This window comes from Protopterus annectens, chromosome 2.part1 (assembly GCF_019279795.1).
Source record: "Protopterus annectens isolate FY-2018-M chromosome 2.part1, PAN1.0, whole genome shotgun sequence".
Classification (NCBI taxonomy): Eukaryota; Metazoa; Chordata; order Ceratodontiformes; family Protopteridae; genus Protopterus; species Protopterus annectens.
The window spans coordinates 871,990,762-872,134,940 of NC_056729.1; positions in this window are offsets into that span (position 1 = coordinate 871,990,762).

The window sequence follows — 144,179 nt, forward strand, 5'->3', positions numbered from 1 at the left end:
TAAGTGTTTGTCACATGAATTTTGGCTAAACCTTTGTGATTTTCTTACCTAGTACAGACATCAACACTATGATCATAGTTTAAAAATGAAATGGGTCTATATGGAGCTGGGTCTGAAGGGTGTTAATCCTTTTTGGGCAATATAGCCACCACAGCTTTCTTCCAAAGTACTGGTACCTCCACCCTTACAATACCATTAAACAAAACCTTTCAGATCTTTAACAATATTCTTCCCTTCCAATTGACAAACTTCCATGAGTACCATCTGTTCATAAAGACTTATTTGCTGACGGAATATACATCAACTTTGTTATCTCTTCTTAGTCTGTTAATTAATTGAGTGTGTAATCAAGCCTTCAACAAATATTAACATGCATGCCTTTTCTTGGTTTTCACATTCCCCTGCTTTATAATAATTTTCACAAAAATGTTAGGACTATCTCTAATTGCTCCATATATTCCCCGGACGGAGTGCACAAATTTTAGGTTAAATCAAAGTCACGTGACTTTTCTCAGTTATTAGATTCAAGATGCAGTAGAATTTTTGTTTCTCCTCTTACACTTGAGTTAAACTTCAACACTACATTGATTTCCATGCACAGCCTAGAACAAACAAGTAAACAACAAAAAGCTCAGCACATTCAGGCAAAAACAAACTGGAAGTAAGATGATGCAAAATCATTTTTATTCCACTCCATAACACAGAAACAAGGCAAGTAAATCAGTTTTGATGACTACATGAGTATCAATAACATTTGAACAAAAGCTAAAAAACAAAAGCATGATAAAAGTTATTTACCATTAAATGTTAGAGGTCACTAGTGACCCCAAATAAATTGCCAGAGAACTGATATTCACTGAATTTGAAAAAAAATGTAAACAATAGGATAAAGATTACATGTGGTCATTAAGACCTGGTCAGAAAAGACCTCACAACCCACTCCTACTTCATACTAAGTGATCTAGTTCTCAGAGCTTTACCTTTACATTTCATTTTTCATCATGTTTGCACTTTCAATTTACATATTTGTTAACCTACTGCTATATTTAGCATGTCTAAGAATATTTTAAGCAAAATATTTAATATGGCTCTTAGGGGCTATGAACTGATTTTTATTTCAACAAACTATTTAGTAGTGTAATTTTTATCACATGTTATTGTTATTAAGCTGACTATATGTTATACAAAAGTATTAAGGTCACTAAAATACCTGACAAATAATCTTACCACTGTTTTCTTGACATCCTTGGTTTATGATGTCATTAAAATATGAGACAGCTACCATATAAATATAGGGTAGTTAAAATTTTGTACAGATGTTACTGATGAAAATGCAGCCAGCATTAAAACTGGTTTAATGACATTGCTCCTGTATTATGGAGAACAGCTCAGCACATTCAGACAAAAACAAACTGAGCATTTGATCTCTCTGGTTTTACCATCAGGACTAAACCATTCATGTTGGAATTATGTCCTATATATCTCCTGAGCTATCTTCTGATAGTACAGCTACAGTGGATATAAAAAGTTTACACACCCCTTTTAAAATACCAGGCTTTTGTGATATAAAAATGAGACCACAATAAATCATTTAAAAACTTTTCTCACCTTTAATGTGACTTATAACCTGTACAATTCAATGGAAAAACAAACAAATCTGTTAGGGGAAAAAATAAAAAGTGTACAATAAGCTGGTTGCATAAGTGTGCACACCCTTAAACTAATATTTTGTTGAAGCACCTTTTGATTTAATTACAGCATTTAGTCTTCTTGGGTAGGAGTCTATCAGCATGGCACATTTTGACTTGGCAATATTTGCCCTCTCTTCCTTACAAAAGCACTCCAAATCTGTCAGATTGCGAGGGCATTTCTTGTGCACAGCCCTCTTCAGGTAACCCCACAGATTTTCTATTGGATTTAGGTCTGGGCTCTAGCTGGGCCATTCCAAAACTTTAATTTTCTTCTGGTGAAGCCATTCCTTTGTTGATTTGGATGTATGCTTGGGGTCATTGTTGTGTTTCTAGCAGATGCCTGAAGGTTTTCGGCCAAAAGTGACTGGTATCTGGAACTGTTCATAATTCCCTCCACTTTGACTAAACCACCAGTTCCAGCTGAAGAAAAGCAACCCAAAGCATGATACTGCCACCACCATGCTTCACTGTGGGGATGGTGTTCTTTTGGTGATGCAAAGTATTGTTTTCGCACCAAACGTACCTTTTAGAATTGTGGCCAGAATGTTCAACCTTGGTCTCATCAGACCATAACACATTTACTCACATGATTTTGGGAGACTTGATGTATTGATTTGCAAATTTTAGCCTGGCCTGAATGTTTTTCTGTATAAGAAAAGGTTTCCATCTTGCAACCCTATCCCATAGTCCAGACATATGAAGAATACAGGAGATTGTTGTCACATGTAGTACACAACCAGTACTTGCCAGAAATTCCTGCCGCTCCTTCAGTGTTGCTGTAGGTCTCTTGGCAGCCTTCCTAACCCGTTTTCGTCTTTTCATCAATTTTGGAGGAACGTCCAGTTCTTTGCAACGTCACTGTTGTCCCATATTTTCTCCACTTTTTGACAACTGTCTTCACTGCGTTCCATGGTATATCCAATGCTGTGGAAATTTTTTTGTACTCTTCTCCTGACAGATACCTTTCAACAATGAGATCCCTTTGATGCTTTGTAAGCTCTCTGTGAACCATGGCTTTTGCTGTAGCAGGCAACTAAGTACATGTCAGGAAAATCTTACTAGGACAGCTGAAATGTATTTGGGTTTAATCAGAGTCTCTTTAATCGATGGTAGTCATGTACCCAAGAAGCCTGAATGCTGAAATTAAATCAAAAGGTGCTTCAACAAAGTATTGGTTTAAGGGTGTGCACACTTATGCAAACAGCTTATTGTACGTTTTTTTATTTTTTATATTTTTCTCCTAAAAGATTTGTTTGTTTTTCAATTGAATTGTACAAGTTATATATCACATTAAAGGTGGGAAAAGTTTTGAAATGATTTATTGTGGTCTCATTTTTTATATCACAAAAGTCTGGCATTTTAACAGGGGTGTGTACACTTTTTATATCCACTGTATTTAATACAAAGATTATAATCCAAAATTAAGAAAAAAATGTTATAGTGAAGTATATGCATAAGAAACCCACTATAACAAGCCTGTTATAGCAAGATTGTTAAATACAGATCTCTTTATTATAAAGCTAAGCAAACCTCTAGCCATAAATATAGCAGTATACAGAGAACTGCATTAGAAAACAATTAACAGCTTTAAAAGATGTAAAACAGATCTTGCTGCCCATGTAATGAAAGTCAGAAATGAAGCTGGGTATACACAAAATGTGGTGTCATAATATGATTAGACAATCATTATATTGCATTTTATTTATCATGAAGATTTTATTTTTTAACGGTCATAAACAGACCTTGTGAACATGAAATCAACTTAACTAGGTACATTACTTACAAAACATGTCAGTGACCAAAGCAGTCACAGACTATTAAACTAAGATGTTCAAATAACAAGTTGGAAATTGAATTGGGTCAAAGGTAAAGACTCATTATAGCATAATGAATCAGTAGTGCCCTTAAGTTAAACTTTTATTACGACAGAGGAACCAAGCAGTAAAATAAAATGTTAAGAGTTTAATTAACGTCCACTTTTCGTTCAAAAATCACTGAACTTCTTCAGACTGACATCAAACAAAAAAGTAACAACCTTTTTATACTTAATTGAAACGTCACATGTTGCATTTAAAAGGACCAAACAGCTGTCAGGAAGCACTTAACATCACTAATGGGGAGTATTCTAAAAACCTTGCAAGTGCTACTACATACAAGAGTGTCAAAAACTTATTTATATAAATACTAAAATACTAAAAATAAACAACTCTATAAAAACTAACACTGCAAAGAAATATTGACGTGTCAAATCACTAAACGTAAGTAATTGTGAACAAATAAACATAAAAATGAATACATCAACTTTAAAAATGTCAAATGACAAATTTCACCTTTGCATACTCCTTAGCTTCAAAATACAAGCTAAACTGACTCTGTCATTAAGCCCTGGCCACCTATAAGAACAGAGTTTTAACTGCCAAAGCAGTTCTAAATGCTCAAGCAATAGCTGTAAAGGACCCCCTCTGATATCAAAAGATACCTGTCCTAACACCCTAAATGTAAAACTGTGTTGAGGGTTGTCATTCACATGCTTTGCCAATGCATTTTCAACCTTCTTCTTCTTGATGCTGTATATATGTTCATAAATTCTTTCATTGAAACCTCTGTCAGTCTTGCCCACGTAAAACGCTGGGCAGGACTGACAGCAGGCTAAATCAACCACTGAACCAGGTTTACAATTAAATCTTCCCATAATCTGATAACTGGTTCCACTTATTTTAAACTTTGAACCAGTGGCAAAGTACCTGCACATGTTACAACTCTCACATTTAAAAGTACCTTTAAGCCTAACTCGGGTGTCATGCTCGATTTCCAATAGACGTTTAAGGTTGTCCCCTCTCCTGTATATAAATCTGGGCAAGGGACCCAACTTACCCTGGAGGGAATCATCACACAAAGATACTCCAATTCTTGACCAGAATTTCTCTGATTAGGCTAGCCTCAGCACTAAACATAGTGATGAAAGAAGTAGCAAAATTGACCTTTTTGTTTACTGACGTGGTCTCCACCCCTACAGGTGGCACCTGTTCGGTTTGTGACATGTCATTCAGCTTACGATGTAAAATGGGCTTGTAAATTCCCCCCTCTCTTTTAAACTGGACCTCACTAACCAATTCCTGTATAAACTTAACTGGATAACCTCTATGAAGGAATAGCCCCTTAATGAATTCACATTCCTCTAAAAAAGATCGATAATCAGTCACCATCCGGGCGGCACATACCAATTGGCCCTTTAATACCCCTCTTTTTTTGGTGACTGGGGTGTGCGCTGGTGTAATGTAACATTGGGTTAGAGTAGGGACTTTTCCGAAAAATGTTGGCCTTAAAAGCACCAACAGACGCATCCTTAAGCAGGTTGACATCCAGATAAGAAATTCTGGAGTCTGACTCTGCAAAAGTAAAGTTTAAAAAGGCTGTACTAGAGTTAAGATGGTTCATAAAGGCCTCCAGATCAGTGTGGGTACCTTCCAACAAAATGAAGATGTCATCCAGAAATCTGGTGTAGAAATCAATTTTTAACAGGCCCACTTGGTGGTTGAAAACAAATCGATGTTCCCATTCAGCCATCACTAAATTGGCAAAACTTGCCCCCACCGGTGAGCCCATAGCTACTCCAGTTTTTTGTAAATAAATCTCTCCTCCAAAAGCTACAAAGTTGTACTTCAAAATGAGGTCCAAAAGTTCCTGTACCAATCTAATTTCACTACTGCTAGCCTTGTGATACAACAAACTATCATTAAACCAGTCAATGCCCATATCGTGTGGAATGGATGTATAAAGGTCCTTTACATCTATCGTCAAAAACCTATGCCCACTGTTATATTCCATAGCGTTTATGGCTTTCAAAAAAGCCCAAGAATCCCTACAAATTTGTGTCTCCTTTCTGACATATTTCTTCAAAATGTTGTCAACAAATTTAGCTAGCGGGTAGGTGATAGAACCCCTAGCGTTAACTAATAGTCTCATGGATCTTAGGCAAACCAAACGCTGATGGAATCCTAGGAGTCAAAACAGTCAAGTAGTTCAAAACATCCTGTTCAATCACATTCTCCACAAATAAATCATTCAAAAAAAAAGAATGTGTCTATAAGTAGTGTTAAGTTCATTGACACTGGACGTTGCATAGGCATCCTGCATTAACATGTGGGTAAGGCGACTCTCATAGTCACAAGTGTCCATCAGTACTAAACCACCCCCTTTGTCAGGCTTTAAAATCCTGACAGGTAAACTCTTTAGAGTGCCCAACAGGTCTAACTCGTCATCAGTCATGTTTTTATTTAAAAACGACAAGTGTCCGTTAGACAAATTTCTAATTTCAATTTCACAAAGGTGTTCAAACAAAAATAGTAAAGGATGAATGGGAGGGTTGAACGTACTCGGGACTCTCAAGGACCTCTCATTTGAACTACTACTACCAAAAATTGACAACAAATTTAACTTCCGAACGAATAGTTTCAAGTCCAAAAGAGTGTGTGCTAAATTAAAATGTTTCCATGGCACAAAAGTGAGACCTTTAGAAAACAAATCTGCTGTCTCAGTAGACACTGGCAAACTTGAGTAGATGTATACAAAAAAGTCTCCAATACTGTTACTTATGGTGTTAAGTTTCAATCTTTTATTCACTTCTGATAGGACCTCTTTGTCCTGTTCTTGAAGTGACTTCTCGTGTTGTAAAACCTCTGGTGGTTCTGTCCTTGGTTGGAGGAAAAAGACGACGAAGGGCAGGCATTCGCCTCATCCCGAATCGTGCCATTAACTGGATCCTCTAAGTCCACAACATCTTCCATTTCTCCACTAGTAACAGGGCTATTAAGGTTAGATGGCTGACCCATACCACCATTAACCTTATGATCAAACACACCAGTTTCGGTGTAAACAACCTCAGATTGAGGGGGAGATGGATAAGCAACATGCTTGTTGTATGCATCAATGTCCCTTTTCAATTTTTTCATTTTCATTTCTAAATTACGGGAAATTTGTTGGTCTATCATTGAAAAAATTTGTTTGTACTCAAAATTATACCTATTAAAGTCAACGTGCGCCTTAATAGTCTTGCCCAAACTTTTAATTTCGACACTCTACTGATCTATGTGCTTCTGTTAAAACTTGACCATTAAGTCCATCAACTCATGTCCATGCCTATCAAACAACTTAATTAATTCAACGTGGAATTCTGAACCAGCAATCAATCCAGTGGGGTACTGCCTGGAGCGTAAGCCCTTTGGCACAACCCCCACCTTCTTGCACTCATTAAAATAAGAAATCTCTAACTGGAGTTTTTTTACCTTTAGAGATTTGTTGTCCAAGGTTTTCAAAAAGTCCACTACTGAAGTCTCCATTACCCCTGGAATCGTACCCGTAGTTCCACTGACTTTCTCGAAAGTCGGAAGTTGATCATTCAACCAAGCTGTAACGCTGAGTGGATTAGTACTACGCCTTTAGATGTACTAGCAACAGCTTGTTCAGCAGACAGTCTACTGTGCATAGGTGCCTCTAAATCAGACACCCTGACACTCCCGCTGTCCTCTCGGTCGTTCGACCCTTCCCTGGTAGCCACAGTCAACTCAGGTGATAACGCTACCCCGAGACCACCATCTACCAGAGTGGCAGCGCTTCCTTTGACTGCTGCAAAACCATCCAAACGTTGGGATAATGCATCAATCCGTTCGCTAAGCTTGTTAACCATATTGGTAATAATAACCATTGCTGAGTTACTCGAACTAGTATCTCCTTCCACATCCATGAAAACTGCTGGTTCTAACAACTGTCCGTGGCAACAAACCAAACAAACTGAATAAACTGGAACAATGGAAAAACAGCAACAAACTCCAAAAAAAACAAAATACCACGACAGAGGAACCAAGCAGCAAAATAAAATGTGTTTAATTAACATCCACTTTTCGTTCAAAAATCACTGAACTTCTTCAGACCGACATCAAACAACAAAAAAGTACCAACCCTTTTATACTTAATTGAAACGTCACATGTTGCATTTAAAAGGACCAAACAGCTGTCAGGAAGCACTTAACATCACTAATGGGGAGTATTCTAAAAACCTTTTAAGTGCTACTACATACAAGAGTGTCAAAAACTTATTTATATAAATACTAAAATACTAAAAATAAACAACTCTATAAAAACTAACACTGCAAAGAAATATTGACGTGTCAAATCACTAAACATAAGTAATTGTGAACAAATAAACATAAAAATGAATACATCAACTTTAAAAATATCAAATGACAAATTTCACCTTTGCATACTCCTTAGCTTCAAAATACAAGCTAAACTGACTCTGTCATTAAGCCCCGGCCACCTACAAGAACAGCGTTTTACGTGGGCAAGACTGACAGAGGTTTCAATGAAAGAATTTATGAACATATATACAGCATCAAGAAGAAGAAGGTTGAAAATGCATTGGCAAGCACGTGAATGACAACCCTCAACACAGTTTTACATTTAGGGTGTTAGGACAGGTATCTTTTGATATCAGAGGGGGTCCTTTACAGCTATTGCTTGAGCATTTAGAACTGCTTTGGCAGTTAAAAAGGAGATGTGTTAGGATCTGGGTTTGGATGCATTTTTCCAGTATTTTAACCAGTGGAGAAATTATAACTATAGGACGGTAGTTTGTTAGTGGAGGTGCCCCCTTTTTGTATTGGTATAATGTAGGAGATTTTCCAGAGAAGTTGCACCTTTTGTTCGGAGATTGATCTGTTAATGACTATAGAGACTGGGTAGGAAATGGCTTTCGCAGCTATTTGTAGGAATTTGGCAGGTAGTTTGTCTACTGCTGAAGTGGTGGGTTTAAGTTTGGTTAGGTGTCTATAGATGGTGTAAGTTGGTACAGGTTGAAGGGTGAAGGAGTTAGCGTTATTTGATGGGTTATATTGTACAGTGGTGGTTGTGGAGGGTAGGTCTGTTGATAGCTTTAGTACAGAGTTGGTAAAGAACTCATTGAATTGAGTGGCTGTTTTTATAGAGGTGGTGTCTATGATTAGATGAGGAGTTGGTGATTTACCTGTTTGGAGAATACTGTTTTAACAGCCCAGAAATTTTGTGGGTTGGTATTGTGCTTAGTTTGTATTTCACTATAGTACTTTTGTTTGTCTAGTCTGATTTGTTTTTTTAGTGTTTCTCAGTTGTAAGAATGTTTGCCTATTAGGAGTAGTTTTGTTTTTGTACCAGGTGTCCCATGCTTTGTCCCTTTGTTTCATAAGTTGACTAGTGCTCTTGGTAACCCATGGGGCATAGATGGTTTTAATGGGGATCTGTCTTGGTGGGGCAAGTAGGTTGAGAAGGCCTAAGACGATAGTGTTGAAATACTCAACTGCTTCATCTAAAGGAAGTGTTAAAAGAGGGGACAAGTCAGAGTGTTTAAGGGCTGTATTAAGGTCATCAGCACTGAAGTTCTTAGTGTAGCTGATGTGTTTAAGAGAGCTAGTTCTCTGATGAAGAAGGATGGAAGGTGGTCACTTAGAGTATGTAGTAGTGTACTGAAATTATGGGTTGAAGATGGGTGATTTGTAAGAATCCAGTCTAGTATGGATTCTTTTTTTGAGGTTTTGTCTACCCTAGTAGGAGTCAGTATAAGCTGTGAGAAGCCATAAACACAAGGGCGCCCGCAGGCAGGTGCAAGGGGGTGCACTTGCACCCCCCTGGAATCGGCTGAGCATTTCAAACAGTTTTTTTTTTTGTGGCTGAGCATTTCAAACAGTGTTATTTTTTTGTGCATTCTTCTTTAAGAAGATCACGGGTAGGCGTGCTGACATCATCGCGGGAACTAGATTAGATGGGCTGACATCATCGCTATGTGAAAGCGAAAGCGTAGACAGGATATTTGAGCGGCTATGTGAAAGCGAAAGCGTAGACAGGATATTTGAGCGGCTATGTGAAAGCGAAAGCGTAGACAGGATATTTGAGCGGCTATGTGAAAGCGAAGCGTAGACAGGATATTTGAGCGGCTATGTGAAAGCGAAAGCGTAGACAGGATATTTGAGCGGCTATGTGAAAGCGAAAGCGTAGACAGGATATTTGAGCGGCTATGTGAAAGCGAAAGCGTAGACAGGATATTTGAGCGGCTATGTGAAAGCGAAAGCGTAGACAGGATATTTGAGCGGCTATGTGAAAGCGTAGACAGGATATTTGAGCGGGAACGGATGATGGATTATGCAGGAACGAAAGATGGGACCCGTTCAGTGTGTGTGTGTGTGTGTGTGTGTGTGTGTGTGTGTGTGTGTGTGTGTGTGTGTGTGTGTGTGTGTGTGTGTGTGTGTGTGTGTGTGTGTGTGTGTGTGTGTGTGTGTGTGTGTGTAAAATGCCCCAGGTGTACATGGTGGTGGGTAGAGAATAAGGCTTGAACCCTGTACCTTGGGCCCAAGTGGCAAGAGCCTGAATTCCCTACCCACCACCATTTGTAAAAATATTTCAGGATTTTCCCTCATACCTTTTCTGTTCCTCATAAAATCTGTGGTTTCTGCATTTGTGTCCTTGTTGCCTGACAGCTAACTGTCTGGAGTGTTTCTCCCTGGGCCTCTGCTAAAATAATTAGCTTTTTTGTTTTCAAAGTTAGACTTTCCTGGTTAATAAATGTAAATGGACACATTTCAATATTGGACTTCTTTTCTTCAGAAAGTGTATGGTAACAAAAGCAAGCTTTTATTCTAGCAATTTTCTAAGTGTACAAGATGGATATTTGAAATGTATCCCTGTGTTTGGGACTGTATTCCCCCCATTATTGGCTTCATCCAGGTTTTGTGCTAGGGTTGAGAGTTATGGTAAGAATTGAATTCACTGAATATGTTTGGGGGCTGTATTCACCCAGTATTGACTTTGTTCAGGTATTTATTGGCTTCATCCAGGTTTTTTGCTAATGTTGAGAGCTATGGTAAGAACTGATTTCACTGAAAATGTTTCGGGGCTATATTCTCTCATTACTGGCTTTGTCCGGGTGTTATTTGCTAAGAGGTTGAGAGCTATGGTGAGAACTGAATTCACTGAATGTTTGGTGGTTGTAGTCACCCATTATTGGCTTTGTTCAGGTCTTTTGTGCTAAGAGGTTGACAGCTGTGCTATGGTGAGAACTGAATTCACTAAATGGTAAAGTTTCAGTCTTCCTCTTTCACAAAACAGCTGATTTGGCGTAGTGGTATGTTGCTTTGACTTTTGCATGGGGTCCCCTGGGTTCAAGTCGTGGCAGTGAAATGTATGGTGGTAATGCAGCATTTTATTCTAGCAACTTTCAAACATTATACAAGCAATGTTTAAAATGTGTCCCTGTTGTTTGGCCTTTTGCCCCCCCCCCCCCCAATAAATTTCGACTTTTTCCAGATTTCTTGTGCTGCAAAGTTCAGAGATACAGCTGAGTGTCGAGTAGATTTTACAAGGAGCTGAGAGCTGCAGGGGAGCAAAAGTTTAGTGCTGATTATGTTTAGTCTGCTTACATTAATAGCACAACGGATAGTGTACTTGCTTTAGATGCTGAAGGCTGTGGGTTCTACTCCCGCAGTAGGTAAATGCATTGCTGATGCTGTATTGTGTTGTAAAGCGGGTGGATGCTGCAGTCCTTTTGGCAAAGATACCTAGTAACTATGAACCTGTTAACAGTTTGCTATCCATTCTCTATTGCGGTATTACTAGCTTTTCATTTTACTGCATGCAACAAAGGCAATTTATTCTTCAAGGGTAACGGGCACTTTATTTGTAGATTAAACAATGACATATAAAGTGTTTGCTAGCAGCAACCTCTATTAGTTACAAATTTCTTCAATGTGGATTTTACTACAGAGATTGTGTATTTTTTACTGATACTGGTGGACTTGAGTAGACTTTATGATGGAAATGTTCTGAATTGGGCAATTTTGTCATTGGTGGATGCTTTTTGTTTCTTTGTTTACTGGAAAAATTTTCAAAACAATAAATTTAAAATGCCCTTTAACAACTGTATTGTACAAGGAATATAATGTAATATAATGTAATACAGTCAGGAAGGTGTATCAAAGAGCATGTGTATGTTATGTTCGAGGGGCCTATGATTTTGAAGACAGCCCAGAGTTAATATTTGCAATTGGCAAAATGTATTTTCTCTGAAAGTGGGTTTCGTGCTGTTTCAATGCATGTGAGTTTCAAGGGCAGAGAAGTATTAATGTTAGTCTATTTTCATTGAGACTGCATTGCTTTAACAGATATGTATTAGGGTTTGTGCTGTAAAATGCAAAATAACTTTCAAATGAAATCCTAAATCATCGCAGAAGTAAAGCAGTATGCACATTAGTGTTTATGGTAAATGGGGCAAAATAACCAAGGAATGGGACATTGGAATGGCTGCAGGGGAGGCTCCATTTGACCATGATTTTGTGAGGGGGTAACAAACTCAGACAGCCCCAGTTGAACTATACCTCTCAGTTGTCCATATCTTTGCAGAATTAATAGATATTTGCTGCTTATTTTTGGTTTGTTTCTCAAAATTTGTGGTTTTCTAGCAAATCATTTAGGAATGAAGCCATTAAATGACAGACATTGAGTTTCAGATGTCATAACCTTCAGAAAAATGCATGCTAATGCAAGACTGTCTAAGTTTATACAAGAGCATTTTTAGTAGTGTTTCTGTTCCCCAATATATTTGGCCTTGTTCAGATTTCCTGCATTAAGAGGTTGAGAGGTACGTGCAAATCACTTTGTAGATTAGGAATATCCAAACATCTCAATTGTCCCCAATTCTGGCTCAAAATGTTGCTCTCCCTAATAATGCCTCCTCCAAAATGGCAATTTTGGAAGAAAATGTGGAGGGTTTACAATTATAACTGTAATGATCAGTTGTAGATTACCTTTATCTCAGAAATGCATGTGGATGCTCTTATTTTGTTAGCTGCTTCAAGTTAACTGTTAATATTAAAAAGGTGTCCCTTTTGACAGGTATTTTGCATCACATTTTGGTCTGTTTTTCATAAAATTGTGGTTTCTGGCAAATTAGTGGCAAGTCATTAAAGATTGAAGTTAGAAAATAATGGCAGACATTTGAGTTTCAGATTTTATACCCTTCAGAAAATTTGTACTAATGCAAGATCTATCTGTTCTATTAAGTTAATAAGAGCAATATTTAAAAATTGGCCTTATTTTTGGGCCTGTGTCCCACTTCTAGTTCTATGTATGGCTTTGTCCAGATTTCTTGCTCTGAAGTTGAGAGGTAGGAGTGTCAGAGCCTTCAAATTATGGCATACTTATTGCACCCCAGCCCCCATTGTAGTGGCTCGGGATGTGTCCAAGGAAGGCAAGAAGCAGTTATGCAGTATGTGCAGAGTATTCCCCCATCCAAGGTAGATCACAAATATGACCGTGGCTTTTCATCTGTCCTTGATTTTGCAAAACGTTCTGGTTTTCTATCAGATTTTTATACTGTTGATTTATGCTTCTTATTATTCAGGAACTGCATGCTATCACAGTGTCCTGTTGCTCTGTTTAAGTAGCCATGGTTTAATGAACATCAGGTAAGCTTGTCGGAGATTGTAAGATGCAAGTAAGCTTTAGTAAGCATATTGTTAAAGAATTGCTAGCATTGAAAGCCTTTTCGTTGCCATGCAGAGAATATTTACATAGCTAGATAATGTATAAGCCTTGGGTATTGAAATGTATATGACAGTATTTGTAATAAAAGGACAGGATTACAATATTTTCAGAAGCTCATTAACATTTTATTGGAGACCAGTGTCTTATAGCAGTGTCTGTGTGTTAGTACACTTGTAGTTGGGTGGCTTTAATGGTATATGGTAAATAAGCATTGCTACCTTACTTAAAAGCCAAGCCCTGCAACAACTAGCTCCACAATGAAGTCAAAACACAATAGCTCTGGTGGGTAAATGTACTCTGTAGTAATCAAAAAAAGGCAAATGTTTGAAATGACTACAGCTTATGTGCAAACACAATACGTAGTGATGAAACAATGCTCTGCTAAAAATGCTTTAATGCTCCACATTGCTGAGCTGCAATCACTAGCTACCAGGATTTCACCCACTTCAGATCAAGCACGGTGCCGTTCAGTGCAACCTTCCCAGAACTAATTCAAGTCTGACCAGAATTATTTGGTGTGTGTATAAGAGGGAGGTAGCATACCCCTCAGCTGTCCAGATTTTTGCCCCATATTCCTCTTAAAAAGGATTGAAGTTGCTAAATAATGAGACATTTCAGTTTTAGATAGTATGCATTTTTCTAAATGACATGACAACACAAATCCTGTTACTCTTGCAATTTTCTGAGAGCCATATTTATAATTTGTCCCTATTTATTTTAGGCTTTGTCAAGATTTCTTGCACTAAGGGTGAAGCCTCTAGGAGTGTGGTGTCTTTGTAAGAGAGAGAGAAAGTGAAATGCCCAAGTTAGAGTTAGCAGGTGGAATTTTCAAGTGCATTTTCAAGGAACTGTGAGTTTTAAGGGAAGCAAAGTTCACTGCTGCTCATGCCAAGTCTATTTACAATGTGCAACCATTTTGTTTAGCAAATGGTATCTCTATTGTGGTATAAAGTTTTAAAGCTATGTTAGTAGCACCACAAGTAGAATACTTGCATCTTAATGTAAAGGCTTGAGGTTCTATTCCTACAGCATATACATTTGTATGCTGCAGTCCTCAGGATGTCCTCCTTTGGATGAGATGCCTAACTATGAACCTGTTTTTCAGCTTGTCATCCATTTTCTATTGCAATATACCAGCTTACCATTTTTTTAATTTAACATAGGCAATTTATTCTTTGACGGCAGCAGGCACTGAATTTGTAGAAACACTGAAATATACAAGTGTTGCTGTATAATACAAGGGATATAATTCAATTATATATTATAATTAATACAATCAGGTAAATCAAATAACTTTTGCATGGCCCTAGCAAGGAGCCTATTGCTTGAAAACAGTTCAAAGGTAAATAACCTGCCACTGGCCAGATGCATTTTCTTTGAATGTGGGTTTCAATGCCGTTTCATTGAATGTGAGTTTCAAAAGTAGAGAAGCTTTAATGCCAAGTCTGTTTTCATTGCAAGACTATTGCTTTGTTTAGGTTTAGTAAATGTCTCAGTGTTTGGGCTATAATGTTTGAAATAAAAGTTGTAAATTTAAATCCAACTGCCTGTAATCATTGTAGAACTAAAGCATAACACAGTATGCACACAGATTTGAATAGTGTCTACAGTAAATGGGGAGAAATAGCCAAGTAATGGGACACTGGAATGGCTGTGTGGGCGGGGCTTGAGTGGGTGGACTTGGGCGGGGCTGTGTTGGCAGGGGGCGGGGTGAGCTATGTGGGTGGGGCTCTGGGTTTGCACCCCCCTGCAAAAAATCCTGCGGGCTCCCTTGCATAAAGGTTAATATGATTTGAAGGGTGGGGAGATTTAAGTGAGATCCAATCAGTATTGACATCACCTAGTATAATGGTTTCACATGGAAGGGTTTCTGATGTCCAGTGGGGAAGAGATTCTAGGGTTTTGATGTTATCTCCTGGAGGGATATATGATCCTAAGATATTTAACAGCTTCTGTGTATTTAGTCATACCTTAGCAAGTAGGATCTCTGCATTATTAAATGCAGGGATTTCCATGTTAAAGAGTTCAACACTGATGTTGTTCTGATATAGGAGAGAGACTCCACCTCCTCTTTTAGCTGTATGGTCTTTTTCTACTTCATAGGTTCATAGGTACTAGGCTATCTGCCCGAAGGCATTTATAAGCCCAGCCAGAATGTGTTGGCTTTCACTGCCCCCTTAGATTAGTTCCCTGTGCCTCTGTCCAGCAGAGCCACTGACGTGATCCCCGAGGTAAACCTTCTGTTTCCCATCCACTTGTCAAGGTTTCTTTTGAAGAGTGTTAGAGAGGAGCTCTGCCTAATGTAGATTGGAATCTTGTTCAGTATGCTATAATGAGGGGGAAGTACCTCTTCATTTTTAATGTGTGGTTTAAGCCATGTTTCTGTGAGGAAGATGATGTCAGGAAAGTATAATGTTATGGTTGCATGGAGCTCAGTGGTTTTGTTAAGGATGCTTATGTTATGATTTATTAGTAGAATACTGGATGTTTTCTTAAGTAAGCTAGTACTGATTCTAGGCTGATTTTGGTGATGTGTTGGACTTGTTATTGGAGCTGGATTCGGGTTGATATCGCCACTGCAAAGCAGGTGAGAGGCAATGTTTATTAAAGCTTGTAAGTAGTTGGAGAAGGCCAAGTCACATTGTATAGAAATGCTAGATTTGCTTTAATAAATGGAGGAGTTTGTAGGGGTGTAGGTCATAGGTGGTGTGGTTAAAAAGAGAGAGGGTGAGATGAGTAAGGGGTGTGAATGCTGGAAGTGAGGTTGAGGTAGAGTGACTTATGTTGGGGATTATAATGTTGTTAAAGTAGGGTGAGGTTAGATGGGCTGTGATGGTGAGTGCTAGAATTATATGACGGAAGTACATGTTTGGTTTGTTAGAAGTAGTAGGAGTGTATAGAGATAACCCTGTGGAATGTGCAGGGGTCCTGAAAGTGTATTATTGGATGGACTGCAGCAACCATGTGAGTGGAGAGGTACTTTGTGCAGAGTGTGCAATATGAGAGCAAAGGAGGAGGAGGGGGTGGTGGTTGTTTGTGTGATTGGCTGAGGGATGAGGAGGTTGGGTATGAGCAAGGGAGCTGGTGGGAATGGGGGTAGGGTAAGGGAGTGGAGCAGGTAGAGCCCTACCTAGGAGGAAAGAGCTGAAAAAAAAAGTATCAGGAGTCTGACCAAGTAATGAAGGTAAGCAGCGTTATCCCTTAATCGAAGGGATTATACCAGTTTCTGTGTTTCCACTATTTATTCACAATGAATGGAAAAATAACTGCTATGAAGGGACTTGGATGACTTTACAGAAATATTGGAGAATTTAAATAACTGTAGAGTACTGTCCTGCTTATAGGAGGAGTTGCTTATCTGGGCTAAGATTCAGTTGTTTGGTGATATTCTGTTGCCACCTAGTGGCAATTACTGGCAATGGCAGGGAAAGGAAGGAGGAGAAAAACACCTTGCAAGTGTGCACACTATGCCAATAAAATTAAGTAAAATAACTAACGACTAGATGCAGTAATTAGTTAACACGGAATATACCTACATAAGAAGACTGCAGAGATAAAAATCCTAGTAGCGAATCCTTTTGCCTTCAGTTTTTTGCAAGATAATTTTCAGATAATTTTAAAAGAAGGGGAAGCACCATCATCCTGGACAAATGCTGTGGCGACTGAAATACCTAAAGATGGTTAAAACCCATCAGATCAAGTTTCGTATAGGCCCACTATCATTCTAAACCATGATTATAAAGCGTTTATGCCTATACTGGCTAAAAGAATGGCAAACATGTTGCCAAATTGATATTTGTGGATCAATGTGGTTTTATGGAGGGGAGGCAAACATTTGACAAAATTAACAGAACAGTGATGATCCAGATGGAAGCAAAATGTAAGAAAATTCCACTATTGTTGATGGGTCTTGATGCACAGAAAGCATCTGACAGCTGGGAATTTATGAGTGGGTTAATGGAAGCATTTGCATTTCTTGACTCAATAATAAGATTAATTAGGTGGAATATATGAGGGATCAATGGCAAAAATTAAAGTGTGTGTGTGTGTGTGTGTGTGTGGGGGGGGGGGGGTCCTTTCTGATAATGTCAGCCTGAACAGAAGAAACAGTCAGGGTTGCCCTCTTTCACCTTTGTTATTTGTGTTATATTTAGAACCACTGGCAAAGAAAATAAGTAAAGAAAAGCTGGCTTTATTTGCTGATTATATTATTTTGTACCTGATAAAACCAGAAAAGGACACCTCAGTGTTGTAGAACATTCTGAGACAGCTTCGAGTCTTTTCTGGATGTAAAATTAATGAAGATAATACAAAGGCTGGCATTGTAAACTACGTACACACACATACAAGTTGGTTAAGCAACAGCTATAGTTATGATGGCATGATAAAATGAAGTACTTACGAGTATCGGTTAAAAACAATTCAATTACTGCAGCTAAGGATATATGGGGAGAAAAGAAAAACATAAAACAATAAGTGAGGAACTTTACAAGCTCTTGTTTATGGATATGGAAAGCAAGATACAAGCAATGAAAATGTTTTCAGTCCCTTTAGTTTTATACACAGGTCGGGCACATTTTTATTTTAATCAACCAGAGGAGAAGTTCTGGAAAGCAATTAATAGAGAGTTGAAGTATTTTATCTGGGAGGGGAAAAGGGCAAGAGTTAAGTGGGATAAGTTGATCCTTCCAATAGAACAAGGTGGATTGATCACCTGATTTGAAGAGATATTTCAGAGCTACAAAATTAAGACTCCTACATAACACATAAGCAGAAAGCTATAACTGAAAGTGGGAAGGGATGATGATAAAATGTGGGTGGGGGGGCTGCTCAAGGAATAGAGAGAGAGATTAGGATTTTGGACGAAGATCCTTAAGGAGAATAATAACAATAGCCATAAAGAATATTATAAAGCATCAGAAAGTATTCTAAGAACAAAGCCAACACAGGAATGGAGAACTGAGATTCTGCTGAGTGGGGATAACTGCAACTGGGGTAGGCAGAACAGGCAAGAGGGAGCAGGAATTTACTAGAGAAAAATGGCAAAGAAACCAGGATATTGGGAGCCAATAATCAGACAGGGAAAGGTAGTAGAAAACGAAGAGGCCAAGAATACATCTGGGCTGTAGGCTAGAGACTGCCTTTCCTATCGAGGAACTGATATCAGAGTATAGGCAAAGAAAAAGTGATAGGGGAATCTTAAAAATACCAGCACGGATAGAGTTTTTAGTTAAATCTAGAATGGAAGCCATTGTTAAAAAGGGGATAATTAGTAGGGCATATAAAATATTGCAAGATAACTATAGGAATCAATCAGGAGGTTAGAACAGTTTGGGAATAGAAACTGGATAAGGAATTCACAAAGAAATAATGAGAGGATATATGTAAGTCTCCCAAATATGCAACAAAGTCTAGAAGATTTAGAATTTTTGCCAAGTGTTTGCACAGGTATTTTTACACCTCAAGCAGACTCCAAAAGAATTTTCCTGATGTAGATTGCAAATTCTGAAGGTGTGATGGAGAAGGAAGAGTAATTGGGAACATACTTGTTTGGGAGTGTAATGGGTTGGCAGGCTTTAAAAATCTCTTACGAACTCCTCTGTCAGAAATACTAGGTGGGCACACTGGTATAACTAAGGAAATTACTTTTTCTAAGAGACAGTGAAAGATATAAGCACATAAATGATGTAGGTTTAGGTCTCTAGAAACGGTTTGCTTTGCCACTTGCTCTATTTAGGCGATAGTGTTAAAAGAGCTGTTGATGAATCATAGCAGGAAAGCTCAGTAAAGTTCACCCCTCAGGTGTCTGAATGACACTAAATGGGGAAAGAACTTTAAGTCCATTGGGGTAGCTTAGGGTTCCCAGACTGGAGTTCTTTTTGATTACGAACAGTGAGGTCTCTAAAGCTGGTTCTTGTGAGGTCCATTCAGAACAACGCAATATATTCAATTATAGGTCTAATAAGGGATGAATAAAGTGAAACTATAACTTCTCTGGACCTTGAGTAGATAACACAAAGTATGAACTCTGCTAAATAGTAGGATTTCCTAACTACCCCATAGATACAGGGATCAAAAAAAAGAGTCCATTATCAACATATATGCCCAAGTCCCTTATGAGTGTGTCATATTTAAGTGGGATGTAATCTATAAGGTAATAACAGAAATTATAGAGTTACCCAAAAAAAAAACTATGCTGCATTTCTTGGTGTTTATGGTAACTCATGACTAACCACATCTGGCTGGCCCAGCCCTTTATGGGGAATTTGAGTATCAGGGTGAGATTTTGACAACTGCCACCAGTTTGCAAGCATCAACAAACTTGGTTATTCATGGTCCCTTGATATCTGCTTTTATGTCACAGATATAGGATACATTATATATATATATGTGTGTGTGTGTTTGTGTGTGTGTGTGTGTGTGTGTGTGTGTGTGTGTGTGTGTGTGTGTGTGTGTGTGTATATATATATATATATATATATATATATATATATATATATATATATATATATAGTTTACTATTGTTTGTTGGTTTACTATTGTTTGTACAAACGACATTCTATCAGCTGCAATGTGCTGAAAAACAGAATGTCGAATGCACAAGCAGTTTTGCAGCAGATAGTCGACTCCACTTATGTGAATGCACAACTGCATTCGCATAAGTGGAAATCGACTATCTGCAAGGAGATCGTTGTACAGTGGGGAGGGGAAATTCATCCACATCCCCACTGTAGTGCGATCTTGGAGTTAGAATATAGAAGTGTGGGGGGGGTGCAGAAAACGTGCTGGCTGTGCCCCTGCAAAAACATGATAGCTGTATAGGAGTTTGATTTACATCAGCTCCTATACGGCTATCACGTGGTGGTTTTGACAACAATGTTGAGTCAAATGCATCGAGCATTTGGTTCGACATTTTGAAAGTTATTTTTTTTACTTTCGGTATTACCATTCATTTATTTGAATGGAAAATGTTTTTCCGTTCGAATAAACAATAGTAAAGCTATATATACACACATATGAAAGAGGAGAGAACCAAGGACAGAGTTGTGTGAGACACCACTATTGACATTTTTCTGTCTACATTAACTACTCCAAACCATAGGTTCTGCCTAGAGCCAATTATCATGTATGAGGTAATGCTGAGTTGGGAGAGTTTGTAAATCACAGCATGGGGATAGTGTCAAAGGCCTTAACAAGGTCCAGATAAGCTGTGTGGACACTATTCCCCCTTCTGTGGCCTCAGTAACCCTTTCAAAGAGCTTAACTAGGTAGAGCAGACAGAATCTGCATTTCATAAAGCCAAACTGCTGTGTTTCCAGGGATACAAGGTCACCTACATCATGTTTATTAGCTCAGCTACAATACAGTACAAAGCCTTACAACTTATACTACTGAGACGAACAGGCTTGTAATTCTTAGGAACAGTAATGGAGGCACCTTTAAGTAAGGGTTGAAGAGATGATAGAGGGGTTTTGCTAAGTTGGACTTTATGCTTTCAGCAGGAAACCAGGGATACTCTCAGCACCCATGGAGGCAGCGTTTTGATTTTGGAATGAGTAAAGGAATTGGTCCAAACTGCTCTCAGGAGGAGGGGTCTGAGTCGCATTTCTTGAAGGCAACCCTCCCCTCCATTCCTATCACTTCTGTTTCTGAACCTTACTGATCTGCAGCACCTCTAGGTCACTATATTTTATAATGATAAAGTCACAGTGTAACCACATATACATATATATGTTCCTTACCCACAGTCATCATTCCTAAAGAAGTGCAACCCTTGCCTGTACATCTGCATTTTGACAATTGTGCATTCGGGTTTAGACTAATTCCAGAGGACTAACTCTCCAAGCATGATTTAACCTGCAGATTTAAAACTGCTTGGGACCCAATACACTTAAAGAAACTCAAGTGTATTTTTTTTTTTTTTTTTATATAGAGGGACGAACCCGCACCCATATACCCAAATTATAAACACATACATATACACACACACATATATATATATATATATATATATATATATATAGATATAGATATATAGCTATATACATACACACACATACATACATACACATACATACACCAACTCCATGAATAAATAAACAACAGGTAAATATCCCTAAATGAAGGGATTACTTCTGGCACACACAGGACACATGGTCATTGATTTCTATTGAAAATAGTAACTGGTGTCAATTATGGAAATTCTTAAGGAATATGGACTCAAGACAGTTGGCCGAGCAAAAAGCTGTTTAATAAGAAGCAAATGGTCCAAATGGCTCTTGTTACAAGACCAACAATGGTAGGAAATGAAGTGGGAATTTATTGATAATGAAAGTAGAGGAGAAGTGTCAGAGATGCATCGTATACAACTCAGCCAAGCTCCTTGTGGTGTCCTGCAGAGTACTACAAGCAGCAGAGCAACAAAAGAGGGACTTTTCACCAGATATAAGTATTTTTTTTCTCTGCATTTTTCCTGTGACTGCTATTGTCGCCTAAAAAGTGACCCTCTAGCATTTCTGTGCTCTAAAAAGCTATATTTGCTGTATACTGTACTTATTTTTGCTGTTTGCACTTTTAAAGCTGTTTAAGTCATTTTTTGTGTTGTAATCTTCTGTTTAACTGTTGTAGGTAACACACTCAAGAGCGCTAGCCTGTTCTGAGCATTTAAAGTGTTTGTTGTGCAAGTTTACTGTATTTTCTGTAAAAAAAGAAAAAATAATTATTCTTGTTTCCCGCCTTTTCTAAGCCAGTCTAGTCCAGTTTTCAGGTTCTGCTGAATTCAGGGCTGTGGTAAAAGTTCCTGTGTTGCCCATATCCTTACTTGGATAGGAGGAAGTTTCTCTGTTCACCAGTGAGAGTGGGGAGCTTTGAGCAGCCTATCTGTCCCTGGAGGAGTGGTGTCAGCCCAGCAACTAGTAGTTTATTTGCCGTTTTGGGCTAATTTCTATCTCTTTCATCTCCCTGCTTTAAAACCCACATTTGCGCAATTTTCCACACCGCGGGTTAGTTAGGGTTAAACTATTCCAGGCTCCATGAAGTCTGCTCTTCGATTTTTCCCTTGGAACAAGTCAAACTCTCAAATAAAGCACTCTAACCTTCCCTTTACAGCCCAGCACTTGCTCTAAGCTCTCAGTAAGCACTAATAAAAGCTAACACTACGCCCCCCCCCCCCCCCCTTTACTATACAGTAGTACAAGGCTCCCTATTCTTCCCTATTGGACAATCAGTAAATCAGTTCATTTATCCATACAGGCATGTCCAAAGGACAGTTTCAGGTGTACTCTCCAGTCCAGCTGGTGAATCTGGGAATCTTGAGGCAATGTTACAATTGCCTCATGTCACACCTCTCAACCTCTCAGTGCAAGAAATCTGGACAAAGCCAGAAAAAATGGGGGGACAAAGGACCAAAAATAAGGACGTAATTTAAATATTGCTCCTATAAACTTAGAAAGTTGCTAGAGTAAGAGAGTTTGCATAATTATATATTTTTGAAGGATATAAAGTCTGAAAGCTCATATAGTTATCATTATTTAGTGTTATTTAGTGACATCAATTTTCAATGATTTTCTAGAAAACCACAAATTTTATGAGGAATAGACCAAAAATATGAGACAAAAATCTGGATATTCTGCGAAAATCTGTACAGTTGAGAGGTATGCCTCATGTACACAGACAACCCTCTCCTCCTTTCAACAAACACAAATGAATGTGAGAGATGCAACTATACAGCCAAACTGGAGGCCAAGCTCTCTCAACCCAAGGCTGGAACAGTCAGTAAGGAGAAGAAGGGAAACACTTGCACCACACTACCAGTCTCACATATACCAGTCATATCTGCACCAGCAAACAACACACATAAATACACAAAAACATACTCAGAGGCTCTAAATAAAAACTTGCCTAAGCAGCAGAGACCTCCAAAGCAGACATCCAAGCAACCTCCACCCTCAAACAACAACCACATATCGCATACTTCACAAAGTGAGTGTGCCACGCAACCACAGCCCTTAAGGCTTAACAACACACCAAATACACTAGTAATAGGTGACTCTATTGTCAGGCACACTGACATTCCACTCCCTAGACTGAACAAGGAGAAGGTTACTGTAAGCTGCCTGTCGGGTGCCAGGATCTGCCACATAAAACAAGCACTCAGGTCACTCCAAAACAAGTACAAATATGACTCTGTCATTGTACATGTTGGTGTGAACGACCTGAGATGTACCTCCCTGGACTACATGAAGAGACATAGAGGAGCTCTCTGATCATGTAGCCCAGGCCGGTATGACCCTGACCAGAATCTTGCCCTCACCAAGAATGATGCCACAGTAGAAAGAAAAAATTATCAGTTTTAACAATTGGCTAAGCTACTGGTGTCGTTCGAAGGGGATCCAGTGTCTGTCAGCCTGGGATGACATGCGTCACAAACCACGCTGCTTCGCCAAAGATGGCTTGCACCTGTCGCCCTTAGGCTTTTGAATACTGGCCAAGGCTCTTGCCACCCCCATAGTGCCTTTTTTAGGCAAGGCTCAAAAGACAAGCCCACCTCCATAAACAACACAAGTAACCAAAAACTGAGGGTAATACTACTCAATGCCAAAAGTCTAAACCTCAAAATGCATGCACTCGAGGCACTCCTCAGTATGGAGGAAATCGATATATGTGCAGTAACATAAACCTGATTCAAGGCTCCAGAGAGCACCCCAGCACTACCAGGCTACATCTCATACCATACCTTTCGGCCCCAGAACACAGACCGAAATACAAAAGGAGGGGGTGTATCCATTTTCATAAAGGATACCCACACCTCCAGGTTAGTAGCACAGCACAAGGCCTCGGAGACCATCCTTGTGCAACTAACAGTGGGCAAAGCTGCTTTTCAGATTGTAGCTTGCTACAGATCACCCACCTTGTCTCAGGACCCCCACTAAGCATTCCTGACAACATTGGAAAATAAGAAGGTCCTACCAAACACCATGATATTGGGTGATTTCAACTACCCAAACAGTGACTGGGAAAACTACTCAAGTACAAACTCCTTTGCCCAACCCTTCCAAGAGTTTACAAACACAAATGCCCTGGAACAGCTGGTCACCACGCCCACAAGAGGTGACAACATATTGGACCTGATCATCAGCAACATGGGGGATCAGTGCTCCACACCAGAGGTAAACCCTCGCTGGTAAGATCAGACCATAAACTAATCACACTGGACATCTACATCCCGACCCCACCCCCAGTCAAGGAAACCACTGTGAAAACCTTTTCAAAAGCCAACTTCACACTTCTCAAGACCGAGGTGGAAAGTTTTAAAGCCCCCTTGCTAAAGGATAATGCTGCCCAAACCACAGAATCCTTTACAAATACATTCTATGAGCACCTACAGGAATGCATGGATCAAGCCATCCCAAGTAAAACCAGGACTCACTCCTCCAAAAAGAGGAAACCAGTCTGGTGGTCCCCGGCCATAAATAAACTATACAACAGAAGGAGGAAACTATTACATGATAGAGCAAAATCCCAAAAAGGAAAGGCATCCCTGATCAATATTAGCAAGAAGCTATGATCCCTCATAAAATCATCCAAGGCCAGATTTGAAAGAAAAATTGCCAAAGACTCTAAAGATAATCACAAAGCCTTCTTTAGCTATGCCAAGAATCTAGGTGGCAACTCTCAGATATGCTCTGAGCTAGTGCAAAATGGCAAAAAATACACTGAACCAACTGACATTGCCAACATTCCGGCTGACAGGTTCAGTGCAAACTTTACACCCCCACCCCCAAAAGGGCCAGTGTCCATCCCAGAAGAATGTAGAGCCCCAGACATCACAGGCACGCAGGTGAAAACAGCCCTCTTCAAAGCTAAAAACACAGCATCAATGGGACCGGATGGTATCCCAGGGTGCGTCTTACACGAGCTCCAAAATGAACTAAACCCTCACCTAAATTCACTGTTCAAACTCAGCCTTACCACAGACAAGGTACCCAAATAATGGCGTACAGCAACAGTCATCCTGCTCCACAAAGGTGGTGCCACAACAGATCCTGGGAACTATTGCCTTATAAGCCTGACTAGCCTGGTCTGCAAAGCTATGGAGCGCATCATCATGGAACTCATAAACAGAGACATTGAGAACCTCAAGACACTGGACCCTACCCAATTCGGCTTTGTTAAAGGCGGATCCTGCTTCCTAAACCTAGTTGAATTCTTTGAAACAGTTACCAAGGCCATAGATGAGGGAAAGGTAGTCCACACAGCCTACCTGGACCTTGCTAAGGTCTTCGACACCATTCCCCACTCCGGCATCATAGATAAGCTCATCAGCTTGAACATTAACCCCTGTGTCACGAGATGGGTTGCCAACTGGCTCACGGATAGAACTTACATGGTCAGAATTGCGGGTGCCATGTCTGACTCTAAACCAGTTACAAGTGGCGTCCCACAGGGCTCAGTCCTGTGACCCCTCCTGTTCGGTATATACTTCTCTGAGGTACAGGCAAGAACGGGAGGACTATGGCTGACCAAGTTCACAGATGACTGCAAACTGGGGGCCATAATCGACTCTCCGGCTGACACAGACATCCTCCAGAAGGGTCTCACGGAGACAGATACCTGGTGTCAGAACCATGGATTCAAGCTAAATGCCAAAAAGTGCATAGTCATCCCCTTTGGGAAAAACAAAGTGCCCACAAATTATCACATAGGTAGTAGTCCACTAAGTACGGAAGATGTAATTAGGGATCTGGGGACCCAGGTAGATAGCAACCTCTCCTTTGATAATCACATTGCCAAAGTGGTTATGAATTCCTTCTATGTAGCCCACCTAATCACAAAAGGGTTCACATCTAGGTCAAGAGAGGTCATTGTGCCCCTCCACTCATCACTCATTAGGCCCATAATAGAGTATAATGCCCCATTTGGAATGTACCTTACTCGACACCTGCAACAGCTGGAAAGACCACAGAAGTACCTCACCAAGAGGATCATGGGCCTCAAACAGACGCCCTATGCAGCTCAACTAAAGTAACTCCAGCTCTACTCGGTTGCTTACCACCTGCTCAGAGGTGATCTCTGCCTGACGTACAAGGCCATGTCCAACCCGGAATTAATGGACATGCTCCACCTCAAGAAAACCAAATCTCTTAGAGCCACAAGCTCCAGTGAGTTAAACCTCAGCACAACAATAAACAGGACATGCTGGAGGAATAGATTCCTGTCCCAGAGACTTCCCTCACTCTGGAATAGAATCCCAATTTTTGTTAGGCAAAGCCCCTCACTGACTCTCTTCAAGAGAAATCTTGACGAGTGGATGAGAAATTGTAAATTTACCCCTGGGATCACTTCAATGGCCCTACTAGACAAAGGCCCAGGAAACTACTTTAAAAGGGAGGCAAAAGCCAACACATTCTGGCTAGGCTTATAAATGCCCTTGGGCAGATAGCCTAGTACCTACCTATGAACCTATGAACCTATTAAATAGAGGAGTCTGAACAGCATTATGACTAACTGCATGTAAACAGTTCAAAGGTTAGATAATATGTAGCTTAGAATTAAAGAATGGATGTATTGTTTTTACTTGTAAACATCAACATTGGACTGTGCAGATGAAGGTCTGTTAAAATCAGATGAGAACTCTGAAAGATTTATTTTCATATGATCATTGATGGAGAAGGTACACCATGCAGGAGGACTACACTGTCTGTAATGTTTGTTACTAATGTTCTTATAAGCAGAAAAAAAAAGAAAGAAAGAAAAAAAGTGATTGTGGAGTTAATCTTCAATGGGTTTTGAGGCTCAGTAAAGGACTCTACTGGTAATTGGGCTTAAGTGTGGAAAAGCCATGCTTGCAATTGCAAATGTCAGAGTCACACAGGCAATGAAAAGCATCCTGAATATTTCATTAATTTTCAAGGAATATTGTTTAAATGGAAATACAACCGAATCACCTAGAGTCATATTTTACACTGTCTAATGGCTAGTTTTGCCACAGTATGCAGTCTAGGATAAAAATAAATAAACAGGTTGACCACGGCTGGTAAATCCAAATATACATTCACTTTCAGCAGAAAATCCAAATATACGTTCACTTTCAGCAAAATGTTCTTTAATAAAAAACAGGAGTAAGCGCTTTCACGATCTAAAACAGCTGATCGCTTCTTCAGACTCATTAAAAACAGTTAAAACATTGTTTTTTAAACCAAATACATCCAATCAAATAATACTTTTCTATGACATCATCTGATTGATTCATTAATTCAAGTGCAACAAATATACAACTAACTACCTTAAATCCTGTTAAAAACAGTTTGAGTATCCTATAATATCAGGTTATCTGTATTATGCATTAGTAAAGTCATGCCTCCTTACCAAGGAAGTAGTTTCAAAGCTACATACCAGTGTATGTTAATTTCTTCAATGCCAGCTGACACAGGAATACAAAATTGTTTCAAGTTCCTAATATCTGCATGGTTTTGAAGAAATACATCTTGAGGCATTGTCTTAAAAAAGGGGAAATGAAAAACAAATATCATTTTGAAGGAAGCAGCTTGCATATGGAAGCAGAAATGCTGACTTACCAGCTGAAGAGTCCATGGCAGTCTGGATAGATTTTGCATCAACATACAAACAGCACAGCAAAATGTGAAGGGCTATTTTGTCTATTTTTTAACCAGATTAACTCAAACAGCGGGGTATTAAAGCATATTCCAGTAACTCATACACTGAATTCCTGGACGACTGTACTACTTAACTTGTAAAAACAGAACTTTCTATGATAACAGCACACAGTACAATCAAAGTTCAGAATCTTTATTTTGTGTGCTATTACTTACGGCAGACGCTGCAAGTACTATATTGATTAGCTGTATTTAACAGTTGCCAACAGCCTTAAGACCAGTCACCTGTATAGGATCATCTCAGAGTGGTGCCTTAGCACTCTGCTGCTTCTGTTCATGGTAACTGTCATACATTTCACAGCAAGCTGAGCTCCACCAGATAATCCAGTGACTAACTATGACATTCTATCTTTCTACAGCACTTCCAGTACAGGCTAGATGTAGATCTGACAATCTGCTGCTTCAGTCAAGGTGGACCAGCCTCATATAAGCAGGCAGGGCTGTGCAACAGATGCATTATTTTGATAGTGGAATAAAGTCTTGTTTTACTTATGTTATTTCATGGGGAGACAACAGTTTGAATTTCCCTGCACTTATTCTACATATCTATACTAAACGGCATTACGCATCAAAATGAGGATTCTTTATAAATTCCATAGCCTCATGAATATGTGTTACATCACAACACTGGTTTTACCTTCCTTAAGCACACATCTGGAGCCAGAGCATCTAGTGAGGGATTCTGCCACTCAAAAAAAAGCAACATGCCAAGCTGATAACCATCACTCATAAAAATAAAATCGGCATAATAGTCTGACGCTTCCTTCAGTTGACTAAGTCCTCACTTGCTTGTCTTCAAAGAGTACAATTAGGTTCCACCACAATTCCCCATCTGAAGAACATCATACCACCAGTGAGTAAATCTTCTCTCCGTTATCTCTCAAGATGGCACCAGTGAGTAAATCTTCTCTCCGTTATCTCTCAAGATGGCAGACAAGTAGAGTTGTGCAGGTAAACTTAGCATAACAGTTAACGTTTGAATAGATCGCTGTTGCATTAGTCTAAGCTATAGGTGGTGTATCCTGTCAAGAGTCCAATATCCGGCCAGTATCCACAGCTTCAGAGTGCTTTTCACACACCTGTATCTGAGGAGGCATGACCGTGCTGGTATAAAAAGATGACTGTGTAAACTTTTTGTTTTGCTTATGCTGTCTTGCTACTGTACTGTTTGCCTCACTACCTGTTTCTCTCTCTCCATATGTACCAGCCTTGGTGTTCCTGCAAGTCCCTGCGCCTGACCAACTGAATGTACTCTGCTTGTTGCACAAGGAATTAATCCTGTGCAAATATTTCACTACCAGCTCCCTGTGTGACCTCCCTGAAAAAGACAGTGAAAGTATGTGGTGCCTCTGCTACTTGAAAGACTGTATCCATAATGTGTTTTAAATATACTGCTAGGTTAGGCAAGACCCCAGTCAGGTCAGCCAGCAGCCAAACTACCTCCCTCTTCTAGCATTCCTCTAACCCCTACTTATATATTTTTTTCCTTATCTTTCTTTCCCCATACTTTCCCCACTCTAATTCATTTCTTACCCTTCTTTTACACACCAGTTTATCTCCTTTCTCCTTCAACCAGATATCCCTTTAGCTGACTTACTTATTGCAATTAGGTAGCTGACCACTAGGTGGCACCTCTATACTAGCTTTCTGCCCTTTTATTCTACACCTTTTCCTTCCATGTCTCTTTAAATAGGCTTTCCTGACCTTTATCATACCCTCCTTGTTCTATCTCCCAAACTAAGTTCCCAGCTTCTTTTGACTCACTGGCTTCCCTATGCTTCTTTTGACTCACTGGCTTCCCTATCTTCTCTGTCCTAAGGCATCTTAAATCACTGTCTATTCCTCTAACATCCTAAATCCATTCTTCCTAAGCCTCTTATCTCTCTCCCATACCTCCTACCTTCAGACTCACCTGCACTCTCCTCACTTTACTGATTTTCTTCCTTGACAAACTACTCCTCAGCCTCTTCCCGCTCCGTTTGCCCTGTGGGCTCACTCCGCTCTACTACCCTGACCCCAAATACCACCCGGCCCCAGTACTCCTAGCTTTATTCCTCCAAGGCCACACCCCCACAACACTTGCTCCAATCACATTAATTATCTAATTACCAAACCGCACCTACCATTCCTCCTCCTACAAATTACCTCCAACACATTCTTCCCTATACCTGCCTATTTTCCCCACCTTTAATTCTCCTCCCACTTATTATTCCCATGTCCACATCACCCACCCGATAACTATTCCTTTCACTTCTCTTGCTCTTACATTTTCCTTCTCTCACAACTGCCTATCTCCTAAGCTCCTTTGAACAACCATTACACTCCACCCTTCCCTTCCCCTCCAAATACACTTCCACACCTCCACTAGCTACCTCTCTAAACTTCCTAAATATCTTATACAAACCCAACTACCTTCTTCCTAAATATCCTAGACTTACACCCATCAAATATACCTATCTAAATATCATAATCCTACTGGGCAATTTTAGTAACCACCTTTACCCTAAACACATAACATACCTTCACTCCCTACTAGATGGAGACATACATCTTAACCCTGGCCCAAACCATATCCCCACCTCTGGAAAATGTAATACTTACACCATTAGCTCCATAGCCCCTTCAAAGCCTAAGAACTCTCTCCTCATAGCACATCTCAATATACGTAGCATTAACAATAAAATTCCTCACCTCCACACCCTCTTAGATGTCCACCAATTTGATCTTCTATGCTTATCTGAAACTTGACTAAAACCTACTGTTAAAGACAATGAATTAACCCCTCCGGGTTATAATATCATAAGAAAAGACAGCACTACCAAAAAGGGAGGAGGGGTTGCAATCTTATATAAAACAGAACTACAAGTTAGCACTGTAGACCTTAATCCACCTTTAGACAATAGAGCGGAAATACTTATCTCCAAACTTCAAATCAACACTTGCAAATCCATAAATGTTATTTGTTTATACTTGCCCCCAGGAAATAACATAAAAAACGTTGAAAATATTCTTAACTGGACTTCTTTTAATCACCCACAAGAAACCATAATCCTAGGAGACTTTAACATAGACTGGCAGTCCTGTAGTAATGTACACCCCACCACCCATATTAACTTATACGGCTTTTCACAAACTATCATCTCCCCCACCAGAACTAATAAACCCAACAACAAAGAAAGTACCCTGGACTGGATACTTACTAATAATCCTCATCAAAGGTACAAAGTAACAACCCTCCCTGATGACCTAAGTGAACACACCCTCACTTATATTATTAGATTTAAAACTAACCTAGCTTACCCTAACACTGTCAGAAGTGTACGCAACAGTAAGAAATTTAATCCTGAATTCTTCCAGACAGAACTGTTTCAATGTAACTGGTCACCACTAACATCTCTCCCACTAGATGAAGCAGTAGTCCATTTCAATACCACATTCTTAGCCATCCTGAACCACCATGCCCCAGCACACTCTGTTAGATGTAAAACTAAACCAGCCCCCTGGCTCTCTAATGACACTAGGCAAAACTTCTTCTGAGAAACAAATCCTGGACAAAATGGTGATCTACTAAGAATTCATTAGATCACCAAACCTTTAGGCAACTTAGAAACAGTACTAAAAAGCCATCGTACTAGACAAAAAAAACTTTCACCACCAAGCACAGCAGACATATAATAAACCACAAAAGTTTTGGAACAGCATTAACAAACTTCTTTACCCAGGATGATCCATCACTCCCAACCAACTAGGCTCCAACCCCGACAATCCCACTCACACTGCCAATGCCTTTAATTCCTTCTTCACCAATGCCATCAAATCTCTTGCCAGCCACCTATCTCCGGATACCTCTAATATTCCTACTTCATCTTCAATCACTCCCCCTTCATTTCAGTTACAACCTGTATCTACTTCCACTATATGCTCCCTTCTCCTAAAACTAAAACCTACCACCCCCTCAGCTGACCAACTCCCAGCAGAATACCTTCAAAAAGGTGCTAAAGCCATTGCCTACCCCATATCCTTTCTGATCAATAGAACAATAAATGAAGGAAATATCCCATCCATCTGGAAAATCTCTCGCATTATTCCATTACACAAAGGTGGTAATTCTTATGACTTCTCTAACTACCGTCTTATAGCTCTGCTATCCCCTTTGCAAAAATCATGGAAAAGTGTATCCATAAGTAACTTCTTAATCACCTTCTCCAAAATGACTTACTTGCAAACTGTCAGCACGGCTTTAGACCATATCACAGTACCACCACTGCCCTGTTATCATTCACAGATTGTATTAACAAAAACCGTAACAAAAGTATTCTTTCCTCTGCAGTATTCCTTGATTTATCCAAAGCTTTTGACATGGTTAACCACCAACTCCTCTTACATATAATGAAATCTCTATCACTTGTTCCCTTAGCCATTAATTGGTTCAAATCTTACCTTGAAAACAGACAGCAGGCAGTACTCTGGCACAACAACCTTTCTAATCTCCTTCCCATCTCCCTTGGTGTCTCTCAGGGCTCCATATTAGGTCCGCTGCTATTTTCCATTTACATTAATGATCTTCAATTAGCAATTCCACATACTACATGCATTTAATATGCGGATGACTCTACTATCATCTGCTCAGCTACTTCTCAAACTGAATTACAAACCCTTACCCAGATAGCATTTAATACTGTTGAATGATGGTTCACACACCGTTGCCTCCTCCTAAACCCCAAAAAAACTAAAATGCTACTCTTCTCACCAACCCGTAAGTCCAGACCCACACATTTCACACTCGCATCTAACAATGATACTCTTATTTCTCCCGACCCAACTACTAAACTCCTAGGAATAGCAATTGACAATAACCTCAACACATGCATATTAACAATATTATAAAAACAGTCAACAAGAAACTTGGATCCCTCTATAGAATCAAATCCTTTCTTACACCAGTACCTAGGGCTGCTACAGCCAGAACTCACCTAATCTCTACTCTATGCCTCCCCCATTTATACAAATCTTTCTAAAAACAACCTCAACAAACTAGCAGTATCCTATAACAATATTGCCAGATTTGCTACTGCCTCTCCTTTCAGAACTCATCACTGCCTTTATCTAAAACAACTTGGCTGGCTAGAGGTTCTACACCATCTACAATTTCTCCAGCTTACTATAGCCCACAAGACCCTCTAACAACCCTCAAATACTCCAGTACTCTCAAGTCTCTTCACCCCTACAGTAATCCTATAAACTTACGCTCATCCAACAAACTTCTTTTTAACACTTGTAGATCCAACAACTCAGCAGGCGATACCCTGTTCTCTAATATTGTTGGAAAGCTATGGAATTTACTACCTACTGATCTCACTTCTCCGTCTTCTCTTACACTATTTAAAAAGAAACTCAAATTATATCTCAATACACACTGGTTATGTTCCTGTACTAATCCAGACTAACGTTTCTATCTCTCATTAATAACAACCATTCATCTTTATGTATGTATACCTCCTTACGGTCCTTGCGAAGCGCAGTTGTAGTATTGAAGTTAGTATTGTTATAAGAATGTTTATCTATTGCTAGTATTGAAGTTAGTATTGTTATAAGAATGTTTATCTATTGCTAGTATTGAAGTTAGTATTGTTATAAGAATGTTTATCTATTGCTAGTATTGAAGTTAGTATTGTTATAAGAATGTTTATCTATTGCTAGTATTGAAGTTAGTATTGTTATAAGAATGTTTATCTATTGCTAGTATTGAAGTTAGTATTGTTATAAGAATGTTTATCTATTGCTATTACAAAAAACCTAACTGCTACTACTGTTTATATTTCAGTTTGTATGTATCTTTACTGTACTTCTTTTTATACTGTATTTTTGCATACGTCTTGGAGCTTTTCTCCCCGGGCCTCTACTGAAAGTGGACATGTATCCAGTTAGACTAGCCCAGTCAACAAATGTAAAATAAATAAATAAAATAAATGAATGGGAACCAAAATTCAGAGCTTTGTGCTTCCATGAAAACTGAGGTTACAACCCTAAATCCAGGGATATGCACTAGGAGAAAGGAGAAATAGACCAGGATTAGTAAAACTCACACTGTCAGAAAGATGAGGTAGAAATGTAATCCTACTAATAAGAAATGCATCAAAAGAACCAGAAGGTGTGTAGTAGAGAATAATTTTAATACTGCACCAGTGATGTATTCAAACATCTACTGTTATAATAAATTTCCTTCCATATCTCAGGTATGTTTATTATTAGATCACTGCTGCAGTAGCCTAAGTTATATGGAACAATTACCAAAACATAGATTGTTTGGGGGGGGGGGGCAAAGTCTAGGAGCCTGTGGAGACTACTCCTAGCAAAACCGGTCTTGATCTGGAGGAGAAACAGTCAGTTTTATAATGCTTACTGAAAATGTGTACAGCTGGACAACTTTCCACCTCTACAATACTTTGAGTTCATCCCTTTATAAAAAGGCTAAACAAGCAACCATAGTCCTGATAGAGTGGGATTTGACATTGGTGGTAAGTGTCTTTCCACGATGAGAATAAAAAAATTGGATAGCATGGGATAACCACTGGAAAATACTATTTTGACACTGGTTGTCCCTTCTTGCCTTAATAGGCAACGAACAACTGATTTAGACTTCTGAAGTCCTTTGGGTTTTTTTCAGTTTAGTATCCAAGTTGCCTGTGGACAACCAGAATATACAAGATTTTCTGTCCAGTTTTGAGTCCAGGAAAAAAACAGGGAGATAAGTAAATGGGTTTAATATAATTTTTTTTAGCATGAAGGAACAGGTGGTTCTCAACAATACCATATCCTTAATAAAAGTAAGGAAAGTTTGAATTACCATAAGAGCTTGTAACTCAGACACTCTCCTATCTGAAAGCCAGAGAATTAAGTAACATTATTTTCCATGTCATAAACTTTTTAGCCTTATGTACTGGCTTGAAAGGTATAATTACAAGTTATTTTTTTCTAGTATAAAGTTAATAACAAAGAAGAGTCCCTTATTTTCCAGGTGATAAACCAATTAATACTCCTTCCAAAAACTGACTTACTTGAAATAAAGAAGAAACGGTGAATCTTGATAGATGAACAATAAAGGCAAGATTTTATTAATGAAAACAGATAATGTAGAACCAAAGGCATTTCAGATGTTAAAAGGTCATGGCTATAGTAATGGCACAGACTAGAAAATCTTTTCTCTTTGGAGAAATTAAGGTTTTCTAGCAGTAGGTTGCTTAGTCTCCTGTAATAACTGTAGCAAGTCCTCAGAAAATAAATACCAGAGTGGAATTAAAATTCTATCATCCAGTCAGATGAAGAATTTCTACCTTGGGATGAATAACAGACTCCTTGTGCTGTGTGAAGAAATCCATTATGTATGGAAGTTTGTGGTAATTACCCTTAACCATTTCAAAGTAAAGAGATAACTGTTGTTTAGGCCAAAAGGGAATTACCAATGCTATCTTTGTGGAGTCCTTTTAGATATTTAAAAGAGCTATGGTTGTTACAGGAAAGGGGAAGGCTGTAAATGACATTACCATCCATGGAAAAGAGAGAGCATCTGTCTTCCAGGCCTTTCTGCAAAAGTCCAGGAGAACATTTTTTCAACCATCTTTTGTGAATGAAGGCAAACAGAAGTAGTTCCCCACAGGCATTTTATATCCTGGAAGACTCCTGTGCGTAACATTCACTCATGGGGCTTTATCCTAGTTCTGCCCAAAGTGTATGGAATAATATTCTGCTCTAATACAATGTAAGTAGACTGGAGAGACAGGCTATGCTGTACTTAAAAAAGTTACCTGGTTATCACACACAGTCCACATAGGGGGTACAGTTTGATACCTCCTTATCTGTGTGCTATAAGATGGCAGTACCCCTGGTGCACGGACAAACCAAAGAGTAAAGAAGGGAGCTGAAAATGTGAACTGCAAACATAAAATCTTAAAAAGCACTTGTAGCTTCTGTGAACTGGTATATGCTGACAGGCATCTTTTAGATCCAAGATTACTTAGAAAAGTAGTGGATAAGAGAGATTGCAAAGTAAGTATTTTGAACTTTGAAAAACTTGATATGGAGATTTAGAATAGACAGGTCCAAAACAGGTCTCCAGGTTACCACCTAGTTTGGTACCAGAAATATCACTGACCAGCATCTTCTCCTTTTTGAGTTTCTGGTACAGGTTCTATTACTCCCAGAGTCCCTGGGAAATCACGTGAGCTATGATGACAAGAAAAAGATGGTTTGGTTCTGAGGATGGACAAAACTCCTATGAACGGGGAAAGAGTATTCCTTTGCCATGTTTACCCATTTTGTAAGATTCCTAGTACTCATGGATTTGTTGTTACCTGGTGCCACAGAGAAAAACAAAGAATGTTTTTGAAATGTTGAAAGGACTACCAGGTAGGGAAAATGGTGGTGGTAAAGTCAGTCATTTTTCTTTGACTCAGTCTGGGCCCGAGGACCTCCTCCATTTTATTGGAACTCCCTGCCATTCTTTCCTGAAAGGTTGCTTTCCTGACTTTTGTTGTACATATTTGAATAGTTTTCTATAAAAGTGTCTTCGACTGGAAGGAATATTCTATACCTGGTCCAAGGTGCCTACATTTTTGTTTTATACTTTGAACCAGATTCCTCTGTCTTAAAACCTCTTTAGCACATCTGCAGATGAAGAGATAGATAAAGCCTCCTTGTCCAGAGAGGTATTAAGGAATTCAGATTAGACATCTTCAGGCAAATGTGCGGTGCACAAGCATACAAGCCAATGCACAATTGATCCAGTTGTTGCCGGCCTAGACGGTGCATCAGCAGCATCATGTGAGCAGAGTGACTACTTGGTAACGTGAGTGACAACAGGAAAGCAATGGCTGCCAAGACAGCAAAAAGGATTTAGATTCTGAAGATAATAAAACAGCAACAGCATTTCTATATCAGCAAAAGATGCCAAAATAATTTTGAAAACAGAGTCAAATGACAGTTTTAAATGTTACTCTGTCAAAGGCTCTGCCATCTTTGACAGAAGAAACTAGATTAGAAGCAACAAGGTGTTTAGATCTAGTAGTTTAATAAGAAGAAATTAATAAAGGGTCAGCTCTGGGGTGCCAGAAAAGGTGCCTGTGAGATTTCAGAAGTTTATATTTCTTAGGATCTAGAGGCTGGCTGTCTGGGTAAGTACTTCATACTTTAAAAGACATTCTCAAGTGTTGCAGTAAGTGAGGTTATAGCCACTGGTTTGGGATCTAAATCTGCACCAGGTCATAATACCGCTTGAGTTTCAGATATCTTGTTTCTTCCATTTAAACAAGTCCTTCATCCATCCAATAGTATCAGAGAGAAACAATTTTTCCATGGGGGATTTTAAAAAAATACTTATTTATATTTAACATTTGTTGACCAGGCTAGTCTAACTGGATATATGTCCATTTTCAGTAGAGGCCCGAGGAGAAAAGCTCTGAGTCATTACAAAGAAAGAAAAAAAATATATATATATATATATACAAAATAGTCCACCAGAACAGTTGAAATATATAAAAAAAAATAATAATAATTACATAGTCCATCATATACAGAAAAAAATTGTAATGACAGTATATAATTGATTGGCAGCAATAATTATAAATAAATCCTCTACTACTATTTAGGAAAGTATATATATATATATATATATATATATATATATATATATATATATATGTGTGTATGTATATGTATATATATATATATATATATATATATATATATATATATATATACACACATATATATATATATATATATATATACATACACACATATATATCTATATATATATATATATATATATATATATATATATATATATATATATATACACATACATACACACATATATATATATAAACATATATAGATACATATATATATATATATATATATATATATATACATATAAATACACGCATACACTTAAATATGTGAGTATATAGAGGAAAGAAAGAAAAAGAGGAAAGAAAAAAACACAAAATAGGACATAAAAAATGCACAAAGCACAGTGGGAGTTAGAAGAGAAAAAAAAATGTTTAATCATGTCATATATAGAAGGTAGAGAAAGCTCAGCAAAAAGAAGTAGATTAGGGAGTAAAAAATGAAGATGCAAGTATCAGTCTGGCTTGGAGCAGGGGCAAAGCCATTTGGTTTTAATGAAGTTTTTCATTTTTTTCTAAAAAAGGTTGGTGGAGGTAAGTGATGTTATTTCAGTTGGAAGTTTGTTCCAAGTATTGCCAACTGCATTTGGAACCCAATATTTTCTTTAAAGCTGCTGTATGCAGATGATGTAGTAGTACAGGCAGACTCTGAGCTAGAACTTCAGCAAAGGATAGGAGAATGGAATGCAACTCTGAAGGCACATGGGATGAAACTAAGCACAGGTAAGACAGTGGTAATGGCAGCAAACTGGGGAAATCTGAAGAAGCTGAGAATAGAGATAGAAGGGAAGATAGTGGAACAGGTAAACAGCTTCAAGTATCTGGAGGGGTGGTCTGAATGAAGTGGTCAAAGCTAGAATCGGAGGGGCTGCAGCCAACTGGCATAGAGTGTCAGGTGTAGTCTAGGACAGAAGAATGCCATAGAAGCTGAAAGGTAAGGTATACAAGGCAGTGGTGTGACCAGTAATACTGTATGGTACAGAAATCTGGGTAGCAAAGGCAGAACAGTTGAAGAAGCTAGAAGTGATAGGAATGAAGTCTCTGAGAAGGGTAATAGGATGCTCACTGTGGGACAGATGAAGAAATGAGGACATAAGACCATAAGCTAAAGTCGCTCCAATTGCAGAAAATATCAAAGAACAAATTACGGTGGTTTGGACACGTGCAGAAAAGCAGAAGACAATCTGGTGAGGAAGATTTGGGACAGACAGGAAGAAGGTAAGAGGAAGCAAAGATGTCCAGCAAAGAGGTGGATGGATTATGTGAAAGCAGATCTGCGACAGTCAGGCAGGAGTGTGGCACTGAATCGAGAGAGTTGGTGACAATTAACATGATACCCCGACCCCATGTAGAAAAAATGGGAAACAGTGGGCTGATGATGATGATTTTCTTGAAATTCTCATTCCTAGTTTTAGAAGAGACTTAGGAATCATGAGTTTTCCTTTGCTTTGAATATCAGGGCTTACACTGGAGGGATTGAAATGCTAAGAATAATCCTTTTTCAAAAGAGAACCACTCATCTTTTGATTCCTTAGAAGTTTGAAAAGAGGGAATAAAGAGGAGATTCAACTTGTGTGATATTTTCCTAGGTGTCTCAGAAGAAAAAGCCCTCTCTGATGTCCGTTTCTCTCCTTGGGTACATGAGACCTCGTCTGTAACAATTATCACATGGAGGATGTCTTCCTCCCCCTCCGTATCAGTCAAGTGGGGCACTCCCTTGTCTGTACTGAACATGTATCTGCCCCTAGAGGAAGTGCTTCACTTCTGGCCCTTAGAGGCTTCCTGAGAAGCAATACCACAGGTGTTTGAAGCAATGATAAATAGTCCAAGGTCTCCAATGCACCACAGCAATGTAGTCTGTTGAAGGCCAGGAGAGAGAGACGTGGTAGATGTTACTGAAGAATCTTCTATAACTACTTTTCCTTTATTCATGACAGGAGAGGGAAATGTCCGAGGTCCCCACACCAGACTCCACAGCAGGTTGCATAAGAGCTTTAGTGCTGGTTATCAAAAAATGGCTTAACTCATTACAGGCCAGTGCACCTCCACGCATTTCTGCAGTTACCTCCTACTGCTGCCTCCAGGCGTTAAATATTGCTTGTTCATATTTGCATTAATTATTCCAAAACCATGCTACATACAAAGTATCAGAAGAGTTCATCTTAAAGCATACATGATGGCAAACTCAATTGTACAGATATTTGACCTCTGTCTAATGCAGCTAAACAGATATTGAATATTATTTGAATACTGTTTATTTGTATTGTAATAATTTTCATATTTCTGTAAACATCTCAACATCCAGGTAACACAGACAGAACTGCATAGCCTTATAGCATATGAACAAAATTCTGCTGATAGCATGTGTCTTGCTTGAATGGTTACCAAGGTATCTTAAGCTCTTTATACAACATTAATTAATATTCACTGCCTTTATTTTGGCTTATAAAAATCAGTTTAAAGCATCAGACTGAATGAATGCCCCTAATTTAAAGATTAACTTATTAGGTTCATAGGTTCATAGATTGGTACTAGGCTAACTGTCCTTGCGAGCCATTTTGTAAGCCTAGCCAATTATCCCCTGTGAGATTCAAACCCTGTACCTTGTGTTTGTAAGGCAAACACTTTAACCATTAGGCCACCCTCCCAACCTTGCTTAATGCAAATATGAACAAGCAATATTTATCCTGAATAGTTTGCCATTTAGAGTTTTCTATTACTACGTATCATTCCAGAGATATGAATTTGTTTGAACTGTAGCGTGATAATTTAATTTTTTCAAAGGTTCAAGCCATGCTCACTGGTAGTCAAGGGTACACACTCAAAACAGCTGTACTGGAGTGAACGAGTTAAGGAAACTAAGCCTATGCCTGTAGGCATTAGTTTTGAAAGACAAACAAATGTAGTTATGACAGAAGTTGTGTTCCTCACCTAAACCAAAAAGAAAGGCGGTGTGTGAGTCTGTATAAGTTATTTGACACCCACACAAATACTTCCCCTTTTCATTCAGTTACAATACTTTTACACAGCAAAAAGGAAGGAAAGCCTCCAACAGTGTACTTATCTGCCCAGTTTCTCAATATTTAGCGACCTCTGAACCACCAGAGGCACAGCGAAGAGCACGTCTTATTGGAAACATCAATGGCGAGTGATTGATTTTGGCACCCATATGTCTTCTTTTATATCAGCACACTATTGTACCCAATTACACATTCGGCTGTGTGGAGGGCATCTTAAAGCTCTGGATACTGGCCAGACACCTGATCCTTGGCAGGATACATTCCATGCAACTTAGGCTACTGCAGTTGCGATCTCATGATGAAGAGGTACTAGCACACTTAAGTCTTCCATTCTGCTCTTACAATTGTGTCAAAGCATTTCATGTGGACCTTTGACAATTCCAATTTGTTACCAAGTTTTACTGTTTTATCCTGTAACATGCCTAAAATAATTGGGCAAAGGGTCACACAGCAAGTAGATCTAAATTCACAGATTTCATGTTACTTAGACACAGCTTATTTGGATGCTGGAAGCTCAACAAATCACAAAGAGCAAAAACAAAGCCATTAAGGTTAAAGTGTATTGGTCACATTCTGAAGCAAGTGAAAGCAGCAAACCTTTGGAGTTGGACATAACCATCTTACCATATACATTGCCAAATTATATAGTTTATGAGGTAAAAACATGTAGTGTTGATAAGGACAGACCCCCCCTGGTTTTCTTCTCAGATCAGAAATCCCTACCATTACTTCAAAGACTTGAACCCAAAATGGTCACTACATAAACTAATGTATAAGCTACTTTATTGTCATGCTAAACAAAAGAAGTTGTCAACTAGTGTCTCGCAATTATTTATATTTTTTCCCGTGGTTTATTATATAGTGTCTTGCAAGTGTCTGATGTAGTTGTTAAACCACAAAGTAGAACACTGCTAAAGAAGCAAGTTGTTTTTCTTTACCCTGAATGCTATGCAGTGGTATGTAAATAATTTTTCAATGCACACTGACTTTTTTTTTTTTTGCAAAGCCAGTTGAAACTTTAATGTAAACAGTATAATTAAGAATTAAATTAAATTTTAAAACAAATATGCTTCAGAACATACTCAATGTACTTAACTGTACATCATCCTTGCCATTTCTGTAGGAATGGCCATAAGGTACAGATTTTTTTCTTCTTTTTTTAGTGATCCCTGAATTTATCCAAATTATATACAATGTAAAACCCCAGCATATGTGGGTTGTTATGCAAACAATTTTCTTGGGAAAATCCTCTCTACTGTGGTGGCTCATAGTCTGTTCAATAACTAGAGGATCATTTTACATTTTTTTTTATTACACAGCAAGTAAACCGGAGCACCAAGGCCTGTTTTATACTCATGCAGTACTTGTACAGAGCACATTAAAACAGTAACAATATCAGTTTGGAATCAGATCACTTCACTGAATCGACAAAGATCAAATCAATGAAGTAAACGCCTAAAAATAGGATCTACTTCACATTGCTGAAGGCCGACAATATAGAAGCTGATATTGTCGGCACCAGATTAGCGAAAGCAAAAAACATTGAACGTTTAAACAGAAATCTCCGTAAGGGGAGATTTCCATTTAGTTCAATGTAGTGCCGTCTCAGATTTGGTATATTAAGTAGGAGGGTGTGGGGGGCGCAACCCCGCTGCTTGCAAAGGTAAGCTTTTATTTATTTTAGTTTTTAGGCATTTTTTTTATCTTTCGATGCTTTCAGAATTCGTTGATATGGTGTCGACCATATCAGATTCGATATTCTGAAACTTCGATAAGATAATATAGATGTTAAAAATATATAGATACTCAGCAAAGATTAAAATAGTGGTGCTCAGGATCGGGGTGTTAAAATCCACTACACTCACTCTTGAGCCATTCCTTTCCCCTCACTGAAATCTACAGCACAATTCAATTTAACATCAGATTTATTCCACTCAAAGTATTCTACACTCTGTTCATGATCTTGAATAATGCTTTCATGTTACCAACCAAAATATCATCCTACTTCTTTTATCACCATAGATCAACTTAAATATAGAAAACGAAGGAATGACACAAAAAAGATCCATTATGTTAGCAAAAAAAAAAAAACTTACTACCATCTACAACAGACAGACCAAAATCAGCCTCAAAAGTTTTGGGCAGGTATTAATAAACGTCTTCACCCAGGACAATCTACCACTCCTACCCTCTCAGATACCAACCAGAAACATTCAGAAGTTGCCAATACCTTTAAAAGCTTCTTTACTGAGACCATCCAATCCCTAGCTGGCCAGCTATCCCCTGGTGGCACGAATCCAGTTGTTACTATATCCAGCTCCCAACTCTCTTTTCACCTTCAGCCAGTCTCCACATCACTAATGTGTTCCCTAATCAAGAAATGAAAACCAACCACCCTCTCAGCTGATCTCCTACCTACAGAGTATCTACAAAAAGCTGCAGATGCCATAGCATACCCCATCTCCATCCTGATTAATAGAATTATGTCAGAAGCTTCCATCCCCTCTATCTGAAAGATATCCCATATTATCCCACTCCATAAAGGTGACAACTCTACTGAGTTATCAAATTACAGACCCATAGATATTCTATTACCCCTGGCTAAAATTATGGAGAAATGTATTCATAAACAATTGTTGAGCTATCTTATCCAAAACAATCTACTCACCAACTCTCAGCATGGCTTTAGACCATTTCACAGCACCACCTCAGCCTTCTTCTCCTTCTCTAACATCATAAACCAAAACCGTAACAATAACATACTTTTCTCAGCCTTCTTTATTGATTTCTCTAAAGCCCTCGACATGGAAAACCACCAACTAGTCAAACCCGCTGGCAACCTTTTCCCTAGACAACTAGACTACCTGAGTGGTAGACAACAGGCTGTCCTATGGCAGGACAAATTGTCCACCCTTCTAACTATCACCCTTGGAGTCCCTCAGGGCTCCATATTAGGACCACTTCTCTTTTCTGTCTTTATTAATGACCTGTGCGCGGTCATCCCAAATGCAACCTGCATCCAATATGCAGATGAATCCACTTTAATTTGCTCAGCCACTCCCCCCTCTGATCTGCAGACTTTAACCCAAAATGCTTTTAATACAGTTGAAAACTGGCTTCTTAATTGTTGACTCATATTAAATCCTAAGAAAACAAAGCTGCTGCTGTTCTCCCCCACCCGCAGGTCCCCCTTACCAACCTTTACTATAAAGTCTAACAATGGCACCATTATTTCACCTGAACCCTCTACTAAACTTTTAGGTGTAATAGTAGACAATAACCTCAAGTTTGATCTGCACATTAATCAAACTTATTAAAACAGTCAATAAAAAACTTGGCTCACTATACAGGATTAAACCCTTCCTAATCCCACTAGACAGGACTGTTATTGCCTGGACACACCTACTCTCCACCCTCCTCTATGCCTCCCCTTTATTTACAAACCTGAGTAAAACTGACCTTAAACTATCAAGCTGCTATAATAACACTGCTAGATTTGCCACTGGAGCAGCATACAGAACACACCACTGTCAAAACTTAAATCAACTAACGTGGCTTGAATTACCTAGCCTACTTCAATACAACTAAATAATAATTGCACATAGGATTCTTTACCAAGCTGAAAACACGCCAATACTTAAAAAACTACTCACCCCCTACAGTAACCTCAAGACCCTACACTCATCCAACAAGCTACTAGTTCAGTCAAAACCAACAACTCATCTGGTGACTCTGTTCAACAACTCCGTTGACAAAACTTGGAACTCTCTTCCTACTGATCTTACTTCGATTTACTCTATAACCCAATTCAAAAATAACCACAAGGAACAGGCAACACTGGTAAAAGAAATAAAACAAGATGCTGGTGTAGGCGCTCCACAGTGAAAACACGGCTCGAACAGGAAATATTTATTATGAATCCAACAATACAAAATTCGAAACGGTTATATGACAGTTTGAAATAAGTTAAGCACTTTCATCTGTGCCAAATACAGACTTCATCAGTTCTGATGAAGTCTGTATTTGGCACATATGAAAGCGCTTAACTTATTTCAAATTATCATATAACTGTTTCGAATTTTGTATTGTTGGATTCATAATAAATATTTCCTGTTCGAGCCATGTTTTCACTGTGGAGCGCCTACACCAGCATCTTGTTTCATTTCTTTCACCAATTCAAAAATAGCCTTAAACAGTACTTTAAAACACATTGGTTACGGCCTTGGCCTAACCCTGACTAACTCATATCCTGTAACCATATGTTATAAGAAGACTTTTACTTCACTTAGACTGCATGTTTCTGTTAGTCTATGAACTGGTTAGGCTATAACATGGGAGAGTATATGTCTTTTTATCCTTTTGATGTACTGTATTACTAAGATGAATTTGTAAACAGTGCTTATGTATAAATGAAATCATTTTTTGTATATAGGTTTGGAGCTTTTCTCCCCGGGCCTCCTCTGAAAATGGACATATATCCAGTAGGTCTATCCTGGAAATAAAATAAAATAAATAAAAAAAAAAATATATATATATATATATATATATATATATATATAATGTTGTCTTGGACATGTTTCAAGGAGATGGCCATAAAATATAACAGTTTTTAAAATTATATTACAAAAATGAAAAAACAGATTTCCTTTTATTGGAATACTGGACTCATAAATTCACATTTCATAGTACATTAATTTTCATATGCACAAATAACTTGAGATATTAGCATATCCCACTTATAAACACTCCAAATAAAATATAGACTATCTTTCTCTTTTTCTTGATTTTTAAATCTCTTACCTGGAGTAGTAAATATATTACACTATGATTATACTTGAATATTCCCCAGTTGTACTTAGTTGCATAATAGGTTTTAAATGTATATAGTTTATTAGTCTTAATAGGTTCATATGTGTTTATTAGTCTAATGACCACAAGGGCCTTTTTAAGCTTAGCCATGGATCCCAAATCTCTGACAAGTTCGGATACCCTTGATAAGTGTAAGCATGGGCCTGGGAGATGAACCATTTACAGGTTACCTGTTTGCATTAGAGACATAGGTGCCAAACCAGGGATGAATTTCCGTTTTCCCATCCAGTTGTCCAAGTTGCACTTGAATTGGGCTAGGGAGGAACTCTGCCTCACAAGGATGGGGAGCATGTTCCATAGACAGGGCAGTCTCTGGGATACATACCTATCTCTCCAGCAGGTCCTATTTTATATCACAGGCAAGGTTCAAGTCTTCAGAATGGGTAACTCTGATACTGTTTGTTTTGTGCATATGCAGGAGGTCCAGAGGGAGGTCTGACAATGCCCTGCATTCCAAGCATAGATCTCCCATCAAAAGCGTGTAGGAGACCGAATACAGGGATAGGGCCTTGAGGCGGTCTGCATAGGACATATTCTTTTAGTGAGGAACCTCTGTTGACTTTCCAGTTGTTGGATATGCCTGGTTAGGTACATACCATAGGGGACATTGTACTCAATGATAGGTCTGATGATTGCCGAATGCAGTGGAACAATGACTTCCTTGGACTTAGATGCCATACCTTTGTTTATAATTTGTGCAATATAGAATGATTTCCTCAACATTGTAGACAAGTGATGATCAAAGGCTAGATTATTATCTATGTGTGTCCCTAAGTCTCTGACTACTGAGTCAACTCTATGGGGTGTGTTGTCAGTGAGATAGTTACCAGGGATGGACTTCTCCTCAAAGGATACTATTATGCATTTCTTCACATTTAGTTTTAATCCATGGCTCTGACAGCAGTTATTTGTCTGTGTCAGCCCCTCCTGGAAAACATTTGCGTCAGTGTGAGATTCAATGAAAGCTCCTAATTTGCAATAATTTGCAAATAGTCAGCCAGAGACCACTAACTTTGGCCTTGACTTCTGAGAAGTAAATTCCAAAAAGAATCAGTCCAAGGACTGAACCCTGAGGGACTCCACTTGTGACTTGCCTCTCTGTAGTCTCTGTAGAGATGGGCTCCCCAATTCTAACTTCCTGGATCACGTCTGTGAGCCAGTTGGCTATCCAACAGGTGACATACTGGTTTGTAGGTTGTCAACAATGCCCAAGAGCGGTATTGTGTCAAATGCCTTGGCCAGGTCAAGGTAGGCAATTTGAGCAATTTTGCCCTCATCCATTGCTTTGGTGACCTTCTCAAAGAAGTCCACCAGGTTGAGTAGGCAAGATCTGCCTTTGACAAAACCAAACTGGGCTGGGTCCAGTGTCTGCAGGTTTCCTACATCTGTGTTGATCATCTCCATGATAATTATTTCCATGGCTTTAAATACAAGACTAGTGAGACTTAAGGGTCTGTAGTTTCCAGGGTCTGTAGATGGCCCACCTTTGTGCAGAGGGATGACTGTTGCTTTTCTCCATTCATGAGGCATGAAGCCTGTTTGGAGGCTACAGTTAAATAGTAATTCTAGAGGGCCTGACAGATCATGTTTCATGCTATTTAGAAGGCATCCTGGGATAGTCTGGGCCCACTGATGCAGTGTTCTTACTCTTAGAGACAGCATTAAGGTCCTGTTCCCTAGTGATAGCAGGGGGAGTTATATTTGATGATATTTCCTGAGGGAAGGTTGAGAGGGAGAGATGGGTAAGGTTGGAGCTGAATTTGTCATCCAGGAGGTTTGCTATATCTTCTGGCTCAGTATAGGTGGCTTCAATGAGCTCTGCACACAATTGTGCATTGCCTTTAAGTTTGCGGACATAGCTAAAGAATGCTTTGTGGTTGTGCTTGGCCTGGGGAGGCCAAACTTACCTCAACTTTGGCTTTGGTAGACTTTATTTGTCCTCTGAATTATTTGTTTAGTTTGATGAGAGTGCTTTGATCCTGCTGGGTGCTGCACCTCCTAATTTTTGCCAGGATTTTCTTCCTTCTGTTATACAGCCTATTGATGTTGTGATTTCACCAGGTTGGCTGTTTTTTTTAGTTACTTCTGTACTTCTTCCTGGTGGGTACAGCTGCTTCTATGCAGCTATTAATATGCTTGTACAGGGTTTCTGTGAACAATTCTGCATAGGCAGAAGTGTTTACAGGGTTTATGGGGGCTTGAAATTTTGCAAGGTTCTCACTTAATAGCAGAAGGTTAGCCTTAGAATAATTCCTGAATATTCCCTGTTTAGCTAGGGGTCCAGGTTTTATTTTTACTTCAAGGGAGACCATTTTATGTTGGGACCCTACCAGGGAAAGCATAACAGTAGGGGTGTGCAGCAGTCTCCCATATTAGTGAGGACCAGATCCAGTATGGTTGCACCCCAGGTGGTATATTGACTATCTGGTCCAAGGACTTTGTGTTTACAAAATCCAGGAATCTCTGTGCATGTACGTTTGATGTCGTATAGGATTCCCAGTTAATTGTGGGGTAATTAAAGTCACCCATGAGTATGGTATTGGGTTGGATGGTTAGTGTTTCTAATAAGTTTAAATGCATGGTATGGGTTTCTTGGGTCATAGAGGGGGACCTATAGCTTGCAAGGAAGTGGTATTGGATTTTATCTACGGTGATTTGAACATGGAGGACTCAAGTGCATTGTCCTGTTTGACCAGCCTTGAAGTATATTTATTTTTGATGTAAACAGGGACACCTCCACCTTTAGTCCCTGCCTGTAAAGTAGCTGGTCTAAATGTGTGGAAGGCATTATAACCTTGCACTGTTAGTGTGTTCTCCGCTGCTTTATACCATGTCTCAGTGACCACACAGACATCAGCATTCTCTAGGGTAAAGAGAGCCTGTAGGGAGTGGAGTTTTTTTGTTTAGGCTCCTAGCATTGAGCAGTAATACCTTTGGATATTCTTGGTTTTGATTTGCTATGTCGGAAGTACTTTCAGTTTTGCATTGCCTAAAAAAGGTACTATGGGAAAAGACAATGTTTTAGCCAATATTCGAAAGCCTAGAGGCGAGAGGTGCAGACTATCCCTGGCAAGGCAGAGTGGCCTGTTGATCATCTCCTTCCATGCTGACAAATATTGCACCCCCTTAGAATGACACCAGTCAATTATTAAAGCCAATCATCTTTTGTTCGTATTGTGGCATCAGCCTTTGATGATTAGTATCTTTGTCCTTTGTGTTGTTTGTTCTTTGTTTGTTTTAAACATAGAAAATGACTAATAAAAAACATTTTTAAAAAAATATCCTATATATTACATGTGGGAAATTTTCCCTTTGATCTCCACATTTAGAACTTCACAGTCACACAACTACAATTTTTGACCCTTCCTCACATTTGTGTTTCTATGAGGTTAGAAATTTTATGCAAGGCAGGTATGAGGCTAAAGCTTTCTACAAAGCATTTGCATAGGGGCTCACCCTCTGCAAATGCACTAATTTTTGCAGTTATTTCTAAGTCTTAGGTTTTCTTCATTAATGTTTCATTATTAATAGGTTCTTTGTTATTGGATTCATGCCAGACTTGCCAGTGGCAGAATCCACTAAGACAACTTAGAAAGATCAACATTTAAGAAAGGAATACACTTCTACTGGTAACGACCTTATTAACATCTCGGGCGAGGTTATATTAGTCATGTGCACTAAATGACTGAGCCATAGCAACTGCAATCAGCTTGTGATACAGAAATATTTTCTGACATCTACAGAAGGCTGCAAATACAGTCTTAGTTTAACAGGTTCGGTATTCCAGACTCTTGGTCCTTTAATAAACAGAACACTTGCACTGTGGTATCACAAGGAATACAAGAGTGCACTCTGAAGATTTTACATGTTTTAGGACATCCATGACAACTGTAACAAGATTAAACAGCTTAACTAGTAAGGTGCCAAGGATGAGTCGCAATCCTACAGTGACCTGTAGCCAGCCAAACTCCTCTACTCTGTTGTAGTAATGTTACCTTGTTTGTCACACAACAAGAAATGTATGTTCTGCAGTTTACGTACATTACAAATAAAGCTGAGTCAGTGGCAGAAAGTGTTTAGTCAAGAGTTTGTTAGTACTCCTCCTTTGGTAAATGTGATCTCCTCCTGCTTTGGGGGAGGGGACGTCTTTCTACATTTATTGCATTTTAACCTTCCAGCTGAAGCATAAAAAATGGCGTTCGAAAGACATGCGTGAATGGGCGTGTCTTCGTTGACGGTTGGACGTCGGGTGGGCACCTCGACATCGTAAAAATCTACTGCCAATCATTAGCGGACCGGAATTCCGCTGTGGCGACCCCTAAAAGGGAAAAGCTGAAAGAAGATGCTGAAGCATAAAAACTTATTCTAGTACTACAGAAGCACTGTACGACTCGAGATGCAGTGTACCCAGATCTCAGTATCAGCTAGCAGTGTCATGATATGAACCAATATCAATGAAACGCCTTTCCACTCAAGACAATATGATGCAAAGACTTAACTTATCATAATGACTGACCCGTAAGAACGTAGCTTCAGAACTATTAGGACAATAATGACATGATATGGACACTAACAATAAAGCAAAAAAAAAAAACTAAGCAATAGGAGACTGTTCTTAGCAAACCCTCTTGAATGGCTACTATAATAATAAAAAGGCAAAGTAACTGGAAAAATGTATGCAATAAAGCACAAAACCAACCTGTAAGTCTGATACGTTGCTTAGTAGAGCATGGCTGAAGTTAATCATTAAGAATGCAAAAGTAGAAATAATAAATCTCATAAATATTGCCCTGTTTAAGTATATTATGGATGCAATGCCATGTGCTCAAGCAGTAAAACATAACCTAACATTACTGTATCTCAAAAACATGGACAACACAACCCATCTGCCAGGGGCCCCCACTCCCAATAGATTCTTTCAGTAGATAAGCACCTCAGGACTACAACTGAGTAATAAAGCCAGTAATATTAATAATCACTCAGTCTCCTCCTTAGGGCTGTGGTGAGAGATGAACATGCATACACACATATACACTATACATATATATATATATATATATATATATATATATATATATACACACACATACACACACACATTTTATAATATATATATATATATATATATATATATATACACACATATATATATATATATATATATGTATATATATATATATATATGTGTGTGTGTGTGTGCGTGTGTGTAGCCATACATAAAACTAAAGATAGATGGATAGATACAGATATGCTCAAACATGCATATAAGTAAAATTGTATTTCCTAATAGTTTTTCTATTTGCTTCTTTCACGATCTATAACCATTCTTCTGTTATAGACTTCAGAACATTGCCAACACTATCAAAAGTACACATCGTCTAGAAAACATCCATACTGAAGATGGGACTAACCTAGCCTTTTTAGCAACTGCTCTGTAAATGTTGTCATTCATACTAAGGGATCTTCTCCCATTCCATAAGGGTTCCACACTAAGCTATGCTTTGCATATATTAGGACACGAGTAGCAATAAACCAGTCAACACATATACATTTGTAATATGTGATGAAGACTGGAAGAATTTCAGTGCTTACAAATTATGTTGCCTACAGTTCATGGAATACATTTTCCTAACAAGTGGACTACAAACTACAAAAAATATGCACAAGTTCTATATACCTTCTGTATACGACTGCAAACATTTCCCAATGATCCAACCTATATACAACAGAGTGTTTGGCAAAGGTGTTAATGGATGATCAGAGAGCTGCTATGTAAATGTCACATATAGCAGAGTCACAAAAAAAGTCCACAAAAGTGGCTATAGCTTTGGTTCAATGAGCATTAGTCACTGACAGAAGTAGCCTGTTATTTAAGTTTGAATAGAACTCAGTACAGTTTGTCAAGCATTTTGAGAGTGATATCAGAAATGTTAACACCTTGTTTAGGGGTAAAAAAGACTATAAAGGGCTTGTAATATTTGCAGACGTTTCTGATATCAAAATCTGAGCTGTCAGTGGGCAGTCATGTTGCACCTTAAGCTATATTATATATTAAGCATACAATAAACTTGTGCATATTTGCGGCATTAAGTGCCAGAAATTAAATATAACTTTTGATGATCTGTCTGGTAGCTCCTCCAGTATACATTGCATTTCATTAGTAAGATCCATCTAGAAATACTCCATGTGGGATAAACAGTTCAGCACTCATAAGGAAAGAATGAGAGACAAATACATGCTACCGAATGTGGCCTTTGGATGGCCATCCCTGTCAGTGAAATGGAGAACACAACTCTGGTGCAGCAGCAGTTTGTGCTGCTACTGTAAAAGTGATGCTCTCCAGGTTTGCCACATCTTCTAGACTGTGCAGTCTGTTGGAATCTGGAATATCCAGTCTGCTGATGGAGCATCCAGACCATTGTACCCCTGTTGTCCCACAATACCAAATAGTATCCTTTAAAATATACGGCCACAGAAGAGGATTGCAGTTTAATCTGCATAACTTTACAAATCTCCTCTGTGCGGAAATGATGGAGTCTATGAGTTATCCCCTTTCATTTGTATCATATGAAAATACCTGCCGAATTTCTGGTCCTCCGTTGGGGACACTGTGAATGTGGCCCCCTCCTCATCATACAAGTTTCTCTTGCATGTTGCTTTTCTAGGTCTTTAAGAAGGTAATTCTTGGCCCAAACAGGATGTTTACTCTTTGAGGGAAGGCCTCTAGCATAGAAGTCTGCAGAATACCTCAGGAACACCTGGCTGTTAGACGGATGATTTAGTGCAGGTGTGCATGTCCTAGGCCTGATGAGCATCATGTCAGACTGCACATTAATGGCAGGTACTGTCAACACTATGTGCTACAGCACTTTCATAGCACTGGTTGGAGAAGGACGGTACTGCAAGGATAGGTTTGTTTGATATCAAACTCAGCAAAGATAACAGCAATGATGAATATTTTAATAGCATTTTAAAAGGTGGAAAAACACTAGTAAATTGGAAGGAAATGGTGGTAGTCGTATTACCAAAAGTGGGTAAAGACCCATTAGACCCTGCCTCATACAGGCCCATTTCAATTTTAAACCATAATTATACAGTTTTTTATATAGACACAATCTAAATAAATGGTCAATATGTTGTCAAAATGGATATATATGGATCAGTGTTTATTTGTGGAGGGAAAGCAAACATTTGACAATATTAATAGAACAATAATGATCTAGAGGGAAACAGAATGCAAGAAAAGGCACTGTTGTTGGTGGCTCTTTATGTAGACAAAGCATTTGACAGAGTTAGCTGGAATGTTATGATTAGGGTAATGGAAGCATTTGTATTCCCTGATGCAATAATAAGCTTAATTATAAGGATATATGAAGGATCGGATAATTAAAATGGGAGGATTTCTCCCTGATAACTTGTTTGAACATAGGAATCAGGCAGGCATGTCCTCTTTCTACTTTATTTGCTTAATATTTAGAGATACTGGCAAAGAAAATAAAAGATTCAGAAATACAATATATAATTGGCACCTTATTTTTTATTTATTTAACATTTGTTGACCGGGCTAGTCTAACTGGATTTATTTCCATTTTCAGTAGAGGCCCAGGGAGAAAAGCTCCAAACTTTTACAATGTTAAAAATCATGAAAATAAACATTGAAAATTATGAGAGCAAACAGATCACAATTGTTACATAAATAATGAATATTTGCAAAAAAATACAACACATACAAGTCAACAAGTTGTTTACATTACAGAATTTAGATACAATAAAGAGAAGTTATTATACAGTGAGATAAAAGAGAATTGTAGTACTTCATCAAGGTAAGGTGTAGAATGTAAGTTAAGTTGTGTTTAACTAGTATCAGGCCTGCTTCTGGGGGGTAGGCAGTAAAGTAGCAGTAAGTGTGGTAAGACAGAGAGATATGGGTGGAGAAAGCAGAGGATTAGTCAGGGTTATTGCAAGGGCATAACCAATCTGTCATTAGGTGTCTTTTGAGGTTTAGTTTAAATAGAAGTAAGGAAGAGAGTAGCGTTAGTTCATTAGGTAATAGGTTCCATTTTTTACCCACTGTATTAGAAAACAGGGAAGCTTCAGCTAGGTTGTTGGTTTTACTTATGCTAGCTACAAGTTTGTTAGATGAGCGTAGTGAATTTAGATTTTTGTAGGGGATTATGAGGTTGGAGAGTCTGGGAGTGCTATTAGGTTGGTAGAATGTCTTCTGGGCAATGGTGAGTTGGGAGAATATTAGGTTGTTTTGTAGTTCAAGCCAGCCTAGGTGCTGCAGATTAAGAGAGTGGTGAGTTCAGAAGGGATTGCCTGTGGCAAATCTGGCTATGCTGTTGTAGGAATTGGCTAGTTTGATGAGATTATTTTTCTTTAGGTTAGTGTATATGGGTGAGGCATACAGAAGAGTTGAAATTAAGTGGGTGTGAGCAATCTTAGTTCTAGCTGTTGGAGTTAAGATTGGATTCTATATAAGGAGCCTATTTTCCTGTTTACTGCCTTAATGGTGTTTACGTGGCTATCAAAATTAAGGTTATTGTCAATAGTTATTTCTAACTTTCGTGATAGGGTCAGGGGATATAAGGGTATTATTATTGGAACTGACTGAGAAATCTAAGGAGGGAGACTTATTGGTGGGTGTGATGAGTAGGAGCTTGTTTTTTTTAGCATTGAGAAGGAAGCAACATGTTGAGAACCATGTCCCTACTGAGTTAAATACGTTTTGGGTTAGGGAATGTAGTTCTGATATGGAGTTAGATGATCATATTAGTGTAGAATCGTCTGCATATTGTATGCAGATGGCTTGAGGAATTGCAACATGGAGGTCATTGATAAATAGTGAGAATAGGAGAGGTCCCAAAATAGAGCCCTGGGGGATGCCAAGTGTGACTGGCAGGAGAGAAGATATGTTATTTTCCCAGAGTACTGCCTGCTGCCTGTTGCTGAGGTAGGACTTGAACCACTGAATAGCTTGAGAGTCGAGGGAAAGGGACTGAAGAATATTTATAAGAAGGGTGTGGTTTACCATATCAAAAGCTTTTGAGAGGTCAATAAAAAGTGCAGATGAGAGTTTGTTTTCATTGCGATTTCTATTGATGGCATCAGTAAAGGATAATAGAGCAGTTGTGGTACTATGCGATGGCCTAAAGCCATGTTGGCAGTTAACTATTATGTTATGTTGTGTCAAGTGGTTTAATAGTTGATGTTGAATGCATTTCTCCATAATCTTTGCTAAGGGCGATAACAGAGCTATTGGCCGGCAGTTAAGAGTACTCAGAGTTACCACCTTTGTGTAAGGTGATAATGTGAGTGATTTTGCAGATGTCAGGAATGATTCCTACCTTTATGGTTCTATTTATGAGTAGGGATATTGGAAAGGCAATTGCTCTGGCTGCTTTATGCAGATATTCAGATGGAAGCTGGTCAGCAGAAGGAGTACAAGGCTTACGTTTTTGGATTAAGTTGTAAATAAAGGTGGTAGATATGGGTTGCAAATGGAATGTAGGAAGTGATCCCAGGTGTGGTGGTAGGAAGATATGAGTTGTCTGGGGTTAGTTGACTAGCTAGCGATTGTATGGTCTCTGTGAAAAAAGCATTAAAGGCATTGGCAGTTTGATGGGGGTATTTAGATTGGTCCCTAGTGGTGTAGGAGTACGAGAGTGGCCTGGGAGAAGGAGTTTGTTGATGCTTGACCAGAACTTTTGAGGATTATTATGGTGAGTTTCCTGTAGTTTCAATAATAGTTATTTTTGTCTGTAAGTATTGCCTTTCCTGTACTATTTCTTAACTGCCTAAAGGTTTGTTGCTCAGAGATATCTTTAGTGGCTCGCCACTTAGCCCAAGACTTGTTCCTGAGCAGGATTTTTTGCTTGGTTTCTTTAGTTAGCCAGGGGGCTGGTTTGGATTTCATTCTGATAGACCGTTTGGGTGTTCGGGTATCTAAGATAGCAAAGAATTTAGAGTTACAATATTTAATAGCTTCTTCAAGATGGGAGAGTTTTTAGGGGGTTCCAGTCACAGGCTTTAAGTTCACTTTGGAACAATACTGGGTTAAAGTGTTTGTGTGCGTAATGTTATACGTGGGGTGGTTACAGATATCATTTTTCTGTCTAGTAATATAGGTCAAAGTATGATCACTAATGTCATCAGGGAGAGTTCCTACCTTACAGGCTTGTTGCTGTCTATTTAGGAGTATCCAATCTAATGTGCTCTCTTTTTTGTTTGGTTTGTTGATTCTGGTTGTGGAGATGATTGAGTAAAGCCGTGAAGGTTGATGAGGGAGGTAGGAGTATCAGCAATGATTCCTTTCCAGTCACTGTTAAAATCACCTAATATTATTGTCTCTTGTGGGTAAGTTGAGGACACCCAGCTTAGTATATCCTCTATTGTATTGGTATTATTGCCAGGAGGTAGGTAAATACAAATGATATATAATGATTTGTTAGGATTGATATGAAGTTTAGAGATTAGCACTTCTGCCTTACTGTCCTGAGGTTGGTTGTATGATAAGGGGAAGACGTGTAGTCCATCTTTAAACAGAATTTCTACTCCTCCGCCCTTACGTTTTAATCGGTCTTGTCTCAATATGTTGTAACCTTGGGGAACTATTTCATTGCCTTTAGTCCCTGGTTTTTACCAGGTTTCTGTTAGGCAGAATATGTCAAATAAATGGATATCTAGAAGGGCCTGGAGATGGGCTACTTTGTTCTTAACACTGTGGATATTAAGGTGTCTTATCAGAAAAGAGTTAGGTGCTGCGGTAGCGTTGTCGCCTCACAGTTAGCCGTTGCCCTTTCGATTCTCAATTACAGCGTCTTCTGTGTGGCGACATGTGTGAATGGCCGTTCCTTCGTTGAAGGTTGTGCATTAGGCCCGGCAAGCCAGCACATAAAACTCTACTGCCAATCATTAGCGGACTGGAGTTCCGCTGTGGCAACCCCTAACCGGGAAAAGCCGAAAGACACATACAAATCAGAAAAGAGTTGGGTAGTTTAGGCTGAGCAGCTAGAGTAGCTGGATTAGCTGGATTTGTTGCACCTGGGTTAGCTGGATTTGTTGGTCCTGGGTTAGGGTGGATGTCACCGTCTTTTAAGGGTAGATACTTAAAGTGTTAGTTAAATATTTAACTTTCTTTACTGTGGGTTTATCATATTTAATGTGCGAGAGTCTATGGTATTTGGCTAGTAGATAACTAGGATTAGAAGTGAGAGTTATCTGACTATAGGAAAGTATGGGGGTCTGTATGGCTATCTGTTTTGGGAAGTAAATAAACTCATAATAATACTGATTTTCAACAGAGGTAAGGATATAGGCTGAAGAGAGGGCAGTTGTCAGTATAGCTGAGTATTAGCTTGGTACAGAAGGCTTTGGTTACTTTAGGCATTTTAATGGAATTAATAATGATTTGTAAGGCGGTGGGACAGAGTTAGGATAGTAAAGAGGTAAAGGGTAGGCAGGTTTAGGCATCTGATAAGAGAATAGGTAAACTAGTTAAGTAGTGGCTGCTAGTAGGAGTGGTTAGGAGAAGGGGTGTGGCTGTTAATGTATATTGGTTGGTAGGTAGGAGTGATGGGATGGGAGAGAGGGTGTGGTTAAGGAAAGTATATGTTTACGACCCCTGGGGGTGGGTGGGATTTGGCGGAAGGGTAGGGGTGTGGAGTGAGCCTGCAAAGCGAACAGAGCAGGTAGAACCAAGGGAGAGAAGAAGGTCTGTGAGAAACAATCAGTAGCAAGCTGATTGCTGAGGATAAAGTTTGGAGGTAATAAATGTAAGAGAGGAGGTAGGTATGAAAGGTGGAGAGGAACATTTAAAGGAGAAAGTAGTAACAAGAGAAGAGTAAATTACAGGGAAGAGAAGGGACCAAGAGAGGCTAAAACCAAGGAAATAGTAAGGAAACAAATAGAATATTGAGAGCTTTACTAAATGAAACAGCTTGCTTACTAAAGGGAATAGAAGGACCAGGAGGGGTTAAAGCTAGAAAAGAAAGGAATAAAAATACTGTACTAGAGGAAGGAGCTTTATAGAAGTTACTCGAATAGGAGTAGGCAGGGGAGCCACCTGGTGGATACACACTATAAATACAGCAGGGGACAAACAAGGGGCAGATATTAAAAGGGTATGGCTGCTGACTGTCCTGGCTAGGGAGAGAGCTATAACCACCTACCACCTCGGGTTATAGTTAAAAATAATTATTACAGAGTACGGTATCTGTTAAACATACTTTCTGATTATCTGGAATGGGTTATTCCCAGGGAGAGTTTGACTTTATTCCTGTACCAGGGATAGGCAAAACTTGTTTGGTGGATGAATGGAGTTTCTAGTCATCCAGCAGGGCTTAGCTACTTAGGCAAGCAGGGCAGTCAGGATGGTAAAGTTTCTGATTATCTGGAATGAGTTATTCGCAGGGAGAGTTTGGCTTTATTCCTGTACCAGGGATAGGCAAAACTCATTTGGTGGATGAATGGAGTTTCTAGTCATCCAGCAGGGCTTAGCTACTTAGGCAAGCAAGGCAGTCAGGATGGTGAAGCTGGAGAGATATACAGAGATAAAAATGTAGGTGGAGATGCTGGAGCCAGAGACACACAGTAGCTGAGACCAAAACCAGGGAATTAAAAAAAATCTTAATCAGGATGATAAATACAGAAAAAGACAGCTCGGCATTGTGGGGCATTTTGAGACAGTTTTGTGTCTTTTCAGAATATAAAATTAATTTACAGTTTTAGTTTTTGTTTGGTCATTATTTACCCACTCATGACATGGTTCAGCAGTAACTATATTTATGGGAACATAAGATAAAGTGTTTAGGGGTATGGACTAAGAAGGATTCTGTTATGGCAGCTAAGGATAAGTGGAAAGAAATTAAAGAAAAGGGAATATAAAATTAAACTGAGAAATTGGAAGCTATTGTTTATGAATACGGATAGTAGGATACAATAAGTGAAAATGTTCCATTTAGCATTATATACAGGTCAGGTACATCTTATTAACAATAAGAAAAATTATGGACAAAGTTGAAGGAATGTATCTTTGAGGGAAAGAAGGCAAAATTAAGTGGGATAAGTTGACCCTACAAACAGAACAAGGTGGTTAAGGATTACAACATTTGAAGGAATATTTTACAGCTACACAGTTAAGGCTCATTTACCTGTCACAAGCAGAAGGTTATACTTCAAAATGGAAACAGATGACAGTGAAGCAGAGGTTCAAGAAAAAAGGAGAGAGTGAGTCTTTGAATGCAAATCCTTAAGGAGAATAGCAACCATCACAAAGATTATTATATTCATAAAGTTGCAGAAAGTATTCATTTATTTATTCATTTAACATTTGTTTACTGGGAAAGTCCAACTGGGAACTAGCCAATTTTCAGCAGAGGCCTGGGGAGAAACGCTCCAGATATATGGATTTAACATGGGAGGAAACCAGAGCACCCACAGGAAACCCACACAAATGCAGGAAGGACATGTAGACTCTGCAGAGAAGGCATCCCAGCCGAGAATTGAACCAAAGAACCTCTTGCTGTGAGGCAACACAAACTGATGCACCACTACACCATCTGAACTAAGCTAACAAATGAATGGAGAAAGGAGATTTTGCCAACAGGGATGGCTGCAAGTAGAGGTACAAAAAATAGTCAACAGGAGAGGGAGATGGGTTTTAATGGAGAAAACCAGTAAAGGAAGCAAGGTACTGGGAGCAAATAACTACAGAGGGAAAGGTAGTAGAGTGGGATGAGAAATTTGGACTGCAAGTTAGAGGCTGCCTTTTCCTATCAGGGACTGATATTATAGTATAGGCAAATATAAAGGGATAGGGGGAGTCCTAACTGGTTTGAGAGAGTTTTTTATTCAAATCTAGAACATAAGCGGTTATAAATTGGAAAATTAGTATGGTACAAACTAGAAGAATTAACCTGAGGAGGTTAGAAAAGATTGGGAAAAGAGACTGGAAAAGCATTTTACAAGGGAACAATGGGAAGATATTATGTAGGGCTCCCAAGCCTTCAACAAATTCCCAAATGTTTATGAGCTCTGCTTGGAAGTATTTACACAGGTATTTTTATACCACAGAAGACTTCAAAAAATTCAACCTCGGTTAGATAGCAAATGTAGAAAGTGGGATGGAGAAGAAATAGGTAACTGGGAGTATGCTTTTTTTTTGGGGGGGGGGGGGTTAATGAGTTTGCATATTTTAAAAAATCCATACAGAGTACTCTGTCAGGGATACTGGGAGATCAAACGGCTGTAACTAAGGAAGTTATTCTTTTGAGCTGGGACACATGATATGAATTAGCTAGACACAGCAAATCCTTATAAACTTTAATTCTGTAGTCTGCCAAAAAGCAGTTACTAGAAAATGGAAATTAAAATCTAAACCAACTGTATTTGAAATATTGAATACTGCAACAGAGAAAAGAACTGAAAGTGGGATCTTTAAAATTTGTGGGAACAGTACATGCAGAATAATGTTCAGGAGAAGGAGAATAGGGGGCTTATTGGAAGGGAGGAACGGAGGGATTTCTGTAATGTTGGACAGAAAGCCAATTGTTATAAAGGAAAACATGTAATGTATAAAGTGTGTAAAGGGAAACAATGTTAATACGCTTCATTTTCCATTAATTCATGTGTGCCTATGTCATAACTGGCATTTTAATAAAGGGGTTTTAAAAGAAATGAAAAATGAGTTGTTGCACAGATAAGCAATCCTGCATCATTACTGGCACCACTGGACTTATGAATTGTAGATGCTTCTTTACTGTCAGATTTTTTTCCATGTCCTGTTAATATTACATATGGTCTCCCAGCTTTATAAATTCCATGGAAGTTAGGAAAAATGATTAATCAGCAATTAGCATTCTAGTAAATTCAACAAGTTTGTCATTAACATGCCCAGCTGAGGTCCATGTTCAGCCATCGAATGGAACGTCCATCAAGTCCATCAAAGGCTGCTAGTTGTTGCTGCAGCACCTACCAAGGGGAGAAAACGCTGAGAGAAGAAAAGGAACCACTTTTGTGATTTTAAGTATTTTCCTCTGATTTTTTGTTAAGTTTTACTGCTTTGCCGCCTACTTTTTGGCATTTTCCAGCTTGCTAAAGTTTATATCTGTAACAGTAACAGTACTTGTAACACATCTAGAGCCTGTTCACTGCATTTCCTGTGTTGCACTTAATTTAAAATAGTTTTTTTTCTCTAAAAACTGCATTTTACCTGATTTTGGCCTAGCACTCAAGTGTGGGGTCATTTATTGCACTGTTGTGATTATTTTGCTGCTTGTGTATCTCTGCTACCTTTAAACTACAACAAAACGAAAAAAATAAAAAAATCTTGCTTTTTTTCCCACTTTCTGAAAGTTAAGAAAGTTCAGTTACAGATTTGCTGTTCTGAACTGTTTGGAAGTTTCTAGAAGGCCAGTGCTTGCTTGGGCTAAAGGGAAGTCTCTGTGTTCACCAGTGGGAGTGGTTAACACTGAACAGCCTGCCTGTCCCTGGAGGAGTGGTTACTACCTAGAAGTTGTAGTTTTATTGGACATTTTGGGTCAATTCTAAACTCCTTGATCTCTCTCTCTCTCTCTTAAAACCCTACAACTCTCTTTTTGCGTGTTTTTGCACACTGAGCAGCGTCTGGCAGCACCTCCTAAACAGGTTTAAACTATTCCAGGCTCCACAAAGTCTGCTCTTCACTTTTTCCCTTAGAACTGTTCAAACTCTCAAAGTAATCACTCTATTCTCTTTCTAAAGCCCTGCACTTGCTCAGCTCTTATAAGGAAACACTAACTAACTAAAGCACTACACCCTCCTTGACTTCTCATAAGTATTAGACTCCCGATTGCTCCTTCCTGATCAAGTGAAAAATCAGTTCCCTTCCCTAATCTGATCAGTAAAAAACCAGTTCCCTATGCTAATCTTTTATGTCCAAGGGTCAGTTTCAAGGTTACTCTCCAGTCTAGCTGATGAATCTGGGAATTTTGAGGCAATGTTACAATTGCCTTATGTACACAGACAACCCTCTCCTCCTTCCAACAAACTCTAATACATGTGAGAGATGCAGTTACACAGCCAAACTGGAGGCAGAGCTCTCTCAACCCAAGACTGGCACAGTCAGTCAGGAGGAAAAGGTAACCACCCACACCACAAATCCAGTCTCACACAGACCTATTGCATCTGAATACCCAACACATAAACACACAAAAACATACTCGGAGGCTCTAAATAAAAATCTGCCTAAACAGCAAAGACCTCCTAAGCAAATATCCAAGCAACAGCCACCCCTCAACAATACCCACAAATCACATATCTCACAAAATCAGTGTGACTCACAGTCACAGCCCTTAAGGCCAAACAACACACCAAATACACTTGTTATAGGGGACTCTATTGTCTGGCACACTGATGTCCCGCTCACCAGACTGAACAAGGAGAAGGTCACTGTAAGCTGCCTTTCGGATGCCAGGATCCGCCACATAATGCAAGCACTCAGGTCACTCCAAAGCAAGTACAAGTATGACTTCGTCATTGTCCATGCTGGTGTGAATGACCTGAGACGTACCTCCCTGGACTACATGAAGAGAGACATAGAGGAGCTCTCTGATCATGTAGCCCAGGCTGTTATGACCCTGACCTTGAGTAGCATCTTGCCCTCACCAAGAATGATGCCACAGTATAAAGACAAAATGATCAATTTCAACAATTGGCTAAAGTATTGGTGTCATCCAAAGGGGATCCAGTGTCTGTCAGCCTGAGATGACATGCTCGACAAGCCACGTTGCTTCGCTAGGGACGGCTTGCACCTGGGACCCTTAGGCTTTTGTATACTGGCCAAGGCTCTTGCCACCCCCATAGTGCCTTTTTTAGGCAAGGCTCAAAGGACAAACCCACCTCCATAGACAACCCAAAGATAAAAAAAACTAAAGGTAATGCTACTCAATGCCAGACGTCTAAACCTCAAGATGCACGCACTCGAGACTCTCCTCAGTATGGAGAAAATCGATGTCTGTGCAGTAACAGAAACCTGGTTCAAGGCTCCTGAGAGCACCCCAGCACTACCAGGTTATAACTCATACCATGCGTTTCGGCCCCAAAACTCGGACAGAAGCACAAAAGAAGGGGGAGTATCTATATTCATCAAAGATACCTACACCTCCAGGTTAGTGGCACTGCATGAAGCATCGGAAACCATCCATGTGCAACTAAAAGCGGGCAAAACCGCCTTTCATTTTGTAGCCTGCTACAGAACACCCTCCCTATTACAGGAACCCCACTTGGCATTTCTGAGAACACTGGAGAATATGAAGGTCTCTCCAAACACTATGTTATTGGGTGGCTTGCATTGACTGGGAAAACTACTCAAGCCCAAACACCCTCGCCCAACGGTTCCTTGAATTTATAAACTGTAACACAATGGAACAACTGGTCACCACTCCCACAAGAGGGAACAACATATTGAACCTGGTCATCACCAACATGGGGACTCTATGTTCCACACCAGAGGTAAACCCCTCATTGGTAAGATCAGACCATAAACAAATTTCCCTGGACATCCATATCCTGTCCCCACCCCCAGCCAAGGAAATCACTGTAAAGAATTTTTCAAAAGCCAACTTTGCACTTCTCAAGACTGAGGTGGAATCCTTCAAAGCCCTGGGGCCAGAGGATAATACAGCCCAATCCGCAGAATCCTTTACAAATGCATTCTATGAGCACTTTGCAGGAATGCATGGATTGTGCTATCCCAAATAAAACCAAGACTCACTCTTCCAAAAACAGGAGACCGGTCTGGTGGACCCCGGCCATAAATAAGCTATACAACAGAAGGAAGAAGCTACTACATGACAGAGCAAAATCCCAAAAAGGGAAGGCATCTCTGATCAGTATTAGCAAGAAACTTCGATCCCTCATAAAATCAAAAGCCAGTTTCAAAAGAAAAATTGCCCTAGACACTAAAGATAATCACAAGGCCTTCTTTAGTTATGTCAGGAACATGGGCAGAAACTCCCAGATATGCTCTGAATTGTTGCATAACGGTACAAAATATACTGAACCTATAGACATATCCAACATCCTGGCAGACAGATTCAGCGCAAACTTCTCCCCCCTTCCCCCCCAAAGGAGCAAACGCCTATCCCAACTGAATGTAACCTCCCTGACATCACAGATGCACAGGTGAAAGCTGCCCTCTCCAAAGCAATAAACACAGCATCTATGGGACCGGACGGTGTCCCAGGCTGTGTCTTACACAAGCTCCAAGAAGAACTGAACCCTCACATTAAGTCACTGTTCAGACCTAGCCTTACTACAGGATATGTACCCAAAGAATGGCGTACAGCTACAGTGGTCCCACTCCACAAAGGTGGTGCCACAACGGACCCCGGAAACTATCGCCCCATAAGCCTGACTAGTCTGGTCTGTAAAGCTATGGAGCATATTATCATGGAACTCATAAACAAAGACATTGGGAGCCTCCAGACACTGGACCCTACCCAATTCGGCTTTGTTAAGGGCAGATCTTGCCTCTTAAACCTAGTTGATTTCTTTGAAACAGTTACCAAAGCCATAGATGAGGGCAAGGTAGTCCACACAGCCTACCTGGACCTCACAAAAGCCTTGACACAATACCCCACTCGGGCATCATAAATAAGCTTACCAGCTTAAATATCAACCCCTATATCACAAGATGAGTTGCAAACTGCAACAGAGATAGAACCCACATGGTCAGAATCGCAGGTGCCATGTCCGAATCCAAACCAGTTACAAGTGGTGTCCCACGGGGCTCAGTTCTGGGACCTCTCTTGTTCGGTATATACTTCTCTGAGGTTCAGGCTAACACGGGGGGGATTATGGCTGACAAAGTTCGCAGATGACTGCAAACTGGGGGCCATAATCGAATCTCCAGCTGACACAAGCATCCTCCAAAAGGGTCTCACAGAGACGGATGCTTGGTGCCAGAGCCATGGCCTCAAGCTAAATGCTAAAAAGTGCATAGTCATCCCCTTTGGGAAAAACAAGGTGCCCACAAATTACCACATAGGTGGTAATCCATTAAGTATGGAAGAAGTAATTAGAGATTTGGGGACCAACCTAGATAGTAATCTCTCCTTTGATAATCACGTTGCCAAAGTGGTTAGAAAGACCTTCTATATAGCCCACCTTATCACAAAAGGGTTCACATCTAGATCAAGAGAAGTCTTGTGCCCCTCTACTCGTCACTCATCAGGCCCATAATTGAATACAATGCCCCTTTCCGGATGTACCTTACCCGACACCTGCAGGAACTGGAGAGACCCCAAAAGTACCTCACCAAGAGGATCATGGGCTACAAACAGATGTCCTATGCAGCTCGACTAAAGAAACTCCACCTCTACTCAGTTGCTTACCACCTACTCAGAGGCAATCTATGCCTCACGTACAAAGCCATGTCAAACCCAGAATTAATGGACTTGCTCCACCTCAAAAAATCTAAGTCCCTTAGAGATACACACTCCAGGGACCTAAACCTCAGCACAAAAATAAATAGGACATGCTGGAGGGACAGATTAATTTCCCAGAGGCTCCCCTCACTCGGGAATAGAATCCCAATTCAGGTTAGACATAGCCCCTCGCTGACCCTCTTCAAGTGAAATTTGGACACGTGGATGGGAAATCGCAAATTCATCCCTGGGATCTCTCCTGTGTCCCTGCTAGACTGAGGCACAGTAAACTAATCTTAAAAGTGTACCTTCTGTGACCTACTTTACAGAGGCACAGTAGGCTAATCTAATAGGGAGGTGGAAGCCAAATACACTCTGGCTAGGCTTATAAATGCCCTAGGGCAGATAGCCTAGTATCTACCTATGAACCTATGAACATTGAACCCTATCCAAACATTCATTCAGCAAATGTTCATTTCATCGATGGCGAAGGTCACTAGTTGGATACCACTTCCCAATCTGCCCTTTTACCGACTGTAATGTGGGTGGGTAAAGCCCCCAACCTGGGTGGATTTGAAATACTGCAGATGGTCACACAGAAGTGGTGGCCAGCTACTTTCCCCATCGATGAAATTAACATTCAATGGATAGGGTTTGATGTTCAGCTCTTTAATGGAAGTTACGTTCGATGGCTGAACATAGACCCACCCAGTTCTTTGATTTAGAGGGATGGATAAAGTCCGGACTACTACCAGACGTCATGGAACAGCTTGGTAAGGGAGGGTGTGATCGATTGACCCACTGTCCTCCAACTTAGGGGGAAGAAGATGGTGGTCCACATTGGCAGATAGTGTCCTGCAATCCTTTGCTTGCATGGGAACAAACAGCCATAAGACCATATCATAGCTCTCAGCTTCTCTGCTCAAGAAATTATGAACAAAGCTAAAAATAATGGAGGAAGAGAAATGGCCCAAAATCAAGGAAAAGTTTTAAATATTACTCTAATTTACTTAAAGGTTAATAGACAAAGAAACAGGTTTTGTACCAACATGCATTTTTGGAACAATAAAATATATGAAACTCTAGTGTCTGCCATTATTAAAAATTTTATAAGGCAGAAAAAAATATGAGACACAAACAAGGACAGTTGAGTGGTATGGACCAAGGAAGGAGGGTTTGTTGACTTCAAGCCAGGGATAGTAACCTCCATTAAATGTGCATGTGTGTGTGTTGTGGCGCACACATAGAGGAGGATAACAGATGCAGGTGGTTCATGTTGTATGACAGTGTCAAGGCCATAAAAATATTCCCTCATTCCCAAGATGCCAGTGGGGACACAAACTACTGCCATGGCTACCTACTTCATGGTCTATCTATGTAGCTCTTGCCTTCACTCGGAAATACCCAGAATAGGTTCCACTCCCATGGGGAGGCTAGACAGCTGGGAAGCATGGTGGGAAAATCAAGCAGGAAAAAAAAAATACTTTTAGAAGTAGTATTTTTTTTTCCCGCTAAACTGCAAGGATTCTGATATAGTCATAAACACTTGAATATCCCATTTATTTGTTCACTGTAAATGTTCTCACAGTGTTCTACAGCCTGTTATATTCTGTAACATCTACCTAGGAAGTAAAACGTCTGCTGCAGATAATACAATCGTAAAACCTATGATAGGATTCCTTGAATCACACATACATACAGATAAAGTAATGCATTGCTGACCAAGTCTCATTACATGAGTACTAAGTGTTAAGAGGATAAGTGCTAGCTTTTATACAAATAAAGAATAATATGCTTTCATCCTACCATATAATGCAAATGTACGTGCACTCTGGCCACCAGACAGCAGGGAGTAGAGCATATGAAACTCTTAGTCAATGCCACAAATGTTGAAAAACTGACAGACCATAATTTTATTCCATGTCACTGGCAATTACCTTTAATTACCTAAACTAAAATCAAAACATTCTGGGGATGTTACTCCCTGGGTGGTAAGGCATACAGGGTGGAGTTTAACAGATAAAAGACTGATGTTGCAGCCAGAAAGTGTTTGTCATCCATTTCATCAAATAATAGAAATTGCTAGAACCAAGAGCACCATGTTTTCCCTGTCTCTCCTCATTACTGATCAGTCTACCTATTGGCATATTGTCGTACAATGTTAGCAAATTTGGAGCCCAGTTACTCCTGTACCAGTGTACACTAGGGTGCTTTATTAATGGACATTTTCAAGTCTGCTAGTGGTACTACAGATTGCAAGGTGTAAGGTCCCTACAGGATTTTCTTTCCTGTCATAGTTTCTCTTTCTGGGTACTGCTGCCCTTGGAGTGGCCCTTTCAGTAATGCCACATGGCCTCTATAGCTGCATTACAGAAATAACTGTTTCATGTTCTGCATTCTCCATCTTGCCAACTGATGTCTGAAAATTCCAATACCTAAAAAGTCAATATGTATTAGATGATATTCTGATTTTACCTTACTGGATACCAATTTCATTTCTTCTGCATCCCTACTTTATTAAACAGCACTTGACTCTCCCCTTAAGGCATTCCCAATTCAGGAAAATGTGGTTATTTGTTTTTTCACTGTTCTCAAACCCCTTCATATCCTAATATCTGTAAAAATACCAAAATTCCACATCCTGTTTATGATACTTGAAAGACAAGAAACAAATCATAATAAACTGAACTACAGCACCCATCCATTTAACTCAAACAACATCGTTCTAGGATGCTAAATAGATCCATAACTGGCCACAGAAAACAAATTTATTAAAAAAGCACTAGTGCTTCGCAAACAGACTTCCAGGAGCAATACAAATTCATCAAATGTTAAATACCTTTTTTGGATTTAGTTTTAAAAGGACTAGATGATGGTATTATTAATACTACAGTTCATAGGAAATATGCAGAGAACAATCACTTTTTGTATGGGGGAAGTTTTCATCCTAGACATCTCACAGAATCTTTACCTTATGGGGAATTTTTACATATTCATAGAATATATAATAACTGGACGGATTTTTTGGTGGAATCAGATAAAACTTTTGACATGTTTATTAAAAGGGATTGTGACAGATGTTTAGTTGATAAGGCTTTACAAAGGGTAGTTTCACTGAATTTTAATGCAACTCATTCTGGGGTTGGTTTACCATACATTAATTACTATAATAGTAATAAAAATTGGTATGATAAAGTATATTTTGTGTCAACATACAAGTATCTTAGTGGTGAGATAAGTATAATATTTAAAAATTGTTGGACATTTTTGATGAGAGATACTGATTTAGTACACATTTTTAATGAATATCCATCTATTTCTTACAAGCATGTTAGGAATTTAAAAAAATATTTAGTTTCAAGTTTATTTTTTTTTACTTCTCCTGACGATATAATTATAGGGACTCTTTCATTATTAGGTGCATTTCCCTGTGGTAGTTGTAATGCTTGTTGTAATGTGGTAACATCATTTGGTAAAATAAATGGTTTTCATTTTGCTCCTATGGGGAAATTTTCTTGTGTTACTGAGGGCATTGTTTACTCTAAGATGTCCATGTAACTTATATAGGAGAGAGTAAGACAAAGTTTAGAACACGATTACAAGAACATATCAGAGACATCAGAAAACAAAAATTTGAAAGCAATATTGCTATGCATTTTAAAGAGAAGCTCAAGTGATTTTTCCCTACTACAGGGCTGTATTCTTGAACAAATTTCTGTATAATTTGGAGAACTGTGTATTTTAAAGGATAAATTACTGCATAAAGAATCTGTTTATATTTTAAAATTTAATACACTGTTACCTTTAGGCTTGAATCCTGAAGTGAATTGGAAGCATTTATTGTTTAATTGATTAATTGTTGATTGAAGTGATTACAAAAGGTGTTTAACATTTGGTGAATTTGTTTTACTCCTGGAAGGCTGTTTGCCAAAGCGCTAGAGTGTTTTTTTAATAAATTAATTTTCTGTGGCCAGTTGTAGATTTATCTGTTTTTTTTGTCTTTGGGCTGTGTCTACTATCTTTCTAGGGTGATATCTACTCCTCACATAACCTAGCACATTCACACTCCTGCAAATACATATTTTCAGTGATTCATTGACATGTAATCTCGAAATAATACCCAGTATTATCCCCAATGATGACACACACTCAAACCCCCAGGATATAGCTAGCATCCTTACAGATAAATTCAGTTCCAGCTTCTCCCTTCCATCATCTCTAAAACATTCAACACAAACTTTCCAGTCCATATCCTTCTACAGCCAATAATCACCTCTGGTTTGATGGTTTGATACTAAAAGCACTCTCCAAGGCCAAAGACACCATCTCAGAGTCGAGATAACACACTGGGCTGTTTCTTGGTCAGTACGAAAGACCCAAGACCTTCTCTCCACTGATGTGTACCAGAAACCTGGAGAACAGTTAGCTCATATCCAAGAACATAGAGATTTCTACAATCTCTACAATCCATAAACCCAAACCAATTTGGCTTTGTAAAAGGCAGATTATGCCAACTAAACCTAGCTAATTTTTTTGACAGAGTCACAGTTGAGGGATATACAATACACACAACATAGATTAAGCTAAGGTTTTTGACACTGTATCCTACTTTGGCATCATCAACTAACTGATAAAACTCAATACAAGTCCCTATGTAACCCTCCAGATGGCAAATGGGCCACCTATAGACACCATTCTGTTAAGAGTTAATGACACACTGTCCTCCAAGGGACTTGTTACTGGCAGTGTATCCCAGTGTTCTGTTTTGAGACCACATCTATCTGTCATCTACTTTTTCTGAGGTCAAACCTGACATTAATGGCCTCAAGCTGACAAAGTCCAAGTCCATGGATAAATGCAAGCTTGGAGATATCAACAATTCTCCTTAAAACACTTGGCTTCCCCAAGAGAGCAAACATGAACAGACGTGTGGTGCTGGGATCATGATCCAATGATGAACATCAAAAAAAAACACTGCGTGGTAAAGTTTTGGAAATTAGAACCTTTTCATGCCTACCACATAAACACTCCCATTAAAACAAGCACTGCCATTAAAAAAGAAACACCTTTGAGGATAACTAATCCTTGTTTGACCACCATATACTACTCAGAAACAGCTCCTTGTGGTCCTAGCAGCAGAGAACTGAGAAAAGCGACTACTTTCCAAAGTATTTTTTGCTGTTTTTTACCTGAAATACCTTCTCTTGCTTACTTTGAACAAGCTTAAACTGTTTTTTTAACTGTTTGTTGCATTATATATTATCTGCACTTAAAGTTTCATTTAGTCGAAAATTGGTCGTAAGTTGTTTGTTTGTTTGTTAAATTTAACTGTTGAGGCTGCCCACCAAAGTGTGCTAGCCTGTGTAACTGATTTATTACTGTTTCCTGCATTTCTGTGTGCTTTCTATCTCAAAAACAAAAAAATATCATTGTTTTCCTGCCTCTCCTCGACTAGTTTAGACCAGTATACAGGCTTTGCTGTATTCTGGGCTGTGGTGTAGTTCCTGTGTTGTCCATTGCCTTACTTGGATAGAAGGAAGTTTCTTTGCTCACCAGTGGGAGTGGGGAGCCTTGAGCAGCCTATCTGTCCCTGAAGGAGTGACCTCAACACAAGAGCTTGTAATAATTGGTTGTTTTGGACCATTTCTATCTCTTTTGAAGTTCCCTGTTTAAAATCCGCGTTTGCACGGCTTTGCGCATTTGTGAGCATAGCGCAGCGCCGGTTAAACAAGGTTAAACTTTTTCTGGCTCCGCCAAGTCTGCTCTTCAAATTTTCCCTTAAGAAAGCTCTACTAGTCTACTCGCTTTATTATAAGCCTAGCACTAGTTCTCAAAACCTCTCTTCTAAGTAAGCACTCGCTAACTAAAGTAAGCACTACATCCACCTACCACCCCTGTGAGTACCCACTTCCCTTAAAGGCACAGCACTCCCTTATAATATTCTAGCATGTCGAGTGGTAGATTACAAGCATCCTCTCTGGTTCAGCTGGTTAATTTGGGAATCTTGAGACAATGCTACAATTGTCTCATGTACACAGACAACCCTCTCCTCCTCCCAACAAACACAAATACATGTGAGAGATCAACTATATAGCCAAACTGGAAGCTGAACTCTCTCAACTCAGGACTGGCAAGACCAGACAGGAGGAGAGGGTAACCACACACACACCAAACCCAGTCCCACATAGACCTACCACAACTGCAAACCAAACACATAATAACACAAAGACATACTCGGAGGCTCTAACAAAAAACTTACCAAAACAACAGAGGCTTCCAAAGCAGACACCCAAAAATCCACCACCTCAAAACATAACACATGCAACACATACTTCAATAAATCAGTGTGTCAAACAATCACAGCCCTTAAGGCCAAACACCATGCCTGATACACTAGTAATAGGTGACTCTATAGTCAGACACACTGACGTTCTGCTTACCAGGCTGAACAAGGAGAGGGTAACGATGAGCTGCCTATTGGGAGCTAGGATCCGCCACATAACACACGCACTCAGGTCACTCCAAAGCAAGTACAAATATGACTCAGTCATTGTCCATGCCGGCGTGAATGACCTGAGATGTACCTCCCTGGACTACATGAAAAGAGACATAGAGGAGCTCTCTGATTATGTAGCCCAGGCTGGTATGACACTAACCCTGAGCAGCATCTTGCCCTCACCAAGAATGATGCCACAATACAAAGACAAGATGATCAGCTTTAATAATTGGCTCAAATACTGGTGTCATTCTAGGGAGATCCAATGTCTGTTTGCTTGGGATGACATGCTGGACAAGCCACGTTGCTTCGCAAGGGATGGCTTGCATCTGTCACCACTGGGCTTACGGATATTGGCTAAGGCTCTTGCCACCCCCATAGTGCCTTTTTTAGGCAAGGCTCAAAAGACAAACCCACCTCCTTAGAAAACAAAAACGGAAAAAAAATGAAGGGTAATGCTGCTCAACGCCAGAAGTCTAAATCTCAAGATGCAGGCACTCGAAGCACTCCTCAGTATGGTAAACATCGATGCCTGTGCAGTAACTGAAACCTGGTTCAAGGCTCCTGAGAGCACCCCAGCGCTACCAGGCTATACTTCGTATCATGCTTTTCAGCCCCAAACCTCGGGCCAAACCAAAAAGGGAGGGGGAGTGTCCATATTCATCAAGGACACCCACACCTCCAGGTTAGTGGCAACACATGAAGCATCAGAGGCCATCCAGGTGCAACTAACCGTAGGCAAAACTGCTATACAACTGGTAGCATGTTACAGACCACCCTCCCAATCTCAGGAACCCCATTCAGCCTTCCTGAACACATTGGAGGATATGAATGTCTCACCAAACACCATCATATTGGGATACTTCAACTACCCTAACATAGACTGGGTGCATTATTCTAGCCCAAACACCCTAGCCCAAAGGTTCCTGGAATTCATAAATTCAAATGCAATGGAACAGCTAGTCACCTCTCCCACAAGGGAAGATAATATACTAGACCTGATCATCACAAACATGGGGACAAAGTGTTCCACACCGGAAGTATACCCCTCACTAGTGAGATCGGACCACAAACTAATCACCCTGGATATACATATCCCACCTCCACCTCCAACACAAAAGACTACAGTGAAAAACTTCTCAAAAGTCGACTTTACACTTCTTAAAACTGAGATGGTATCCTTAAGCCCACTGGGCCAGTGGAAACCACATCCCACAATGCAGAATCCTTCACAAATGCTTTCTACGGACATCTCCAAGAATGCATGGATCATGCAATCCCAAATAAAACCAAGACCCTCTCCACCAAGGGCAGACGTCCTGTCTGGTGGACCCCGGCCATAAACAAATTGTATAACAAAAGAAGGAAGCTACTGCACAACAGAGCAAAATCCCATAAAGAGAAGGCATCTCTGACCAGCACTAGTAGAAAGCTACGTTCTCTCATAAAAACATCCAAGGCCAACTTTGAGAGAAAAATCGCTATGCACACTAAAGATAACCACAAGGCCTTCTTCTGCTATGTTAGAAACCTGGGCGGAAACCCTCAGATATGTTCAGAGTTAGTTCACAATGACAAAAAATACACTGAACCCACAGATATTGCCAACATTCTGGCAGACAGGTTCAGTGCAAATTTCTCCCCTCCCTCACCCCCAAAAGAAGAAATACTTATCCCAGCTGAATGTAACCTCCCTGTCATCTCAGATGTCCAGGTGAGAACCGCCCTCAGCAAAGCTAAAAACACAGCATCAATGGGACCTGATGGTATCCTGGGTTGCGTGCTACGTGAACTCCAAGAGGAGCTAAACCCGCACATAAAAATGCTATTTAACCTTAGCCTCACTACAGGATATGCACCTGAACACTGGCGTACAGCAACAGTAGTCCCACTCTACAAAGGAGCCACCTCTACAGACCCTGGTAACTACTGCCCCATAAGCTTAACCAGCCTGGTCTGCAAAACTATGGAAAGAATCATTATGGAACTCATAAACAGAGACATTGGGGACTTACAGACACTTGATCCCACCCAGTTCGGCTTTGTAAAGGGCAGATCCTGCCTTTTGAACCTGGTTGACTTTTTCGAAACAGTCAGTAGAGCCATCGATGAGGGCAAGGCAGTCCATACAGCCTACCTGGACTTGGCTAAAGCTTTCGACACAATACCCCACTCTGGCATCATAGACAAGCTTAACAGCTTAAATGTAAATCCATATGTCACAAGATGGGTTGCAAACTGGCTAAAGGATAAAACCCATAAAGTCAAAATCGCTGGAGCCATGTCAGACTCAAAGCCAGTCACAAGTGGTGTCCCACAGGGCTCTGTCCTGGGACCCCTCTTGTTCGGCATTTATTTCTCAGATGTGAAAGCAAACATGGGAGGGTTGTGGCTGACAAAGTTCGCAGATGACTGCAAACTAGGCGCCATAGTCGATACACCAACTGATACATACATCCTACAGAAAGGCCTCACTGAAACGGACAACTGGTGCCGGAGTCATGGCCTTAAACTAAATGCCAAAAAATGTATAGTCATCCTCTTTGGGAAAAACAAAGTACCCACAAATTATCACATAGACAGTAACCCACTGAGTACGGAAAAAATAATCAGAGACCTGGGGACCCAAGTCGATAGTGACCTCTCATTTGACACCCACGTTGCCAAAGTGGTTAGAAAGACTTTCTACCTTGCCCACCTTATCATGAAGGGATTCACATCCAGATCAAAGGAGGTCATTGTACCCCTATACTCCTCCCTTATCAGGCCCATGATTGAGTACAATGCCCCGTTTGGTATGTACCTCACCTGGCACTTGCAACAGCTAGAGAGACCCCAAAAGTACCTCACCAAGAGGATCAAGGGTCCCCAACATATGTCATATGCTGCCAGACTAAAGAAACTCCAGCTCTATTCAGTAGCATACCGCCTACTCAGAGGTGATCTGTGCCTGACGTACAAGGCCATGTCCAATCAGGAATTGATGGACATGCTCCACCTCAAAAAATCCAAATCCATCAGAACCACGAGAGCTAAAGATTTAAACCTCAGCCCAAATATGAATAGGACATGCTGGAGGGACAGATTCATAACTCAGAGGCTTCCCATACTCTGGAACAGAATCCCAGTTCATGTTAGGCAGAGCCCCTCACTGACTCTCTTCAAGAGAAATCTTGACGAGTGGATGGGAGATCGTAGGTTTACCCCAGGGGTCATCTCTGTGTCACTATTAGACAGAGGCACAGTAAACTAATTCTATTATGTAAGGTTGTCTTCACTGTGTCACTACTAGACAGAGGCACAGTATTCTAAATCTATTCTGTACACTTTTGTACCATTACATGGGGTGGCGAAAGCCACATCACTATGGCTAGGCTTATAAATGCCCCAGGGCAGATAGCCTAATACTAAACTATGAAACTATATAGCTAGTCTTATTACTAAAATCTTTTAGTCATGACTACTTAATGTATCCCCTCTTAGTCCTTATCATTCTATTCTACACATCACTCATCAGGCTCTTGCAATAATACAATGCACCCTTCAGTTATGTACCTCTCCAAACAGCTAGCTAAGCTTGCAAAACTCCAGTAGTTTCTCACCAAATAAATCTCAGGTATGAGCTTCTGTGGATACCCAGAGCTTCTAAAAGATCCTCATCTTCTACAGACACTGACAGGGAGATCCATGCCTGACCTACAAATCAGTAAATTACCCAACCCTGCTAGATCTGCAAGACTGATAGCAACACAAATGCAAGATCAAATGACCTAAAGCTGCATTGCAATAAAAACAGGATTTGGAGTGAGAGATCTCTCCCAATGTTTTCCCCATAACTGAAACAAACTTCTCTTTTCTGTAAAACAAAGCAATTTTTTCACAATCTTCAAATCCAATTGCAAGCTTACATCCAGTCACCTATCAGTGGTTGACAAGCTGTGGGAGTTATTGCAGCATAAAATGGTGTACCATGAAATAATACATGGACACACAGCAGGAAATAAATATACAGGGGAATACCTCTGACAGAATACTTCAAGACTCCATATTTTTAAACATCAGACTGGAAAACAACTAATATTATCCCAAACTGGACATGGTCTCCAGCAAACCTTGTTTCACCCTTCTGCTCTACAGATTCCACACAGCAGTTAGTTTTTAGAAAACATAAGAAGCTATATGGTTAAATTAGCTTCTTACAAAAGTAATAAATCCCTCAACTTCTTCTCTCCAAGTTTTTCATTAAAACAGATAAAGCTCATTTCTTAGATAAACAGTATTACTGATTCTTTGCTGTTCACCACTAGACGTGGTAAATCTTAGGAAAACTCCGCAGATTTTTGCTTCTGAACTCTAGTTACAGTCTTCGATGAAACAAGGTCAGTGGATTTAGCATCCACCAAGAAACAGTTATCAGTAACACATCCTAGGGAACAGAGCTTAGAAAGCAGGATCCAAGAAACATTGACTTACCAAGTAGAACTCTTAGAGAAAGGTTAATCTTGCTGTTTTATTGGATACAAATTATGGATTTTTTTCTGGATGCCAGTACAGTTGACAAGTAAACTATGATATTCTCTTACAAGCACAATGAAATATCTACCTTTATTTCATGCACCAGTCAAATTCTCAAGTGACACATCACCACATAGTTTTAAACAGGAACTTTCTTCTGAGTGGCAGAATTTCCATAATTTATTCATAGGGTGATAGTGGAAAATTAGTCTTCCAATTATTGTTTCTACCCGAATGAGATCATAGTAGTTCACTCCTACATTTATTTTTTTATTTATTTATTTTACATTTGTTAACCGGGCTAGTCCAACTGGATACAAGTCCATTTTCAGTGGAGGCCCGAGGAGAAAAGCTCCACTATCTACAAACATGATAACAAAACATTAAATACAAAATATATGTGGTTTTAAGTCAAAAAAGTAGATATAAAAAACAAAGTAAAAGACAGTAACAATAATTGAAAGAACTTACAAAAAAGGGGGATAGAGAGGCAAGGAAGTAGTTTAAGTACAGATATGTAAGAAAAAGGGAGAGAAGAATTAAATTTCCAAAACAGTTGTCAGGAGTGTTACAAGAGAAGTAAAGTTATTTATTTAAGGTAGTCATATAACAGGTTAAAAGGGGAAAAAAAATTAAGTGAAGAATTAGATAAGGGAGTAAGTATAAGGAATATGGGAGAAGGATAGGAAGTCAAATAGGAGGTAGTTTAACTGGGAGTGATGCAAGAGAAAAGCCAGTGGTTAGAAAGGAAGAGTTTCAGTTTGGTCTTAAATTGTGTAGAGGAAGTCTGATCTGTAAGGTCTGAAGGAAGTTGGTTCCAGATTTTACCAACTGAGTTGGAAAAAATAGAGTCTCTTGCTGTATTCTTTGATAGAGATGTTTTAATCATAATTTTATTGGAAGAGCGTAGGGCTTTTAAGTTGTTGTATGGTTTTATAACGGTGGAGAGCATGGGTGTGTTTTCAGGGTAGTAAAGGGCTTTGTGGGCAATTGTAAGCTGATAGTACTGAATTAGGTGGGGTAATTCCAGCCATCCTAGGTTGGAGAGGTTCAGACAGTGATGTGTTTTATATGGAGAGGCAGTGGCAAATCTAGCAATATTGTTGTATGCTGTTGTGAGCTTATTAATGTTATGCTTAGATAGATTAGTATAAATAGGGGAAGCATACAGTAAAGTGGAGATAAGATGTGTTCTTGCTATGGTAGATCTAGCTTCAGTGGTTAGGAAAGATCTGATTCTATAGAGTGAGCCTAGCTTTCTATTAGTTGCTTTAATGCTGGAGTTGATGTGAAAATCAAATTTTAGTAGGTTGTCAATGGTAACACCCAATAGTTTGGTTGTTTGGTCAGGTGATATAAGGGTGCCATTGTTAGATGTAATTGTGAGATTAATAGAGGGAGACAGGTGTGTAGGTAAGAAAAGGAGAAGTTTAGTTTTCTTGGGGTTTAAGAGAAGACAGTGATTGGAGAACCATTGTTCAATAGTAGTAAATGTCTTTTGGGTAAGGTAGTGAAGGTCAGCTTGGTTTGTGGCAGAGCAAATGATGGTGGTGTCGTCAGCATACTGAATACAGGTGGTTAAGGGTGTGGCATGATGCAAGTCATTGATAAAGACTGAAAATAAAAGAGGACCTAGGATGGAGCCTTGAGGGACCCCTAAAGTGGTGGGGAGGAGTTCAGAGAGATTGTTGTTCCATAGAACAGCTTGTCTCCTGTTTTGAAGATAGGAAGTGAACCAAGTAAGGGCAGGTTTATCAAGAGAAAGCAATTTTAATCGATGTAGAAGGAGTTGGTGATTCACCATATCAAAGGCTTTAGACAGGTCTACAAAGAATGCTGATGATAGAAGATTGTTATTACGGTTATTATTAATGGAGTCAGTAAATGATAATAAGGCTGTAGTGGTACTATGGTAAGGACAAAAGCCGTGTTGACAGTTAGCTAGGAGATTGTTAGAAAGGAGGTGATTTAGTAACTGTTTGTGGATGCATTTCTCCATTATTTTTGCAAATGGAGATAGCAGTGCTATAGGGCGGTAGTTAGTGTATTCAAATGAATCGCCACCTTTGAAGAGGGGGATGATGTGTGAGATTTTCCAGAGGGAAGGTATGGTACTTTCCGTTATGGTTCTGTTTATTAGTATTGAGATTGGGTAGGCAATTGCTTTGGCACCTAGCTGGAGATATTCCGCTGGGAGTTTGTCAGCTGAGGGAGTGGAAGCTTTAAGTTTTAGAAGTAAATTTAGAATATAGGAGGTAGGTATGGGTTTTAGCTGCATAAGTGGAGGGGTGACGTTTGGGCTACCTAATAAAGAGGGGTTGGGGGTTTGTTGGTTGGCTAGGTTAAGTATAGTAGATGTAAAAAAGTTATTAAAAGCATTAGCTGTTTGTAAGGGAGAGTCAGGGCAGGAACCAATAGGATTGGGAGTTTCAATTTTTCCAGGGGAAAGAAGAGTGTTAATAGATCTCCAAAATTTGTGGGGATGTTGGTGGGAGGATTGCTGTAGGTGGGTGTAATAGTTCTTTTTGTCTTTTATGATAGCTAATTTTGTCTCGTTTCTTTTTTGTTTGTAGCTAAGGTGATCAATGGGGTCTTTGGAGGTTCTCCACTGAGACCAGGCTTTATTCCTATTCAGGATGAGCTGTTTTGTGTAGGTTGTAAGCCAACGGGCAGTATTATATTTCATGCGAATAGAACGGATGGGAGCATGTTCATCCAATATAGTGAGAAAGGTTTTATTAAAGTGGTTAACAGCGTCGTCAATTGGGAGAGTTTTTAGAGGGGACCAGTTAACCAGGCTAAGGTCATTTTGAAACTGTTGAGGGTCAAAGTGTTTTTTGCTATGAGATAAACGAATTAGGGGTGGTGGTTTGAGGTGAGTTTTATGCCTTATAATGTATGTGAGAGAGTGGTCACTTAGGTCATCTGGTAGGGTACCTGTTGAATACTTTTGATGGGGACTGTTTATCAGGATCCAGTCAAGTATGGAATCTTTGTTATTGCTCTTGTTTGTTCTGGTTGTGGAGTTAATAGTTTGTTGGAATCCATGCAGGTTGATAAGGGTGGATGGATTTGTTAGGTTACAAGCATTCCAATCAATATTGAAGTCTCCTAGCAGTATGGTTTCTTGTGGAAGATTACTAGAAAACCAGTTAAGCAGGTTTTCTAATATGGGGGGGTTGTTGCCAGGGGGAAGATAGGTGCAGATAATATTAATGTTTTTTTGTGGGTTAATGGAGAGTTTAGAAATAATAAGTTCAGCGTTAGTGTCATATGGAGGGGTGTGGGCTGATTTGTTTACATCCAGTCCAGATTTGAAGAGAATGGCTACACCACCACCTTTTTTATTAAGATGGTCATGTCTAAGGATGTTGTAGCCAGGGGGGATAATTTCATTGTCTTTTATTGAAGTTTTGAGCCATGTTTCGGTAAGACAGAGAATGTCAAATTGTTGGACTTCAAGTAGGGCGTGAAGAGCTGGAAGTTTATTGCAAATGCTACGGATGTTAAGATGAGCTATTGTAAGAGATTTAGGAGGTTTAGAAGCTGGTGTAGGAGTAGTTTTAATTTTAGGGGATGTTGTTGAGGTTTTTGGGCCTGGGTTGGGGTGGATGTCCCCATCAAGTAAATGGAAGTAATGGATGAGGTGAGTTAGTTGTGAAGGCTTAAAGAGGTACAAGTATTTTGTGTGTCTAAGAATAAGGTATTTGATATGTGAGAGACGATGATATTTTGAGTCAAGATATGTGTTGTAATATGTTAGACTAAGATGTGTTGTGAGTGTAGATGGAGGGGTAGGTAGTGTGTGCTTATGTGGAATATTAACATTAGGATGAAATTGTTGCTCATACCAGGTTATAAGGTAGGTGGAAGAAAGAACAGTTAGCAGAGTTAGAAGTAGTAGAGGAAGGTGAGTATAGTACATGTTAAGAATGCAAAATGACAATGTTAGATAGGAAAGCTAACAAGTAGAGAGGGTGTGAGTGTGAGGGGAGGGAAGTATGTTCTGATAGGCTGCAGAACATTGTGGGTGTGGTTATGTGGGAATAAATGTAGAGGTGCTAGGGGCGCTTGGGATATGGGGGCAGGGAGGGGAGCGGAGTGAGCCCGCAGGGCGAACGGAGCGGGAAGACACAGGAGAGTGGAGTTCAGCAGGAAACAGAGAAAGGGAAGGACAAACAGGTAAGTCAGTAGTATAAGGTAGGTAAGGTACCTACTGGTAGGTAAGATAGGTAAGGTAGATAAAGATAGAAGTGAAGTGGAGGTATATAATGTGGAAGGGGGAATATGTAGGCTGTTGGAAGTGCAGGAGGGGTGCTCAACCCGAGATATACAACTACAGTAAGACTTGTCAAGCAAGGAATTGTAACATACTTAAAATCACAAAGTGAGTCGTTGCCTCTTGAAATTACAATATTTGGGCTCAAGTTTGAGGTTCTTCTGTTCCCAGAAGGGTGGTAGGCAGGAGGGAGGCTTTGCTTAAGTTACACAGTAGACCACTTTAAAATCACAAAGTGAGTCGTTGCCTCTTGAAATTACAATATTTGGGCTCAAGTTTGAGGTTCTTCTGTTCCTAGAAGGGTGGTAGGCAGGAGGGAGGCTTTGCTTAAGTTACACAGTAGACCACTTTAAAATCACAAAGTGAGTCGTTGCCTCTTGAAATTACAATATTTGGGCTCAAGTTTGAGGTTCTTCTGTTCCCAGAAGGGTGGTAGGCAGGAGGGAGGCTTTGCTTAATTTACACAGTAGACCACTTGTCACGGGATAAGCATCTATCTCCAGACATCCAACAGCAAACATTACCAGGGGAACCTACATCAAAAGAAAGCTACACAAGATAGACCAAAAAGAATTTGTAACTACCCAATAACCTACCAAAATAATCTTTAAAAGCAGCAATGGTACTACTCTGTTTGAGACCGTGTGGAAGTTAATGTCAATGTCAAAGGTGGAGGATACATCAGGATATGAATCTATCATGCCAGTATGTCATACTTATTCGGCATTAAGGATTTCAGTCCTTGGTGAGCATATCTCAGGAACATTTTTTTTTGTATAGAGGCTGAGAAGGGCAGGATTATTTGTGGCTAAAAAGCTAAGCAGAGGTCACCTTAGAATAGCCGATAAGAAACTCAGTACAGGGGGAGAGCTGACAACCTACTATAATAGAAGAGACCAGGGCCTGTCATAATTTTAGTCTGCGATCCCCAAGATTTTTCAAGTTGCATGATATGCTTGGACAGATACATGCCAAAGGGGACACAACAATGCATAACTGACTTAAGGGAAAACTATAGGGATAGTAAAACATCTTTGGATGTTTTTGAAACTTAGCTGTACTAGATAAAAGATTTTCTAACTACTGCTGGGAGATGACAGTCAAAAATTATTGTATTTTACCTCATATTTTTGTCTTTTCCATCATAAACTATTTGATTTTTTGGTAAATCAATGAGAATTATTGTTAGTCAATAATGCCAGATATTAGAGTTTCATAACTCTTATTGTCCAGGAAATGCATGTTGATGCAAAAAGTCAGCTGTCATATTAACTTAAGTGAATTATAGGAATAAGAGTAATATTTACAAATTGTCTCTCATTTTGGGCATCTGTGCCATCCGTTATTTTTAGTCTTGTCGAAAATTCTTAAGGAAAGAAGTTGAGAACTATTTTTAAAGGTAGATGCCGGATAACTGTAGTTTCTGGTTGCTTGAGAGTTACTATTAAAAATAGGCCTGATTGATACTGTACTCTATATTATTTGTTTGGTTTGACTTGTTCTCAGGTTGGGGGGAGAAGGAATGTTATTCCCATCTTCCTTTTAAAACTTAAACTCTAAAAACATAAGGTATGCTTCTGCGGGGGGGGGGGGGGGGGGCAGAAAGTGCAACACATGAAAATTGTACTGTATTTCTTCGATATTTATTGCCGGTTGCTTGAGTTCCAGTTAACAGAGTTTACTGTACCTTGATCTTTGCTGACCTTGTTGGTTTGAAGAGGACGGACATCTTTAATGTATTATGATGCAGAAATGTTTCGTTTACCAATTGTGACAAAGAGTACATTTTTTTCACTTAATTTTGGACCATTATCCTTACATCAGGTATTAACACAGTCTAGTCTTAGCTGGAGTAAGAGTATTAGAGGTCTAGCAAATGATAATACCTAGGCTGCAGTCAACAGCAAATCTGAATCAAGAGAAGCAGCTTTTATAAGAGCAAAGTAAATGACAAAAAGGAGAAATTCCAATGCAGAGTCCTGCAGGCCTCCACTGGTACAATTTTTACATGTGGAATAAACCACAGCAACTCTTACTACATACGGTTTATCAACCAGTTTGCTATCAAATGAATGAATTTTGATTTAGTTTAACAAGTTTATCAATAATACCTATTTATGGAATAGTATAAAATGATTTTACCTTGTCAAAGTATGGTGTGCCTACAGCATAAGCATTATCCACGGATTAAGTGACCTTTTTCAAGATGTTAGCAAGGTCAAGGAGACAGAACCCGCCTTTGACAAAATCACACCGATTTGGCTCTAGCGCTAGTAGGTTTCCAATATCAGAATTTATGACAGTGGAGATGATAGTTACACAGCTTTACATAGGAGCCTGGAATGACTAATAAATCTACAATTCCCATGGTCAAGGGTAGCTCAACCTTCATGTAAAGGCATTGCTCCTATCACCACTTTGCTTTATGAATGTTCTGAAGAGCAGTAAAATTTATACTACATTCCATGAAAACATCAGATCAGGTCTGCTACTATGATCTATTTTTGCAGTCAGTTAAGCAGTCTAAGAATTAGTAATGGAGGCCTCATACTGGAGACAACTATGGAGAGATTATGAAGCCTATTAACAATTTTCCGATTGCTCATATAAGGAATTACCACAAGAAGAAATTTTAAATACAGTAAAGCAAAACCTGTCACACTTCCTTCATTCAATATGGGGAAAAATTTCAGGTAGATAAATCAATGTTGCAACGTGCTTGAAGACCCTACCCCCAAATAAAACTCAGAAATGGGCTACCAGCCTCCTGTATTTACCTTACTATCGTTATTATGCCTGAAGAAATGGTAAGATCAATCTGTGATACCTTTCAAACAGTATTAAGTAAGGAAACTTTGACCTTTGTGCACCACAAAAATAAAGCATCGGAGGACAAATCCTTAGACTTTTTTAATGATGGCTTAATGCACATGCTCACATCAATAGTGTAAATTTAACTAGAAGTCAGGAGCAGGATTTTCTAGTGCTTCCCCTCAATAAAGCACATACATTCACTAAAACCTGTGGACTACTGCTCGGGCATGCTGACTGAAGTGCACCAGCTCCATTTCTCAACACTGTGGTAGACCATAATACCATGAATCTGAAAAAGGCAATTGTCGTCAACATCAATATATGATCTTTCCACCAGAAAAGAGAACATCAAGCAGATTTTGTGATTAAAGCTGTGCTGTCTTTTGGTAACATAGTAATTGCACTTCCACCATCTTAGCTTCATAACCATAAGTTGCTACCAGTAAAAAACACACTAAGTTCTTCTTTAGCAGGCATCTAAACATCATGTAGCAAGGAGGACACTATTTAAGAGAAGATGCAATGTTTCCATGAGCAAATGCAGTGCTGTGATTCCAGCAGGTCCTGTGCAGCTAATCAAGAGGACAGTCCAAGTCATCTATCTTTTTCTTAAAGAAGCACAGCAGAAAGCAAATCAAGAAACCGCATAGTGCAACCAGAGTACTCTGGACAAAAGGTAGGTAGCAACAATAATACATTATTTTTTAATTTATTCCCAAAGCTGTCGTCTTCTTCCATGTCAACTGTTTGACTGTCTGAGCCTTATCCATGCCCCTTAGGACTTTGTACCTTCTTGGAATGCAGGACTTGTATGTTTACATTCTTTGTCTGTGACACTAAGACTCAGCCCTTTAGTTTTGGTGGCTCACTTCCATAAAACAACAGATATACATTATGTTATAACACACAAATGAATTCTTCTCTTTCGCAAAGTGTTTTGGAACAAGGAGGTACTGCATAGTGACATCTAGTATGTCAAGTGCCATGATGCATTTTGCCAGAGTGTACCAGTATTTATTTGGGTCACTGTTTCAATAAAAAGCTCTGTAAACTTTTTGTGAAACCACAACCCAAATAAATTGTTTTCCCCATTGACCTCAAGTCCGGCAGGCCCGCACAGACTTTAATGAATGCATGTCTACACAAGCGCTGTAATACTCCATAAAAGTCTAAGGACACATCCTATGTTTTTCCCAACTTGATGTCACTGAGGTTAAAGATTGCCCTTCCTTCTCAGTGGTACCAGTGTGAAAACAACAAATATTGAAGAGCTTTTGTTTTTTTCCATTCGAGAGAGTGTGTGTGTGTGTGTGTGTGTGTGTGTGTGTGTGTGTGTGTGTGTGTGTGTGTGTGTGTGTCTATATATATATTTAAAAAAAAAATCTAATTGCCATTAGAATAAAGATCCTTATCAGTGCTTCCTGTACCATATACAGTGATACAAAAGATAAGTCACGCTAATGTGACAAAACACAATGTGACTGCACCGAGAGCAGTTTATTTTTTTCTCTAAATTCCTTGCTTATACACCTGCATGTTCCTATATTACTGCTCTAATACCCATGTAGTATCTACTAAAGTACTTTAATTACTGCTAATTTGTTCCAGAGAAACTTGTGATGTAACCTCTAAAATGCTCCATGTTTTTTTTGTCCATAGCTGTGTAGTCAGTTTTCAGAATCCTGTCTACACAACTGGATCATGGAAACCCTACCTCCTTTTCCATTGCAGTAGCTGGTTTTGTACAGTTCCTGAGTCACACAGCTAACTGTAAAGAATTCCAATTCTCAACATGCAGTGTTTGCAAAATGTCCGTTTCATATATCTGTATACCTTCCATTTTATTGCATTTTCCTCCACTGTGTAAACTTTAAATAACGCTACAAGAAAACAAGTCAGTGAAGGCTGTTGATTGCTTTGTACTCTGTATTTGGGCCACCGCTGAAAATGGACCTACGTCCAGTCGAACACTCACGGTCAACAAATGTAAGTAAATAAATAAATAAAAATTATGAACCCTACTATGGTATAAAGCAAAATGTCTCATGCTACATGTAACAGAAATGAGAAAGTGCAATGCAAAACAAATACAAAAACGTGCATAAAACACTATTCTGTTATGTATTATACAATTGACTTCTATGCTTGTAATCTACACACTGCAAATGAAAAATGCATTTATTCCCTTGTTTGAATGACGAGAGAAGAAAAAAAAAAGGGGGCTGCTGGATAGTGTACCTCATTATAGGGTTTTGTTCATTTGATATGTCAAAAGCTAAGCAAATTAATAGAAATCCTTTAATAATAACAATAAAAACTTGTATGAAAATATATTGTACTCGTGGAATATTTTTCTACTTGTTGCTCATAGAAGAGTATAATGGAATCAATGCCATAAAAACAAATGTTAACATACTTATCAAATGACAGAGCTATGTTGGCAGTTTCATAACCTTCACTACATCTGACCCAGACAAGTGCCATCTCCCAAACATTTCCACTGAGAATTTTGTTTTTGTACAATAGTCCAGAGTCACTACATCTGATGGAAATACTGCTGAAGCTCTGCCAACTACCAGACATTTGTACTAAGAATTTTGCAGTTGTACAATGTATGCAGATTTAACTTTAAGAACCTTGCATATTAACTTCATCTAGTGAAATACATGAAATACATGCCTGCCTGTGCTGGAAATTAGTTTTCAACATCCCCAATCTGACAGAGTTGTCTTTGCACCAGGACCACTTACTAGGTTGGCCACTGTTCTTTCTGTTGACCAGTAGATTACTCTGCATATACCTGTTACTTAGTGTTGCAGGCAAACAGGTCTCTGCACCCAGGAAATGAAAGAAAACCTTTTCTACTTGATACTGCTCTGCTAATGTCTTTGTATTGGTTATAAACTGACTACTCTTGGCTATAGTTTGACCTGAGGGTGAAGGGTCGCTACGCTCCCCTACACACAATTCCCATCCACCCTCTCTTAATCTACTACTATGCATTACATTTGGGACTCCTATTGCAGAACCCTTCCAAACAACCTTAATACTATTATACAAACACTTCTGTTTCTTTTAACTTAATTCTCAACATTGATTTAATTTTTTAACACCATTCCCAAATACCTTTCTCCATCCCATACTGCTTTGTTCTATATACATTCTTAGCATGCCCCTCCCTAACAGCGCTCATCTATTCTACACTGTATCTTCTACTTTTCCCAAATAAACACTCATTTCTTCCTTTTTACCTACATTCTCATACTCTAACCTTTTAACCACCCACCATTCTTTACATTCCAGAGAAGATACTAGGATAACATAACTCTCTTCTTTCATAGGAAATACTTTTTTCCTACTAACATCAGCTTTCAGACTCCACCACCACTAAATATCCTTCTACACTTTATTTTCCTTCTTGATCCCTCCTTTCCTACTACCTGCTAACTATAACATACAGATCCCTTATTCTTCTCCTGCTAAGGGGCCATCTTTCATCCTACTGTTACTCTATAATAGCTCATAACATCTCTCAAACTCTGTCTCAGCTATCTATTCATACAATCTCCCTACACTCTCCACACATCACACCAAACCTATTTAATGATGCTACTCATCTTCACTCCAAAAATTGATTTCCAAAGGGAAAAAGAATCTGAGATTTCAGGAGGAGGAAATGTCACCTGGATCAACCAGGAGAGCTGTGAGGATATATATGGTAGAAAGAAAGACAACTACCACAGCCAGGTACTGTATTAGAACAGGACTGAACAGAAATTGCCAGCTAGACATACAAGGAAGCTATGAAATGTGTATATGGGATGATATATACCACAGCCAGGTACAATCTCAAGCCAGTCAGAAAGACTAGAGAGACATCATAGGAAAAAAGGATTATCCTTTTTTTTTGGGGGGGGGGATTCATATCGTCCAGGGAAAAGTAGCATGCTAGAAAAAATAGAAAGGTGACTGAGAAAGTGCCTATAGTACCAAGGAATGCTATACCCATAGGCTAAAGGAATAGTAGTCTTTAGGAACAAAAAGCAAAGACTGACATGGGTCTGTAGTACAAGTAAAAACATGCAGAGCTGGATTAATTGCTAGTCAGGAGAGGGGATATCTACATGCAGGCCTGCTGGTGATATATCTGGAGATGATGCAAGTAAACACATACCTAGTAGTATATTAGACAAAGAAAGCTTTAAAAAAGGTTACCCTAAAAAGCCTACAGTCAAGTCAGACTGCAGCAAAAAAGGCCATAAACTCACAATGCCCTAGAAGAAATGTCATAAGAAAATGGTGTCATAAAATGAGGCCAGACCATTGACTAGGCCGGGATGAGTTCTTGGCAGAAAATCTGAGAAATGCGCTACAATATCTCTGAGCAGCTGATAGAACACAAAACATGGAGATGGCCAAATGACTCCAGGTAGAGGGTATGACATAGGGATTAGGGAGGCTATTCTATATGCCACCTTTATGTAACTGCCATGAGGGAAGGCAGGAGGATCATCCCCTATGGACTTATTACATACATGCCTACAGAAGAGATCAATGGATACTGACAGGAGTTGCCAGATAAAGAAAGGAAATCAGATTATGACCATCCCACACAGAGAAAGACATCAGTAAAGAGTAAAAAATCCCATCTAAAGTATAATCTGTACCCATCCAGAACAGAAAAGGAAAGAGGAAGGGAGAGAAGAACTTTGAAAAAAAAAGTTGTACAAGGGTGGTTTTCTCCTCATGTCAGCAAAATATCTTCCTCCTTTACTTTCTTAAACTAGAATTATGATATATTTGTAGAACTAAACATGGGACTGCTCCAAGTAGCACTGAGAGATAAAAAGTGTCTGCGCTTTTGAAATACGAGTGGAGTGGAGTAGAACATCTCATTAATTATGAGACCAATACTTAAGTGCTACAATAAGCAAAGTCTTGGCAGATACTTTGGAAAAATAAATTGAAAAAACAATGTGTGAATCTGGGATGCTGGTCTGCTCGGTGATGCACAAGTCCCAGACAAATGTCACAACTGCATTTAATTGAAACAACCAAAACGGAGGTCAGAACCAAGAAAACATTTGGTCCTGGGCCCACCTGCAGGAGAGGCTTTCGAACAGTACATGTAGGTGGTGAGCAAGGTGACTGGCTCAGAAGACCCTGCATCAGACTCCCTAAGCAAGATCCTAGAAAAGCGATCAAACCACAAACCAAAGTCCTAGCAAGGTGCCCTGCTCAAAGACACTACATCAGACCCATAAACAAGGTCCTTGCATAGCCAATAAACTCCAAATAGTCTCTAATGTCCCTTCCTCACACTGAGAACAAGGTCTTAGCAAGTGTGAAAGCTCTTATAGTCTTAAAAAATGTAAATGATGATGCATACAAGAATAAGGAACACAAGAGTATTACCTTTAACATTCCCAAAATAGTGTCTAGGAACATTCATTTTAGCAGAAAGGAACAATTAGCCTCAAATGAAACTACAGTTTCCTCCCACTGGAGCATATTACAACATGACAAAGTTTCAGAGCTTATCCACAACTGACTAAATAGAAATGTATTACTGTGGGTGTCGCTTTCCTACTTTGGACACGATAGAAGAGCCTTCATGGTTCTGCTCAAGCAGCTTTATTTTATACAAACACATCATGATAGAAGTTTACTAACTTAAGCATCTTGTATACAAATAACTGCTGTAATCATACATGCTCACTCTCTGGCTGCACTCTCAAAATGGCACACGCTTGACATTTATATATGCACGTTACATCTCAGACATGCTTCTTATAAAGACACAGCACATGGCATGTGCACTCTGATCTACATCCTCCCTCTTGAAAAATAAAACATGCAATGTTATGAATCTATTTTGCATGCAGATAATGCACACAATTCTCTAGCGTGCATTTACACAAAATAAGATACATATATACACAGTTAAGTCCATATTAATGCATATTTCACACTGGGCTTGGATACTCATCCATATTGTGTGACATATAACTGGGGATTGGACTTAACTGGAATGGTCTCTGTAAAATGTTTGGTCTTAGAATTGTCTGAAATATCTTCAGGAATGGAATCAGAGATAGGAACACACACTGGAATGAAAACATCTAGTTCAAAAACAAAGTTGTGATGATGATTCTGCTACAGGAAATAAATGTTTGCGATTTCTCCTGTACTCCAATACCCTCAGATTCTATTATGTAGGATCTTGGCTCGGCACATACACCTGTAACTTGACCGTTCTGGTCAAAACCTTTCACCGTTTGTATTCTTACCTTTTCTCCTTCCCTTAACGGATGAAGAAATCTGCTCAATTTGTCATAAGTGGACTTCTGGATGGAAGACTTCTTGAATAGTTGAGCCTTTATAGTTCTCAATATACTGGAACTAGTAGGTAGCATCATTCTGGTTTGCCTGGAAAGAAGTCTTTGAGCAGGTGAGCCAAGAATATTGTCACAGGTATGTTTCTGAGATTAAGTAAATTCAAATAGACATTAGTATTGTCACTCTTTGACCTTTCAGGTAACTGCTTTGCACTCTGCACTGCACATTCAGTTAGACCATTTCACTAGCAGTTCTGAATACCCACAAAGTCCCACTCTTTTGCAAATTTTGAAACAACTGACTGGTAAATTGAGTACCAATGTCAGAGATAACTTTGTGTGGACTACCATGGACTGAGAAATGACGTTTCAACTTAGTAATAACAGTAGTGGATGTTAGGTTAGGTAGTAAGTCAATCTCAAACCAATTTGAATAAGATTCTACCAATACCAAGTAGTGTTGATTGTTCCACTCAAAGATATCAGTGGCTACTGAGGACCAAGGTAGTTCAGAGACCCAACTTAGATGAAGTGGTTCTCTTTGCAAATGCGGTCTAGTACTATTACATACTAAACAAGAAGAAAGAACTTTATCAATGTCTTGCAGTAATGAAGGCCAAAAGACTAATTCTCTTGCTCTTCTCTTAGTGGATGCTGTACCTGGGTGACCAAGATTCAAAATCTGGATATATTTTTGTTGTAAGGAAGCAGGAACAATTTTAGGACTTTTGAAATAATGCCATCTTCCATCAACATTTCATTTCTGTAAAGAAAATAGGTTTGCACTTCAGGTGGTACACTAGATTGCTTTGACGGCCATTCAACATTAGTGTAGTGATTGAGCTTTTGCAAAATAGGATCAGTCTGTGTGATCTCTTAACTCATCAAGCCTAGTGATAGAAAAATGATGCACTGCCATCACACCAAAATCACAGTTCTCTGGTTCAAACTGTTCTGTCGTATTTCTGGGCAATCTGGATAAGGTACGAGCCAGACCGAGTAGTTTGCCTTTTGTATAGACCATTTTGAACTTGTACTTTTGCAATTTGAGCATTATTCTTTGTAATCTCGCTGGAGCTGAATGCATAGGCTTCTTTAGAATAGTAACTAGAGGTTGATTATCAGTTCAACCTGAATAGTTTGACCATAAATATAATCATGAAACTTGGAACATGCAAATACTATTGCCAAAAGTTCTTTCTCAATTTGAGCATACTGCATCTCAGTAAGTGTTCTAGATGCATAGGCTACTGGTCTGCCCTTGAAGTATAACTGTGCCTAGACCAAATTTTGAAGCATCACAGGAAAGAGTGACTGGTTTGTTCACATCATAGTATCTTAATGTAGGTGGGCTGCCACTTTTCTGCATGAGGTTTTCAAATGCCTTCCGGTGGTGGTCCAACCATGACCATGCAACATTTTTGCACATTATCTCTCTTAAAGGTGCTGTCAACTCACTGATGTATGCTATAAACTTGCCTAAATAGTTGACCATGCCTAGGATACATTGTAGAGTTTGAACATTGTCTGGTGATGACATCTCAAGAATAGCTGTTTGTTTGGACGATCTGGTCTCAAACCAGTACTGGTAAAAGAATGACCTACATATGTAACATCTGGTAGCCAGAATTTGCACTTCAGAGGATTGAGCTTTAAATTTACTTCACATGCTCTGTCTAGAACTCTCTTTAGGTTTCTGTCATGCTCTGTTTCACCACTGCCTCCAACCAATAAATCTACTGTTATGGCACAAGGATAACCCCAAAAAAAAAAATTGCTGTATTGCACGCTGGAAGACTTCACTTGCAGAATTTATTCCAAGTGGCATCCTTAGGAATCTGTATTTGCCAAATGGAGTACCAAAAGTGGTTAGTAATGAAAATTTGCAATCTAGTATCACTTGCCAAAATTAACTTTTTGCATCCAAGACAGAAAAAACAGTGACATTTGGTATTAGAACTGCAACCTCTTCGACTGTGCGCATTAGATGATGCAGTCTCTTCAGTGCCTTGTTCAGATCTCTTGGGTCAATACATATTCTGATTTCATCTGGCCCTTTTTTGCGATCTGCTACCATAGATGACACCTATTCAGTTGGTTCTGTAACTGGACAAATTACACCTTGCTGCACCATTTTATCCAACTGATCCTTGGCTTTTTTCTGCATAGCTATCGGAACTTTTCTTGCCGATCTGACTACAGACCACTGCAGTGGCCTCTGGGTGTAACTTCATAGAGTACACAACTGGAAGTTTGCCCAACATATCATCAAAAACATCATCATACTTTGAGAAAATGACTTCAGAAAAACTGGAACTTGGAGATGCACTTATGTGATGAACTTCTTTGGCAAAAGAAACCCAATAAAGACTGTACTGGTCTTCGGACTACATAGAATAACAAGTTGTAACAGATCTTGGCCAAATAACATGCAAGCATCACTGAGCCTTTGGTATTAATTTCTTCACCTCCATAAGCAACACGATTCAAACTACTGGCCACATTGAGATGTTCATTAGTTCTTACTTTAGCAAATGTGTCTGTTAATATAACAATACACTTTGAACCAGTGTCTACTTTAAGCTCTGTGCATTTATCATTGATCCATGCAGTACAGAACACTTTGCTCTTTGCCAGTAAATTCACTGCAGCAACTTTTTCACCAATTACTGATACACCATCTACATAGAAAGCTGACTGTTGCATCTCTATTTGATCAACCTGCTTTTTTGTGTGACCTTTCTTTACAACTACATGAGGTTTACTTGATTTGCAAAACTTTTGAAAATGGTTCCATTCTTTAGACTTGTGACGCAAATGACCAAATGCTAAGCATTTCCCTCTTTTAGACTCATGATTTGCACCACAATTGCAACAGTTAGCTGGACTTGGGTTTTGCTGATTCATGCTTGTACTGTACTGAGCATGCTCCTTTAAATGAACTTGTCTTAGAAGTTGCTGGAATACTACGTGATTTCCTTGAAGGGCCAGCAGGGGTTGTGGCTGCCAAGTGCTTAGGCCTACTTCTATTTGCCACATATTGCACACGATCTACACTTGCACTGGAGCCTGTTGAAATGATGCTCGTCACTTGCAAGCATACTTGTGTGTTTCTCTGTCACTTCATGGATCTGACAAATTTCTATAGCTTTACTCAATGTTAAATCACTGTCACAAAGCAAGATCTTTCTCACAACAGCACTATTAATTATATTAAACTATTAATACCACACACGTGTCTGCCCTTTATTAACTCATATTTTAGGTCACCAAACTGACATGTTTTAGCTTTCTTTCTCAGGTCAGTTATATAAGCTGCAAAAATTTCCCCTGGTTTCTGCTCTCTTCTGCAAAACAAATGCCTCCCTAATGTAATATTCATCTGGGGGTTACACTGGGTGCCTGCAGGCAGGTGCAAGGGGGTGCACTTGCACCCCCCTGGAACCGGCTGATTTTATTTTAATTTAAAAAAAAATTTTAAAGGGCGTTCCTCTTTAAGAACGCCCTTTGCATACCGTCCAGTCGCACAGATGCAACAAGTGTTTGCGACCTGTTTTCATCTTCTGTACATAAGCGCCGCCCGGAACCATAGCACTTTTCAGCAGCAAAGACCAGTTTTAGGACCCAACAGTCACACGTGCATCGCATGAATTTTATACGCAAATGTGCGCGGGAAGGGAATCTCATCATTGCTGCCAGAGAGTCACCCACAGTAAGGTAAGGAGTTAGGAGTGTGAAATTCCACTTTGGTTGAGTTTTTCTTGCAGTTTTTACTGCCTTATTATATCTACAAACCTGTCCTGGCACAGGTCATGGAGACTGAGGTTTCTTTTGCCTGTCTGTATACATTACAGACATTTGAGCTTCATGCCAACACAAAACCTGTTATAATATAAACGTTCAAAGTTTGTAAGAGCAATATTTAAAAATCATCCCTATTTGTGTGCCTTTCTCATGCTATTTATGGCTTTGTCCAGATTTGTTGCTCTAAGAAGTTGAGAAGTATACTTAGTAGAATAAAAAGTATGAGTTTTTTCCTGGTATGAATGCATGGCATATTCTCATAATTACATTAATAACTTCAGCCAAAGGCTATTTATATGGTACTCCATGGTACCACCTGAAGGTATACAGAAGGTCTAAAAAATTTTGCACTGATAGTTGGTGTCTAACCATCTCTGCTTAGTAGATATTTACATTTGTTTATCCATTAACTATTCAAATATGTATTGTATTGATAATTATTGCAAATATCTAAAAAATGGAATGCATCTACACTTCTAGTTTACAGCCAAATGTAGAATACATCTACCTTAGCAAAAATCACACTGATAGTGGAGGTCGGTCTACTACAGTTACAGAGATATTACTTGTTTGAGTAATTATAGTATGTAAAATTATGTATTTAATTAATTGTTAAATATAAAATGATGATGTCTGGCTGATATATCATTATGAAGAGGAGTGCGTGCTGAATAGCTTTCATATTTTAACTTTTTTGGTAATTTTTGTTTGTAAGATATATAATTTGTCTACAGCTAGATTGAAAAAGTTTAGTTCAGGTGAAGGCTTGTCCAGCCAAGAACCCTTCATGTGTAGGTGGTGTGAAATTCTACTCAAGCTAGACGTGAAAGAGTTAATATACCCCTATACCTGAGAGCTAAAGTTATACATCAGATGTATGCTTCTAGGAAGGTTAAAGCTTTGGTATCCCAGATGGACATCAGCAGTGTAAACCCCATCTATTTGGAATATTGCAGGACATCGACTGTTATGGTAACTTCTTACACAAACTGTAATTTATCACTTGCATCAAGGAGGGATACCCAAGATAAGCTTGGGCGAGAGAATTTGTGGGTGACAATCCAATTGCCTGAGCTAGTATTGTTTGCATCTAGGATACTGGTTTGGCGTACGATGCAGTGGTAGTTAATTCAAAAGAGGGGGGATACATTGGAATAGGAAGGGCTCAGACCAATGTGTCCTATCTTTTTATTTTTTATATAGATTAAGGTCCTTTATGTGTGTAACAGCAAAACCAGCAAATCAGCCACAGAAGTCAAAACTTGTTTAAGAATGTGTTTAATACCAAAGATAGGTTAAAAGCATCCACAGTTTAGCGCTTTCATCTGTAACACAAAGACATCAGAACTATGAATGTACTGGTTTTGGAAACCATTTTACAACTTAAGTGCAAAAGAGCACCTCCCATGTAAACCAATCACAACTTATTGTAGCTGAAATCAACATGAAACAGAAAAAAATGAAGTAACACTAAAAATAGGTCAAAGCTTTTAAAACCTGAACCAAAACACCTAAATACTAACTATTTCAAAAATACGAACTAAACAAAAAATGTTTGATGAAACACAAACTCATATTCTGATGGCTCTCCTTTATAGTTCACTACTAATAGTAATGTCATTTAAACTGGGAAAGTTGTTAGCATCCAGCTTAAGCTACCATGACATTTCCTGGTTAAGTAGTTTGTTCTGCCGGTCCCCTACATAAGGAGGATTTTGTATTTGCTCAAGAACTAGAAATGTAAACTTGGTGAATTTGTCACAAACAATGGAATGCCTGGCCAGTGCACTTTTACTATCCTTATCTTGAATATTGTAAACATGTTGATAGATATGCTTATTCAAGGTATTCTTACTTTTTCCCACATAGAAAGCAGGACAAGATGCACATGTAGCCTGGTAAATAACTCTGAGAAAAGCAATTGTAAGCTCCATCATGCACAGAAGAATCAATCTACTTAAAAGGGTGTCGTTGTAATAAGTGTTTATATAAGGGCACTGATGACAATTCCCATATTTCCTAATAGATGTTGTTGTTGTGTCTTTCGGCTTATCCCGGTTAGGGGTCGCCACAGCAGAACTCCGGTTCACTAATATTTGGTAGTGGATTTTTACGTGCCAAGTTACCAGCCCTGACGCACAACCTTCAACGAAGGCACGCTCATTCACGCATGCCTCCACACAGAAGACGCTCTAGCTGAGAATCGAACAGGACAACGTCTTGCTGTGAGGCGACAATGCTACCACAGCACCACTACCATTGATGATCAATAGGTTACCCAAGAAGGGATTTTATGTTAGATTTAATTTTATAGGTAAAAGATGGTGGTGTAGAAAAAAAAAAAACTATTTCATGCTTTCATCACATTGTATCATGAACAAGTTTGTTCACAAAATCTTTTCAATGTCCTTGACATCCGAAGTGTAATGCATGACCATATTACTTTCGCCATTAACTCCTGTTTGATTGTCTTTGTTGAGCTGGTTCAGCCCTTTCATGATGATAGGGATATTTGGTGTTTTTCTCTGCCCATATTTCTTCTCTAGTTGAATTCAGAAGTGGTAGGGGTAGCCATGATCCAAAAATATAGATCTTAGAATGTCGAATTGCTCAAGACACATTACGTCATCCAAGGTCAAGCAAGAGGTTCTAATAAATTGATTTTTTACCACCCCCCTCTTCTGATGGAAGGCATGGCAACTAGTGAAAAAAAAATGTTACAGTAAGTAGACTTTCTGTAAATCCTGGTAGTGAATTCTTCATTAACTCCTTTTCTGATGTCAATGTCAAGATATTTAATCTGGTCACATACAAAGGAATATGTGAGCTTTAGACATGAGGTGCTCGCTTGTAACTGTAGTATGAAGTCTTCAAGTTCATCAGCACTTTCTTTCCAAATGATAGGTAAATCACTGCAGTATCTGAAGTAGCCAGCACATTTGGAAAAGAGGGGAAGTTTTAAAAAGGCTCTAGGAGATCCCATGAGTCTCATGTGGGAAGGAAACAGGTTTTTAAATTTTTGGTCTATAAATTTGGCGAGGAACTCTGTAACTGATCCACTAGCAGTTACATTTGGACATGGGGGGGGGGGGGCATATGGACTGTAGTGGATTTAGGAATGCCAAAAATCTTTGGAATAATAGGAAAATTTACTCTAAGGAAATTGTATAAGCCTTGTGGAATTTTATCTAACAATTCATCCAGTGTCACTTTAATGATCCTGTAGGCTATATTGATTTAATTTGTGGAAACAGCACTGTACACACAATCATCATGCAAAAGATGTAGTATATGCCCAGAGTAGTTAGCTCTGTCCATAATAACCATGCCCCCGCCTTTGTCCAGTGTGATGCATCTAATATTGTAATTGTGAATTGTTGTTGAAGCTGTTCTATAACCAATTTTTTTTTAATTGTTTGTATTGTTTTGCAACAGTGTGAGTATTTCTTTTTCACATTACTTCTCAAAAACATTGATAAGTGGGTGTAAGGGGGGATTTGCTGTACTTTTCCTCAAACTTGTCAGGGGGTGTTGCAATTAACTTCTCCCCCAAACAGTACTTGAAAATTAAGCTTTCTGGTAAACAATTTTAAGTTGAGGAGAGTGTCATCCACCATAGCCCTAGTGAAGGGGATGAAGTTAAACCCCTTCAAAAACAAACTATATTTCTCAGGGCCTATTACCATATCAGTAAAATTGTAAATGTGATATCCAAAAAAAAGAAGTAATATTTACAGTACCTGAAGGCATAGTAGTGATCCCCTAGGTGAATAAATCAGTCACCATTGCTGATTCTGATTCACACACCCACTCTTGTGTTTCTTTTCTTCATCCTTCCCTTGGGATGGGGGTGGGAGTACCCTGACTGGTGAAAGTTGGATTGTTGCTTGTTGGCCAGTCTCTCTGACCTTCTCAAAGATATTTCCTCTAAAGGGATATTCAGTTGATTTGTTTCCTCGTTATTGTCAGTATAAAAAGTCTCAACAAGATTGTTTTTGTTTGTTGCACCTGCAGGATTAGGGTGTACAGCTCTGTTATGATAACCTGAGTCATCCCAGAGTATTTTCTTGGTGTGTTTTTAAATTGAACAAGTTTGTTATCTATGGCCTGAAAGATGTTGTTAAACTGGGACATGTGAAAGTCTAAATCAGCAATGATAGAATCTGCTAGTTTACTAACATCCTGTTTAAGTTTCATCAAATGCCTATCATTTTCTTTAATGAGCAGTTCAGCAAGTTCTAGACTTGTACAATCAAAAAAATCCAACAGTTCATGGTGAAAGGGTGAATTTGCTTCTACATCTTGTGGGGACTTCCAGATATGGTGCCCTTTAAGAACATTGAGTCTCCATACACTTTCACCCAAAAGTAATTATCCAACTGTAGTGATTTAAATTTGTATAAACACATATCCAATACAGTAATTTGCTCTTGCAATGATAAATAATGACCATAATCACAATCACAAGGAAATGGCTTTGGTCTTTTGGTAGGCTCTTAGGAAATACCTGTGTGTGTGTGTGTGTGTGTGTGTGTGTGTGTGTGTGTGTGTGTGTGTGTGTGTGTGTGTGTGTGTGTGTGTCTTGACCTAATCTTTTGTAAGTGGAGTGGTGTGTTCCTGATCTTTTCAGAACAGAGTAGTTTGTATGCGATAAAAAAATGTCTTCCTAAGTATAGCTCTCTAAACTATTTAGAGATAAATTTACTGACTTGAGAGCAACTCAAGTTTAGCAATAAACAAACATTTACTCTATTTCAGTATTGTGAGAGGGCAACATGTGGAAGATGTACATGTTTATTTACCTTATGAAACCATGCCTATATAAATGCTAATTTGGATATCGATTACTGTTTGTTACACATTTTTTGGGGATACTATGAAGAACATCTACATGTTAAATGCATAGACTGTCCAGAAACCAGTTTTTACAAAAAAAAAAAAAAATTTGATAGTTTTACAATTAACAGCCATGCATGGCTGTGTATAAATTTTAAAATGTGATACCACTGAGCTTATTGAAAAAAATACTTGTGGAGGAGACCAGAAGTTTGCAAGAAATTCAGAAAAGTTAAGCATGCTTTTATTCTTGAAAATATGAGGTTACAGAATGGTTCTTTCCAACACCTTGCGAAACAAACGTGAAGCTGATTAGTCAGCAATAATCAGAGTCTGTAGGGGGACGTTCATTGTGGATTGATATCATAATAGTCTGCTTTCAGATATGAGGGATATAGCTAGTTTTCAATACTCTTTTTCTAAAGCTGAATAGCTTCTTGTGTTTGTGGCACCAGTGGAGTATTACATGCAAAAGGTTTCACTGAGTAAGGGATACAGAGGGTTATATTTGATTGCACAAATAAGGAGTCCTAGTATCTCATCTAGTCCCATGAGCTAGTGTTGCTTACCTTACTGAGGACATTGGTAACCATACTGAAAGTAACTTATAAGTTTATTAGTAGTTACTGGACATGCAGTCCACGAGACCATTAAAGAACCCATCTCAAATTCTCAGTTACCATAAAGCACTTGTCTGGTTAAGTAATTCACTCAAGATCACACAATAAACAAATGAAGGCTGAAAGACTCAAACCCTGTACCAAATGTAGTATCTCATTAACAGATTGTTACCTTAACCCTTTGCACCATCTGCCAGATCTTGCTTGAGATCTTGTTGCAGGGAAGAATAGTGAATGGGGTTTCCCACAGTGGAGTGAAATGTGCTCCAAGCATATAAGCTAGAGTGTTGGCTATATCTGTTGGCTCCATTATGGAAATACTATTTTGTTTCTGCTCCTTACTTATTATTTTTTGCATGTGGTTGCAATATTGTTTCCACAATGGTAACTGAACAAGAAAGGTTTTCAGTTGGATAAGAGGTACTTCTTACATCTCTGAACACCCCCTTTCCACCAGTGGCTCCATCTCTTCTAGAAATATAGAACAACCCAAAAAGCACTTCAGAACTGTATCTGCCACTTTACTGTAGCAGCAGGCAAGATGTTCGATCACTTTCAAGCAGTTAGCAGGCAAGATGACTTACAGAGACTCATTTCTGTCAAACAGCAGCATTATATGCCTGTCTATAGGCCTAAATATCCATTAATGGAATGCTATTTCCTCATTTTGACTGCAATGGTAAACATAATGAGGCTATTGACATCAGTTATCTTCCTCTCAATGAGGTACATGATGGTTGCTTATGTTAAGCTGATAATACATCAAGAACTTAGCATATGAGATTTTGGAAACATAGATTGAAAGGTGACTATTTAATACAGTAGACTGTGTTGTATGTAGGAAGTAGGTAGGTAAAGGTGTGTGTGTGTGTGTGTGTGTGTGTGTGTGTGTGTGTGTAAGAGGGAGGGGTGTATGGGGGGTTCATACCTCACAATTATCCAGATTTTTGCCTCATATTTTCAGATTGTTTCTAATAAAATTGTGTTTTTTCTGGCAAATCATTGAAGACTGAAGTTGAGTTTTAGACTTCATATCTTCAGAAAATGCATACTAATGCAAAAATTTTGTTCTATCCACTTTCTAAGGAGGTCGGGGGTATGTATGTGTGTGAATCATACCTCTCAACCGTACAGATTTTCACAGAGGTTGACGTATGTGTTTGAGAGAGAGTGAAATGCCATATTTAAAGTCAGCAGGTGGAATTTATTTTCAAGGAATTGTGAGCTTCAAGGGAAGAGAAATTTACTACTGCTCATGCTATGTCTACTTAAAATGTGCAACTGTTTTGTTTAGCAAATGATATCACTGTTGTGGTGTAGAATTTCAAAACAGTCTTAGTAGCATAGCAGGTAACATACTTGCATCTTAATGTAGAGGGCTGTAGGTTCTACTCCCACCACATGTAGATTTGTATTTTAAGGGGGTGGAGTGTTTCAGTCCTGAGTATGTCCTCCTTTGGATGAGATGCCTAGTAACTATGAACCTGGGTTTCCGCTTGCCACTTATTCCTATTGCAATATACAAGCTTAGCATTTTTTTTAATTTAACATAGGCAATTTATTGTTTAAGGGCAGTAGGCACTGAATTTGTAGATTATACACTGAAATATAAAGCTGTTTTCTAGCAACAACCTCTCCATTAGTTTCAGATCTCTTTAATGTGAAATTATTCAGCTGACTTTTACTTCTGCAGAGACTGTGCATATTGACGGATATTGGTAGATTGTAACGTAGACGTTTAAGAGGCCTTTTATGGTTGAAATGTTCTGAATTGGGCAATTTGTCATTATTGGTTCATATGTTTTGTTTCACTGCCTAATGGAAAAAATGTTCAAAACTATAAAACACACTAAGTGGTGCTGTATTAACAAGGGATATAATTCAGTTATTATATATTATAATTACTACAGTCAGGAAGGTGAATCAAAGCAGTTATGCATGGTTCTGAAATGTGTGCAAGGGGCCTATGATTTGAAAACAGTCCCAAGGTAAACTTAACCTGTCACTGGCCAGATGCATTTTCTTTGAATGTGGGTTTCAATGCTGTTTCAGTGCATGCGAGTTTCAAAGGTAGAGAAGTTTTAATGCTAAGTCTGTTTTCATTGTAAGACTATTGCTTTGTTTAAGTTTAGCAAATGTATATCAGTGTTTGTGCTATAAAATAGGAGGTTACTAGGCTATTGGCCCTGACTCCCTAAAATTTGAAATAAAAGTTGAAAATTAAAACCAAGTATCTGTAATCATTGTAGAAGTAATGCATAAAACAGTATGCACACAGAGAGTTTTGAACAGTGTTTATGGCAACTGGGGAGAAATAGCCAAGTAATGGTATACTGGAATGGCTGTGTGTGTGTGTTGGGGGGGGGGGGTGAAGGGGGTGGGGTTGGGGCGGTGCTCCGGGTATGCACCCCCCTGCAAAAAATCCTGCGGGCTCCCTTGGAAACTTACACATCTCTCTGAATTTGCACTTCAAACACTCAGGGTCTTCCCTTGATTCAGCCTGTACAACAATATCATGGATTTTTCACCTTCTCCCTCATGTACTGCTGGTGCATACACAAATGACCGCTCTCCTTCTATGGGCTCTGACCCAGCTAGGTCTACCAAAAAGAATTCCTTTTTGTGTTAATCTTTGTCTGAATAAGCTGCTTGTATAAAAATATACTCTTACTTGAATATTCTCCAATTCTCTGCAATATTCTGATCAAATACAAGTAAGGACTTTCGAAATCCATCTGCCATATTAACACATTCCAGTGAAGGGTTTTGCTAATAAGCAAAAATACATACACATATGCCAGTATTTGTAACTTTGCCCAATAGCACAACAAGCCTCTGTACAACTGAACTTTGTGAAGCAAGTTTCTCTCGGGCATTGTGATATTGTTAAAATTACAGCATTGCAAGAAATCGCCTCTTATCAGTGTAAGAAACATATCAAGCAATTGCACGATGCAAACATCTATGTAAATGGACTTTGCAAAATAAGTTTCTAGGGCACCGTAACACTCTTGAAATTATTGTCTTGCCAAAGTAATTTATCATCATTCTAAGAAACATTTCAAATGACTTCACAATGCGAATGAACTGGGCAAGAGAAGCTCAGAGTCAATAACTTTTCAAAGTAATTGCACTTTGTGGATAGACTGTACACAGCATACTGAAATCTCCCCAAAATAGCGGTACCTTGCTAAGCAACTCTTTACAGTGCAAGAAACACTCTGTAATGGAGGCACTTTGCACAGACACACCCAGCAAAAAAAAAAACTTTTCGAAATGGCTATACTTTGACTGTACTTCATGAAATAGTTACACTTTGCACACAAATAGACTCTTCGGAATACATACACAGTAACAAGTACACACTGTAAGCACTTTTCCACACTTTGAGATACTTCAAATAACTTTAGTTGTGCCTTTGATACAATACAAAGCCGTAGTTATGCCCAAAACACAGCACTTTGCTAAAAGTCATACAGTCTCCTTGCTTTATTTACGCTTAATGTGTCCTTTTTTGCCCTTATTATGTTTGTTTTGCTCATGTAATCTCTTCATGCCCATTTTAGTTTTCTTGTGCTCATTTTACTCTAAACATGCCCATTTTGCCCATAAACATGCTCATTTTGCTTTTCTGACAATAGTTTTGACAAACTGTATTTATTTGAAGTTTGTTAAACGGGAAGGTCCACTGGTCCGAGGTGAGCCCTTTTTCAATGGAGGCCCCGGGAGAAAAGCTCCCCAGTATATATTTAAATTTACACAAAAAATAAAAATATAACAGGTAGTTATACAGAGATTAGATAACATGCTGTTGTTTTTCTTTCGGCTTTTCCCGGTTAGGGGTCGCCACAGTGGAACTCCAGTCCGCTATTGATTGGCAGTAGATTTTTTACAGTGCTGAGGTGCCAGCTCGACGCCCAACCTTCAACGAAGGCACGCCCATTCATGCATGTCTTTCGAATGTTACTCGACCGTGGGGAGGATGTGCAGACTCCACACAGAAGGTGCTCCAGTCGAGAATCGAATGGGAGAGCCTCTTGCTGTGAGGCGACAACACTACCGCTGCACCACCACAAATAATAGTTTAAAACGGTTGTGAGCAACAGATAATACAAGAGTGTTAAGGGTATAATACAGCATATTTAGATGCAAGCCATGGTCAGGCAGGAAGTATCACAAAATACATGAATAAAGATATAATACAGTACACTTAGATATGGATAACTGAGGGTTAGGTAGGAGGTAATGCAAACAATAACAGTACTTCAGTAGAAGATACCAAGAGGAAATGGCAGAAAGCATAACTGAGCTAGGGTAGGGCAGTATGAGAAGAGGAGGAGGAGTGTGGGGGTTTAGGATGAGTGAGAGCAGGAGCATTCCCATGAAGAGGAGAGATAGGAGTGCAGCTGTGCCTTGAAAAAGGAAAGATTTTGTGGAGTATGGATGAGGAGAAGGAGTGAATTCCATTTGCATGCAAGGGAGAAGGATAAAAGAAGTTGGCCTGGGCTATGTGATGGTTTGTGTACAGCAAGGAGGTTTTGATTGTTAGATCTGAGGGTGTGTGTAGAGCGATGCATAGTGAGTATGGAGGAGAGGGAAGGGCAGTCAAAAGGGTTGAAAATGAGTTTCTGGGCAGTGGAGAGTTAAATGCAAGATAGGTAGTGAGGGAGTTCTAGCCAGTTCAGGGAGTGTAGGGTGCAACAGTTGTGTAAGAGTGATATAGAGCCAGTAGCAAATTTGGCAATTTTGTTGTATCAGCATGCTAATTTGCCTCTGAGTGTTGCTTACAGGTTGGTAAGGAGAGGAGCCCTGTAAAAGAGGGAGGGAAGGAGGTATGTGGTAGAGAGGGTAAGCTTAGTGGATGGTGTTAAGAAACGATTGTGCTGGTAGAGCATTCCTAGTTTCTTATGGGTTTTCTTAATGTTGGCTTGGAGATAAAGGTCGAATTTTAACTGCTCATCAGTAATGACACCAAGAAGTTTAGTACGGGAGACTATTTAGATGGGGATTTTATTACAGCTGACTATGGAAAAGGTGTTTTTAGAAGGGGTAAAAATCATGATTTTTGTTTTGGATGCATTAAGGGCTAAGTGGTTATTTTGCATCCAAGTCTCTGTGCTGTCAAATGCCGATTGTGTTAATTGAGCCAGTTTAGGTAGGGAGTCAGCAGAGCAAATAATGTTAGAGTCGTCTGATATATTGGATGAGTTTGGCTGACGGGATACATTTAAAGAAGTCATTTATGAAGATACTGAATAGCAGAGAGCCCAGGACAGAGCCTTGGGGGACACCAGTCTGATTGTTAGGGTAAGGCAAGATGGCATTATTTCATTCGGCGGCTTGTTGTCTATCACAGAGATAACTGGAAAACCAATTCAGAGAGGAGGGAGAGAGATTGAGTTGATTGAGCTTAGAAGGAAGAGTGTGGGGTATTGTATCAAAGGCCTTAGAAAGGTCTAGGAGAAGAGCAGAGACAATATTACCAAAATTGCAGGGGTAGTTGATGTTTTTGAGAAAGGAGAGCAGGGCGGTGATGGTACTGTGACCAAGTCTAAATCCGTGTTATGTTGGGGTAAGTAGGTGGTTGTCTAGGAGGTATGGTAAGAGTTGAAGGTGAACCCATTTCAGAAATCCTCGAAAAATGTAGAGAGGATGGAGATGGGGTGGAGGTTACAGATGTCAGTGTTGTTGCCTTCTTTATGTAAGGGAATGATGTAGGCTTCTTTCTAAAGAAGGGGTACGTAGGATTCTTGGATAAACCGGTTGATTAATATGCAGATATGGAGTGCAATGCCATCAGCAGCTAGCTTGAGATAGTTAGTTGGAAGGTTGTCAGGGGCATTTGAACAGGGTTTTAGTTTTTGAAGGAGTTTTTTTTTTATAGTGGATAGTGGGAGGGCTTGAAGGAGAAGAGAGAGGGGTGGGGAGTGATTGTGTTAAAGGGGGAGATTATGGGAAATAGGAGTTGGAGTACTAGAGTTGTGGGGGAATGATGTGCCGAGCTTAGTAATAGAGTCTATGAAGAAGGTGTTGAATTTTAGAGGCAATGCAGTGGTCTGTGGAGTAGGAGTCTGGGCAGGGATTAGTTTTTTGGCCAGGACTGAGGAGGTTAGTGATACTATTCCAAAACTTTTTTGGACTGAATTTATGGTTGGTTTGGAGTTGAGAGTAGTAGGATTTGTGGTCAGACACAGTTAGTTTTTTTACTTTATTGCGCAGTATGTATTCGGTGAGTGTGCGGGATTCTTTAAGTTTTTGGTGGAGTTTCCATGCTTTGTCATGAGTATGCATGAGGGCTAGGGTGTCTTTGCAAAGCCATGGGGCAGTGGTAGATTTTACTCTTAGTTCTGGGAGGGGCACAGGAGTTTAGAAGGCTGGTAAATATAGCGTTAAAGTGAGTGCATCATCAAGAGGAAGAGTTTTCAGAGGGTTCCATTTTTAGTTTTAGGTTATATGAAAAGGATTTTGCATTGAAATCTTTGAGATTACAGGTTAAGTTATAGTTATGTTGTAAGTGCATAGGTGAGGGGGTGCAACGAATGAATGCAGGCAAGTGGTCACTGAGAGAATCAGACAAAGTGCCACGGTCTAAAATATTTTTAGAGTGGGGGAAACTAATATCCAGTCTAGGATCTTTCCTGAAGAGTTGTTTTTGTAAGGTCTAGTAGGAGTATTAACGATTCGGGAGAAGTTGTATAAGTTGATGGCATGGGAGCTGGTGATGGATTGAATAGAAGACCAGTTAATGATAACATCTCCTAGGATGATAGTTTCATTGGAGATATTAGCAGAGAACCAAGAATGTCTTCTAGAATGGGAATATTTCCAGGAAGGATGTAAAGGGTGGCTATGGCTATATTTTTATGGTTGCTGATTTTTAGGAGGGCTAGGGTCAATTCGGCTGTCCTGAATGTTGGTATAAGGTTGGTATATGGTGTTACTGTTAGGGAGGAAGAAGAGATATGCTACTCCACCTCCTTTCTTGTAGGTTCTGTCATTTCTAATGATTTTATAGTTGGGGGGTGATTTTGGAATATTTCAGATGGGGTTGAACCATGTTTCTGTGACTGCTACTATGTCAGGGAGGTTATGAGAGAGCCAGGCATGGAAGGCAGGTAGTTTGTTACACAGGCTTTGGGCATTAATTGTTCTGAGAATAAGTAATTTATGGGTGGTGTGAGTAGGGGTAGGAGGTTGATATGAGGGTTGGTTTGATGGAGGACTGGTGTTAGGGTGAATGTCTCCTGAGAGGAGGATAGACATGAGTTTGAGATTATGGTTGTGAAGTTTAGAGGCAATAGTGGGGTTGAAAAAAAGGCATGCATGAGGTATAGCGATTATGACGGATGTGGTTGAAAGTTGGGTAGTTGAGAATCTTGAAGCTGGAGAGGAGAAACTTGTTGGTTTGGAAGATGTGGGGTGAGGTGTGGGAAGTAAAGCAGGGTTCTTTTGAGGAGTATACAGAAGTAGTGTGTAGGGGAGGGGAATAGTGGAAGTTAGGCAGATAGGTTAGGTGGAGTAGCACGAAGAGGGAGAAGGTAAGGAAGGTATGCAGTAGAAAGGTTGCAGGGCTGATGTGCATGGCCATGGTAGTGTGGGCTGGAGGAGAGTTGTGTTAAGTTGCCCTTAGTTAAGGAACCTTGTGCGCCTCCCGCTTGTTTAATAATGAGGTCTGTGCCCTTGTATTGCTCCATTTTTCGTTCTTATAAAACAAGTCATTCGTGCTACTTCTCATTACGTCTGATTCTTTCCTGGCTCTTTTCATTCTTGTTTCTCTTAGTTTACCTTCACTGTCATCTCTGCACCTCATGGCTCCATATCCTATTCTCTGCGATCCCAGTTCTGACACCATGTTGCTCTCCTACTTTGGACACAATAGAAGAGTCTTCCTGGGTTCTGTTAAAGCAGCTTTATTTTATACAAACACATCACTATAGAAGTTAACTGACTTTAACCTAAGTAACTTATATACAAACTAACAACTGCAATAAAGCATGCTCTAACGCTGGTTGCTCTTAGAATATGGCACTAGGAATGACACCTGCTTGACATTTATACATGCACGTTATGTCTCTGACTTGCATCTTAAAGACACAGTACACGGCATGTGCACTTTGATATACAATGGGTATGTCAAAAGGGTAGACCAAATTATCAAGGGGATGCTCTGCACCACCTACCTGTGGACCCGAGAGGAAAGAAAGATGATAACAAGCAAAAGAGGTTTCAGAAATACCAAACTCACTCCCAGGTATGTCAGGTCCCAGTTAAACAATGCAGTATAAACAAATAGGAGTTAAAAGTATGAGTGTTACCAATCCAAGAGAAGCCAAGATAAATACTGGTCTAGTATCTATGGTCCTCAAAGCCGATATCTGAAGATCCTCCAATCCTTCCTTGACCTATTATTTATTACATATATATATATATATATATATATATAAATATATATATATATATATATATACATACATACACACACACACACACACACACACACACACACACACACACACACACACACACACACACACACACACACACACAATCAGTGGTTATAAAAAGTTTACACACCCCTGTTAAAATGCCAGGTTTTTGTTACATAAAAAAATGAGACCACAATCAATTATTTCAAAACTTTTCCTACCTTTAATGTGACCTATAACCTGTACAGTTCAATTGACAAACAAACAAATCCGTTAGGGGGAAAAATATAAAAAATAAAAAACGTACAATAAGCTGGTTGCATAAGTGAGAACACCCTTAAACTAATACTTTCTTGAAGCACCTTTTGATGTAATTACAGCATTCAGTCTTCTTGAGTAGGACTCTCGACTTGGCAATATTTGCCCACTCTTCCTTGCAAAAGCGCTCGAAATCTGTCAAATTGCAAGGGCATCTCTTGTGCACAGCCCTCTTCAGGTCACCCCACAGATTTTCTATTGGATTTAGGTCTGAGCTCTGGCTGGGCCATTTCAAAACATTTTCTTCTGGTAAAGCCATTCTTTTGTTGATTTGGATGTATGCTTGAAGTCACTGTGATGTTGAAAGGTGAAATTCTTCTTCATCTTCAGCTTTCTAGCAGATGCCTGAAGGTTTTGGGCCGGCAGTGACTGGTATTTGGAACTGTTCATATTTCCCTCCACCTTGACTAAAGCCCCAGTTCCAGCTGAAGAAAAAAACCCCAAAGCATGATTCTGCCACCACCATGCTTCACCATGGGGATTGTATTCTTTTGGTAATGCGAAGTGTTGTTTTGCACCAAACGTACCTTTTGGAATTGTGGCCAAAAGGATCAACCTTGGTCTCATCAGAACATAACACATTTTCCCACATGCATTAGGAGACCTGATGAATTGTTTTGAAAATTTTAGCTGGGCTTGGATGCTTTTCTATGTAAGAAAAGACTTCTGTCATGCAACCCTACCCCATAGCCCAGACATATTGAGAATACGGGAGATTGTTGTCACATGTAGTACACAATCAATACTTGCCAGAAATTCCTGCAGCTCCTTCAGTGTTGCTGTAGGTCTCTTGGCAGCCTCTCTCACCAGTTTTCATCTTGTCTTTTCAACAATTTTGGAGGGATGTCCAGTTCTTTGCAACGTCACTGTTGTCCCATATTTTCTCCAATTTTTTGATGACTGTCTTCACTGTGTTCCATGGTATATCCAATGCTGTGGAAATGTTTTTGTACCCTTCTCCTGACAGATACCTTTCAGCAATGAGATCCTTTTGATGCTTTGTAAACTCTCTGCAGACCATGGCTTTTGCTGTAGCAAGCAACTGAGTAAATGCCAGGAAAATCCTAGTAGGACAGCTTAACTTTATTTGGGGTTAATCAGTCTTCTCCAAGTGATGGCAGGTGTGTATCCAAAAAGACTGAATGTTGTAATTAAATCAAAAGGTACTTCAACAAAGTGTTAGTTTAAGGGTGTGCACACTTATACATCCAGCTTATATATTTTTTCCCCTAACAGATTTATCAATTTAATTTTACAGGATATAGGTCACATTAAAGGTGGGAAAAGTTTTGAAGTGATTTATTGTAGTCTCATTTTTTTTATATCACAAAAACCTGGCATTTTAACAAGGACGTTTAAACTTTTTATATCCACTGTATTATTTATATATATATATGTATATACATATATACATATATATATATATATATATATATGCATACATACATATATATATATATATATATATATATACATATATATATACATATATATATACATATATATATATATATATATATATATATATATATATATATATATATATATATACATATATATATATATATATATATATATATATACATACATATACACACACACACACATACATATATTATATATATATATATATATATATATATATATATATATATATATAAATGCATAAATTACTCCTCCCTTCCTCTGATACTTGGTAAAGTGGTACAGAAAGAAAAGAAATCAAGGGTTAACACCAAAAGCTGTCAAAAATACTTACCAAGTGTCAAAAGAACAGTTGATGACCAACAGCTGTTACCCAGGATCCCCAAAATAACTAAAAATAAAGAAGGAAGAGGGGAGGGAAACAGTGTATGCAGTGGGATCCCAGTAGTAAGTGACATCTGATGGAAGAAGACACTAAATCAAGAAAAAGAAATTCATCACAAGAGAAGGAAAACCTGCAGTACCTTAAACAGAATGGATAAATGGAACAGCAACAGGTGATAGGAAGAGGAAAAGCCCAGTTAGCCTCAATGAACATCAAAGTCAACAGAAGCGCTGAAGTCATGACTGAACACAAATAATAGAGACTGGTTTCTATGAAGGTGGATACTGGCAGCTATGGGGTCAACCATGAGTCTGTCAACCCTGAGAGTATGTTGCAGTTAAGAAGGTAGATATTGAAAGACTGTGTGGATCAAGGTTGGCCGCACTTAAGTAAACATTGACCTCAGTGACCATTTCTGCCCATGGAGAACTGAGGAATGACAGAAACAGAGGTCAACAGTGCTGAGGTTGAAACTGTAGAGGATAAGACAGATACAGAAGGAATATGTTGACTCCAAATGATACTAGGGACAGTAGAGGTGAGATTGAAGCAGAGTGTGCTGAGATCGAGCTTACCAGGTCAAGGTTGACCCTGAAAGATGCTGAAAGAGCCTGTAGATAAAAGTATATCTGTGGTTGATTGAAGTTGACATGGAAGCCAACAGTATTGAAATGGACTCCGACAAAGCAAGGGTTGATCTTGAAAATATTTGCTGTCCTTTAAGGGCTAAAGGGTTATAGGAAGAGCTCCCAAGAATATAAGATCAAAAAGAAAGAACAGAATCTGGTTACTGGGGATGTAACAATGGAAGGCATCCACTGCCAAACCTGAAACTCTTTTAATGCCAGATGACATAACGAATGCCAGTCACAACTAACACTGTTTGGTTTTGCTGCACATCAGCTGATATGTGTTATAAACATACTTTATATATGGAGTTCCATACAACAGTCTTGTGTAGTTTTCCAAGGCCATGAACCATTATGTTTTACATTTATTTTACAAATAAACATTTTTGTCAGCTTTTGCTTGTATCTTTTAAGATTCTAGTAGTCAAAGGGCTACCAATATATGTTGTACTTTCAGTCATGGAACTCTTAAGTCATATTCATAATCTCTTCTTTGAACAAATTCCCTCCATTTTGATTATATAAAGTCTGGGGTAACTACCAAGGAAACAAATGACCCTTACATAAATTAAACGTATTTCAAATCTCTCAGTTTCCTTCAGGTCACAATGCATTTAAAATGCTCATTTATACCAAGGAACCTATGAAGACTGTACATAAAGCCTACCGTAGTGGTTTCACTGCATCCTCCAATCAGCATTAATTTCACAATTGGCCTAGATTAAGGGTTACTATATTTTGAAGCATTTTGTAAAAATATAACAATGCTCTCTAAAACAGATGTGCTTTCATGACCTGAATGTCTTGTTTAATTATATTAATGAAGCAATGTCATACAAGTCTGCTTGGGTTTTTAAATATTCTGCTTTGTCATTTTTCATACCTACCGCAGTCCTCTTCAAAAAAATCTTATTAAAGAACAGGGGCACCTTTCCTTCAATCTCTATTTTTCCTGTATAGGTTCATAGGTAGGTACTAGGCTATTGGCCCTAGGGCCTATATAAGCCTAGCGAAATGGTACCCTCACTTTTGCCACCCAAGAAAATTGTTTTCCTGTGCCCCTGTCAAGCAGAGCCCCAGAAGTGATCCCCGGGGTGAATTTCCTTTCTCCCATCCAATCATCAAGATTTTTCTTAAAGAGTGCTAATGAGGAGCTTTGTTTGATATAGATAGGTAGTTTGTTCCAGAGTATGGGAAGTCTCTGGGACAAGAATCTATCCCTCCAGCATGTTCTGTTTATTGTGGTGACAAGGTTTAGGTCCCTAGAGCGTGTAGCTCGGAGGGATTGGGATTTCTTTACATGGAGCATGTCCAACAGCTCTGGGTTTGACATAGCTTTGTATGTTAGGCAGAGATTGTCTCTACATAGGCAATATGCGACAGAGTAAAGCTGGAGTTTTTTGAGACAGTCTGCATACGGCATCTGTTTGAGGCCAGTAATCCTCTTTGTGAGGTATTTCTGTGGCCTTTCCAGTTGTTCTACATGTCTTGTGAGGTACATACCAAAAGGGGTGTTGTACTCTATAATGGGTCTAATGAGTGATGAGTAAAGGGGAACAATGACCTCTTTTTACCTGGATGAGAAACCTTTTGTGCTGAGGTGTGCCACGTAGAAGGATTTCCTGACTACTGTGGCGATGTGATTATCAAAGGAGAGACTACTGTCCACCTGTGTCCCAAGGTCTCATCACACTTTCAGTGTTAAGTAGACTACCGCATATGTAGTAGTTCATGGGTACAAAGTTTTTACCTAAAGGGATGACAATGCACTTTTTGGCATTGAGCTTGAGGTCATGGCTTTGATACCAGGCAACTGTCTCAGTGAGGCCCTTTTGTAGGATGTCCACATCATTAGGAGTTTTGATAATGGCTCCGAGTGTGCAGTCATCTGCAAACTTTGTTAGCCTAAGACAATCTGTGTTAGCCTGTACTTCAGAGAAATAGATACCAAACAGGAGAGGACCTAGGACCGAATCCTGTGGTACTCCACTTGTCACTGGTCTGAAGTTGGATTTAGAGTCTGCTACTTTCACAGTGTGGTTGCTGTCAGTGAGCCAGTTGGCAACCCATCTTGTGACATAGGGATTTATACCTAGTTTAGTGAGTTTGTCTATAATTCCAGAGTGGAGGATGGTGTTGAAAGCCTTGGCAAGATCTAGATAGGCTGTGTGAACAACCTTACCCTCATCTACGGCTTTGGTGACTGCTTCAAAGAAGTCTATCAGGAAACATGATCTGCCTTTTACAAACCTGAACTGGGTACGGTCCAGAGTTTTGAGATTACCAATGTCACTGTAAATTCCATGATGATACGCTCCACAGCCTTGCAGACCAGGTTCGTCAGGCTAATGGGGCAGTAGTTCCCAGGGTTCATGGTGGCTCCCCCTTTGTGGAGTGGGATAACAGTTGCTGTGCACCATTCAGTGGGCACAAAGCCTGAGGTGAGGCTATGATTGAACATGGTACTTAGGTGGGGTGCCAGTTCGTTCTGTTGTTCATGTAGAACGCAGCCTGGGATGTTGTCAGGTCCCATGGATGCTGTGTTCTTGGCTTTGGAGAGTGTGTTTTTTACCTGTGCAGCTGTGATTATAGGTACTTTGCATTCTTATGTTATAGAGATGGGCCCTTTAGGGGATGAGAGAGGGGTAAAGTTAGCACTGAACCTATCTGCCAGGATGTCGGCAGTATCAGTTGGTTCTGTATATTTAGTGCCATTGTGCTGTAACTCAGAGCAGATCTGAGTGCTGCCATTGAGATTCTTGACATAGCTATAGAACGCTTTGTGGTTGTCTTTAGAATCAGTGGCGATTTTGTTTTCGTAACTAGCTTTGGAGGATTTTATGAGGGATCTCAATTTCTTATTGAGGCTGACCACAGAGTTCCTCCAATCATGGGATTTTACTCCATTTTGCAACAGTTTCTTTCTTCTGTTGTAGAGTTTGTTTATAGCAGGGGACCACCAGATTGGCTTCCTTTTTTTGGAGGATAGCATCTTGGTTCTGTTAGGGATTGCACAATCCATGCACTCGTGTAAGTGCTTATAAAGTGCAATTGTATAGGATTCAGCAGTCGTATCTCTATTGTCCGTCAGCATGGCTGTCGTGAAGTTTGCCACTTCTGTCTTAAGAAGCGTGAAGTTGGCTTTGGAGACATTTTTTACGGTGGTTTCCCTAATGGGGGGGGGGGTGGGGGTGGGATATGGATGTCTAGGGTGATTTGCTTATGGTGTGGAACACCGGTTGCCCATGTTGGTAATGACCAGGTCTAGGATATTGCTGCCACTGGTGGAGGTGTGGATAAGTTGATCCAAGGCATTGGAATTTATGAATTCCAGAAAACGTTGAGCACAAGAGTTGGTACAGGAGTAGTTTTTCCAGTTAATGGTGGGTTAGTTGAAATTGCCCATTATTAGGGTGTTAGGTTGTACCCTAATATTTTCCAGTGTATCAAGAAATGAGGAGTGGGAATCCTGGGGCATGGTGGGGGATCTGTAGCAAGCTACAATTTGCATTGCGGTCTTGCCCAGTTAGTTGCACTTGGATAATCTCAGATCCATCATGCTGAGCAACTAGCCTGGAGGTGTGGATATCCTTAATGAATATGGACACGCCTCCACCTTTAGTGCTTTGGTCCAGGTTAGGTGGCCGAAAGGTGTGGTATGAATTATAGCCTGGTAATGCAAGGGTGCTCTCTGGAGCCTTAAACCAGGTCTCTGGTCACTGCACAGATGTCGATGTTCTCCATTTTAAGGAGTGCCTCGAGTGAGTGCATTTTGAGGTTTAGACTTCTAGCATTAAGTAGCATTACCCTCAGATTTTGCTTGCTTGTACTGGTTACGCTGGTGAATTTGTCATTTGAATCTTGCCTAAAAAAGGCACTATAGGGGTGGCAAGAGCCTTAGCCAGTATCCGGAATCCCAAGGGAGACAGGTGCAGGCCATCTCTGGCAAAGCATCGTGGTTTGTTGATCATGTCATCCCATGCAGACAGATACTGGATCCCCTTAGAATGACACCAGAAGCTTAGCCAATTGTTGAAGTCAATCATTTTGTCCTTGTATTTTGGTATCATTCTGGGTGATGGCAGGATGCTACTCAAGGCTAGGGTCATACCTGCCTGGGCTACAAGATCAGAAAGCTCCTCCATGTCTCTTTTCATGTAGTCCAGGGAGGCATGTCTCAGGTCATTCACACCAGCATGGACAATGACAAAGTCATATTTGTACTTGCTGTGGAGTGACCTGAGTGCATGCGTTATGTGGCGGATCCTGGCACCTGAAGGGCAGCTGACAGTAACTTTCTCCTTGTTTAGCCTGGTGAGTGAACATCAGTGTGCCTGACTATAGAGTCACCTATGACTAGAGTTTTGGGTACGTTGTTGTGCCTTATGGGCTGTGGTTGAGTGGCACACTGAGTTTGTGGGCTATGTGTCATTTGGGTTGTGTTGGGGGGTGGAGGTTGTTTGTGTTTCTGCTTTGGAGATCCCTGTTGCTTGGGTAGATTTTTTTTTGAGAGCTTCCGCGAATGTAGGTCTGTGTTTTGTGTTTCTATGTGCGTGTTTTGGTGGTGTAGGTTTTGAGGGACTATGTGATGAGAGTGGTGTGGTGCAAGTGTTTACCTTCTCCTCTTGACTGTCTAGTCCAGTCTTGGTTGAAGAGAGCTTTGCTTCTAGTTTGGTTACATAAGTGCATCTCTCACAGGTAGCATTTCATATGATCAGTTAATCTCTTGTTGGACTGTGTAACAGTTTTTATGCCCAAATCTGAATAGTTAAACTGGTTACTGTATAAAGTTAACATTCATTTTCTTGTATTTACTGACCAATATAGATACACAAGCATTCTTTTTCCACACATGCTAGACATGCCCAAGTTATTCAAAAATAGAAATGTTGGTATATCATGGAAGCTGTTCTAAAAGCAGTGTAGCAACAAGATACACTTCAATAGTTCCCTCTTTATTTGTTATTTTCAGCTTTAAGTGTACAGTTAAAATGTGTGCTGGTAAATAACATGCTTCAATCTCCTGCCAAAGTTCAGGAAATGGTAACTAGATAAAAGGTCCCATGGCTATTTTTTGAAAAGATATGCTGTTTACCTTTTCTAGAAGAATACATCCCACTTTACTTGCATCTTTCTTGACACTGCTATAACCAATACTTGAATCTGTCTTGGCACTGCTACGACCAAAGTTTTCTGAGCAAAACTTACTTGAAAGCAAGACTTCAGAGGCAAAATTAGATCCAAGCAAGTCCTAATATAGTTCTACTCGACACCCACACAATCTCAATCCAGCAATTATCTGGCAAGTATGTCATCTTAAGAGTTGCAGCAAATCTTTGTTCAAACTCTGCAATATAATAAACAATACTAGCATTACAATCTCTGTCAGCACTCACTGTTATACAAGGTATAGACCTCAAAAGCCAATTATTTCCTCACTTGAGTATTTCAATTAATTAGTTCATTCAGAAGGGTTGTGGACTGGAATAATGGTTAAGCTGTTTACCATACAAACACAAGGTACTAGGTTTGATTCTCGTCTTTAGCTCCTCTCCAGACAGGGTTACCAGATTTCTGAAGGGCCAGGTAGGGACATAAAAAAAGGTCTCTCACGTTAAGTAAAGACCACAAAGGTCTTTTGTTCGTGCAGAACAGCAGGCAGTTCCGCATTAAGCAGAAGTGACTCAGCTTTGCTATTTATGATTGGCTCATATGCCAGTATGTGAGACAATACAAAATCGCACAGTAGAACCTCTTCTGTTCAATGCATAACAGCATACAGGCTAATCATAAATTGCAAAGTGGATGCCATTTCACTGGGATTTTAGCCGGCAGTGCAGGACTTGGGAATGGGCTTCAGATCCCAGAACAGTACACCTCAAATTGGGATGTCTGGCAACCCGATCTCCAGATACCTTGCTGTGATCATATAGTGGTTAGTACTCTGCATTATGGCCTCAGCAACTTCAGTTCGAATCCCAGTCATGGCAGTACTTAAAGAAGTGGTGGGTTCACCTTTGCTAAAAAGGTGGTATAATAATTAAGGAGTTTATTTCACAGACATACGGTTCAAGTCTTGATTCTCAATTTTGAAAGGGAAATTTGCTAAGCTTAAAATGGCCCACAAGGGCAGCTAGCCTAGTACTATAAACGTATAATTATTTTCTTGTATCTCGGTTCAATGCCTAAACATGCATCTCTAAAGTCATGTCATAGCTTAGGTACTGACTTGGCAAAGCTTGTGGTTTCTCCTCCAAATCAGTAACGTGTTGTAATTTGCAATCCATTCTCCAACTCTCATACAGCCTTCACACATGGAAAAACTAGAGGCACTTTATAACTGCAGAACAACATTGAGTATAGCTTGTTACACACACACACAAGAGGAATAAATATGTAATGTAAAATCACTTTTGATGGGAGCATCTTTGCTTCAAGACTGCAAAACTCTGAAAACTAGCCCAGAATGAAAATCTCCAGCAAAGCCTTACATCTTCCTACCAGTCGACACATATTTACAGAAAACAGAAAGAAAGCACAGCTAAAATAACTTGTCCAAAATAATAAAACTAAGAACTTGGAGAAGAATTAATGAAGTGCATACCATGTACTCATTCATACACTGACACATTCAGACAGAAAGGCAAACAAGTAGAGGATAAACAGTGGGTGGGCGGGGGTATGTGTGTAATGGAAGAAACAAGTGGGACAATTAGACCTCATATTTTTCCAGTATCAATACTGTCCCTGTCCTAAACTTGCATTTAAATGGCTGCATACATATATAAAGTCATAGCTGTTTACTATCATAATTGTGATCAAAAAAACAAAAAACATTCAATACGATGAAAAACAACACGAAACACTGAACAAGTCACTGTCTAATCACATGCCAATTATTCGATTCAGCATCATTCAACATACTGTTTCCCCTCTACCTGTCAGAAAAGGAGCTACACTTCTGGTTGTCAGCAGTACGGACATACTGCATAACGCTAAACTTTACATTTTTGCAGGGGGTAAGCCCCCCTACAGCCCCCCACCCCCTGCAAATTATATATTCCAACTCTGAGATTGCACTACAGTGGGGAAAAGGGTGAAGTTCCCGATCCACACTGTACTGCGATCTCTACTAATCACATTGACCACATATGTGTGAATGCACACTGCATTTGCTGACCATGAACTCGCATACTTGAAGGTTTAACAACACGGGATTCAGACAACCATAATTCAACATCCTGTGGTTGCCGAACCTTCACTCACAATTTTCATGGTAAACAAGTCAAAGCACAATTCCAAACTAGTTTTGTATCTAAAATAAATACACAACTCATTCAGAAGAGAAAACTACCACTTATTATCAGCAGATCTCCTCAATGACCCTGTTTAAGTGCAGCCTTGACAACTGAATGAATAACCGCAAACCCACCCTGGGGGTGGCACCTATGGCCCTCATGCACAGGAGCACTCTGTGCTGATCATAGTATCTCTCTGCAAACAACAACCATCTAACTATGATCAGCTAGGGTACTCGGGGGGGGGGGGGTTCTACATGGCTAGGCTTGTAAAGGCCCTAGGGCCATAAGCCTAGTAACCTGCTATGAACCTATAAGAAGATAAGTAATCTACCATTCTGTATGAATTAATAAATTAAACAAGTAAAATGTGAAAGAACATTTTCTTATAAGCACTGTAAGCATCTCCATCCTAAGATTTTGACATTCTGAATAAGCCAATTGGTTCAGAAAAGAAGAACAATTATTATTTAATACAATACAAAAAAATACTACACACAGCTATTTTCTACCTTGACAACCCCCCAACCTAAGGTGCAGGGTTTAATTCTCACATGAGGTAATTGGCTAGGCTTAAAATATCCCACAGTGGCAGTTAGCCTAGTACTAAAATATGAACTGTGAACCTGTGTTCAGCCTCATGTTTCATTGGTAAACAGACACCTAGAAATACTTCTGAAACCAAATAGGAGAAGGATTGATGGCATACTTTCTTCAGACAGCATCCATAACAATCTGTTAACAAAGAAAAGCATTCTCAGCAATGGAGTCACAAGCAACTGAAGGGGAAAACTGTGCAGCTTTGTTTGCCTAGTAGCTTATGACTCTATATGTCTCTAGTTTACAAATACACACTAAATGTAACAAATACATGTAACAACTCACAAAGATAAAGCTCCACTTTGTTTTCTTGTGTAACATGCTTTTCAGAGACGTAATTTTTTACAAATGCAGTCAACACTTAATTTTATCCATTCACACTAATTTACGACAAGAAAATGCCCAACTGATGCAGTCAATTGCTTTTGCTCCAAAGTTGCTGCACTCATTTCATCACTCCTACTCATAAGGTGTTGGACTACATCATAACACTTAAAATGGTTCCACAGGGCTCAAATCATGGCTGTGCTTAACTATTTTCACCATTTGTACACAGTCTTCCTGCCTTGCATACATTTCAGTTTTAGCTTCTGGTAATAAGTGTCAGGGAGTTGCTCTAAAAGCTGTTTTTCATTTCATTTATTCTGCTTTAAGACACCAAGATAAAATGTACAAGATTTAATTGTACCACATTGCATCGTCTAGTCAGTAAGCATAAAGCAATCCACAGCTGCTTTGTCATAGTCATCAGCATTATTTCTACATGATGCTGGAGAGAAGCATTAACTGCCACCAAATCTCTTGATTCAGAGCCACTATCCCAGTTTAAAATTCATGTTTGTCACAGGACTGTTCTCGCACAATTCATCCAGTTGCTGAATGGCTATCCTAGTCTACACTTACCTTCTTGTTTCTCCAAAATCTTCTTTACCAAATCGTTTTAAGCTTTCCTGCATGTCACCTGCCACCATAATCTATTCTGCTTCACCTTCTCCGTAATTGAGGCTACTCTGTTTTTTTCTCATGTGTTCATTTTTTAGACTGTCCCAAAGTATCCATCCTACTACCCATCTCAGAAGTTTAATCTTGATCACATTAAGCTTCAACTGCTGTGCCTACAATGCCCTAGATTCTGTGCCATACAAGAGCACTGGACACACTATTGTCTTGTAAAACTTACTCAAGCTTCTTGGGCATTTTTCTGTCATATATGAACCCAACACCCTGTACCAGTTGCTGGTAGCTCCTCTGATTCTGGCTTTGACTTCCTCATCCAGGCTTTCCCTCTCCTTAGCTACAACTCTCATATACTTGAAGCTGATAATCTGTCAACTATTTTCCCTTCTATTTCAATTTTTAGCTTCTTCTGATCCCGCACAGCATTTGCTGCCATGACTACTGCTTTATCTATACTTAATTTCATGGCATACACCTTCTGCTTTGTATTCCAGTCCCCTAAAATTTTCTGAAGTTCTTTTTTCAGAATCTGTGTGTGTAATGTCAGTCACATTGTCTGCATACAGCAGCTTTGTTGAGGTGTTCTCTCTCAGACCTATTTGCTGATGTAGTCCATCACTGCTACGAATACTAAAGCACACCCGTTAAAAACCCCTCATTGAGTCAAACTCTATTTGTTCATGTGGAATCAGGCCCTTGAACATAGTCTACGCTAACACTTACTAATGTTTCTGGGACTTCAAATAATCACAGGACTGCCCACACCAGCTTTTTTTGGACCTTGCCATATGTTTTCTCCAAGTCTAGGAGTGTTCAGTTGGACTCCTCCTTTGTTTCAAACAACTTCTCCACTACCTGTCTTACTGCAAATATTAGGTCATTTGAACTGCATCCTGATCTGAATGCAAACTGTTCATATCCAATCTTGCTTTCTACTACTCTGCGCATTAATTTATCAGTCGTCTTCTCAATCACTTTCATGCAGAGTGACAGGAGTTTGACACCTCTGTACTGCCCAAAGTTGTGATTGCCCCCTTGTTCTTGCACACTGGTACTATAATACTTACTCTCCAGTCACTGGGATGTCCCTCTCTCCATACCATAAGTATCACATGAGCCATTTCTCCCCTAATGCATCCAACATCTATTTTTATTTTACATTTGTTTACTGGGAAAGTCTGACTGGGCACAGGTCCTTTTTCGGCAGAGGCACAGGGAGAAAAGCTCCAACAAAAAAAAATTACAAAAGTTGACAAGAATGCAGCAACAACAAAAATTACAAAAGTTGACAAGAATATATGATAGACTTAATACAGTAGAACTTTTAAAAATTGGTGATACACGTATGATTGACATCCATTACTAGAGTTAGACGTACTGTAATAAAACCCAAACGTTTCTGTGGGAATGCACGTTATAAAGTTAAATGGCTCTAAGCAATGCAAGATACAGATAGTAGATTCAAAACACAATTAGCTGAAAGTAATAGGAGGCCAATATGCTGCAAGCTTCTGGAATCTTATAGTTAGCAGTACTAGCCAGGTCTAAATCATATCTGCTATGACTTCATCTGAGCCTGCTGTTTTTTTTTTTTCTTTAATGAAATTGCTAGTCTTTTTGTAGTGTGAGCTCTTAGTCTTCTTTCATTGTAGGCTGTCCATTAGGGGGTACAGTTGCAGCAGGGTTTTCTTCCTTCAGATCACCCTGAAGTACTCCTTCCATCAACACTTGATGGTATGTGGACTGATAAGCAGATTGTTGCTGGCATCCTTTAAAATGGTATCTGAAGGCTATCTTCTTTATCCTTCTGTCACTGCATTCAGTTCACCATGATCTTCCTTGTGCCATCTGCTGAGACATTTTCCAGATGCTGGTAGAGCTTCTCAGATACACTGATCTTTGCCATTGTGACTGTGCTCTCAAACTCTGTTAATCATCTAATACTTCTTTTTGACCTGGTCCATCGTTTCTATCTCCCATTTTTTCCGGCACTCCTCCTTTCTTTTGATAACATCTTGGCCTTCTGCATTCCACCACCAGCTTTCCTTTGGTACCTTATACACATACTGCTTTGTTCGTATAACTCTTTTGTTGTCTTCAAGCATGCTGTTTTCAGGTTCTACCATTGTTCTTCAGCACCATTTGTTTCCTCTTCTTTCTGAGGTGACAGAGCCCCAAGTATTTCCTTGAACTTCTAAGCATTCACTCCAGTCAATTTTCAGATCTTCATCCTAATCTGTGTTGATCTTAGAACCATCCCTGACCACTGCCTGCAGCAAATTATGGTCATAGGGGGTTTATGCTGTGAGCTAAATGTTTCACTGAGGATGACTTTGCAATCTCTGATTTTATCCTAGTGCCTTTTACTTTTTAGAAGGAAGTCGACCTTGAATGCTGACCACTCTTGTACGTGATCCTTTGACTGTCTCTCTCTCTTGGCAAACCATGTATGGACTATGGCACAGCCATTTGCTAGACAGAAGACTAGTCCTCATACGTTATTCTTTGTGTCCCAAAATGAGTATTCAGGTCCACTATTATCAATACAAAAACATGCTGTCTGGCTTTATACAGAGGGTCCTACAGCTACTGCCTGAATGCCCTGTTTTCCTTATTACAGCCCTGTTGTGGAGCAAGGCCGAGATTATGAAATTTACCATATCTTTAAACTGGGGACTGACTGCCATAAGTCCATTACCTATCCTAATTTGTCCTTTCCTACAGTAGTAGACTCTGGATCCCAAGCTAAGCTACTTCGTTATACACTGACCTTTCACCTCATATCCTGGATGCAAAGAATATCCATTGCCCTCCTTACTATCAGGTCATCCACTTCAAAGTTGTGTCCTGTCAGTGAATCTATATTCACTGCAGCAAAACGTCTTCATTTTTGGCAGTTTGATTGGTCTTGTGTCTAGCTTTTAATCAGAGCTATCCCAGGTAACCTTGGCTGAGCATCTGGACACCAACCTCCCAGTAGCTTATTAACCCAGGGCTGCTGGGCATTATAGTAGGTATACACTGGACAGTAGGCCATGTAGACTGTGACAGTTTAGCCAACACTTAACACAAAATGAGTAGCAGGAAGTATTGCAAAGACAAAAACACCAGTAGAATAATTCATGCAACTAAAGACATATAAACTGTGTAGGATTAAAGGACCTCTCACCACAACAAACAGGACAAATGTTAAAATAATGCGTATGTTTTATTATTTGGATTTATAAGTGGATTCTAAAGGATGGCTCATGTCTTGCCTTCCCAAAGGAAATACAGATGATTAAAGAAAGTCCTTACCATCCATTGTCATGGGAAACTCAAGGAAGTAAATGCAGACTTGGTACCAGACTTGTATAACATTCTCAGGCAAAGGTTTAGTCATGCTACACAGTTCTGCAGGACAACACGGTTATATATAACTTAGTAATACAAACAGTCATTTCTTATATACTCCCTTTACTGTCAGTTCATGATGCCTTTAATATACTTAATAGAGGGATTGACATGAAATGGGTTTGTGGAGGTGCCTCAGATTACAGAGATTGTGTGAGAGGCTTGAAATGGCTCAATGTCACAGATCTAGAGCTGAAGTTATGTACTTATAACAATGAATCCTTTTCATCCTAGTTCATTTGATATACAACTTGTTGGATAAAGAGCCACTTGTCAGATCTGATCCTGCCTTCTGCTAGTGCTCCTAGCCTTGAGCTCCTTGAGAACTCTCCAACCATAATTCCACTGTGTCCTCACTAACCTCATATCTCATTTGCTGGGTAGTATGGATGGGACTAAGACAAGCTACCATAACTGAGACTCAAAAGGGTAGAAGAGCCTCAAGCTAGACTGTCAGCTCCTCTGGAATGAGATCAGGATTTGCATGTCGGAAAGAGGGAGGAATGTCATATCAGACTGACTAGTATGGAAGGGATCCAGTATTATGGTAAGTATATAATGTCTGTATCCTCTTCCATCCTTCCATCTGATGGAACAGTTGGGACAGAATCCCAAGCTACCTGACTTCTCAGGTAGCATCATGTTAGGATACCCCTCGGAACTATAGCTCCAAAGGACGGTCTAAACCTGGATATTATATCCAGTTTACCATGTCTGGCAAAGGCAAGCAAAGTAGACCATAATCCAGCAGCACAAATTTCATTCACAGTATAGTCTCTGAAAAAGGCAGTGCAAATTGAGACAGATCTAATGAAATGTGCTCTTGGTTTATTGGATAAGGCTAGAAGAGAATGTGAAGGAAATACAGTCAGAAAGCCATTTAAACAAACTGTTCTTTTTTTTTTTTAAACTTTCCTGCCTATGTTGTTTGGGGAGGACAGAAACGGTGTATTTTTCCTGAATTGTCCAGTTCTAGGGATGCAAAATCCGAGTTGTCTATGTATATCCAAAGTATGTAGAAGATAGTGTCTCTCAATAGAAAATTAAGGTAGATAGAGTGGATTTAGATTACCCTCAAATGCCTGTTTTGGAACAAATGATTAGCTGGTTCTCAGAGTGAACCTATTCTTATGGAATACCATATATCTGGTGGGGATGAAGATGCATTGCAATTTTGAGATCCTCCTGGGTGATGCAATAGCAACCAAAAACAAGATTTTCCAGGATAAAAATTTTAGGTATGCAGATGAGGCTGGTTGATAGGACACTTAATAAGAGTCTCCAGTACAAAACTGAGGTCATAAGGGGAAGTATGATCTTTTACTGAGGGACATAAAAAGAAAAATTCCTTTCAGAAAGGAATTGCAGAGCTCATGAAAACCAAGAGAACTATTTGTAAAAATATGAAATGGCTACCGGTTGTACATTCAAGAAGCCTGACGCAAACTGGTGCCAGAGCCACTGATTAAAGTTTAATGCCACAAAATGCATAATACTACCCTTTGGAAAGGCAGACATTCCTGGAAATTATAATACACCATTAAAAGCAGACCTAGTGCTCTGGCATCTGGGATTGCATGCAGGCAGTAATGTGACCTTCGACCACCAAGTGTCTAATGTGGTGAGAAAATCATTCAATTCCATGTTGCACAATTTATAAATAAGGACATAGCATCTAGGTCCAAAGACATCATTATTCCACTATGCTCAGCGCTAATGTAACCAGACATTGAGTACAACACACCCTCTGGCATATACCTGCTGGATGTATTTTGTAACATCGACTAACCAAAAGGTTTACATTCATAACATAAAATGGTTCAACATCAAAAAGGCACAATATCAAAGTGCCATATTCTTGAATAAAGAAACATTGCATGGTTTAAGTGCTTGATTTTGTGAGATCTTGGTACAGCTGGGATTGGGGTTTTGTCCATTCTCAGCTGTAGTGCAATCTTGCAGTAGATGTATATAATTAGCGGTGGTTGTGAGGGTGCAGGGGGGTTTGCCCACTTCAAAAAACATGTACTGTAATTGACACTTCAATGTTGTTGTACCTTTTCAAAACTGTAGGATCGAGGTTATGAAAGGGAAATCAGATTGTGTTGTTAAACTGGTAAACTGTTCATCAGGAAACAACTACAATCACCATTAAACAAAAAATAATCTGCACTGTTAAACTACAAGAAAAAAATTGCCTTTTTCTATTTTCCAAAGTATTAATGAGAGTGACTGAGGGGGCACTGGGCCTCCCACATACACATCAACAAGGATCTGAGCATAATAGTGGTGTAAAAAGAGAAAATATGTATACAGCAATAATAATAATAATAGTAATATAAAGTAGATGTGTACGAGAGAAAAAAGATAAGAATATCAAATAGAATTAAACCAAGGAACACTTAGCTGTAGTGGAGATATAGTTCAGTCACTATGGTGGCAAATGAGATCTGGGTTTGCGAGCACAAGGGGATTATGGAAGGAAAGTTCTTAACAAGTTCAAGGCTTGGAGCACTAGCAGAAAGATGGATCAGATGCTCAGTACTCAACAGTCAAAATAAGCAGACAAACAGATGAAATAGGATCCTGAGGATATTGGACACTTTTGGAGTCTGCAATATAAAAAGCATCCAAGGTAAAATGGAAATCCTGTGGTGATGAGTGAGGGCACATTCACTCACATCACCCATTGCTGGGGACGTCACATCCTGGACCCCCACCTTGTGCAGTAAAAGTCAGCCTCAAAGTTGATGCCATTAAGTAGCAAGGATGCTTTCCCCCTGCAGTAAGGTTTTTCAAGGACAGTACATTACTGGCCCAGCATATGGCTGCAGGTGTATACGTATCACATTAATCCTCAATAATCAGGTCAGAGAAAGGCACTTAAAAGGTGTGAGTACTTTAAATACCCCACACACACACACACTCACACACCGTGTCTTGTCAGATATTTATCAAAAATTATGTTACCAAAGAAGTTTTTATGTTGTTTGGTAAAAATCTGCACTTTGGGTAAACTTGATAAATTAGTTGTATTTATTTTTTCTAGTTCAGTGCTTTGCGAGTATGCATATACTGAACTATTAGGAAATAATCCACAGATTTCTTCATTCCCCAAAACTGTTCAAAAGAGCTGAAGAGATGTAGCTTGAAGCAATAATTTTCTACACAAAAGTAAAGTAATTAAGATAGAGAAGCAATGCGGCTATAAATCAAACAACATAATGTAATCAATACACTGGCCATAGAAGTACTATAGACTTAAAAAAAAAAAAAAAAAAAAAAGGTATGAATTCAAACATCTTTATTACATTTACACATATGACAAAGGTAATCTTACATTTATATAAATGAAAAACATACAAAATATTTAGTTGCAAACAGTTTACATCACAGACAGGTGTGAAACAACTGTAGTTGTAAACATTATACATCATTTATGTACCTTGAGAATCTGAGTACAGTATGGAACTTACATTTGTTGCACTAAAGGGAAAATATGCTGTATTTATAAAGTTGTGATCTTCAGAAAAGTGCATGTGGCACTGAGATGTGGAATTGTTCCAGAACTGTCTGTATCAGACACCAGTACAATAGGTTCATAGCTGAATACTAGACTGACCACGCTAAAGGGCCATTTTAAGCCTAGTCAAGAACCCATGGTCAGAATCAAACCCTGTACCTTTTGTCTTTGAGGTAAGGACCTTAACCATTATGTCAACCCCCAACTGCAAGACTGGTAGCTGGAATTTAGCTATTTTTTTTTGCCATTAATCAGAGGATTTTGACACCCAACAAAAGGTGTTGCAATTATCTTCAGCAACCTCCCTCCTCCCACACACACAAAAACTTTTCCTTGAGTGCTACTCCAAATCCAACACTGACTCCCATATGTGCTTACTCCTTTTATCAAATGCACTAGCATTTGCATGTGGAGGCTGGTTAACTCAATTAAATTACACATGGACATGGAAGGATTAAAATGGGATAACAGATTCCCTTACAAACAGTACAGTATGACAGAAAACACAAATCGCAGAAAAGGAAATGGTGGTCATAGCCATTATTTGGAAATTGCCAAATAACTTGCAAGCTTTACTCTTACTGGCTTTACTTTTATTGGCAGAAGACATATTGTAGTATTGCGAGATGCAAAATGTTACTCATACTAAGAAACACCATCATAGAACAAAAAGACTGCGCACCACTAATGTTCCCTCTGTGTTATGTGATTAACATATGTTAAAATGACATTCTGCAGCTACAAATTATATTTTCCTACAGCATTTACAATTCATTCAGGCTACAAAATTTTTGATTGAAAAAAATTAACACAAGACACAAACAAAAGCTGTAAAAAATGAGATGTAAATACATGGAGGGGACAGGATAGTCACAACACATGTACTGTGTGTGAGGTTTATGGGAGGTTTTTTAAATGTAAGAAATATACACAGGATGCTCATACTGCAAATGTAACAGTGCAGATATGCATGTATAGGTGTATAACTGATATGTGTGGGAGCTTAACTGGGGAATGTACTGCTGTGCACTCGTGCAGCTTAGAGGAAATACTGAAAATTGTTATCTATAGGATACATCTGTTCCAAACAAAACAATATATAGGCTGTACTCCTGCTGGTTCTTCAGAGTTGAAAGCAACTGACATTTGAGCATTAAACAAATATATTTCAATGTTTTGTTGCAGTGTGTGTGATTTCTGATCAGTTATACATATTCCACTCACTCAACACGAACACCCATTAGTATTTGTTCTCATGTTAACTCATTTTGATACTTTGTCTCAAACACGTTTCTTTCTTCACATTTTTCTTCTGAAAATTGTACACCTTTTCTCTTTTTTTTGTGTCTTTCGGCTTTTAACAGTTAGGGGTCGCCACAGTGGAACTCCGGTCTGCTAATGATTGGCAGTTGATTTTTACGTACCAGCTTGCCAGGTCTGATGTACAACCTTCAACAAAGGTATGCCCATTCATGCATGTCTCCACGCAGAAGACCCTCTAGCTGAGAATCGAACCGGACAGCGTCTTACACCTTTTTTCTAATACACATCATTTTATCATTTTACCACTGTCTGTAGATCTTCAAGCTAACCATCATGCCAATGGTGCAAGATTTGGAGCACAGTCATCATTCTGACTGGGAGCACAGTCATCGTTCTGACTGGGAGCACAGTCATCGTTCTGACTGGGAGCACAGTCATCTTTCTGACTGGGAGCACAGTCATCTTTCTGACTGGGAGCACAGTCATCTTTCTGACTGGGAGCACAGTCATCTTTCTGACTGGGAGCACAGTCATCTTTCTGACTGGGAGCACAGTCATCTTTCTGACTGGGAGCACAGTCATCTTTCTGACTGGGAGCACAGTCATCTTTCTGACTGGGAGCACAGTCATCTTTCTGACTGGGAGCACAGTCATCTTTCTGACTGGGAGCACAGTCATCTTTCTGACTGGGAGCACAGTCATCTTTCTGACTGGGAGCACAGTCATCTTTCTGACTGGGAGCACAGTCATCTTTCTGACTGGGAGCACAGTCATCTTTCTGACTGGGAGCACAGTCATCTTTCTGACTGGGAGCACAGTCATCTTTCTGACTGGGAGCACAGTCATCTTTCTGACTGGGAGCACAGTCATCTTTCTGACTGGGAGCACAGTCATCTTTCTGACTGGGAGCACAGTCATCTTTCTGACTGGGAGCACTGTCATCTTTCTGACTGGGAGCACTGTCATCTTTCTGACTGGGAGCACGGTCATCTTTCTGACTGGGAGCACTGTCATCTTTCTGACTGGGAGCACTGTCATCTTTCTGACTGGGAGCACTGTCATCTTTCTGACTGGGAGCACTGTCATCTTTCTGACTGGGAGCACTGTCATCTTTCTGACTGGGAGCACAGTCATCTTTCTTGCTGGGAGCACAGTCATCTTTCTTGCTGGGAGCACAGTCATCTTTCTTGCTGGGAGCACAGTCATCTTTCTTGCTGGGAGCACAGTCATCTTTCTTGCTGGGAGCACAGTCATCTTTCTTGCTGGGAGCACAGACATCTTTCTTGCTGGGAGCACAGTCATCTTTCTGACTGGAAGCACAGTCATCTTTCTGACTGGGAGCACCATCATCTTTCTTGCTGGGAACACAGTCATCCTTCTTGCTGGGAGCACCGTCATCTTTCTGACTGGGAGCACCGTCATCTTTCTTGCTGGGAGCACAGTCATCTTTTCCATTCTGTCATTTTTTAATATTACATTAAGGCTAGCTTAAAACACTTTCCATTGATTCGACACTATCCCTCCGTTACTGAGCATTCTACTACTACTTCTAATCAGAGATGCTATTATCTAAAGAACCTCCCATCTGCCATGTCTGCTCATGCTTTACATCCAAAACTGAAACTGTATTCGGGTCCCCTAATCTAGGTATGGTAGAAATTATAGTAAAAAAGTCGCACTCCTTCACATTGCCATCATAATATTAGCATTATTGCTACAATGTTTCCTATAGGCATCTCAAGTTAGTCACTTGAGAGGTTGTCATATCTTCAGTTCTTGAAAAAATGCAAGAAAAAAAAACTAATCAAAAACTTTATAAATACCATCACCTATAGAACCCATCCTTGTTTACCATCCCTCATGTGATATAAAACTATTTCCAAAGATCCATGCTTTTTTTATTCCCCCCCCCCCACTTAAGACAGCCCATTACTGAGACTCAGAGTTGATCAAAATGTCATAGGTGTTTACTAGGCTAATGACCAGAAAGGCTTTTTTGAGACTAGCCATGCATCCCAAATCTCTAACTAGTTCTTGTACCCTTGAGAAGTGTAAGCAGGGATTTGGGAGTTGAAACATTTATAAGCAGTGGCTTAGGGGATGAATAATTTACAGGCGGCCTGTTTCCATTAGAAACATATGTGCCAAACCAGGGATGAATTTCTTGTTCTCCATCCAACTGTCCAAGTTACACTTCTGTCTGCTCCTTGGCTAGTGATGGTCTCCAGACTTTATCAAATGTTCCTAAACTACCTCTCCTTCAACTTCTGTTATGCCACTTCTTTTTCTGTAAGCACCTACATAATTCCTGTCCCCATGATCAGTGAGCCAGCCTCTTACTGCTCAATACCACCACTCATCCCAGTCAATTCTTCCTGCAACTGGCATAAAAGTTTGAGCACAAGTCATGAGGGCTAGGTTTAGGATTCCATTCTTCTGTGCCTCTGAGCCTGCCACATGTACTCATTAAAGTTAAATAAGTGGACTGTGCAAAAGTCCAATTGATCCTTTGTTGCCACAATCTAGGCACATGACAAAAGACAAAGTTTACACTTTTATTAAACACAGGGTATATTTATGACAAGAACTTACCATAATTTTAGATATTCAAATATTTCCATAACTACAGCAGTGAGGACTCTTGGGACATCTCCTACAGAAAGTCCGATTCCATGGTGACCATTTCCTCACCTTTCCATGAAGACACTGTCCCACAAATTAATTAGCTGATCTGTGTACTAGAGGGATGTCTATTCATGCCACCTTTAGTTCACTTTTGCCATTGTCAGCTGCATGGAAATGGGATGAGACAAGTACCAACCAGCCCAGCTCAACAGGATACACTACCAAGAATGACAGCCACATCAGAAGGGTGCCAAACCTCCCTCTCCAGATAACAGGCCAAAAACAGGGAAAGGCACCTTGCCGGGGGTTAAGGGGGGGCAGGTAAGGAGACAGGTGGTTTGGTCCATCCCAATCTGAGGGTGGCTACAGGAGAACAAATGGAGAGACAAAGGAGGAAAATATTTCTACAATAGTCAGGACACCTAAACATCTACAATTACGGTAACGTATGGACACTGCTGTACTGTATTCACCATTTTAGTGTTGCAATAGTGGTAACATTTAGAAGGTACCTTCAGATTATGGAGCAGTAGGTGCCTGGTCCTAGGAAGATGTGGCTCTGCAGCATATACATGGGAAATCTTGTGCAGTCTCTACAGATTGAGATAATCCACATGATGTAATCTTTGGAGAAGGTACAGACAGATGACCATGTAGACAGTTCCAAGATAAGATGTTGACACTTCCATTATGGAAGAAACATGGGATGCCGGGGTATTTGTCAACTGTCCTCCAGGATACTCTGGTACAGTCTTACCATACAACCATAAACAGAAGGAAATGGAATGAGACTGTCACTTAGAGACAACTATAGCCTTCCTGTCATTTTCAAAGGCTATGAATAAGTGAAAGCACTAACAGAAAGGAAATTGATGCTGTTAACTGCCTATGAACATTCATGTTATGCAAGATCATTTCATCCTTGTTATTTGTGGAAGGACTGAATCCCAATAGAACTCTCTCTAAATCAGTCTGTTAAACTATCCCTACTTCAGGTATGAAAGTGGGATTGGATTGGAGTATTCCCCGTCCTTGAGGAAGATGAGAAAGTGTTGTTTGCATGAGGACTTGCAGTTCAGATATTATTTTGACAGATGTAACTGACCACAAAAAAGCATTTTATTTTTTGATCAGGTATTTGAGGGGTGCAGTGGCAGTGGGCTCCAAAAGCAGTACGTTTGTTTCTTTAAACAAAGGTGCAATCCCATGGCGGAGATATTACCTGCTTAGGAGGCCTCAGATTTAAGATTTTCATAAGGAATTGCTGCACTGGTAACAGGGATTAAAGTGTATGCAATGGGTAGGGGGGAGGCAAGATAGGCAGACCGACACTATAGCAGGGACAATGAACTTTGGTAAGGTCCCAGACCCTACTGTTGGCACTAAGGGCAGAGACTCTTCCATTTTTTAGGCATGATTTCCTTGTATTTGTTTCCCCTTGTCTCCCTTAAGAAAGGATGCACACCCTTGGAAAATATGTACCTAAAGGGGATAAGAACTGCATCTTCCAAGCTGTCAGTCTTAATGTCTTTAGTTAGGTTTGTATGTACAGTATGATTTATATTTTTGGTCAGGAGGGCCACATGCTGAGGCAGTAGAATGGGATCCATCCTTACGATGCTCAGTAGAAGGGAAAAACAGAGCTCTCTCAAACAAAGGGGTGCTATGAGTACCATTTAGGACAGTCCTCCCTTACTTTCTGTATTACCCTGAAAAGAAGCTGTATTGGAGGAAAGGTAAAGAGAAATAAACTTTCTCAGTCTATTGGAAAAGAATCTGTTGCCATGGCGCTAGTGGTTTGGGTTCGGTTACATTTTCTGAGCTTTTATTTTCTGGTGAAGAAAATGGGTCTACCTCTGGCATATCCCACCAATGAAACAGATCTAGAAATACATACAAGCTCAGCATCTATTCATGAGGGTCTGTCAGAATGTTCTATTGAAAAGAGATTCAAGATGTGCCAAGAGTCATGCCTGACTCCTCGGCTAAGTAACACACCTCCATGGACAGCCTACACAACAGGTATGAGAACAAGTACCTCCATGCTTGTTGTACTTTCTGTGGCTTTCCAAGTCTGTTTGAAGATTTTATGGATAAAATTACTGCCATCATCTCTTTGATATTTACGTACATTTCACAGCTATCTTGGATTTTCAGTTTCCACACATAGGCCCTCCAGCTTACATCGGAGGAGACTGTGGTGAATGTCTGGCTGTCGAAGACGAGACTGAATGGGACCTTCTGGATGAGGCTCACTACTATCCACCATAACAGCTCTTTCAAGAAGGACAACAGGAAGATAAGAAACTGGTGGTGCCAGCATGCCGTGTATCCTAAGTACAACTTCAATCTTCGCTTGTGAAGCCTTGGCAGTGGACCATCTGGACTGAGGATGCAATGTACCCCAGTGTTTTGAGGAACTCCTTGGCAGTCACCCAGTTTTGCTGTGCCATGGAGGTAAAATATGCCAGGAACAGCACCTTATCTGACAGAAAGCCTGCCCTCTGGATTGTAATACTCAGAAGAGTTTCCAGGAACAGAACTTAAAAGTGTTGTTAGAAAAATATGTATTCACATATAAGCTGTTAGGAAAATATGTATTCAAACATTCAGACATATATAAGTTGTGTGGTCAGATATATAGGGAAATGTGTGCTTTAGACAGGAATAAATGTGCTCAAATCTATATGAAGAGCAAAGGTTGAAAAATAGTATAATATGTAATGCATTTAATTCTGTTTTACTAGAATAATAGTAGAAATAAACTCGCATATTATTGCTTGAAGCATAAGCTGCAGTGTGATTAGAAACTTGGCCTTGGCAGCGACCAGCTCGGCCTGGCTCATGTCTGTCAGTGAAAGATTATTTTGCAAAGTTAGAAAATAATGAATCTGTGTGCATGTGTATCTTTTCCTGCTTCCACCAGAAGAACGGCCTTGTGCGCACTATCAGAGATAATGTCCAGCTGGTGAACAAGAAAGAGACAAAGAGAAGTATTAAAGAAGACATGCACCCATTGTATTCGAACTAATCTAAGAGCCTTGAATTGGCTACATCCTCGGAAGGACATTGTGACCGACCAGGTGCTTTGCAAGGCTGCAATATTCTCATGGGAAAAAGATTTTTGAAAAACACCATCTCAGCACTTTTTCATAAGTTACTATGATGTAAAGTCCCTGTCACTGACCACGTCAGTGAGGTGGGCAAAGGCTGATTGTAAAACGTATAAAAAGACATGTGTTTCATAAATAAAGCTAGACAAAATTCTGTACAAGTTTGTGTATGGTTTTTTGCCTCCTAATGTACATTAGAGTATTTGTAAATTAGATACTTGAGTTTCCTGCATTACTGTCTGTTATTGACTGTCATTTTAAAAATGCCTAATGATTTTTACAGTCTGATTTTAACAATTTATTTAACATTTTGGTCCTTCTAAAGCCGGAATTCCCTTGGTAAGCTGCAGGTCACAGAGTGCATGGGTGGTTATAAATCTGCGCAGGAGAAGCTGCCAAACCAAAATGGTTCTTCTTAAAGTGAAAAGACCTCCGACTGAATTGTTGTGTGTAAAGAGGCTGTCCACTTTCTGATCTGTGGCTGAAAAGCGGAAGACTGGGCCCCAAGAAGACAAAACAGCAGTAAGCGGGAGGCTCAGGTAAGAAGAATTTCCCTCTTTGTCTTTGTTTTAGATCAGGGACCAGGTTACACTGTGCTATTGCTAAGGTTTGTGATAGCAGGGAGAGAGAGAGTCAAAGTATTGTATCTTGAGTCATAGATCAGGGAATAACAAAGCAAAGTAAACAGTCATTCTAGACACTACTGTGGATATGGGGAAATAAGATACCACGTGGTACAAGAGAAGGGTTACGTAACAGTCTTTTTAAGACATGGGAGATCAGTGCACTAAGAGATCACGAGATCCGCCCCTAACGGATAATGTGAAGCATATGCAATTGCAGTAAGCAGATAATGTGAGATATTTTGCAAAATGTGTTAACAACTATAAATTTGATAGTAAACTAGATAAACTTTCACTAGTTAAACTCCTTAAACAAGCTTTAATCTGATGCACGGCGTCAGGCAAAAGAAAAACAGCACCAACTAGGCATACCTCAAGCACATAGGTGGATTGAGGAAGCAAATTGTAAAAAACAAAAGCTTAAATTCTGAAACATTTTTAGACAACAGAGTGAAAGGTCTAACAGACAGAATCTCAAAAAATGAAAACTTAGAGCAGACTGGACTTGCATTAATTAATGCATACAACAGGAAAATGAGACAGTAGATGGATATTATGCTAGATTATTAAAATGCTTTAAACAACAATTAAAAAATACATTTTTAAAAGGTTGCATTGCCTCTGTTAGTAGCTTTATTACAAGGCATATGATAGATCACTGAACAAGCAGGCTGCAAGCCTTACTTGAGTATGCTAGACGTACTGAAAGACACTTTAATAGTAAAAAGAAAAAAAGGCACAAGTCTTCACTGCTGAAGACGGAGCTGAAGTATTTGTATTACAGTCAGGTAAAAGGGCATCTAGCTAGGGACTATAAACAAAATAAGAAAGCAATGACAGAAGATAAAGGAGATGTGGACTGACTATATGATAGTGATAATAACCAAAAATCATCAGGAAAGGTTAATAAACAAAAAGAAAATGTGAATGTAGTAGAGGGAATAGAGGAAGTACAAACAGATGTAGAGGATAAAAATGAAAATAAAATTTTAGATTTAGCATTGTTGAGCCTGGAGCTCTACCTAGCAAATACAAAACCAGAAGTAACACTTCTGGTGGAGGGAAGAAAGGTCAAATTCCTGTGTGACTCAGGAGCGTCACGGACTTTGATACACCCCTTCAAGTTACCAAAACATTCTGAATCACCTGATTATATATTAGTAAAAGCAGCAAATGGACAGCTATACAGGGAACCACTTTCCCATAATATAGCAATAACTGACCCTGTTTCAGGTATGACTCAGAAAAGTAAAATTGTAGTTTCTGCAAAAATATCCAGTAAACTTACTGGGAAGAGACCTTGTGCAGATATTTGGCATAGCAGTAGTTCCTACCATGCAGGGTATGGAAGCACAAAGACAAATGGATGCTTTTGTGGTGTGATCAGAGGGTAAAGCCTATTATTGGTACAGCCAGGACCTAGTTATGATTGGTCCAGGGGCAGTAACCAAAGAACTGATAAACGGAGCCATCAGTAAGGTACCCTCCCTTGACACTGATCAGCAGCACTTGTTACATTGTACTCCATACTACTGTAGCACACCAGGACCTGATAAGGAATATAAGTAAGAATCCTGCTGACAAATTAATATTACAAACTTTATGCTGGGATACTGAGGGAAACAGTGTAGTAAGCTGTTCATTACCTCAGGAGTTCATGAGATTGTATAAGTCCAATAGACTGCCACATGTCAGCTTGACAAAAAACAAAAGTGTTAAATGGGCAGACTTAGAAAAAAAAAGGTAACAAAATGGGAAAACAGACTGATTTAGAAATGTCAGGACAAGGGATATAAAAACAAAACTGAATTGGTTGACACAGACACATACAGCTGTACACTTGCAATCTAGTAAGGACAGCTGATTAGCATTTTTATTAAAAGAAAAAGAAGAGGCCTTGTGTAAAATTCCAACAACTCTGTGGTCAACAGGCAAGTTAAATGTAGGGCTTATTCAAGCAGCAGGACCAGTTACAATTACCCCAAAGTCAGCTTTTAGACCACAGAAAAGACAATACATTTTGGAAAAGAATGCAAAAGTAAAAATTAAGCCTATAATAAGCAGCATTACTCAAAAAAGGAGTACTGGTAGAATCTCCTGATTCACCATGTGATACACCCCTATTTCCTGTTAAAAAAGCAAACGGGGAATGGCAGATGGTACAAGATTTATGAGCTGTAAATAATGCAGTAATACCTAGAGCACCTACGGTGCCAGACCCACATACCTTGTTAAATGATTTAAAGCCACAACAAAAGTATTTTACTGTGGTAGATATAAGCAATGCTTTCTTTTCAATACCTATACATCCTGATAGTCAATATTGGTTTGCATTTACATTTCAGGGTAAAAGGTATACATATACTCGACTACCACAGGGATATTGTGAGAGCCCAATAATATTTGCACAAAAATGGCTAGCAACCTGGCAGGGTCTACCCCACCAGAAGGTAGTCAAATTTTACTTTATGTAAATGACATCTTGCTAGCAGCACCCAGCAGCAGTGCAGGGTGAATACAGTAGCATTATTAAAATTTTTAGTAATACAAGGACACAAAGTAAACAAAAGTAAGTTACAACTTTGGGAAAAAACACAGGTTAGATACCTGGGATATGTGATATTCAATAAAGGTAAAATACTAGATAATGGGAAAGAAAAAGAAAAAACAGCAATTTTGCAAGCACCCAAACCAACAACTAAAAAGAAATAATGTCTTTCTTAGGTACAACTAATTTTGTTGGAACTGGGTACCAAATTATTTTACAATGGAAAACAAAAGCAGAAATGGCTTTCTGCAGGTTGAAGCAGTTAATAGCTTCTTCATTAGTTTTAAGACTTCCAAGTTATCACAAACGTTTTTTTTTTTAGACCATAGATTGTAAGCAATGGTACATGACATCAGTATTAAAGCAACAACATGGGGATAAGCAATGCCCCATAAGCTTACTATTCATCACAGTTAGACCCAGTGGTGCAATCTTTGCCTCACTGTGTACAAGCAGTAGTTGCAGCAGCAATGGCAGTGCAGGCTTCAGCCTCAGTGGTGTTATTCCACCCTCTCACATTGAGAATGCCTCATGCAGTTGCAATAATTCTGCTACAAGAAAAAGTTGCATACCTTTCTCCTGCTAGACATCTTTCATGTATGACCATACTGCTGAGTCAACCTCATATGAACAGTTAGCTTTACCTAGACAAGATCTTACAGATATGCCCTTGGATGATGCTGAGGTGACATATTACGTGGATGGCTCATGCAGAAGGGGTCCTACAGGGAAAAATCTGGTGAGGTATGCAGTAGTTACAGACACTAAAAATTTAGAAGCACAAACTTTGCCACACAACTTGTATGCTCAAGCAGCAGAACTGGTAGTTTTGACAGGAGCATGTATTTTAGTAAAAGGCAAAAAGTGAACATATATACTGATAATCAGTATGCTTTTTCTACAGTGCATGTGTTTGCACAACAATAAAGAAAATAGAGGGATGATTACATCCAGTGGAAAACCTATTAATCATGCGCAATTTATTTTGGAGCTATTAGAATCTATTCAGTTGCCTACCAAAGTAGCTATTTGTAAATGTGTAGCTCATACAAAACAACAGGATAAGATTTCAAAAGGTAATGCACAAGCTGATGCAGCTGCAAAGCAAGCAGCCTCAGACTCAGAAACTTTATTTTTAAATGAGAAATTACAACCCTTTGAGATTTTAGATTTAGACATGTTAAAAACAATGCAAATGCTTACTACAAAAGCAGAAAAACAAAACTGGGTAAAACAAGGTGCAATTTTTGAGAATGGACTGTACATTTCCAAAGGAAAAAAAAAAAAAACAATATTGCCGTCTAATTTATTTAGATATGCAGCTTTGTTGAGCCACGGGCAGAGCCATGTCTCAACAGGGGGGATGGTACAGTTAGTAAATAAAATATTCCAAACATATGGATACATAAATTATACAATAAAATTTTGTGCAGCTTGTCATACTTGTAACAAGCACCATGCACAAGGAGCATTTAAAACAAGCAAGGGAGTTTCCCTACACCACCATATCCATTCCATACTATTTGTATGGACTTCATAGAGTTGAATAAATGTGAAGGAAAGAAATACTGTTTAGTGATCATAGATATGTTTTCAAAATGGGTAGAAGCTTTTCCAACCAGGAATCCGGATGCAGCAACAGTGGCAAAGGCCCTAGTAAAGGAAATAATTCCTAGATTTGGCATACCGGAAAGAATCTATAGTGACAATGGGACACATTTTGTCAATCAGACAATTCAACAACTTGGGAGATTTTTTGGGATTTCCTTAAGGAATCACTGTGCTTACCACCCACAGTCAGCAGGACTGGTGGAGAGGTACAATGGGATTTTAAAAAACAAGTTAAGGAAGTTGATGAGTGAGACTCAGAAGAATTGGATTTGCTGTTTACCTCTAGCATTTCTGAGCATGAAAACAGTAACAAATGTAAAGGGTTTGATCCCCTTTGAAGTAGTATTTGGAAGGGCATATTATGTGCCTCAGTAAAAAGCTCTCATGCCTGCAGAGCTGGAAGCTGACAGTTCACTAGCTAATTATATAAAGAAACTGTTAATAAATAAATCTGTTTTGCAGTTTAACTCTTTTTCAGACAAAAGAACTTTCAGCTGAATAAGAACTTTGTGACTGATACACAAGGGCAAAATGGCCAAGAGTAAAGCAAACAAAAAGCAGAGCAACCCAAGAACTATTGCATAATTATTTTCTTTGGCAGTGCATTTGTTGACTAAATATGACAATTTTTCTCTTATTGTGGTTTTCTCTGCACTCAACCACACGAGTAAAAGTGAGAAGACGTGATGAACTGTTTATAGACTGGCATCCAAACTTTAACACATACCTGGCCATGAAGCAAGTGTATACAGAGACTATAAACTTTTCAAATTGCTGGGTTTGTACAGCTATACCAACAGCATATAAAAGACTGTAATGTCCACTGTCCCTCTGGGGATAAAATGAGACTTTGGAAAGTTTTTATACAGAAACTGTGAGATCACAGGACAAAATTGCTTTATTTTTACCTGTCACACAAAAAGGAGTTGTATGTTTCTACAAAGTGATACCCTCCAGGTGGGCTGGAGTAATGGTAATATAACAATGTCTTATAAATGTTACATTAAAGTCAAAAGTGGGGTACTGTTTGTAATACTAACCATGATTCATATCTGAGTTCAATGAAAACTACATTAAATGCAGTATGTGACAATCCAGTCTTAACTAAGCAATTGTCTATTAAGGATAGAAAAATGTTTCATGCAGGAATAACACGTATTAGTACCAAAGTAATAATTTTATTTGTGGGAAAAAGGCATATAAATGGTTACCTGAGAATTGGTCCGGCAGTTGTTTTTTGGGTTATCTGGTTTCAGCAATAAGACATACTGCAGAATTACCTTTGGGTAAAATACAAAACGTAAGGAAAACAGCTCGAGAATCTGAAGGTCCAGTTAAAAAACCTGTAAATCCAGTTGGTAAAATCGAAGCTGGTTGAAAAGACCATAATTCAGTGAAAGACAAAAGTAAATTGACTCATATGGACTTGGGCAACAGTGTTATATCCAGGGCAGGAATACCACCAGCCTATGGAGCAGTCAAATCGATCTGGGAGCTGAGAAAGCTGTCAAGAAGTCATGAGCAATTTCCACCCTAGAATTGGTGACTGATAAACTGAATGCAATAAGAACTGTTGTGCTACAAAATCGAATGGCTCTTTACTTCACCCTAGCGGCAAGAGGTGGTACACGAAGAAGAATGCTGTGCTTTTATCCCTGAGGATCGTCACGAGACAAATAACCACCTAGAGGTAATTCAGCAAGTATCAGCAATGACTAAACCAGACCCAAACCCACTGACGGACTTTTCCAGAATCTGTTTGGGGGGGTGGGGTTCCATCCTATTAAACACTTAATTGCTATTTGTGTGGGTATACTCTAATAGGAGCATGTGTTTACTGTGAAATTCCCTGCATGAAAAGATTAATCAAAAATTTGTTGATATATCTGCTACTAAAACTTTTTACCAAAGTGTTGAAATTGAAAGATTAATTTCAGATGATGCTTTTTCTGAAATATAAAATAAATGACTTACTTAGCTGAAAGTCCTTGAAAAGGAAAAGGCTAAGAAATGAAATGATATTGTTTATGTTTCAAATAGAATGAAATGCATTAACAGGAGGGAGAATGTTAGAAAAATATGTATTCACATATAAGCTGTTAGGAAAATATGTATTCAAACATTCAGACATATATAAGTTGTGTGGTCAGATATATAGGGAAATGTGTGCTTTAGACAGGAATAAATGTGCTCAAATCTATATGAAGAGCAAAGGTTGAAAAATAGTATAATATGTAATGCATTTAATTCTGTTTTACTAGAATAATAGTAGAAATGAACTTGCATATTATTGCTTGAAGCATAAGCTGCAGTGTGATTAGAAACTTGGCCTTGGCAGCGACCAGCTCGGCCTGGCTCATGTCTGTCAGTGAAAGATTATTTTGCAAAGTTAGAAAATAATGAATCTGTGTGCATGTGTATCTTTTCCTGCTTCCACCAGAAGAACGGCCTTGTGCGCACTATCAGAGATAATGTCCAGCTGGTGAACAAGAAAGAGACAAAGAGAAGTATTAAAGAAGACATGCACCCATTGTATTCGAACTAATCTAAGAGCCTTGAATTGGCTACATCCTCGGAAGGACATTGTGACCGACCAGGTGCTTTGCAAGGCTGTAATATTCTCATGGGAAAAAGATTTTTGAAAAACACCATCTCAGCACTTTTTCATAAGTTACTATGATGTAAAGACCCTGTCACTGACCACGTCAGTGAGGTGGGCAAAGGCTGATTGTAAAACGTATAAAATGACATGTGTTTCATAAATAAAGCTAGACAAAATTCTGTACAAGTTTGTGTATGGTTTTTTGCCTCCTAATGTACATTAGAGTATTTGTAAATTAGATACTTGAGTTTCCTGCATTACTGTCTGTTATTGACTGTCATTTTAAAAATGCCTAATGATTTTTACAGTCTGATTTTAACAATGTATTTAACAAGTGTATATACTGGGATTTGGTCAGGTTGAAAGAAAGCCCTACACTTGGACAGCTCTGCATTTTTCCCCGACTTGCTTTCAGCATCTTCTCTAGGGTTGAAGCCTGAATCAAGTAGCCATTCAGGTATGGTAAAGTACAGTTGTGTAAAATCTTACCATAATGGTAGATGTCCTTGCCTTCACTGCTGCAGTATTCAAAATGTATGGGGTTCCCCTGTCACGGAAGCCAGACATAGGTCAGTCTACTAAAGACTCCTGTATTTTAAAGGTATGCCAAACATCAGCAAATGCTCCCTGTGCAACATAGGGCATAAAGTTGACATTCAGGCCTATCAAAAACAGAAAAGATTGCCCTAGGAGGAACACCAGTCCAAGGAATCTAAGAGGTAATGTGTACATCCAGGAAGATAAAAAATAGGCATAAATCCCTATGTCACAAGATTGGTTAACCGGCTCACTGACAGAACCCACACAGTAAAAGTAGCTGACTCCAAGTCCGACTTCAGACCAGTGACGAGTGGAGTACCACATGGTTTGGTCCTGGGTCCTCTCCTGTGCGGCATCTACTTCTCTGTAGTGCAGGCCAACACAGAAGGTCTTTGGCTAACAAAGTTCGCAGATGACTGCAAACTGGGAGCCATAATAGAATCACTTAATGATGCAGACATTCTACAAAAGGGCCTCACAGAGACAGATGCTTGGTGTCAAAGTCATGGCCTCAAGCTCAATGCCAAGAAGTGCATAGTCATCCCCTTTGGGAAAAACTCGGTACCCATGAACTACCACATAGGCAGTAGCTCACTAAACACTGAACATGTGATAAGAGACCTCGGCACACAGGTGGACAGTAGTCTCTCTTTTGATAACCACATCACCACAGTAGTCAGGAAATCCTTCTACGTGGCACACCTCATCACAAAAGGGTTCTCCTCTAGAAAAAAAGTAGGTCATTGTTCCTCTCTAATCATCCTTCATCACACCCATTATAGAGTACAATGCTCCGTTTTGCATGCATTTCACAAGACACCTACAACAATTGGAAAGGCACAGAAATACCTGACTACTGGCCTCAACAGATGCCATACGCAGACCATCTCAAAAAACTCCAGCTCTACTCCGCTGCATATCGCCTGCTCAGAGGTGATCTCTGCCTAACATACAAAGCTATGTCAAACCCAGAGCTGTTGGACATGCTACACTTAAAGAAATCCCAATCTCTCTGAGCCACATGCTCCAGGGACCTAAATCTTGTCACCACAATAAACAAAACATGCTGGAGGGATAGATTCCTGTCCCAGAGACTTCCCATACTCTGGAACAAACTACCCATTCATGTCAAGCAACACTCCTTATTGGCTCTCTTTAAGAAATATCTTGATGACTTGATGGGAAACAGAAAATTCACCCCGGGGATCACTTCTGCAGCACTGCTTAACAGAGGCACAGGAAAATAATTATCTTGGGTGGCAAAAGCCAGGGAACCGTTTTGGCTAGGCTAATATAGGCCCCAGAGCCGATAGCCTAGTACCTACCTATGAACTTATAAAGGAACTAGGGGGATGGAGGGAGGGAGCGAATCCTGCAGCAGTAAAGGCAAGGACATCTACAGTTATGGTAAGATTTTACACAACTGTACTATGTCCTTACATCCACTGCTGCAGTACTCTTTACTATATGGGAGAGTGCCAAAACTCAAGAGGAAACTTGGGAGGAGGAAGGGGCAGAAGAGTCTCCTAAAAAGCCATTAAGAATGGAACTAGTAAAATCAGCCATAGCTCTACAGATGCTATCCAACTTGCAGTGCTTGGCAAAGTTATGTACAAAAGTCCAGGTAGCTGCTTCAAGAATATAATTAGTATCTAAACCTTTGAAAAAAGCACCAGAAGAAGCCCTAGTAAAATGAGCCTTAACTGAAAAAGGAAGGCTCTTGCCATGAAATGTGTAACAAAAAGAAATAGCGTTAGCAATCCAAGAAGAAATATTTTGCTTGGATACTGCAATTCCCAAAGATCTAGGATGAAATGAAATAAAGAACTGATTAGATTTTCTAATAGCCTGAGTCATATCTAAATAAACCCTAAGTTGACTATGCATGTCCAAAGTATGCAGCACCCTCTGCCTACCAGTTTGATGAAAGGAACAAAAAGTAGGGCAATTAACAGACTGATTAAGTGATATCTAATTAACATTAACCACCTTTGGCATAAAAGAAGGGTTAGTGCACAAGGACTCTGACCTCATGAAAAATCAAAAAAGGAGGGCAAGCCATAAGAACCTGCAACTCAGACACCAGTCTGGTAGATGTAAGTGCTAACAAAAAGAAGAGCCTTCCAGGAACAATGTTGCAAGGAGGCTTAAGCAGCAAGCTCAAAAGAAGCCTGGGTCAACTTTTCAAAAACAAATTAAGATCCCAGAAAGGAGGAATAGGCTTCATGGGAGGTCTAATATTAAGGATGCATTTAAGAAAATGTTTCACCTCAAATCTAGCAGCTGAAGGAGGGGAAAAGGGCAGACAAGCAGAGATAGCTGATAGGTGGGCATTAATAGAAGAACATGCCACACCAGCATTGAACTAACACAAATAAGATAGAACCAAAGGAGCACCCACTGTAAGTGGGTCAAGGTCACAACAGAGACTCCTGAAAGAAAACCTCTTCTATTTGGATAAGTGTGATTTCCTAGCAGTAGGTTTCCTGGCCTCCTGCAGGACTTGCAACACTTCCTCAGAAAAAAGGCATCTATGAGGAATGAAAATCCTATCACTTACAGTGTCAGTTGAAGAATGGCCACGTGGGGATGGATAAAAGATCGCTTGTTTTACGTGAGTAGATCCACCCTGTGAGGTAACCTGTGATGATTGCTCCTGGCAAGACACAGAAGAAGAGGGAAACAGAGCTGCTGTAGACAAAATGGAGTCACCAACAAGATTTTGGGAGGATCCTGTTGAACGTTGAATAGGACCTTCGGAATGAGAGGAAGGGAAAGGAATCCATAAAAAAAATCCCCTTCCAAGAGAAAGAGAGGGCGTCCACCTTCCATACCAGAGGTCCTGGGACTCTGGCACAAAATAGAGAAAGATGTCTGTTCAGAGAGATTCAAAAAGATCCACTTAAGGAGTACTCCACTGGTGGATAATTTCCAGAAACACATCCATATGAAGCATCCATTCACAGGACTGAGTTAAGGACCTGCTCAAAGTGTCTGCCACAGTGTTCTGACGGGAAGAGATATAAACTGCCAGAGTCACTTGGCCACTTGACAACAAGATCCCACACCAGAACTGCCAAAAGACAAAGAAGATGAGATCTCATTCCTCCTTGCTTGTTGACATACCACATCACTGTAGTATTGTCTGTGAAAATCTTGAGGGGCCCAGGAGAAAGAGACTGAAAGGCCTGAAGAGCCAGCAGAAGAGCTCTCAACTCTTTGACATTGATGTGCTCTTTCTGTTGACAAGGCAACCACACCACCTGTAACTTTAGGAAGCCAAAAGTCACCCCCATCTCATGTCTAAAGCATCTGTGAACAATTCCCGAGAGTAAAAAAGGAGGATGAAAAGGGATCACTGGATTCAGAGACAACTGCTAAATCCACCAGTGAAGTTACTTTCTGAGACAAGGAAGAAGAGGCATTACAAATTCTAGAGGACAAGCGTTTTGAAGCCACACTGACTTCAGGAAACACTGAAACTTTCTCACATGAAGGTCTGCCAGAGGAAGCATTGGAATAGTGGATGCCATGAAACCCAGAACTCTCAGAAACTCCCTGGTGGTAATGGAAGCCAAAGAAAGAAGAGTGTGAAAGAAAGAAATGAGAGTTGAGGCCTTTGGAGGGGGCAGTGATGCAAGCATTGGCACCATCTGAATCCTGCAACCCAAAAAGATATGATCCTA